This window comes from Myotis daubentonii, chromosome 1 (genome assembly GCF_963259705.1).
Source record: "Myotis daubentonii chromosome 1, mMyoDau2.1, whole genome shotgun sequence".
Lineage (NCBI taxonomy): Eukaryota > Metazoa > Chordata > Mammalia > Chiroptera > Vespertilionidae > Myotis > Myotis daubentonii.
The window spans coordinates 155,409,715-155,553,893 of NC_081840.1; the positions used below are offsets into that span (position 1 = coordinate 155,409,715).

At 43.5% G+C, this 144,179-nt stretch overlaps 4 protein-coding genes and 2 long non-coding RNA genes across 15 annotated transcripts in view; 1 reads left to right on the forward strand and 5 right to left on the reverse strand.

The window, feature by feature from the left end:
• Positions 1–27,930: 27,930 nt before the first annotated feature.
• Positions 27,931–61,722, reverse strand: LOC132215274 (uncharacterized). Its single transcript, XR_009448494.1, has 3 exons — positions 60,998–61,722; positions 57,918–58,000; positions 27,931–28,242 (listed from the first exon to the last, which is right to left on the reverse strand). It is a non-coding gene; the product is annotated as an uncharacterized LOC132215274 (long non-coding RNA).
• LOC132215264 (malignant T-cell-amplified sequence 1-like) lies at positions 60,216–61,024 on the reverse strand. Its single transcript, XM_059663217.1, has one exon. It carries the CDS (start codon positions 60,912–60,914, stop codon positions 60,369–60,371), a length of 546 nt encoding a protein of 181 aa, XP_059519200.1. The 5' UTR covers positions 60,915–61,024; the 3' UTR covers positions 60,216–60,368.
• AKR1E2 (aldo-keto reductase family 1 member E2) lies at positions 61,084–93,656 on the forward strand. Of its 5 annotated transcripts, none has more exons than XM_059663195.1 (12): positions 61,084–61,146; positions 77,924–78,020; positions 78,811–79,056; positions 80,240–80,407; positions 82,781–82,897; positions 84,758–84,835; positions 86,430–86,552; positions 89,027–89,124; positions 90,992–91,064; positions 91,609–91,687; positions 92,756–92,843; positions 93,115–93,656. In XM_059663195.1, exons 3-12 carry the CDS (start codon positions 78,811–78,813, stop codon positions 93,155–93,157), a joined length of 1,113 nt encoding a protein of 370 aa, XP_059519178.1. In that variant the 5' UTR covers positions 61,084–61,146; positions 77,924–78,020; the 3' UTR covers positions 93,158–93,656. The 5 variants fall into 5 exon arrangements, with proteins under 5 accessions (XP_059519178.1, XP_059519145.1, XP_059519167.1 ...); XM_059663162.1 differs by having other exon boundaries at positions 77,924–78,013; XM_059663184.1 differs by lacking the exon at positions 61,084–61,146 and adding an exon at positions 61,150–61,174 and having other exon boundaries at positions 77,924–78,013.
• LOC132215271 (uncharacterized) lies at positions 74,940–78,847 on the reverse strand. Its single transcript, XR_009448493.1, has 3 exons — positions 78,618–78,847; positions 77,595–77,778; positions 74,940–76,721 (listed from the first exon to the last, which is right to left on the reverse strand). It is a non-coding gene; the product is annotated as an uncharacterized LOC132215271 (long non-coding RNA).
• Positions 93,657–100,625: 6,969 nt separating the features above from the next.
• Positions 100,626–129,448, reverse strand: LOC132215226 (aldo-keto reductase family 1 member C3-like). Of its 6 annotated transcripts, none has more exons than XM_059663081.1 (10): positions 129,360–129,448; positions 115,607–115,704; positions 113,036–113,203; positions 110,669–110,785; positions 109,578–109,655; positions 108,560–108,682; positions 106,453–106,562; positions 104,153–104,318; positions 103,509–103,591; positions 100,626–100,864 (listed from the first exon to the last, which is right to left on the reverse strand). In XM_059663081.1, exons 2-10 carry the CDS (start codon positions 115,691–115,693, stop codon positions 100,822–100,824), a joined length of 975 nt encoding a protein of 324 aa, XP_059519064.1. In that variant the 5' UTR covers positions 115,694–115,704; positions 129,360–129,448; the 3' UTR covers positions 100,626–100,821. The 6 variants fall into 6 exon arrangements, with proteins under 6 accessions (XP_059519064.1, XP_059519056.1, XP_059519046.1 ...); XM_059663073.1 differs by lacking the exon at positions 129,360–129,448 and adding an exon at positions 123,848–124,050; XM_059663063.1 differs by lacking the exon at positions 129,360–129,448 and adding an exon at positions 123,848–124,049 and having other exon boundaries at positions 115,607–115,728.
• An 8,316-nt stretch (positions 129,449–137,764) lies between these two features.
• Positions 137,765–144,179, reverse strand: part of LOC132215243 (aldo-keto reductase family 1 member C15-like) — a 27,511-nt gene continuing 21,096 nt past the window's right edge. The window contains exons 7-9 of the mRNA XM_059663126.1: positions 143,016–143,181; positions 140,843–140,925; positions 137,765–137,949 (exon numbers count right to left, since the gene is read on the reverse strand). Coding sequence (XP_059519109.1) covers positions 137,907–137,949; positions 140,843–140,925; positions 143,016–143,181 — 292 coding nt within the window. The 3' untranslated portion in view covers positions 137,765–137,906. The remainder of the gene's footprint in view (positions 137,950–140,842; positions 140,926–143,015; positions 143,182–144,179) is intronic.

Genomic DNA, 144,179 nt, shown 5'->3' on the forward strand with positions numbered 1-144,179 from the left:
ATGGCAGCCAACATCTTCAGTGCAAGGTCATTGAGACACTGGCATGAGTTAATGTTGGAAACTAATAGTGGGACTCTGAAGGGCCAAACTGAGCCTTGTAGAGGCAACCACAGAGTGCTGCAAAAGTCTAGTCAAAAAGCAATAAATAAAAGTGATGTTGGAAGTACAGATGAATGAAAAAGTGGAGGGGAGATGATAGTAGGACCACATTATAGTTTTCAAATCAATTCTCAGTTGGGTAGTTATGTGCTGAAATAATAAAGGACATAGCCAAAAATTATTATGGAGAATAGATTGTCATGAAATAGTCTGATTTGATGAAGAATAAATAGGAAGGTTACCTGCAATACACCCAAGTCACAGTGGCTACAACTTCATGGCAATAATCCACTGGTCATTGTGAGGAAAGAGTCTGGTTTCAAGGAGATGATTACTTCTATTCTGAGTGTGATGCAGTTTCTCTGCAGGATGTGGTGGGCCAGGTTCAGAACTGATGTAGGACCTCAGATCCATGAGCAACAGAAGGCAGAGGGAGGTTGCAATTGTGACTGTGGGTAGAGCCTTGAATTCTGCAAAGTCTGTGTCACCTGGGTAGAAGGAAGACTAAAGGTGCCCCTTCCCTGCTGACTGGGTGGAAAACAGGAGGCAAAGGAAGTGCATTCACTCAATCCATCTTTTATCATCTTATTTCATGTAAACATTGTGCTGCATATTCATTGACTTAGTAATAAACAATGCTAGCCCTCAAGTTTTAAATGTCAACCTGATTTTTTATCTATTCCAGTTCACTGGAACTTGAAATATGCAAAACTGAGATATACACAGGAAATAGATTATAAAAATAGTGAGAAATCAAATTTCACAAGTCTGAATTTATCTGAAAAGAGATGAACATTGTAACTGCATGAATGTTGAAAAGTGGGGGAAAGGATAAATGAAAGATCTGTGTTAACACCAAAGGATGTGGTAGGGCTCTGGACGTGAGGCAAATCCCAACTTTCAGTGGTAGCCTCGAACTTTCTTTCACTATTTCCCTAAATTATTTGTGGTGCTTTGACATTTCTCTTTAATATTATGCTATCTCTATGTATAATATTTTATTTGGGGAATAAATTATAAGGTGCAATTTGGATACTAAGAGCAATTTCAAGTGAAAAGTCAAAAAATATAAAGTTCACATTGATAACAGTAAAGCAAATTACCACTGAGTAGACAGATAAGGAATACAATAATGATTTAAATGTGGTTTATTGAAATAAAAAATCATGTAATTTTGTAAGCCTGTCAGAATACTATCTAATAAGAGGACCAAGCAAATATTATTTTCCATGACATTGCTGAATAATTTGGAAACAAGAGGCATGGGTTAAAATTGATCAGAATATTTAACTCAGCCAGTTTGATTTGAGAGCTAGAAATACCAAATTATCAAATTGAAAACTCATTCTTCCTCTCCTTGATCATACATGATTATCAGAATCTTAGAAAAATGTGTTTGAAATCATTATTGGCCAGCATTCAGTTATGAAGTTTTCAATCAAGAATCTTTTATCGATACTGCTTAGCAGTTTCATTATCATCTCTAATTTCACAAGCAAAGTAACCCATGCATAAAAGGACATGAAGTCAGTATGACAGCTGATCCTTCAAAATTAACTCACTGAATCTAGTGAGGGCCACATGGGAGCATAATAGATGACAACAAATAGTTTAAAAGGTAGTTTTGGTGCTGAGAGTGTCCAGTCAGTCTTTTTCCATAAAAAGGCATTTTTAAATAAACAGATACCCATTTAAAAATTATCAGATTTATTCTGATACCTTTAGAAAAATATAAGGCTGTAATGTTCTGTTTAATTAAAATATATATATTTATAGAGATACTGTTCCATTCCAAGCTCTGTGCCAGATGATAGTTCTTAGAAAGTAAATAAGATGCTATTCCTGTTCTTATATAGCTTTTAGTCTAGTAGGAAAAGATAGAAATAGAAGCAGACTGTCCTCATCTATCTATATAAAAGGCTAATATGCATAGTGTCCCCTCGGGAATTCGGCCAGGAGACCAGGAGTTTGATCGCTCGCTATGATGTGCACTGACCACCAGGGGATGGCGCGGAACATGGTGGGTGATCAATGGCAGCTGCGAGGTGCTGAGGGAACAAGGGAAGGAGGAGGTGCGGAGGCAGGAAGGTGGGGAACCTGATTGGCTCTGACTGTTGGCCAGGCTTAGGGACCCTACCAGTGCATGAATTTCATGCACTGGGCCTCTAGTATGTTATAATAATTTAAGTCATGGCCCTAGCACCTAAACTACTGAATATGGGGAAGGGAGATTCTGAGGGAATCAGAAAAGCTCCCAATAAGAAAGGTCTGTGATCTAAGATTTGGATCACAGAAATGAGCTAGGTAATGAAGGCATTGAGCAAAATATGAAAGTAAGAAGCAGCCCCTTGTGGATGTAGGTGTGGGTGTGGGCCCTCCAGAGTGACCAGATCATAAGCCAATAGGGTGGACAGGCTGCTACAAACCAGATGCTGAGTGAATTCCTGTAATTACAATCTGACTATAGTATCTATGTTTTTATTGATTCTGCTACTCATTCATTATTGAGAGACAGTAAAAGGGAACATGTTTCACAAAGTATTCATTCAGGATTTCTTTCATTTTTAGTTTAAAATTGGGGAGCATGTGCACCTTGGTCCCAAGGGAAGAAATGAGGGGACTGGCCAGCCCTGTGTATGATTATTGCACATCTCTGCAGAAGAGCACACGGAGTAGGGGCAGAGGGTGGAGTAGGAGATGGCAGGGGTGAGAAACTCTTCCTCTGCACCAGGCCAGATCAGTTCAATAAGAACCAAACCTGCTCTTAAAGGGATTCTAGGGACCCAACCTATAGCACTTCTCATCTGAGTCCAGTCCTTGATCTGATTGAGAAATTAAAACAAAATACCGATGAGAGACCAAACTACTACCCTGGTTAAGCCGACAGTGGGAGATGTGGCTTATCTTGGGGGTAAGGGGCTCCCTTGCACTGACCCTGGAATTAAGCACAGTGGGAGCAGTGCTGCCTAGGAATGCCTTCCCAGTGAGGAGTTGCTCCTACAAACTGGTGTCTGGACCAGCATAGAAATACTTGCTTCCTGCAGGCAGGAAGTTCCAAAGTGAAGAAGGAGAGGACACCCAGTGCAGTTTCTCCTTCCACACTCAGCAGCAGTAGTGCTGTTCTGCTGGGCTGGCCCAGCAGGCCGGCCTCACAGGTGTTGGCCAGTGCGGTCACACAGGGCCAGGCTCGGGGACCCATGCATCGGGGTGACTGCTCTGTAGTTGCCATTCTGAGATTTGTAGGAATTTCATCTTACAATCTGTGTTTTGCTGGTGAAGTCCGATGGGCCCTTGGATATGCTCCAGGGCTTGGCGCCTTGGCTCAGGAGACGTCCACTTGACCCTGCTGGGGATGGGTTCTCAGGAGTCCACTTCCCTACAGCCTGACACCCTGGCCCCACTACCTTTTCCCCAGAAGTGCCCGCTCCCCACTCAGTTACTGTCTGAGGAGTGGGGTATGGCAGTGTCTGTTCCTTCCCTGGGCAGGTTTCACGTGTTTTGGGGGGCACTCAGTGTGTGTGTATGAAGGGAATTATCTCACCAGCCCAAACACTCCCCATGAGGGAGGGCCACACTGAAAGTAGGGGTGGGGCGCAGAGTCCTAGTAACTAAGTAGAAAACAGGAGGCAATGGAAGTGTGTTCACTCATCCATCTTTTACAATCTTTTTTTTAAATTTATCTTTATTGTTGAAAGTATTACAGATGTCTCCCTTCAACATCCCATATTGACCCCCTCCACCGTACTCCCTTCCGCTCCCCAGGCCTTCCCCACACTATTGTCTGTCCAAGGGCTAGGCATATATATGCATATAAGTTTATTGATTAATCTTTACAATCTTATTTTGTGTAAAAATTGCTCTGCATGGATGTTTTGTTTATTAACAGAAATTTAAGCTGTCTTGACATAATGTAGATTCAGCTCAAAACCTTTCTCTTTTTGAAGTAATATGAGAGAATTAACCAATGAGATATAGTTGTCTTATGGTTTTATGTAATACATTTTTGAGTCTCAAACTGAAATGAACAATAAGAAGATGCCTAGAAAATGTTGAAAAGGAGATCAAAGCCTGAAATGATATGTATCCAAATAGGTATCAACAGGGAACATTCAGACCATAGAAAGAGAAATTAAGGCTCCCACATGGCTGAGAGCTGTCTCTAAATCACAAGACATTCTTGGCAGTTAGCCTCCACAAAGAGCGGTTTATGAAGGGCAGTGACTCTCCCGGACTGTCTTTGCCCTAGAACAATTTCTAGCAGATATCTATTTTATGGTTCAGGGTCTAGCTACTCAGTGTGTGTCATCAGTTCTCTGGACTCCATGGGTTTGTGTGTGTGTTTCATTGTTTGCTTTGACTACATATTCTCTGTGATGACTCATTCTGACATCAGGTCAAACTGTAGGTCTTTATACCAATTTCACAATAAAGGTGACTCACATATTTTAACAGCCACATGAATGCTGCATGTGATATTCCCAAATATATAAATATCTGGACTGGATAGAATAGAAATCCACAAATACACTATATTACAAAAGATCTTGCTTCTATGCAGCATTTTTGGAACATGACATCCTAATATAGTCATGGAAATATGTCTACTGTGGATTAGGGAAGTAAAATGTTAATCTATTTTTTTTTTCAACTACCTTGTCTCGCAAGTTCAAAACTCCAATGAAATATCCAAAGCTGACTTTTAAGATACATTAAAATTTAGTCATTGTTCTGAATGTAATTGATTTCAAGGGGACTTACAAGAAAATATTGCATGTTTTGTAAGTGGCATTAAAGTAGAAGCATTAATTTTTATCAGTTAATGATTTTCAGTAAATTATATGTTACTTTAAAAATAAATTTCCAAAATTTTACATTTTCAAGTATAGAAAATTTTCTCTGGATTTTCAATTTTATTTATATTTATAAATTTATATTTGTTATATCTACAATAGAAAAATCTATACACTTTTTATTTTTCTTAATATATTTGAAATGAACTCCTCAATAATCATAAAGATTTGAAGAGACTATAAGGTAGAAATTTAGATAAATGGTAAACATTTGGCAACATTGCTCTCAGGAACTTAAACATATATTTTAATCCAATCCTAAAGTTATTGAGTCAAACACAGGATATGAATTTTCAATGTAGGAAATAATTCACAAATTCATAAGGATCATCTTTTATTAAAAATTCATTGGTGTTTCTGAATTGTTTAAAGTTAACATATCTTGGTTATTTTTATATTTTTATTTAAGCATAATAGTAACATTGGGGTAGACATTTAAATATATTTCCTTTGTTTCTGAGCTATTTAATAAAAATATAAACATCATGTAAATTTTTAAGTGGTATGTAACAATCAGTTTCACTTCTAAGTAGGGTGCTTACATAACGTAGATAATAGTGAGTCTGGGTCTAAGGAATATCTAATCCTTGAAACTGGACACATGCCTGCAAGCCATACAAACTTGGGAAAAACATTACGTGAGTCTTTCTAGAACTTTGAAAATGTCCAGCATTCTACTCATACGAAAGACTATTGAAGGGAACATTTTGATCAGTACTTTACCAAGTTTCCGCTGTTGAATGAAGTCCAGCATTCACTCTTGCTGGACTATGTCCTATGGAATTGCTACATGAGAAGGAGCTTAGTTGCGTATCAACAGTTTCTTCCCAAACATTTGCCCTTTTGATGATCAAATGACACTAGGAGAGGTCAAGGCTGACTTGTCCAAGATTTTTCCCTGCTATCTGGAATCCCAAAGAGAGAGTTAGCCTCCTGTAGGCCCCCATGGTTTAAGGCAGTAAATTCTGATCCACTCTAAGATAATGCCAGAATTAGGGCTGGTGCCTTCCCAACCATGAACACTGATGAGGCAATTTCTCCTGCAAATTTACCATGACATACAGCCATAGTTGGTGACATACAGCCACAATTGCAGGACGGGAACCCCAGCCCCCAAGTGCCTCCCCATTAATCACACCGGAGAGGGTTCTGCTGTCAGGAACAGACAGGAGACAAGGCTTTGGGAGGTGTCTGCACTTCTCTGCCCATTTTTTAAATGTCTCATAGCCCTAGGGTGGGGATCATTGTGTCTGAGTCTGGCTTCAGACTGTATCTCTGTGTGCTGCCCTAGGAGAAATGGACACCCTACTACTCCTCACCAGTTTTCCCAGTGGTACTGCCTCCGCAGGTCTAATGGGAGAGCTGCTTGTCAATGCAACATTTTCTGGCCTGATTGTGCTGTTGCTTATGCTGTCTGAGTAGCTGGGTTGTCTCTTGATAATCACGGTTCCCAGCTCCACCCAACGGCAATTTAGCTGCCCTGGAGAGGGTAAGGATCTTCTACCTCTTTGAGCCCTACATCCCAGGCTCCACAAAGCAAATTCTCTATAGCATTTAGTTCAACCCCAAAACCACACTTTCCCATTTGGTGACAGTTGTCCTTCAATGTTTCTTTTCTGGGATGTGACCCCCTCTCTTTAAGCTCTCTTCCTTTTTCCATTCAAGAGTGAATGTGGATATTTCTCTTCACCACATGGCCTATATTCTAAGGCAGATAGTTCCAAACAGACTTTATAAACTTGGGGAAAATCTGCCAATGACTTAGTGACACACTACCAGCTGTGGGCAAACTATGGCCCGCGGGCTGGATCCGGCCCGTTTGAAATGAATAAAACTAAAAAAAAAAAAAAAAGACCGTACTCTTTTATGTAATGATGTTTACTTTGAATTTGTATTAGTTCACACAAACACTCCATCCATGCTTTTGTTCCGGCCCTCCGGTCCAGTTTAAGAACCCATTGTGGCCCTCGAGTCAAAAAGTTTACCCACCCCTGCACTAAACTGTATAAGCTTTATTAACTTTTCTTATCTTTCCTTTATTTGCTTTGTTCTTGGGTCTGGATTTAAGAATACAAAAATAATACCATCCCACAAAGCTTAGGCTCTAAAATTAGAAAACTTGAGTTAGGAACTTCTTCTGTTATATCCTCGTCTTTGTGAACTTGGGAACATGGTTTGATCTATTTTTATAGAGCACACACATACATGTTATGCATATGTTTTACTTAAATGTATACATATAAACATGATGTAGCAAACATATATACATACATGTTTTATACATATATAATGTTTAAATAAATAAAATTTATGTTAATTATTTAAAATTATTTAAATAATAACAAAACCCATCGCCATTAACTAGGGCTTCTCTCTTGTTTTCCTGGGACTGAATGAGATCTTTATCATCCAAAGGATGGCAGTGAGTCTCAAAAACTGCTGAGATAAAATGATAGTTCCATAAATTTTAAGCGAGAGGAATAAAAACAACACAGATTAATCATGACTGTTATTTAATTAAAGGGATTCTAAAAGGTCAACCTTATAGCAAATATCCCATACCACATATTGTCATAAATCTTCTGTATTATTATTAAAGTGATATATATTAAGCAGGTCACTGGGAGTATGTTACCTGGAGGCAAATACACAATGCCATCCACATCCATTACATTCATACAAATCAGGTCATCAAATCAGGTCTCTGAGTCACTTTTCAGAGCTGAGCTCAGAACACATGGGTTTTTATGATGGGATGGGATCAGGGAAGAGCCATAGAACAGAGTATTGTTAGGGCTGGCAGGTTTGAAGGAGCCTCTTAGGAGTGCTGGATTCGTGATGGATTTGCACAGAGATTCAGGTTGAAATTGGGATTTAAAGAGAAATAAGGTAGGCCAAAAAGTAGATATGGTATAAAACAAGACAACCAAAACCCTGGGCCATTTTATAATTGCAGGAACTACAAAGGGCTTTTACTGGGGGGAAAAATGCAATCTGGAGAGAGAGATGCATGAAGATTGCCTAAAATCTGAATGCTCATAACTTCTAGGAGATGAGGGAAAGAGGGCGAGAAACAGAGACAGAGGCAAAGATCCTTCATTCTCCCCTTTTACAGTTGACTTTGTATCTTTCCCAATCACCTAGTCATCACCAAAGTTCAACTTGAATTTTGGCCTGTAGTCATGTAGTAAACTAAACTACAGAACAGTAAACTTGTTCTTTTGGTGTAGGCCCTTAATGCCTTCAGTGACTATCACAGCAAAGTGGTCTTGATATTGAGGTAAAAACAGGGGTAGGTATTTGAAAGAATACCTAGTAAGAAGTCCAAAACAAGAAATTACCTATTATCAGCCGTAGCTGGTTTGTCTCAGAGGATAGAGTGTTGGCCTGCTGACTGAAGGGTCCTGGATTCAATTCAGGTCAAGGGCACATGCCCCTGTATCAGGCTCATGTAAAAAAGAAATTTACTATTATCAGTTTAGAGATAAAATAGTGCTTTGCAAAACAGAATTTTTGATGTCATATACATTCTGCACTTTACATACAACTTATCTGTCTGTCAACATGTTTCCATGGGGTCCTAAGTTACTCAAATGCTTTAATTTTGCTTATATTTTCGGGTGAGGGCCCTTCAAGAGCAGTTTTTTAGTATTCATCAAAAACACGATCACTCAGCCTGATCGGCCTGACTCAGTGGTTGAGCGTCAACCTATGAACCAGGAGGTCCTGACTAGGGCACATGCCCAGCTTGCAGGTTCAACTCCCATTGGGGGGTGTGCAGGAGCCACCAATCAATGATTCTCTCTCATCATTGATGTTTCTATCTCTCTCTCCCTCTCTCTTCCTCTATGAAATTAATAAAAATATAGCTTAAAGAACATGATCACTTGAATGCCAAAATAAAATAAAATAGATGTTGAAAATTTTAAGTTGTTTCAGTAAATAGCTATATCATGCCATTACTAACAATTTGGAAATTAATCACATAGAATAGATTTTAAAAACTAAGTTAGTTGGCAAACACACTGAAAGTATTAATGCCAGATATGATATTGACATATTTTGCAAGCAACCGTTGTTTTATCTAAAATTATGGATATTTTTTAATCTATACATCGCATTCATTAATTGCCTGTATCAATGCTGCACAATAGAAATATAATGAGGGCCCATAGGTCATTTAAAATTTTCTAGTAGCCACATTAAAAAGGAAAACTGGGCTACCTTGACTTTAATATATATTATTTAAACCAAATATTTAAAAATTATGATTTCAATGTGCAAGCAATATAAAAATTATGAATAGAACACCTTGCATTCTTTTTATTCCTACTTAGTCTTTGGAATTGGGTGGGCATGCATACTCCCAGCAAATCTCCATCAGGACTGGCCCCTTTTTATGAATCCAGGAAGCCAGTGGCTGCTACATTGGGCCACACAAGTCTAAAATCATAATCATGATTCAAGTTCACTATGACTCATCCTCTGTCCTAAAAGCAGTATAGATTTACTTCCTTATATTCTGTATATTTTTACATCGCTCATTGCTCACAAATGCTGATCCCAGTAATGTATCTATACATAAATGAGAGGAATAATCGAGTCATTTAGCCAGTAGTGGCAGGAAGTTACTTCAAGTGTGCTGATTGTTAAAATTGCTTCTAAGGTCATAACAAAGTGACATTTTTTCTCACTTTTTAATTTCTTTGGATAATCTAGAGACACTAGTGATTTTTTGTAAGTACTGATTTGAAGTTTCCATTTTATATGCTATGACAAAGCTCATAGACCTCAGGAATTATTTTAAAAATTATCAACTTAAGTACTTTTTTGAATTATGATTTCTGCCCTCATGAAACTAACACAATATTAGATCATAACAGTGTCTTAGATGTGTTCCCTTGATTATATTTTATAGATCATATGTGTCAATATTGAAAATAGAGGTGATAAAATGTCTACAATATTATTGTGACGACAAAGCAATTACTGAACACAAAAGAAATTTTTTGAAGGAATGCTTCTGTGTACCCATTAATAAGAATCAATATTAAAATGTGGGTACAAGTCATAGCTCCCTTCCAACAATGACAAATAGCACTTATAAATACTGGTGGTGGACGCAGGGTGAGCAGATCACAGACACATTCAGCGTTAGAGCAACATGAATTAAAACTAGCATATTAATAGACATGAGTTTACTCAGTTGCCCCTATACCCTGAAAAGTTAATGGCACTTAGATAACAGTAAATATTTGCTGGGGGGGGGGGGGGGGCGGCAATAGCCATCTGAAGATGCCTATTTTTTTCTCAACCCTGTAAATAACAACACCTTTCTCAGGATACAAAATTACATGTGAATGGTCCTGGAATGTTAGAAAGAAGAAAAAAAAAAAACACGTTTGCTTCCTCTCTATCTTGGAAGTAATGGTGTCTCTATTTAAAAGTATTTTTGTTAAATAGGCATATTTAAAAACTACCTATTACCACTAGGTCAATATTGTTGTGGAGATATTTGATACCTTTTCAGAGATAAATACTTCTAATTAGGGTGTAGTTAGTATTTCACTTATATAACTGTGTAATTAGTATATAGCAATATGAACAAATACCATTTAAAAGTTTAGGTTAAGAGGTGAAATTTTCAAGGAAATTTTAATTAGAAGGGGGTTCTAATGGGAAAACCAGCATTGAGAAATAATACTCAAACTTTTTTAGTTCATGCATAAACAGATCTTTGCCAGTTGGAAAGAAAAATTAAGTGAAAATCAGCATTTATTTATGTATAATGTGCCTTCCAAGGGATCATAAAGCATAGTGAAAGAGTAAAATAAGAAAAATACTAAACATTTTCAATCCACATAAAGTTCTATTTTTCTTTGTGTTTAAGGGACAACCTTCAACAATTGTCCTGCCTTTGTTATATGTAGTCATAAACACTTAAGTCTCTATTCCAGACATTAGCAGTCATAACATGACTGTCACATTCTGGCACTACTCAGCTTATTAATATTTTTTAGGGTTGATGTGCCTTTTTGGACTGCTATCAATATTTACTAACAGATGATGTAAGTGAACATTTTGTATGAAATATTTGGAAGGGAACACCCTTTTCTATTATAACTAGAGTCCTGGTGCATGAAATTCATGCATTTGGGGGCAGGGGTCCCTCAGCCCGACCTGAACCCTCTTGCAGTCCAGGAGCCCATGGGGAGCAGTCCTAAGCTGTCAGTCGGACATCCTTAGCTGCCACGGAGGCGGGAGAGGCTATGCTGCTGCTCCCCAGAGCCATGAGCCCGGCTCAGGGCATCTGGCTGAGCGGCGTTCCCCTTGTGGGAGCACGCTGACCATCAGGGGGCAGTTCCTGCATTGAGCATCTGCCCCCTAGTGGTCAGTGCACGTCATAGTGACCAGTTGTTCCTCCATTTGGTCGATTTGCATATTAGCCTTTTATTATATAGGATAACACCATGTCCACATAATAATAGGACTTGACAACTTTTATCCAATTTTTAAGAAAGATAAGGCTTTCACACAAATATTGATATTCCTTCTATTTGGTTGAAGGAACTAAATCAACAAGATATTTCAAACCAAAAATTACAACCCTGGGGTTTAAATATGATATTCTCACCAAAAAAGATTAATAGTTCCTTAGGGCAGATTGAGCCACTAAATATTATGTGGTCTGTTTACCCCTATATTTTATAACAGTGGTTCTGAACATTTTTGGACTCAGATTTCTTTAAACTTTTAAGACTTTTAGAGAATCACAAAGAGCTTTGGGTCATACGGGTTACATCTATAAATCTTTGTTACTCAACGTTAAAATTGAGAAAAATTTTGATAACTACTTGTGGACTCATTTTTAAATAATAATAATAAACTCATACCCTATTAACATACTTTCAAAGAAGAATATGTTCTTTTAAAAAAGTGAGGAGAGGCATTTTTTTACTTTTGTAAAAATCTCTTAGAACATAGTTGGAGTCTCTGAATTCTGCATATCTGTTTTTGCATTTATTCTGTTGAAATATGCTATGTTGGATTAAGTACATAAAACAAATTCAGCCTCATACAAGATATGTATTTGGAAAAGGGAGAATACTGTAATAGCCTTTCCAGATAACTGTTATATTCTTGGACGTCACACCAAAATTTGACAAGCGGGAGTTTTTTATAAGCTTCAGTGTGAAAACTGCCATGTGCGATCTGAAGCCCAACGACATTTTTTTGTACTCTGTTGCATTAATATCCAGGAGTTTATCTTGCACTTTCAAAAGGATCTATTACCCATACGTAATGCCTTAACATCATTTATTTGTCATTTGGAAATATCAGTTCAAGTTGTGCAGTTCTTTCATATATTGACCTATCTCAATAAATAATACCAAAAATTCACACTTATACTATCACCACTGAGCTCATTAGAAAAGTATGTAAGCATTAGAAAGTTGCGAGATCACTGTGATGGATGCAAGTTTTCCAAATTGTATCATTTGAAAGCTCAAAACGTAGTGGCAACAAGTAGTGTCAGCTGTTTTCCTTGAAATGGTGGATCAGTTTATTCCATTTCAGAAAATATCTGCTAGCTCCCCAAGTCAGAATGATCAGAAATCTTCTCTCAATCATTCTTTGAAATACAAAAGATTTTCCATGGAAAAGTAGGCTAGTTCATCTCACAACTCAATCAGGCATGTGCTTTTTCTTGATAATCACGTTATTTTAATAACTAAAAATGAATAGTGCATATTTCCCATTTCAGTACATGTTAAAGGTGGTGTACTGCCCATCCAGTGTGGCTCAGTGGTTGAGAATTGACCTATGAACCAGGAGGTCACTGTTTGATTTCCGGTCAGGGCACATACCCAGGTTGTGGGCTCCATCCCCAGTTAGGGGCATGCAGGAGGCAGCCAATCAATGATTCTCTCTCATCATTGATGTTTCTATCTCTCTCCCTCTCCCTTCTTCTCTGAAATTAACTAAAAAATATTTTTTAAAGTTGTGTACTAAAGAGTAAAATTTAATAAAATTAATATATTTTACTACCACAATAGGAATGTTCTAAGTAAAGCCAACACTTGTTTTCTTTTACTGTGCTGACGGTGAGAAACACAACTGATTGCTAGTATAGTTTTGTGCCACTGTTTTGATTCATGCTAAACCATCAGCTGTTTTATCCACTATTGATTTTGCATCATCAGTGCCAATGGCAACTCAAAAGGCACTGATGTCTTAGTATAATTATACAAATACTTTTGACCATCACAAAGATCTCATAATATATCAGAGAAACCACACTTGGAGAACCACTGCTCAGTAATTTCATTAAGCAGAGGTCCAGCTTCAGCTTGAACACCTTCAGTCAGAACATCCCTTCTTAGGACTGCAACAATGATCTTCTTTAATAAAGCTTAAGTCCATTACCCTATAACTTCCACCAGTAAAGCCTAACTACTTTGACCTCTTGGGACAGCCCAAATACCTAATGCATTTGAATAGCCAAGATAATACTTTTCTGTTCTTGGAAAATAAAAATCCATTTCCTATGTTCTATTATTTGTTAGTTATTTGGAAAAATTCACATTTGTCCATAGTAGAAGTTTATTTTTTAATTTGAAGTAAATACCACTTCTCCCAAGAAAATAATTTCTGTGACTCTTATTTTTTTTTTTAATTAAATCTTTATTGTTCAGATTATTACATTTGTTCCTTTTTTTTTCCCCCCCATAACTCCCCTCCTCCCAGTTCCCGCCCCACCCTCCGCCCTCACTCCCCACCCACTGTCCTCATCCATAGGTGCACGATTTTTGTCCAGTCTCTTCCCACATCTCCCACACCCCTTTCCCCCCCAAGAATAGTCAGTCCATTCCCTTTCTATGTCCCTGATTCTATTATAATCACCAATTCATTCTGTTCATCAGATTATTTATTCACTTGATTCTTAGATTCACTTGTTGATAGATGCATATTTGTTGTTCATAATTTGTATCTTTACCTTTTTCTTCCTCTTCCTCTTCCTCTTCCTCTTCTTAAAGGATACCTTTCAGCATTTCATATAATCCTGGTTTGGTGGTGATGAACTCCTTTAGCTTTTCCTTATCTGTGAAGCTCTTTATCTGACCTTCAATTCTGAATGATAGCTTTGCTGGATAAAGTAATCTTGGTTGTAGGTTCTTGGTATTCATCACTTTGAATATTTCTTGCCACTCCCTTCTGGCCTGCAAAGTTTCTGTTGAGAAATCAGCTGACAGTCGTATGGGTGTTCCCTTGTAGGTAACTGAGTTTCTTTCTCTTGCTGTTTTTAAGATTCTCTCTTTATCTTTTGCTCTTGGCATTTTAATTATGATGTGTCTTGGTGTGGTCCTCTTTGGATTCCTTTTGTTTGGGGTTCTCCGCGCTTCTTGGACCTGTAAGTCCATTTCTTTCACCAGGTGGGGGAAGTTTTCTGTCATTATTTCTTCAAATAGGTTTTCAATATCTTGCTCTCTCTCATCTTCTGGCACCCCTATAATTCTGATGTTGGTACGCTTGAAGCTGTCCCACAGGCTCCTTACACTATCATCGCATTTTTGGATTCTTTTTTCAATTTGCTTTTCCAGTTGGATGTTTTTTGCTTCCTCGCATTTCAAATCATTGACTTGATTCTTGCGCTCCTCTGGTCTGCTGTCAGGCGTCTGTATAATATTCGTTATTTCAGTCCATGTGTGCTTAATTTCTAGTTGGTTCCCCAATATAAGATCGAGGGTCTTATTAGTTTTCGTGTAGATCTCATTAAGTTTATCGGCAGCTTCTAAACAGTTCTTGAGAGACCTTAAAAGTGTGGTTCTGAACTCTATTTCTTCCATTGACAATTTTGTCCTGTTTCTTTGTCTCCGCATTTTGTTATGCTTCCTTGGTGCACCCCCTAGTGGTCTTTGTTCGCAGTCTTATAGATAAATCTTGATTGTTGTAGCTAATTCCAGGGAGGGTTTGACCTCCAGGCCAAGTGGCTATGAGAATCAGCTGTGTCAGCAGTGAGAGAACTTCTGTCCTCTAGGGAGGTGCTAATCTAGCCTTTGCCTGAGGCTATCCGGCAAATGCCTCTGTGCAGGGCTTGGGCGGGGCGGGTCGCACAGGATCAACAGGGTGGGCCGGAGAGAGCAGTTATGGCGGCTCTCAGTCCTGTCCCAAGGGGCTCTGCCTCTCTGAGTCCCAGCACCCGCTGCAAAGCTTGGAGAGAAAGCTGCACTCGCTCTGACCGAAGCCAGACAGTCCCGCTTCTCCGTTTGAGTCTGGGTCCCTAAAGACTCGCCCGGATCTGGAGCTCAGAGTCTGCGACTCCCTCCCGATTGAAAACAACAACCGCGCCCTCCGCCGCCAGCCCGCTCAGCGCACTCCGCACCTCAGAATTTGACTTCAGCACTGCGCCTCCTCTGAGTGTCCGTGAGCGTTTCTCTTTGCTCCTAGTTGTAGGACTTCCACTCAGCCAGCGTTCCTGTGGTTCTGGGTGATGTCCCTTCCGTTTTTGGTTTCACTTTTGAAGTAGTTGTTCAAAGCAGCAAACTCTGGCGTTAACCTATGCCGCCATCTTGGTTCTTCTCTCCTCTGTGTCTCTTATTAATGGTCCCTTCCCTCATGTTCTATAATCCCTTACTTCTGTTCTGCTCCCTGCCAAAAAGACAGAGCCTATGATTTTAATTTATTTTAAACCAAAGCATATCCTAATAAAAGAGAAAAATGGTAATTGGCGTACGACGATACCCTTTTCATTGGCTAATCAGGGCTATATGCAAATTAACTGCCAACTAAGATTGGCAGTTAACTGCCAACAAGATGGCAGTTAATTTGCATATGTAGGCACAATGCAGGGAGGCAAAAGGGAAAGCAGGAAGAAGCCCCCTGCCACTGACAGTGATCGGAAACCCAGGGGGGAGCTAAGAGCTGGAGGGCAGGGCAAAGGCGGCCCTGGGGCCGCCTTTGCCCTGCCACCCAGCCATGATCGGAGAATCGGGTGCCTTTGCCGCCCTGGCCAGTGATAGCAGGAAGTAGGGGTGGAGCCAGCGATGGGAGCTGGGCACGGTCGAAGCTGGCAGTCCCGGGAGCTAGGGGTCCCTTGCCTGGGCCCTAAAGCGAAGCCCATGATCGCAGGGCCGCTGCAGCTGCGGGTCCCTGCTGCCCGAGCCGGACGCCTCAGCCAGAGGCCTCAGGCCTGGTCAAGGGGCCGATCTGGTGATTGGTGATCGGAGGGTGATGAAGGTCAACTCCTCTGGCCAAGGCATCAGGCCTGGGTCTGGGGCGGAGCCGGGGATTGGGGGGATATGATGGTCCCCTTGCCCAGGCCTGAAGCCATGGTCAGAGGCGTCAGGCTTGGGCGGGGGGTAGAGCAAGCGATCAGAGGGAGATGGGGGTCCCCTTCCCAGGCATGATTCCTGGGCCAGAGGCCTCAGGCCTGGGCGGGGGCCAGAGCCAGTGATCAGGGGGAGATAGGGGTCCCCTGTCCAAGCTTGACACCTCTGGCGGAGGCGTCAGGCCTGGGCAAGGGGCCGATCCTGCGATTGGAGGGTGATGGGGGTCAACGCCTGAGGGCTCCCAGTATGTGAGAGGGGGCAGGCTGGGCTGAGGGACACTCCCCCCCCCCACACACACCCAGTGCACGAATTTCGTGCACCGGGCCCCTAGTAAGAAAATAAAAGTCATCCAAATTCTACTTAAGCATTGCTAATATTTATGTAAAAAGACATGAAAAGTGTCAAACATACTCTTAGATGAGTGTATATGAGTTGTTAAGCAAAGTATGTTATATTAAAACTAGAGGGCCCTGACTGGTTTGGTTCATTGGATAGAGCATCGGCCTGCGAACTGAAAGGTCCCAGGTTCGATTCCGGTCAAGGGCATGTACTTTGGTTGTGGGCACATCCCCAGTAGGAGGTGTGCAGGAGGCAGCTGATCGATGTTTCTCTCTCATCAATGTTTCTAACTCTCTATCTCTCTCCCTACCTCTCTGTAAAAAATGAATAAAATATATTTTTAAAATAATAATAAATAAAAAATAAAAAAATAAAACTAGAGGCCCAGTGCATGAATTCATGCATGAGTGGGGTCTGGCTGACCTGCCCCAATGGGGACCCATCAGGCCGGGCCAGCAAGGAAAAGGGTCTGTGGGTGGTTGGCTGGCCGGCCCCACCCCCAATTGGGGTATTGGAAGCCGATCAGGGGCTGGGCTAGCCTGGGGGGATGGCGATTGGGGCCCAGATCAGGCTGGTTGGCTGCTGCAGTGTGCATCATAGCCACTGGTCATTCTGGTCTTTCCAGTCACTGGGCTTTTATATATATAGATTATTTTCCTTGAATTTCATAGATTCTTTCTGCAAAAATGACATAAAGATGTTGAAACCCACTATTTTTTGTTAAATGTGTTTGCATAAATCTGCCTTTCACTGACAGCAAGTTACTCTGAGAAGATAAATATAGGACTTGAATTATTGAACTCTTTCTTGTACTCAATAAATAACAGCTTATTTTAAGCATAACCATATTTTTGAAATTCAAGCCTATATTATAAAAGCTACTGAGTAAAAAATAATATCTGAACTAAGAGGCTTTTTCAGCTAGTACCTAAGAATGAAACTATACCATGTTAAAGCAATTTTTAAAACTATATCAGAATAATAATTACATAAATGTTCTTCTTAGAAGGGAAGATATGAATACTAATGAAGATAGCTATTTTTTAAAAAATATGTAAGCATGAATAAAAGTCATATAATTTACTTCTAAATTCTACAGATCAGTTTAGAATTTTTATTTTTAGCAAGAATTGTAAAACTTAACTAGACTTGACATTTCTGATCTAAAATATACAGAATAAATAAATGAAAAATATGAACTACTATTTTCTAAACATTTGAAAGTCTAACTTATTACTTCTGTATTTTAAAAAGTAAAGCTAACCTACTTTCTACATTATATTATATACAAATATAGCAAGTTCATTTTGGTATGCTAATTTGTAATACGTTTTAAAATGAAGAGTTTACTTGGCATTTAAAGCAAAAGTATATTGCTTTTCAAAAAATATTTTTAAATAAAACTACTCCATCTCCTCTTCCAAAATAATTCTAAGTCTCGAAAAAGGATAAAAGAGTTAAGGCAATCTTATTGATCTGTTCCAGATGTTCACATTTTAGTGCACTGGATCACTAAATAATTAATGGAATAATTAGGATCAGGTTTCCCTGAATAATTAATGGATTAGCATAAATTGGTATTCCTTACATGGTAGGTTTTTAAGATGCTATTTCTTCCAAGTTTTTTATAAAATAGCTGAGCTGAACAGAGACAACCCTGGTTTCTCTACCTTTCTTTACTAAAGGACTATCAACATACAGAATGTCCCATTGCAGTAGGTTGGATTATCATATCATTAGCCATCACATGTTACTATCTCCCCCTCCATGAAATGTTGTAGCATACAGAGTGTATGTTCCTGCCCCACTGATGTTAAATTTCATCATGCAAACTATTTTAGCAGTGCAATGAAATAAACAAAAATCTTTAGATTTGCATGGACTTCTGGCTAGCCATCTTGCATTCATATAAGCTGCCATGAAAAGAGATGTTCCAAATAGTTCGTGGTCCTCAGAGGATGAGGAAGCACATAGCATACTCTTGAAATGAACTGGCATTCTGGAACTTCTAGTCCAAATTCTGGAGGTCAGCACAGCCAGGTGAGTTGCAACTGATCTGCAGGCCCATGAAAAAGGAATTGATGCTCTTTTTTTTATGCCACTGTAACTTTTTTTTTTTCAATGAAGTATTGCAGTAGAAAAGAGTCAGTGTCACAGGATACAGAGTGGTCTTTGAAAGGGCGAGTCATCGCGGGGCCTACGTGGGCCGGCCGCCGGGCCCCATGAGGCACAGCCTGACCACGCTGCTGGCGGCCTCGGGCACCGACTCCCCAGCCCACGGCGGGAGCCCGGCGCAGGCCACCCGCCCGCTGCCCCCGGACCGGACCCACGCGGTGGCGGAGGCGGCGGGGCGGGGCGTGTGCCCTTGCCCGAGGAGATGGAGGAGGAGGCGATCGCCGGCACCCCCGGGCACTAGACGGAGGATGTGGACTTCCTGTCTGGGCTGAAACTGGTCGATCTGTTGGACCCCCAGCAACCGGACTGGCCCCTGGAGCCCGGGCTCAGCTCGCCCTTGGGGGGCGGCAAGGACTGCACCCTCCATCTTGCCCTGGGTCCTCCATTTTGGAGCAGAGCCATGTGCTCGGAGGGGGTTTCTTCCCGGAGGCCCAGGCCTCTGCTGGCCACGCCCAGGATTTCTCTGGACTAGCCAATGATAATCAAGGGAAGTGCGCGCCATAGAGATGACCACATCCTGTGTAACAAGACCCGACTCACGCCTGGCCGATCGGCGGGGCCCACAGTCCCCTCCCTGCCCTTACTATAGAACCCACAATCCCATCAGGCCTGTCTCTCTCGGCCACTGGACTTGCTGTTGTGTCGGTGAGTCTGGTGAACGGGGAGCGCAAGCCGGCTTGAATTAAAAGGACTCTTTGCTTTTGCATTGGACTCACTGGCTCCCTGGTGGGCTTTTTGGGAACCTTGAAATCTGGGCACAACAGTCTTGACAAAAAAACAGTCTTGCTGTGTCCACCTTGATGCAGAGCTTGATGGTGAAAAGCAGGGCTAAGCATCTGCTAGGAGAGCAGGTTGTGCCTACTTGCAAAAATAAATATGCTATGTTAGAATTTTAAGTACAGTTTTATTGTAACAGAAGACTGAGTAGAAAGGGGATATATATATAGATAGATATAGATATAGATATAGATATAGATATAGATATAGATATAGATATAGATATAGATATAAATGTAGATATAGATATGATGAAACAAAGCCATTTGCAACAACATGGATGGACCTTAACATTATGCTAAGTGAAATAAGTCAGAGAAAGCTAAGAACCAAATGATTTCACTTTTATGGTTTCATAATACAATTGGGGTGGGTTGAGTCAAACTGGTGAACACAAACAGCAGTGTGGTGGTTGCCAGAGGGAAGGGAGAGGGGAGAGAAGGGAATCCTAATATATGGTGATGGGAGAATATTGGACTTTGTGTGGTAGGTAGGGTGCAATATACAGATCTTGTAACATAGAAACCCATATCTGAAATCTATATGTTCATGTTCACCAATGTCACCCCAACAAATTTAATAAAAAAAAAATGGGATATATATATATATATCAATCATATATTGTCACCATATGTGGGGGTTTTTTACAGAGATGAAAGGAGAGGGATAGAGAGCCAGAAACATCGATGAAAGAGAAACATCGATCAGCTGCCTCCTGCACACCCCCTACCGGGGATGTGCCCACAGCCAAGGTACATGCCCTTGACCAGAATCGAACCTGGGACCCTTCAGTCCGCAGGCCAACGCTCTATCCACTGAGCCAAACCTGTCAGGGCGGGGTTTGGTTTTTAAAGTAGCAAGAATTAATCCAATATAAAACAAAATTATTTTCAAATAATATATGTTAGGTTAGGTGGCTCAGGAGGTGGCACAAGAAATAGAGAGTCCAGTGAATCAAAAAAGAAAGGAAAGGAAAAGGTTTATTTCTGTGTCCCTGGGAGACCCACGTACCCCAAGGACAGGGCACATGGATTCACACCAACAGGGAGGGGGGCGCTTTTTTTATACTGAGGTTGGGTGAGGGGCGGGGACATGAGCTGAGGTATTCAGTTGAGGAAGTTTCAGCTGCAGGGGTCAGCTAGGTATTCAGGAATGAGTCAGTATCTGTGGGGTGGTCATGGAGAAGCCAGTATCTGTGTCTGGCACGCTGATCTGTGAGAAATTCCAGGGGAAGTCCATTGTCTCATCACATGTATCCGATCCTGGGCTCTCTCCGACCTAACAATATATATTAATTATTATATATATATATATATATATATATATATATATATATATATATATATATATATATATATATATTAGTGTATTGGAATATATAGGGTATCCCAAAAAATGTATACACACACTTTGAATAATTGTAAGGGCAATATTTTTGAAATACATTTCTTTTTTAAAATTGAGCTATCATCTGTTAAAGTGTATATATACCTTTTGGAACACCCTGTATGTATGTATATAGTGATATATATATATATATATATACACACACACACACACACACACACTTTCTGTAGCTGATGTGAGCTGATGTGAAGGATTACATTTGTTGAAAATCTTTGTGAGGGGTATGTGGCTATTGACCTGTGTTGGTAGCCTATTTTATCATTTTATCCCTAATTGTCCCACTGGAAGTCAGAGATTACTTGTTCTCAATTCCAGTAACGTAGGAGTTCTAGAAGCTGAATGTGTATGAATATTTTTTTTATCCCAGTCCCCTCTAACAACTATAACTAACCAAAATAATCTATTACTGACAACTAAATTGTGTAGGTCTGCCTGGAAAATGTAGATTTTTGTCTCTTATTCAAAGGTATGTACTAGCTCTCACTTCCAATTTCTTTGGCCCAGTTTATGATAATAGGTAGTATATAACTCCTCATATAGATTAAAACAACATAAAATCAAAATGAGGATTAAACACCTTGGGGAAATACTGAGGCAGGAATTTTGGGGGAACATAAGTAGGCTTAGGGATATTTTAGAATTGGGGTCCATGGGAAAGCGCTGGGCTGCAGACTGGGAGAAGGTACATCTCCATAACACAAGGAAGCCAGGTGCAGTGACATCTCCATAAGACAAGGGAGCAGCAACAGTTGCACTTACATAAGACAAGGGAACTAAAAGTAGCCAAGAAAGGTCTATATTTACAAAATAAAGAGAAGGAAGCCTTTCATTCAGATGGAAAAGAAGAAAGCCCAGAGGAATGGAAGGACTATGAGGGAGGAGGGCCTCAGGAATCAAGATAGTAACCAATTTGAAGGGGAATATTGACCAATCAGAGGGGATATCAGGACAGAGGAACTGCAGCCTTTATAAACCATAGGGGAAAGGAACTCTGTGGGACCCTTTCCTCCTCCCTACTTGGGAGTCCGTACTTGTTCTTCAATAAATCTCCACCTTTGCTATACCATTTCCTGTCCGTGGATTCATTCTTCGATTCCAGCAGACAAAGAATCCGGGTTCCAGTCCAAAAATTCGGTATCAATACAATTTTAATTTTGCAGATAAGAAAAGTGAAGTTGTGTTGGGAATCTTGCCCAAGATCCCAATCTACAGAAGCACTGGCACCATGACCCCTAGCTTCGCTCAACTGCATGTGTAGGGAGCCTCCTACCCTTGCATCTTATCTCAAGATCAAGGTGTCTAGGGGATGCAGTTGTTGGGACCCTGTATGCATTTAAAGCTCTGGAATAGAAGTCAAGGGGTAGGGAGAGCATCTTCGCTGGTGATGTCATCGGAGCTGAAGGTCACACCTAAGGAAGAAGCAGTGTTGGCAATTGCCAAGGGGCATATTTATAAGCCAGGTTTAAGTTTGGGGAAAGCCTGCACTTCAGCTCTTTCATGTGGGGTGTGTGTGTGTGTGGTGTGTGTGTGTATTTGAGGGTCTTATAGACTTGTAAATATAAGAGGCAATTATGTGTAAGAGTGATTTTCCTAGGTAGGTGTATATATTTTCTGCTTATTGAAATCAGCAGTTAAAAGAGCTGAATGTAGCCGAGAGGGGAATAACCCTGCTGCTTATGAGAAGAGGCTGTGTAAATTTTGCAGAGTGGATAAACTGGTAGTGGTTTAATGATTTTTGAAAACGATTTGCAAAACTGCTGCAGGGGACGGATAGGTAAATGTTGATTGATTCATGAAAGGATGTTACTCCCAGGGGAAGTAAAGGGTTGGAAATGTACATGTGTGGCTCCAGTCTTGCTCCACACCTAGTTTGCTGCTCTGGGGGCAAGCTCTTTCCATTCAACAGGTCTCTGTTTTCTCCTAATATGGATTTCCCTCATGCGCTAGTGAGGTTTAAGCTAGCTAAAGCACAGCCTACATCAGAACAAGGTGACACTGGCAAGTGAATGGGAAAATTCGATAAAGAGGTCAAGTGAACAATGGCAGTAAAGGATGTATGTAGCCTGAAATGCTCTGAGTTGCAGATTTATAGCCATTATTGCTCCCTGAGACCCACATGAACATTGACAGGCATACTTCTGAGACCTTCCTCTCAGATCAAGGTCTTCCTCACCCTGTTGATCCATGAATAAAGATTTTTATAGTGCAGCATTCTACTTTTCTTTTATTAACAGACTAGAGGCCCAGTGCATGGGCCGGTTGGGGGGGGGGGGGGCGGGGTCCCTCAGCCTGGCCTGTGCCCTCTCCCAGTCTGGGAGCCCTGGGGGAATGTCCAACTGACGGCTTAGTGGGCCTAAGCCGTCAGTCGGACATCCTTTGCATTGCCACGGAGGCAGGAGAGGCTCCCACCACTGCCGCTGTGCTTGCAAGCCATGAGACTGGCTTCTGGCTGAGCCGCTCCCTCTGTGGGATCACACTGACCAGCAGAGGGCAGCTCCTGCGTTGAGTGTCTGCCCCCTGGTGGTCAGCACGCATCATAGTGATGGGTCATTCCACCATTCGGTCATTTGCATATTAGCCTTTTATTATGTAGGATATGCTGTGGATGAGGCCCCCTAGAACCATAAGAAATGCAAAAAATTCACTGTTAACTCATTCTCAATTGCCCCCACTTAAAATCAAATTGCTCCCCCTGTGGGGCACGTGCTGCACCTTGGGAACCAGTGGACTTGGCACTTTTCCTCTCTGAGCTTCATTTCTGAATACATACGCTTATACCATGGGAATTGTAATCTCTTCTCCGCCTACCTCACTGGGTTGTCAAGGAGGTTCTGAGCAAATAAACCTAGTAAGTGATGTCTAAATGGGAAGGGATTGTTATTTTTAAGCCCACGGGTACCCTCACAGGTAGCTGGTGCTGATTAGGGGAGGAGGGCATGATTGTTTCCTGGGACTGTAGCTATGGAAGCTTTGCAGAGGGTTCCACAGGCCTCGGAGGGGCGGGGTCTGGCCAGCAGCCCTGTAGCGGTGGTCATCCCTGGAGGCTCTGGTGGGGGGCAGGGAGTTAGGGGGGCGCTAGGGAGGAGAGGAGGCTGAAGGGGAAGTAACTGTCAAACCTTCCAGCATGGCACCATTCTTTAAATTGTATGTGGCTGTTTCGCAACTGTACCTGCTCAGGGCGGGACTCCAATCTCCTGGAGTGGGGTGGGGTGGGGGCCGGCCAGGGAGGAGCCAGATGAGCTAGGAGGGCAGGTTTAGCCTCGGCCCAGCGAGGTTCAGTGCGCTTCCTCTGCGGAGACAGCGCTGCTGCTGTTGGGAGGAATGGTCTGACCCTGGAGGGCCGCTCAGGCCTGCCTCCACCCAGGTCTGCTCAGGCCTGCCTCCACCTAGGTCTGGAGCTGTAGGGAGGAGAGGTGTGCCCAGCCCCAGTGGAGGGGGCCTGGCAGCGGCGGGCCACGGGCCTGGGTGCCTTAGGGGCGTTGATGGGTGGTCGCCAGCCGTGCTATTATTGTGGGCACCCCGGGTGGGAGTGGCCCGGGAAGAGATCTGGAGTCGGAGGTGCAGGCTGCAGCTACCACTGGGTCATCTCTCTGTCCAGTCAGCCTCCCTGTCACCCCCTACCTCCCCTACCCACCTCACCCCCCGCCCGTGCAGGGGCTGGGGTAGGGTGTCCATGCAGGGAGATTGGAAGAGCTCCCCATGGCCGCTTCCTCTTCCTTCTTTGCAGTCCGGGCTCCTGTCAGGCACTGTCCTCAGACCCCCAGGAACTTAGCCCAGCGGCCTGCCCCTGCTGTACATCTGTCAATATGCAAATTGGTCATTATGGGGACACCATCATGGGCAAATTAGCGTATTACCTCTTTATATGTATAGATGATCACAAAGGTCAAACTTTAGTATGCGTCAGCAAAATCAAATTTCTTCTCACTAATACGATGTATCTTTATTTATGGTTCATATTTTGGATAGTTTATTCCTATCTTACTTTCTCCAAAGTTCCTAAATTGGCAAAGGAAGACATCCTTTCAAAGAATGAGGAAATCTGGGTGACAGGACATGATAAATTCAAATTGAAAATAACAATGAAAAATGTATGTTTAAAATATATTTCAGGAATATTAGTCTTCAAAAGTAAGGAAATTCTAACACAGGTTGCAGCATGGGTGAACCTTGAAGATTTTCTGTTAAATGAAATATGCAGGTCATAAAAGGACAAATGTATGATTCCACTTATATAAGATACATAAAACAGTCAATTCATAAAGACCAAAAGTAGAACTTAGAACAGGTGGTAGAAAACATGGTGGACCCTGGAGGAGATAGACCAGGCCAGGACTTTGCCATGTTGGATCAGTGAACTATTACCAGCAATCCGTGTAAGAAGGTAATGATCCAAACAGGACTCCTTTAAAAAGTCCTGAGATACATATAATCTAAAACATATGTCCTCATATGTGAATATTTAGGTTAAAAGACTGGTAAATACTTAGTTATTCTCTACTTATGCTTATAGGATCCTTTAATGGCAGGGTGAGTGTTGGCTGCATTTACAGCACCTTAAAATTGTATTAAAGCAACTTAAGATGATTGGGGTGGAGCCAAAGTCTCTTGGTCCCCAAGTGGGACTGAAGGCCATGCCCACCCATCCAAGCAGCTGCAGAACAGGAAGGAGAGAGTCCCAAGCTCTGCATCTCTGCTGGAAGAATACTATCACCCAAGTCTCCACCCTATCTGATCTCAGAAAAGCCCAAATTCAACTGATGGGGGAGAGCAGTGTTTTCAATAGAGAAGAATATGGGGCCCTTGAGCACAGCATACCCTACGGATGTCACATCTACATCTGAATGTATAATAGGTAATTGGAATGTCATATGCTTGAACCCCCAGTCCCATAAGCACAAAGGAGATTTCCTCCATCAGGAAGAGCCACAGGTAGAGAAGTGTTAATTAAACAAACTCCCCAGTCATTGGCTACTAGAAGTGGGTTAGGATTTAGCACCAGTGCCACTTGCGCTACAGTTTGTCTTGTCCAAAGTTTTACTGTTGGTTGGAAAGTCAGAAGCCTCAGAGGCCGATTGTGAATAGTCATACCATTGCCCAAGGAGAAACCCATATAAAATTCAGGGGCTTAAACACAGAATATTGTTTCTTGGGAACGTATAGATGTATTCACAGCCCCCAATCTCACCAGCATCCAGTTCAACACTGCCACCTCCTTGCCTCTCTCCTCCACCAACAACCACCACGAGGAAGGACATCATCACCTCATAGAACTCTTTGGGTTCTGCAGACAGCGTAAGCCTCACTTGGGCATTCCATGGCCTTTTGTTTGGCTACCATATGAATCAGTACCCTTTGAAAGGAGTTCGAACCAGCAAGTTGTGTTAGAAACTGTTCATCAAACTGTGATCTACTCTCTACTGTTAGGGCCTCAAACCCTAGTGACCTCTTGAACTACAAATCTCTGTGACTGATGGAATTTATCAATAGATCTTCTGACAAAGGGCTGCAGCCTTCACCCAGAGGTGCCTGGATGTGGGGGCCTGTTGCCTGCATGCCTGACCAATGGAGACCTTGTGAGTGTCTAACCTGATACTTCCATGTCGGTGTGGGTTGAGTAAGACTCAGTGATTAACATGGTTGGCAGATGCTGGGGTCCAACCCCAGCAGGTCCAGGGGTTCCCAAAGGCGTAGACGGAGTCGGCGAAGAAGGAAGGACTCGGAGACAGTGTTCAGTTGATCAGCAGCCTAGCCAGGATCTCTAGCCCGGATCTCCAGCCAAGTTCTGGTCTGGATCTCCAGAGAGGTTCTGCTTAGGATCTCCAGACACGTTCCGTCCAGGCTCTCCAGCCAGGCTCAGTCACCAGGTTCCAGTCAGGCTCTCCTGCCAATCTCCGCAGTCAGGTTCAGTCCAGGATCCCCTGCCATGCTCTCTCACCAGGCTCCGCCTCCAGGCTCCCAGGCCAGTCCCTCTCCAGGATCCTCCGGCATGCTCTCTCCAGCGAAGTTCTTCTGTCTCTAGAGAACGTTCTGTGTAGGTTCTGTGCCTAGGCTCTGTCTCTCTTGGTCCTGTCTTCCAAGCCCTGTGTCCTAAGTTCTGTGTCTGAAGTTCTGTCTCTTTCTGTCTTGTTACATCTGTATTTATACCAGTTGATTCAATCCTATCAATCTCTATTACAAAGGTTAGGGCGTTTCTTATCTCCATTCCAGGGAGTAAAGATTATGTAGCTTAAGCATGATTGTTCATAGTGATTAACTACCAGCCTGGCACTTAGTTAAGGAGTTTCATCCCCTCCCTGACTTCAGGGAAAAATTCCTACGTGGGGAAACAACCTTTCTCGGAGAAGTGACCTTGGTTAAAACACAGCGCCAAGAAGGTGAGCAAACATATTAAGAACCGTATACCATATATGCCAGGTCCCTTGAAACAGCAAGGATGGACCGGCTCCTGGCAGGCAGAAAGCTCAGCTGCCCTGGTACCATGAGTAATCAAGTCCTTTGTCTCTGATGCAGGAGCCTCATGTCTTCTGGGAGATTCCACAAAACTGTGGCAGCCTAACTTGTCGTTTGCAAGTTGGGCAAAAACCTTGGCACTTCCCAGCTCTTGACAGTTCCCATAAGGGGCTACCCTGCATGTGTCTTCAGAGCAGCCATATGGCTGTATAGGAAATAAACTTCAATTATCCATGGGCTTTGGAAGCCTCAAATGGGCATCTTTATAAAAATGTAAAATGATAATATGCATTTAGGTGCTATACATTAGAAACCCTCATATTAAAATCAGTATATTCCCATTCTAAATGAAAAATCACTCTAATTACCCAAAAGGCACTTCAGGGAGTATTCAAAATATGAGAGTAATATTCACATCATAATCTTGTTTTATTGTGATGTGTGAACTAATCCCATAGTCATATGAATATGAATAACCCATGGATAGGAAAGAAGGAAAAAATATGTATATATTCTGAATGGGAAAAGTTCACATTAGAGCACAGCAGGCCATTAACTTTAGTCACTGCAGAGGTTTTCTTCCCTTTCAATAGCCTCAAATGCAGTTATTCTGCCATTTAATATCATTATTTTGATTCTGAGAGGACTATTCATCTTATAAATCAATTAGTTTGACTAATGGTTAATTTTCATAGTTGGTATTTGATTTTGCTCAAGTGACTCAGAAGTTCATTGGCCCATCTCTCTTTTCAGTCTTACAATTCCTTCACTTTTCTTTCTATTCATCATTTTCTCAGCGACTTCCCAGGGACCTGCAAAGCAAATCATTGAGTTAGCGTACTTCATTAGAGCAGAATCTTGCACAGAGAGGGAATGCTTTATTTAAGGTTTGAAATTCCTGCCTGTTCTTTTTGCTGCTTGATGACATCAAGAAAGTTGATGTGAGCTCCCTGATAAGAATGAAATAAATTTAACACAGGAAGGCACCCCCAGCTGTGGAGCTACAGAAAGCAGTGGGGACCTTAGGAATCTTGCTGTGTCCATCATGTCCTACTCAAAGCCATTCCAAGCAAACAAATAATCTACAGACAGCCAGGGAGTTTTCATAATAAGTCTCTGAGACTCCCTCTCCATAAAATTACCTTTTTTAAGTGTCTCCCTTTTAGAAATTCTAAAACTATTTTACACTGAAAGACTGAATATGAAAAAAAAAGGCAACTGGACCGTCTCTGACAACAGAACTCTGACCAACAACCTCTGCAACAACCAGCCCTAAAGGCCAGGACTTTATCAACAACTGCCAGCTACCCTCTGTTTTGCCCCCTCCCCTCCCTTACTGAACTGCAAAATTCATAAAAGTTAGGTTTTGCTGTAGTTGTTTGTTGTTTTTTTTTCAGTTAGTTCATAGGTTTGTATTGCCACACACACAATAAAAGCACGAAAGTAAAGATAGTGAAATTTATACTGGAACCATCAAAGTAAATACTGACTGAGTGTGCTCCCGCCCTGGACAATCGGGGAGCTGTCTCTGCACTCGCCCTCCCCAGATGTGAACTTCCGTCCACCTGCACTTGAAAATGGACATCAGTGGAGGGTAGAGGCCAAGTGACTCTCCTGTTATAAAGGATCCTCACTATTGTGGAAAGAGTTAGCACAGCTTTTACTTTGTTTGTGCTGTTTTAATTGGTAAGCTCCATGGCTGCCCAGGTTCACAATTTCTTATCTACAATTCTGAAATCCAAAACGTAGTTTAAAAAAAAAAAAAGACAAAGAAGATGTTTCATAATGGCTTTAATCAAAACAGCTAACTTGAATGGAGGAGAAGCTATTCATAGTCCCAGTTTACCTCCACCTAACCTGTGGGTGGTCAGGGCACTGGATGCATAAATCTTAAAATGCTTGATTATGGGGATGGTTCACAGAACTAGGCCTCACATATTTGTATGTCATGATTCATAGATTTCATAATTTGGCAATGTTTTAGCAAGCAGAGACAGTGACAGAAAAAATTGGATTAACTAGTGAATTTATAAGCAATGTTTTGCCATTATTACTAGGTTCAAGTTATTTTCTTGGTTCATATGAAAGTCATCAGTAGATTTTCTACTTGTTCAAACCTCTATTCATTTAAGAAAGATAAAAGCTAAGGTAGCCCTGGCTGGGTGGTTCAGTTGGTTGCAGTGTCGTCCCTTGCACCAGAATGGTTGAGAGTTTATTCCTGTTCAGGTCATATACCTAGGTTTTGGGTTTGATCCCAGGTCAGGGAGTGTTCAAGAGGCAACTGATCAGTTTCTTTCTCACATTGATGTTTCTCACTCTCTCTCTCTCTCTCTCAACAAACAAACAAACAAACACAATAAACATATCATCTACGGGTGAGGATTTAAAAAAAAAAGCTAAGATAAACATTAATCCAAAGAAAACATGTGATATGCAAAATGGTTTCAATTTGGCTAGGGAGATAAGTTGTTAGACCTTTAAAATAATGAAGGATTGCTCCCAAGAGAATACTTTGCCAGGCTTTTGGTTCAGGATATTTTTTAATGAAGTAAGCATCCAGGAAGTCATGTCTCCTAAGATATAATTTCCAATTCAAATAGGTATTACAAATCAAATTTGTCTTACCAAATTTTTCCATAATGTTGCCAAATGGTTTGACACAGTTGTCCATACAGAGCTCTGACAATAAAACCAAAGAGGTTTTTTTTTTCTTCTTCTTCTTTATTTGGAACAAGATGGTAAAAATCAGCAAATGTTAAATCTCAGTAGTCTCCAAGAGAACATCTGATTATGTCATTTACTTTTATGAGTATACCAGGCCTGGACATTCAGTTATTTGATAAAGTTTCTTCTGCTCATAAATTGGATGCCCATTTTGCTGCACTTTAATGGTAAAAATAGTAATAATATTAATAGTAACAAGCTATTTGAGCCAAACAATGGGAAAAGAGCTGTACTCTGCATTCACTCACTGAACCTTGTTTCTAAACAATATGTCCCAATGGACAGCCTTTGTCAAATTGAAACTTAGTGTAATGATCTAGGCAATTTGATTTCCAGACACTTTCAAAAGGAAACTGTAAAAAAAAGAAAGGAACCTGTATGTTAAAATAATATTTTGAAGAATTCTGTAAAGTAACTCATCTTTTCCAATCAGATATTTGATTGAAGGTGTTGTTTACCTTGAATTCTCTAGTTATAACACATTGAAAGTTATTTTATGACTAAACTACTATCTCCATTGTTTATGGTTAAAACTATCACCATTGATGAAAGGAAACAAGTATAGACAGATCTTGTAGGACATCTTGGTTTTCCAGAAATTTTATCTTTCCATGCCTCTTCAACAAAAGCTTCTAATATTTTACTTTTAGTATAAATCATTTATGGTCCTTCTGCCAGTTTCTAAACCATTTGACCATATTAACAAAAATAATGTAAAATTTAAAATACTCAGTGTTTTAGAAGTCCATGACTGTCATGTCAATTTTCTGTCCTTGTCATTTTTAAGAGAGGCGATTATATTTTGGGTTCACTGTGTTATTTTTAAACTCAAGCTTTCAGTGCTCTTTTTTCTATAATTCAATAATGCAATTTTATGTCAAACACCATTTTTGAATAGTAGTGTGCATTTCCATTAGCATTCTGGCAACAGGACAGAAGCCAGGTCTCCTTAATCATTCCTGTTAGTATATTTGTTGACTCTATCGGAAATATAGCAGCTTCCTAGTACAAACAAGACGTGTGGAAAATGCTTTTCCTTCTATTTCAGTAATAGACAGAGGTTGGGAAGGAAGCATTTTACAAAATGGCATTTCCAATTCACACTGGAAACAGATGCTTTAGAAAATGATAAACGTGACAGAACAGCATATTCTCCCTGAAAATGCCATTTCTCTGAAAAGATGAATGTTCCTGCAAGAGAACTAAAGAGTCTCTACAGGTAACACCAGCTGAAAAATATTCAATGACTTCAATGATCCCAACACCCCCAAATTGTAATTATTGGACTAAAAATGGTGCTGGCCGAGGAGCAGTGTCACTGAATCATGAGCGCTGGACTCATTGATGTGACCAGGATGCTCATCAGGACTTCCCCATTCCGAGCTTAAATTCAAAGTTAAGAACCTCAGTCTCCTCCACGGTTAAACAGAGGAATTGGACCAGAGAGCTCTGAGGTCCTTTTAAGTTAAAAAAATATATATCAGATAATAACCCTACCATCACTGTAACACAAATATTATAGTTTCTGTGGTTACAGCTTTACTTTTTATTGTTAATAAAGTCATTACATTTAGTGCATTAAGAATTAATAAGCAAAGAGAGTGCCATTTTAGGTTATTTCTGATAATGAAAGTCTTCCCGCTGACTATAAAATAGGTTGTTGCGCCATCTGCTGGTAGTTCTGAGGTTGCCTGCTCTATTAGGTGACCAGTGTCTGCGTTTTAAGGGTACATTTCCTTTTTTCCTTTGTTGCTCTGAAAAGCTTTCAACATGCTTTTTGATCTCCTGGAATGGTAAATATAAATACCAAGGTAGTTATAATACTTTAAAATCATGAGCTTTTATTCATACATTTTGGCACGTTTCTCCAAAGAGGTACTGATAAATCCGTTTTTTTTTTAATAAGATGTCTAGATTGAATTTGTTGGTATAAATAAGTGGAGTATTTGCACTTTAACACATAGTATTTACAATGGAATCCACTCCCGGACTCCCTTGAGGCAGCCAACGTCTGCAAAATAAAGTGGCTCCATGGCTACCACATTCTAATGATTTCTTCCCACACATACAGTAAGAGCCTTTCCTAGAATGACACTTCGCGAGGTCTCATGCATATGCATGACTTCATTGTGCCAAGGAACGGGAAAGAACGTGAGTGGCTTTGTGAAAAGGGACAATTTGATTCCAAGTTATGATGAATAAAGATTTGTTCATGAACAAAGAACAAAGAAATCTTGGAAAAAATGCACTTTGGGTAGAATTATCAGAAGAATAAATAAAGGGATCTTCCATTATTCACCACTTTCAAAGTTCCTGAAGTTGTCTTTTTCAGCAATCTAAGAGGTGCCTTGAGGATGTTGTAATTGAGTTTCTAAAGACGGCAGAATGTGTCCCTTTGAGAGTAAACAAAAAGGCTAGTGCAGCTCCAGTGACTTTTTAAGGTTCTAATATTGCAAAAATTAACGGAATTCTTCCATCTTTTTTTGCATGAGGCAGACTTACAGAGCTTCCACTAGGAAAGTCTCCAGTTCAGGTGGATCATAGGAACTGCTCAAGTGCTACCTCAGGCCAGGTCAGCTGAGTGCACTGAAAGTGGCGACCAGGAAGGCGTCTTTAAATTCAGAAACCTGTCTTTGAATAGAGGGCATGAATTGCAATACTTGGAAGTGATCAGGCAGCTAAACACTGAAACTGCTGATATATATGATGGAATGAAGAACACATGGCATGCAAATCAAATGTGTTTTAAAATTGAATCTACTTTTAGTTTAGCTCACGGAGAGCTAGTAACATCATGTCTATGGCTGAGTTTTGCAAAAGCATTCAGGGCCCCCCTGGAAAAGCTCTCTAGCTTGAAAGCCTTTCAGTTCCATGGCAGTCTGTGATTTGACCCCAAGACAGGTGAGGGAGGACGTGTGCAGGAAATGCAAACTAATATTTTCGCACCCTTGGAATACATTACCAGCACAAGTAAGGTTAGGCAATTTGGATTGCCTGCACCCTGATTCACTGATTTCCTTTATTTCTTCCTCATTCCCTTCCACCTCCCCCTCTACCTAGGGACATTGGGCAAACTGCAGCAGGGCTACAGAACTAATGGGTAGATGGGGAATAAAGAGACATTCATTACAGGCCCTTATGCTCAAGGCGGTTTCCTTCCTAGGGCCACATGCCAAACCCCCTGAATTAATAAAAGTCACTTCTATGCCAGAACAATCTAATGAAATCTGCATTTCCATGTCTCAATCTGTAACTGAGGCAGCAGGTTTGAATGTGTGCCTTTCTTGATTGTTTTGGGGCTTTCATAAATTTTATGGGAAGATATTTAATTACCTTAGATATAGATAGAATGGTGGAAAGAAATATTTAAATCTGATGAGCACTGACTCTTTGAAAATAATCCTGGCCCCAGACCTCATCTTGCCTGACATGTTAGGCCTGGGAAATCAAATGAATGAAAATGTCAGGAAGGGACATAATTGAATCCAGCTAGTGACTGCACAAGCCATGCCTTATTAAATAAGGCCACAGCCAAGAGGACCCTGGAAACCCATTGCCCTAACTCAGTTAGCTCCCTCGGCTTCCAGAGAGCACTAAGCAAGGGGGGAATTGGAAATAACAGATTTGAGCATGGTCAATTTGCGAATATCTAACACATAAGAAGGTAAATTTTTTAAAAAATTAAGAAATTATTTTACTTCCTGATGTAGTGACATATAATTGGCATATACATTGTGTGTGAGTTTAAGGTGTACAACATGTTGATTTGATACACTTACATAGTGCCATGTGATTATCACCATAGCATTGGCTAACGCCTCTATCATATCACATAACTACCGTTTATTTTTGTGGTGAGAACACTTAAAGAGCTCCCCTCTTGGTTGCTTTCAACTATGTAATACACTAGAGGCCTGGTGCACAAAAGTTGTGCACTGGGGGCTGGGGGGGGGGGGAGTCCCTCAGCCTGGCCTGAGTCCTCTAGCAGTCCAGGACCCCTCAGTGGATGTCCAGAACCCCTCGGGGGATATCTAGGACCCCAGAGGATATCCACCTGCCAGCTTAAGCCAGCAGTCAGACATCCCTCTCGCAGTCTGAGACCCCTTGCTCCTTATTGCTTGCCTGCTCGCTGCTCCTTCCTTAGCGCTGCCACAGAGGCGGGAGAAGCTCCCACCACCACTGCTGCGCTCGCCAAAAGTGAACCTGGCTTCTGGCTGAGCAGTGCACCCCCTGTGGGAGTGCACTGACCACCAGGGGGCAGCTCTTGCATTGAGCGTCTGCCCCCTGGTGGTCAGTGCGCATCATAGCAACTGGTTGTTCTGGTCGTCCTGCCATAATGGTCGCTTAGGCTTTTATTATATAGATTATTGCTAACTATAATCACTGTGCTGTACATTAGATCCCCACAACTTACTCATCTAACTGGAAGTTTGTGCTCATACCAACATCTCTCCATCTCTCTCATCCCCAGGCCATGGTATCAATTTTAGTGAATGCATTATCCATACCTATGCAAAAATAGTGTCTTCAATGATCTTTACAAATATCTGTCAATTGGTGTGCTTACATGATACTAATCTTTCTATAAATTTAATAGTATATAAATCAATGTAAATTTCTGCATCACATTAAGTATCAGTTCTGACTTATTAGTTCCATCTTGAAGACAGTGGTTGAAGTGTTCTCACAGGGAAATAAAAATATTGTCACTAGTGATCTACTTTTTTATTTAGAAAACGACAGTACAACTCAAGGTTAACGTTATTTTTACTTTTTAACAAATTACAAATTATATACTTACTCACACACAAGCTGAGTAAACAGACAAGTATTTATTGTATCTCACCATTATGGAAATTGGCTTATTCCTGTAGGTCTCAAAAGCTTCCTAAACCACTGGAATTTAGATAATTACAAAAGGTTTTTGTAATGGAGTCCCTTCTGTGATTCAATATAAAATTGCTAGCTGACCCAGAAGAGGGCACAGACTGGAAAGCCATTTGTTTTAAGGAGTGAGTCTTAAGCAAAGTGTGTAAAAATGAATATGCCTTTAATGTCTTCTTAATAAATCAAAAACAAGGGATTATTTGTATAATAGTAAATGTAACTTTGAGGAAACTTAATTATATTACTTTAAAAAGAATAATCCTGGATGTTGCTTTGAGAACTACAAATTTCATAATTTACCTCTTTAATATCAATATTTCTTTCCTTAATCCTTTAAATTCTAAAAACCAATACTAATGATACATCTGAATGTTAGCCAATACATAAAATTGAGTACTTCAATATTTTGAGAATTATTTGAAATATAAATTTAAAACTCATATATTAATAAAATTAACCCAATGTGCTAATCCATATATGAATGCAGAAAAAAAGATATATTTATCATTGAAAATATCACAGCTTTAGAGAATTAAAATGTACACAAGAGTGCTAAAGATTCTAACATGCAGCTTAAAAATGTTAGTATGAAATATGCTTTGCTGGGAATAGCTCTCATTTTCTGAATTTCAAAATAATTATATATCTTGGCTCAAGATCATATTTCAGGTTATAATTAACATCATTGACTCATTTTTATTTTGCCTAGGACTTAACATACAGCTACAAAATTGGAAGTTAATAAGAAAAATTTTTTAAAATTTAAAAACTAATTGAAGGATTTTTTCTTATTTCAGAAAAGTAAACTGCACTTAATGTTCTGTTGGATAAATTCAAAAGTATCTAAAACATAGGTAAATTCACTTAATAAAAGTATATTCTATATTGACATTGATATTTAAAATCCTTCAGATATTATTTGGCTTGTTCTTTTCTTTTTAAAGTATAAAATGTCTCTTCCTGATTTTGGAATAAACAAATACAGTGCTATGAGCAACTTGGTAGAAACACAATCAGATTCTTTAAAACATTTTTTTCTGTTTCTTTTTTTAAGTTTCCTGTTGGCTTGTCACATTGTGTTCTCACATCCCTTAGAAACCATATGGGGAAGTAATAAAAGGTATCTCTCTGTCCACAGATATGCAGTGTTTATTAACTGACTCAGAAATACTGAGAGCTCATTACGAATTGTTATATGTGGTCATTCAAGTATACAAAGCAAGGGACAGACCAGTACACAGGAAACACCCGTGAGAAAGGACAATGGATAATGGGCAGTTTAACAGTTACATTAAAAAAAAAATTCAAACATGACCAGAGACAAAATACAAAACAGTAGCAGCATTGTTGGCTATTGCAGTTCAAAAACAGACACAGGACTAGTGTCTCACAATGTGTTTTTCTTTAGCACCAAATCTTGCACATTGTAGCACTACTTAGAGAAAAAAAAAGAAATTAAGAGCCTTGAGCAGCAGACGTTAATACTGTCTTGTAAAGATCTTCCCAGGAATTTCTACAATGTGTAAACATATGCTTGAGGATTTAGCTCCATCTACAGGAAGCAGGAAATAAAACAAATTCTTTGTAAATAAAGTTCTCTCTGCACACACCCTAATATTAAGATAAGATTGTTTTTGTTTCTTATAAATGATGCTTTTGGCTGAGAAAGTTCTGGAGAAGAAAAGAAAGTGAAGAGAGTGAACAATATGCAAGCGGTTAAATCCTTATTGAGTCTTTGAATTACCTTTAGATTTTTTTCTCTTCTTTATAAATCAAAGAAAGTGAGAGAGAGAGAGAGAGAGAGAGAGAGAGAGAGAGAGAGAGAGAGAAAGGAGATATTCCATACACTCATTCTCTCTCTCACAAAAATTAATAAATGTTCTGGGTGGGCTCTATGTGAGCCTTTTTTTTTTTTTTTAAGACTTGTTTTTCTTTTAGAGCAGTTTTAGGTTTACAACAAAACTGAGAAGGTAAGGAGATGTTCCATATACTCTCTCTCTCTCTCTCAAAAATTAATTTAAAAAAAGAAAAAAGGATTAAAAAAGTATGTATGAAAGTTGACTGAAATGATAATAAACATCTCCATAAATTACAAGTTTTTAAGATGACGATAAGTGGCACAAGCATCTCATCTAGAAAGAAGAATTTATTAATTAGCTGCCCAACATACCTTTATAATGCTTCCTCTGCATTTTTTACTACATTCTCTTTGATCATCTCTTCATATGACAATAATTCCATAACATAACTTTATATGAAAAGACAAAAAGATAATTCAAGTGTTTGTGGGGATTTTTTCCTCCAGCAAGCCTGGCCAGAATTTGAGTTCTTATTTTAGATCATTTTGAAAATTTCAGGTCACCTTGACAACTCATGGCTGATAATTTTGTATGAATTTTTAGTATTCTTGTCAAGTTTAAGGAAATCTTTGTTAAGGTTATTTGTCGTGTGACCTGTAATATTTCAGAGCATTTCGAGAACTCTTGTGCAGTGACTAATTGTAAATACTCTGAATCAACAAGTTATTTTCCATCCTATTTAACATTTGAAAATTCTAAAAATAAAAAAGAAGTTTAATCCACAAAAACAAACCCAATGTTGTACTAAGATACACACTGAGCAATCAGTTGGCTCTTGTACTTGCACAGTGTTACTGGAACACTTGTTTTGATTAATACTTTGTGCTATGGACTGAATGTTTGAGTCCCCCCAACATACAAAAGTTGAAGTCTAAATCCTCCGTGTGATGGTGTAAGGAGGTAGGACCTTCGGGAGGTGATGAGGTTATGAGTGGGAGCCCTCATGATGTGATGAGAAGAAGAGACACAGAGAGATTATAGAAGAGACACGAGAGGTGATCACACATGTGAAGATACGATAAGATGGTCCTCTGCAAACTAGGGAAAGGGCTCCCCCAGGAACCTGACTATGCTGGCACTCTGGCCTTGGGCTTCTAGGTTTATTGTTTAAGCTACCTGGTCTATGAATATTTATTGTAGCAGCCTGACCTGATGCATACAGTCTGAGATTTTGTGAAGACAAGATGCCTGACTAGAGGGTTTGGGGCTATCACAGAAAAATAAAGCAGACAATAGTTAAAGGAGAAGGACAATTCTAATCAATAATGTACTATTGCAATAGGGAAGAAGGTCCAGCATAAACTGAACTCAGTTTCAGAGGTAACTGAGCATTTAAAAGCAAGAATGGTGTGGCTCAGTTGGTTGAACATAGTCCTAGGTACCAGGAGGTTGCCAATTGATTCCCAGTCAGGGCACCTGCATGGGTTTTGGGCTCGATCCCCAATAGGGAGCATGCAAGAGGCAGCCAATAGGTGTTCCGATCTCTCTCTTCCTCTCCCTTCCTCACTCTAAAATCAATAAAAACATTCTTTTTAAAAAAAGAGAATGAGAGAGTCGGGAAGAGGCGGTCAGGGCCTCAGTAGAGTCAGGGAAGTGGAAAATCACAAAGGGTTGGTCAATGCAAATGTTGGTTAAGCAGCCGTGCCTGTTAGATGGTGATTATCAAAGTTAGGAATCTGTCCTCCCACAGAGACTGGGAGACAGAGGACCTGTTCTTCCAGATGATGACATTTTAAAGAAATGAGTTTTAGATCCTTGAAAAAGAACTCCTAACAGCCATTTCCACAACAGAACTGCTAATGACTGAGAATTACATAAATACCTCTCACTAAACCCAAATTAAGTGAATTCCTGACCCTCCTTCCCCTTAGCCATATCCTCAAATTTTCTGTGGTCTCTCCAACACCACTAAAAGGAAATGTGAGAGAGGAACGATAGTTAGAGATACCAGCCAAGCCAGTTCCTAGTCTTGGAATGTCCTCCAAAGAGGATTGAGTGGAGATAATGCAGACATGTTCCCTAACAGTTACATGGCCCCAAATTTCTGAGAGCAAGGGCCTAATTTTTCATTAGTCTAACTCCAGTTAGTTAGGTTTAAAATGTTCTACTTATACAGGGGGAGTGCCTTGCTTATACAACCAATTTCCATCAGTATATATATATAAACCTAAGCGGCCAGCTGACTGGGCAACCAGCCAACCAGCCAGTAGTTATGACGCACAATGACCATCAGGGGGCAGACACTCAAGGCAGGAGCTGCTGAGGAACAGCAACTTTGCAGAGTGCCTTCTTGCACTCTGGGACCCCTCGGGGGATGTCGGACTACTGGTTTTGGCCCGCTCCCCGCAAGCCAGGCCGAGGGACCCCACTCATTCCGCAGATGTCCTTTGAGCCCTGGCCCCGCCCAAGGTGTGGCCAACCTGGGAGGGACTGCGGGAGGTTGGCTCCAGGGCACGTTGAGCCCTTCTTGCCCAGTCCTTCCCTGCTGGCCACCTTCTAATTAATTTACTTCAATGTGCACGAATCCATGCACTAGCCCTCTAGTTTCTAAATAAAAGCACAGCATCTCAAAATGAAGAAATATATTAGGCGACTCTTCTGTACTAACCCAAATGATCAGGTACCTTAATTCCACAGGAGTTCATACAGAAACTCCACTGCATGTATGAAATTATATCACCAAATCATTTTATCCCAGAGCAAGGAAAGGATTGGCCACAAAGAGAAATTCTAATTGTTATCCTTCAAATCATAAATTAAAAAGATGATCAAATTCCACAAATTAGTCATCTCTCAGCCTCAACCATTTTAAGATCTAGTCTCCTTCAGTTTCCATTACTTGTGCAGAAATGATAAAGTCATAAAACATAAGGTTCTGCTCTATTAATAATGCATTGTGGCTGCCATATGATTTAGAAATAAGCTTCATAACATTCCTAAGCAAATAAGCTGTAGGAATTCTGGTTAACTGTAGTAGGTTAAATATATACTTGTCTAAGTCTGCTCCTTCTGTAAGTCCTACTAAAATGATGGAAATGTATAAACTCACAAACTTCATACATTACTGGGTGGGAGACATTAAGAACTATTTGAAAGAGAGAGAGCAGGGGGACAGTGGGAACTTAGTAGAACAGAGGAAGCTGAGTCCTTAGTAGATTATTAATAAAGAACTAGGGAAAGACCCAGAAACAGAAGACCAAGTGCTGCAAGCAGAACAAATATATGGCTCAGACTAGGAGGGTGATGGACAGCTTGAATAGAGTCGTCGGTGTCCAGTATTCCTTCTCCAGAGCCTAGTGACTCTGCCTCTCCAATCCAGAAAGAAATGGGCCCAGAGATTCTACTCTGAGCCTGCGTGTATACCTAGCACTGAGTTACTCAAAGTTCCTCAACAAAGAAACTCTAACAGTGGTACGTAGCTCAGAATATTGAACACAGTCTGACGGATGCATTAGCCAGAGCAGGAAAACTATGCAGATGCATGACCTTTAGCATTCTAAATAAACTTGTGAAAGAAATGAATTCTTTCTGAGCAATATTTTACACACATTTTTAATCCGTTTATCATACAGATCAACCTTATTGTGCTTTTCCAAGGCAGCCTTTCAAATATTTGAGGACAGCTGCAATGTTCCCACCTTCCTTCATGAGTTTTTTTTTTCTTTCTTTCTTTCTTTTTTAAATATTTTTTATTGATTTTTTTACAGAGAGGAAGGGAGAGGAATAGAGAGTTAAAAACATCTATGAGAGAAAAACATTGATCAGCTGCCTCCTGCACACTCCCTACTGGGGACGTGCCCGCAGCCAAGGTACATGCCCTTGACTGGAATCGAACCTGGGACCTTTTAGTTCGCAGGCCGATGCTCTATCCACTGAGCCAAACCAGTCAGGGCGAGTTTTTTTTTCTATACATGGATAAACATTGAAGGTTTTTCAACCACTAGTCATGTAAAATACTGTTGATCATCTCCATTGTCCTGAAACATTCCCATGGGCATTCACTACATGGTCACTGTCCCATATAAAGCTGTTGTTGTTGTTGTTTTTGTTGTTGCTGTTTACAAGGCAAATGAGAAGTTTTGGAGAAAACTTATGGAAGAAACTAATGCCTGACTTCTGATTTCAGTTTTGACAGGAAAAGTGCTTAGAAGCCATCAGACCCATTTCTGCAACAAGAAGCTAGACAAACTGAAAACAAATGACCTTGCTTGGACCCACTAAAGAACTGAGGCTGCAGGGCTGCCCTGAAATCTGGAGCCACAGCTAACCTGCTCACCTGGACCAGAAGCTTCTGGAGCCATAAACAAGGGGTAACCCTTAAGATATAAATGTTATGAATTGCTGGAAAATAAGTGTGAAATAGTAAGAGAGTAAGAAACTCCTAGGAGTCACAGACCTGAGGGTTAGGGACCCACACTTCCCTGGCCAAACCTCAATATAACCCATAAGGCACTTGGGGTAAAGAGCCCAGAAAAAACCACCTTGTGGCTCTGGCAAGGAGAGGGCAGAGTAATCAAGGGGAACGCAGAATCTTCCCTTTAACAGGGCCTACCTTTCAGGAGAAAAGACCTTGCTAGCCTTATCTCAGCTGGGGGAAGGTCTTTCTTCTGCTCCAGTTCCCTATAACATTTATATTTCACACAAGGGGATAAAACAAAAAACAATAATAGTCAGATTAGAACTGCAGGGAAATAGATGGGGAGCTCTAAAGCCAAGAAAGGGAGGGGGGTGGGGGAACACTCCAAGAGAAACCACCAGAGAAACACTCATGAAGGTCACATCCCAGAGATGCAGGCTCTCAAGACACTGAGATCTTGTCCTAAGATTGTAGAGCCCTTGCCCTCACCCACGTGTTACCAAAAAATCATAGGGTTCCTTGAACACAACAGTGAATTATCCCTGAAAGAGCAGAATGACACAGATTCTCTCTGAGGTCTACTTAGGGAACCCCAAAGTCAAAGGAGAGATGAAAGCAAGGGACTAGAGAATCTGAACCCTCAGGCACATTTAGCTACAGCTGCCCTCAGCAAGGTGACCATATATCCTCCAACTAAAAGCCTATTGACTTTGGTACCCATTACCCAATATGTGTCCTGCTTTTAACAAAACGTTATGAAGCGTGCTAAAAGACAAGAAAAAATACAATGTGAGGAGATGAAGCCAGCATCGGTATCAGAGACATGTGACACAGATGTTGGAATGATCCGATAGGGAATTTAAAATAACAATGATTACTATGTTAAGAGCTCTAATGGGAACAGTGGATAGCATACAAGAACACATGGATAGTATAAGCAGAGAGACAGAAGCTCTAAGAACAAAAAAGAAGCACTAGAAATAAAGAACAGTAGCAGACATGTAGAATGCCTTCCAAGGGGGTCATCAATGGACAGGACAAAACTGAGGAAAGAGTCAGAGAGCTGGGACACACAAACAGGAATTTCTCAAACTGAAATGCAAGGTGAGAAAAAAAGCAAAACAACAACAAAAAAAGAACACTTAAGAATGGAAGGACAGTAAATTCAGAAACAGAGAAGCATCGAACAGACTGTCAAACTTCAGAGGGAAGGTGGGGGGTGAAGGGGGGGGCGGGGAGGAGGGAGGAGTAAGAGATCAACCAAAGCATATTTGCATTGAGATTACCTATGCATATAAGCATAACCCATGGACACAGACAGTAGAGGGGTGAGAGCATGTGCTGGGGGGTGGGGATGGCTGGGGAGAGGTCAATGGGGGGAAATAGAAGAGATATGTAATACTACATGTAATGCTTTAAACAATAAAAAAATTTTAAAAAGAGAATGGAGGGACAATTTAAAGCATGTAACATATGTGTAATTGGAATATCAAGAAAATAAACTTAAATTCAACATCTAATATGTCTGATTCTAGTCTTTCCATATGGTTTTATATGACTCATCTGGAAAATAAGTATTTGAAGGGGCACCTGATCTTTGTTTTAAGCTTTCCTTAACTGGCACTGTGATCTTGGATGTCTCAGGGTTTTTGCCTCTATTCTCCACTCTATAAATAAGGATAACAGAATCTATAGTCAACAAACATTTTATTCTAAAAAAATCTACAAAAGAGAGACTTGCTAAGGAACATTCAAAAAATAATTTAATTTGAAGTTTGATTGTAAGAATGCTGCTTTTTAAACAATCATTTGCGTTTGGGACCTGGGAGAAAGGTCAGAGCACCAATAACAATGTTCTCTCTTTGGAAAAATAAAAAGTACGGAGATAACATCTAAGAATTTCATTTTCTAAATGTCTTGGCATTTGGGTTTGAGTTTTAACCTGGCATGAACATTAGTATTACAATTGAATATGCACTTGTTCCACTGAGCATCTTATTTAATGCTCAAAGAAAAATGGTTAGAAAATAAATTGTAATGTTCCAAATCCTTATTTTAAATTTTTGGCAAATATAAAATGTCATATCTTCTTCCACCCAACAAAGCAAAATAAAACAGAATTACCCTGATTCATTTTCAGATTGTGCTTTTCTTAATTTATATTTTGACATTATTATTTTCCTCTTTTTGTTTTTATCTGCAATAATAGTTTTCATTTAGGAATTCTTTCTGAGCCAGGTGGAAATTGTATATTATGATAGTAAGTCAATGTTGATAATTCAAAGAAAATTGGTAGCAAACAAAGGATTTTAATTTAGCTGGCTAATTCATCATATTTGGAGAAATTACAAGTGCCATAATTACCTGCCTAGATAGTTTTATTTTCTAAAATTTGAATTATACCTTCAAACAAAATAAAAGTATTCTATTTACATGTGTGTATTCTACACCTTTGTTGTCAAAGTGTGGTCCATGGTTAAGCTTGTGAATGTGGAATCTTACTCTTTACCTGAGATCTACTACATCAGAATCTACATTTAACAAGATTCCCAGGTGCTGTGCATGTACGTTAAAGTTCTAGATAAGGTTAAGAACGGTATTTTCCCCAGAATGTGCTGTGTAAAATTTAAGTTAAAATTTATTTTTTAATTTGTTGCTTTTGTTATTCATTTGTCTTATATCCTCCTTCAACATATGGATATAATAACGGCATAACAGCTAAAAGTAACTGAGTGCTCCATGGTGAGAATTCATTCTTGCTTTTCATCCCCAAATAAAATACCATCAAATGAAGTAACATCCCTCCATTACATCTTAATGGTAGGGTCTACTTCCCCTACTAGTATTTCAAAGGTCAGGATCTACTAATTGAGGTGACAGAAGGAGTTCTGGTCCCATATATGCTCCTGAGTGATTCTATACTACATGCTATAGGGTGGATTCTTCTAGCTCTTACAAGTCAAAAGAGACTTAGTAACAAATAACTTTCAATCTGAAAGGCTTAAAATATCAAGGTTTATCTCTCATATTGTGTGTGTGTGTGTGTGTGTGTGTGTGTGTGTGAGAGAGAGAGAGAGAGAGAGAGAGAGAGAGAGAGAGGAAGATAAAGAGAGAGACCAATCTTTTTCTTTAATGGATCATGCTTTTGGTGTTAGCTGTAGAAATTCATCACCAAACGGAAGGTCAAGTAATTTTCTCCAAATGTATTACCTTACAGTTTGGCAGGACAAAAGTCCAAAACTGGTCTCCCTGAGCTAAAATCGGGTTAGCAGGGCTATGTTCCCTTCTGAAGACTTTTGGAAAAATCTGTATCTCTGCCTTGTCTAGCTTTAGCGGCTGCCTGAATTCTTTGGCTCATGCCCGTTCCTCCATCTTCAAAGCCAGCAGCCAAGCATCTTCAAATTTGTCTCTGACTCTGCCCTTCTCTTTGTCTCTCTTCTATTTCAAGGACACTTATAACTATACTGAGCCCACCCAGATAATCCAGGAGGATGTCCTTATTTTAAGGTCAATTGAACAGCAAACTTACTTTCATGGGCAACCTTAATTCCCTCTTGCCATCTGACATAACATAGTAGCAGTTTCTGTGGATTTGGTTGTAGCTATCTGGTGGGGAGGTAGGCATTATTCTGCCAACCACACTCACACTATGTAGAAGAATGCATTGTGCTAACAAGTGTCAACTTAAACCATATCATTATATGATAAAAGACAGAAAGCTCTCAATAATCTCAGAGATTAATTTTTCTAACATGATTTCTAGTATATATGGAAAATATGCTTGTTTCCAACTGTCTTTGGGGCATAGAAATCAACTACTATGTAGATAGTTAGACCAATATTTCTCCAACTGAGCTAGTCATTAAAAATATCTGAGGTGCTTATTAAAAACTAGGGGCCCGGTGCACGAAATTCGTGCACTGGGTGTGGGGCGGGGGAGAGTGTCCCTCAGCCCAGCCTGCCCCCTCTCACATACTGGGAAGCCCTCAGGCATTGACCCCCATCACCCTCCAATCACAGGATCGGCCCCTTGCCCAGGCCTGACGCCTCTGGCCTAGGCGTCCAGCCCGGGCAGCAGGGACCTGCAGCTGCAGCGGCCCCACAATTGTGGGCTTCGCTTTAGGCCCAGGCAAGGGACCCCTAGCTCCTGGGACTGCCAGCTTCGACCGTGCCCAGCTCCCATCGCTGGCTCCACCCCTACTTCCTGCTATCACTGGCCAGGACGGAAAAGGCGCCTGATTCTCCGATCATGGCTGGGGGGCAGGGCAAAGGCGGCCCCAGGGCCGCCTTTGCCCTGCCCCCCAGCTCTTAGCTCCCCCCTGGGTTTCCGATCACTGTCAGTGGCAGGGGGCTTCTTCCTGCTTTCCCTTTCGCCTCCCTGCATTGTGCCTACATATGCAAATTAACCGCCATCTTGTTGGCAGTTAACTGCCAATCTTAGTTGGCAGTTAATTTGCATATATCCCTGATTAGCCAATGAAAAGGGTATCGTCGTACGCCAATTACCATTTTTCTCTTTTATTAGTATAGATAGATTGTGAGGTGCCACATTCTAGACCTTCAGATGAGAGATTTAGGAATCCCTATGTTTATGCAGGTGCCCCAGGAAATACTACTGATGGGTGAAACATGATTCTGTGAAAGACATAAAAAATCATCAAGGTACAATAATGGCAGTTATGAAAGGAAGCATTTGTACATGGGCATCAAATTCTAATTCACTCAAGGAAACACCAGTGAGTCAAACATTGCTGTATTTGGGGGGACTACAAAAACTCATCTACATTTTAAAATTATTTTACCAAATATAACAGTTGGCTTTAACAACATTTCCATGTACTCCCAGAGCAGTATAATCCTTATCCAAGGAAGTTTGAAAATAACAGCAAATACTCCTTGAGCATCTAGTTGAGTCACTCTTCTGATGACATGTATATTAACTCCTCTAATCTCCGTGAGAAGTAAATAAGGTAATCCATACCGTTATCTTCATGTTACATCTGAAAATACAGAGGGATGTGGAGTTTAAGTTACTGCCCCAGGGTCACACAGACTCTAAGGCACAGAGACAGGATTCCAACCCAGGAAGCTTAACTAGAGCCCCTGACCTCCAACCCTACTATATTTACCACCTCTCAGCAAAGGCCATAATGTTTCAGGGTTTCAAACTAAAGCAAACTTTGATATAAAACTTTAGTCCCAAATTTATTTTTTATAGATTATTATGTATACCTAGACTGATTTAGGGTGAGCCAAACATCATCAAGGCTAACATAGGAAAATAGTTTAAATGTCAAAAACTCCATCTAAAACTTCAATCATCATAAGACCAAATTGATGAGTCTTCAAGTAAGCCTAGTCATCAAGTATCAACTGCAATTCTGTAGGGAAATACAAGGCATTAAGCTTGTGTAAATCAAAATGGGAGCATGCAAATAATATAATATTTGTTATTAAAAATACAGCACATTTAAAAGTATTGCACATTTTTTTCATGTAAAGCACATATTCAAATGAGACTTTATTTTAAAAATATATAAAAATATTGGAAGACTGAAGTGGAGAAAAATTGGTCTGAGAACAGTTTACAATCTGTTTTTGTTTTTTTTTTAAATGATTTTATTGATTTTAGAGAGAAAGGAAGGGAGAGAGATAGAAGCATCAATGAGAGAGAGACCTCAATCAGCTGCCTCCTACTAGCTCCCTACTGGGGGTTGAGCCTGCAACCTGGGCATTTGCCCTGACCTGGAATCGAACCAGGGACCTTGGTTCATGGATCAATGCTCAACCATTGAGCTGTTACAACCAGCCATGCTACAATCTGTTTCTAATTGTCCCAGATATGCAGGCAGTATTATGACTATTAGAATCACTAAAATGTTGCCAGGCTATCCTCCCCATGCAGACTCATAATTTGGATGTGAGTGCCAGGAAACTAATAAGGCTGAATTGTACAGCACGTAATGTTTGTTAGTACATCATGACCCTAGAGGAGAGGATGGAGGTCAGGAAGTTAAGGAAGATGTTACATGGGAAGAAAAATGTCTTATGTAAACTTCAGTTAAAATATGTCCCTTTGTCCTGGCCACATAGCTCACTTGGTTAGAGCATCATCCTGATGCATCAAGATTGCTGGTTCAATCTCAAGTCAGGGCACATAAAAAAAATATAAAAGAATCAATCAATAAGTGATACAATACATTGATGTTTCTCTCTCTCTCCCTTCCTCTCTCTAAAATACAAAATCATTTTTTTTTAAAATTGCCCCTTTGAACTGGGCATAAACCATCCAGATCCCAGCTTCCTTGGTTCTTTAGGCATCTGCTCATCTATTAAATACTCCAAGATTATGTGATCTAGACTAGCCCTTTGCCCTTTATTTTCCCAATCCTCAAATTACCAGAAATGTTCTATTTTTCCCTACTATTTCTCTCTCTCTCTTTCTCTCTCTCTCTCTTTCTCTCTCTCTCTCTTTCTCTGGAAGTTTCAGCTGACATATTTTCAAACTCAGTGATTCTTTCTCCTATCCATCAAATACTTTTCATATCCCCACTTACATTATCTGTCTCTTCTTGCATGTAGTCTACTTTTTCTGTTAAATCCTTTAAATGTTAATTGCAGTGATTTTTAAATAATTCCAAAATCTGTATCATATCTACATTTCTGATGCTTGTTTTTCCAGACTGTACATCTTTTCACCTTTTAGCACGTCTTGTGATTTAAAGCCAGACCTGACATTCTGGGCAATTGGAACTAAGATAAATAGACTTTTCATGTGAGGTTTGGGATGTGTTTAATGTTTATTTTATCTGTATATGCCAGATAGTTCAAATTCCTCTAGTTCCAGTGTTTTTGTCTCCCCTGATGTCTTTGGGACTTCTTAACAATTCCTCCTTAGATGAAATTTGAATGTCACAACTCTCTCAGTTAGAATCTATTGTTATTATATGGGGGCCCATTGATGTGGTGGTGGGGGTTGGAAGTGCTCTATTTCCTTGTGATTAATTCTCAGGATCTTAATGGCTGGTGTCCCTAGGCTGGGATCCCCATAGGTGCTACTTAGCTTCAGGGAATCTGGAGGGGGCTGGCATGAGGTTTCCCTAAGGTAGAGGGGGGCCCTGGTAAAATCTTCCCCACAGACTAGGATTTTGTTATGGAGAAGACTTGGGTGTGTTTCACCAGGACTTTTTCCCCTCTCCCCTGCCAGAGTCCCAAGGAGATTCTCCTTGGCTCTCCAGAGTGCCTAGAGGTAAAACCCTACCAATTTCTCTCTCGCATGCAGGTCCATACTCTGCCTCCAGCAATTCATCAGAATTACCATTTAAGTGTTTCTCCCAGTTTAATCCCAGTGATTTCTGTTCCAGGTAAGCCGATCTTGGCTGTGATTCTTCAGGTTCTCCTTTCTCTGAAGATTGTGGAGTAGTGCCTAGACCTGAGACCACATCGATATATATATATTTTTTCCAGTTTGTTCAGCTTTTGTCATGTTGCGAGGACAGTCATAACTTCCAAGCTCTTCCTATGTCAAAGTTGAAGCTGTAAGTCTCCACCCATTTTCTGGTGTGTCTTTCTGCCACTTTCCTATCTTGAAAGCTGCTGGCTCCCTCTCCAGCACTAGCAGGGCCTGTTCTTGTACGTGGCCTCTGACCGCTCTATGTTGCACCACTGCCACAAGAACACACTGATCTTGAAGGAAGGTAGGAGGCAGAGAATTATACCATCAATATTTGTATTTTTTAAGTAAACAGTTAATAAATGATTGTTATGTGATTTTAAAAAATAAATCATTATCTAACAACCCTATCAAGATGTCCAAAACAAACTAGAAATAAAAAATTAAAAACAAAAATATTTCAAAAGCAATTATTTTACAGGTAAGTAAATGGCATTCAAGTGTATCTAGAGAATTTGAAATAAAATGATCTGGAAGATGTTCTTTAAAACTCACAATTTCTGAAATACAAAGCAAAATCATTTGCATTCTGACAATGAGCTCCAATAAAGGAGATTATGCATGTATATATGCACGTGTGTTCCAGGAACCCTTATTAAGATTTTAATTTGCTGTCAAGGACAACTTGTCATATGAAGAGGAAACTATTTTATGATTCATTTGCCAAGTGTGACCATGACAACTGAGATTAATTTAATCTGGGCTTTTATGCATTAGTATTCAAAAGGATGCTAATGCAGAGAAAAGAACTTGGTTTTGTTTTATTTTTATAATGAAAGAAATGTTTTCTGTGTTCTCTTTTTTTGACAATTACAATAAGCTAGTGGGTTAAATGGTTTTATAGTTGAACACAAATATGGATTAGGAATGGAAGATATTTTCAAGATGTATCTCTGTCCTTTAGACAAGTGCTTGAATGACATTCGATCATAAAAAGCAAAGGCTGTAACATTTACCCTAGAAAAGAAATGTTTACCTCAAGCAGCAATTGACATTTCTAGCTGATTGCATGAATGTCAAGCACTGTTTCAAATCATTTTCCCACATCAGTCCTGGTGTCTTGCCCTTGGGCCTCAATAAACCTTGATTGGTGGGTTACCTTCACTTCCTAGAAATTCATATTCATATTAGTAACAAGATTGACAGATGTTTTCAGAACTTAGCCTGCAGGAACCATGGGACCAAGGGAAGAGCTGCAGATGTTGGGGGGCTGTTCTGTGAGTTCTAACCCTTCCTACTGAAACCATGAGGCCTCCAGTACCACAACCAGGCAAAGTCCCCATCTTCAACGATAACCTCTGACCCTGAGTGAGCACCTTATCACCACTGAGCACTAGGGTTACTATTGTGACTCCCCTTCATGGTTTGTTCCTGAACTTCTGCTCTGGGTTTGATAGAGGATGTCCCACTCTGCCCTCACCTTTAAAAGCTCTCTTAGCTGGCTTAACTTGGCTACCTGCACTGGGCTTTCATAGTTCATGGAAAACATAATGAAAAATGCTTGAGCTGGGAGAAGTGATTTCTGTGCTGAAGAGAACTAGTTTTTAACCCTATGTCATTATCCAAGTCTATTAAATTGGACAATTTCAATTATTTTTTATTACCTCAGTTTCTCATTTATGAAATAAGGGGTTGAACTATGATTTTAGAGGTTCCTAATAGTATGTAGTTCTTAGATAAAATTACCAAGGCTTTCTTGCATATAGTTAGAAATAAATGATGCTACTGCATGATTTGAATATCTTGTGTAATCTTTAAATCCCACCTCATGAATCAGTTATATTAGCAAATGTATCAATGCAACAAAAATGTAATCGGTAGGCTACAAATCAAATTGGCTAAAGCTGTAAAGGAAAATAATCCTATATAATAAAGAGGTAATATGCAAATTGACCCTCATGCCCTCATACAAGATGGCCACCCCCATGTCATCACAAGATGGCTGCCACAAGATGGCCAGCAGGGGAGGGCAGTTGGGGGTGACTGGGCCTGCAGGGGAGGGAGGGTAGTTGGGGGAACCAGGCCTGCAGGGGAGAGCAGTTAGGGGCATCCAAGCCAGCAGGGGAGGGCAGTTAGGTCGACCAGGCTGGCAGGGGAGGGCAGTTGGGAGTGACCAGGCCTACAGGGGAGGGATGGCAGTTGGGGGGGGGGGGGGACCAGGCCTGCAGGGGAGGGCAGTTAGGGACAACCAGGTCATCAGGGGAGGACAGTTGGGGGCAACCATGCCAGCAGGGGAGGGCAGTTGGGGGGGATCAGGCCTGCAGGGGAGGGCAGTTAGGGACAACCAGGCCTGCAGGGGAGGGAAGTTGGGGGCAATCAGGCTGGCAGGGGAGCAGTTAGGCATTGATCAGGCTGGCAGGGGAGTGGTTAGAGGCAATCAGGCAGGCAGGCAGGCGAGCAGTTGGGAGCCAGCAGTCCTGGATTGTGAGAGGGATGTCCAACTGCCGGTTTAGGAATCAGGCCTAAATTAGCAGTCAGACATCCCTCGAGGGGTCCCAGATTGAAGAGGGTGCAGGCTGAGTTGAGGGACACCCCCCAGTGCATGAATTCCATGCACCAGGCCTCTAGTGGACATATAAGGTCTGAAGAAGTTCAGGCTTCCAACTCAGTTGCACCAGGGCCCTATTCTGCATGTTCTATTTTGCAGGATCTGATCCCCTTCATGCTTGGGCTTCAATCAGGCTGACTTCCAATCTACTTGCTGGCACCCAAGCCTGCTGCCCAGTTTTCCTCACCAAATAGGAGTAACTGCCCAGATCCCTAAAATAATGTGTTTGAGTGAGGCTGGGGGCAGGGCAAGATTGCACTGAGGAGCTCAGACCAGCAGGGGAGTCTGGAACAAACCAATTTTGAGGAGTGGGGAAATCCTGTAACAAAAATCTAGGTGCATTTATGAAGAAAGAGGGAAGTAGAGAATAAGTAGGCCCAAACAACACAGTTGTCAGAGTAGGTAAGCCTTGGAAAGTGATTCCTTTAAAAGCAGAGAAATAATAAGTGTGCATTGAGGATACTCAAAACTGCACCTTAATTTATAACATCTATCTTCAAATTCACATGCAAATCCAAAATTGAATGTGACAGCTTTCCGCGTAGCTGTCCCATTATTTCTTCAACACAACACATGTATGTACAAGAGCAGTACACACAGGCCTTTTTCATATACGCCAGCCTACAGAACTCTGTTTCTTTGTTTGGAAGGGAAAGGGGGTGGGGTGGGCTGCAATGGTTCCTAAAATCAGAACTTACCTAAATACCTAGTAAATTGAAGCTCAAAATAAACAGAAGATAAAATGGGTGATGTAGACAGAGTACTCACAACAATAAAATATTTTTAGCTGAGCATTTAGGTCAGATTTTGAAAAAACTGAAGTTATCCCAGATGAATTCTCTTTATATAATACTAAAGGCTTGGTGCACAAAATCTGTGCACAGTGGGTGGGGCCTCAGCTTAGCCTGCACCCTCTCTAATCCGGTAGCCCTTGGAGGATGTCCAACATGCCTCTTGCAATCTGGGACTGCTGGCTCCTAAAACCGCTCACCTGACTGCCTGCCTGATTGCCCCTAACCCTTCTGCCTGCCTGCCTGATTGCCTCTAACCACCTCTGCCTACCGGATTGCCCCTAACTGCTCCCCTGACATCCTGACCGCCCCTGACTGCTCCCTCTGCTGGCCTGATCACCCCTAACCACCTCTGCCTCTGCCCTGCACACAGGCTTCCCTCTCTCTGGCTGGCTGCAGGCACCCCTCAGGCTGGCCACAGCCGCAGGCATCCAGGGACGGGCGGCTTCGCCCAGGCCACAGCCGCTGGCGCCAGGGACTTGGGGTGGGAAGGCTTCAGCTTCTCCCGGGCCACAGCCACAGCCGTTGGCACCCAGGACTGCAGGCAGGTGGCTTCGCCCGGGCCCAGCTTTATCAGGAAGGATGTCTGGAAGACGTCTGGTCTAATTAGGATATTACCCTGTTATTAGTATAGATGATAAACCGATAAGAGTTGAAGAAAGATACTCAAATGCATGGCTTGACTAAAACACAGAAGAAAAATTAGCAAATACACATAAATGTATTCAAGGTACAAATTCTAGAACTATACATTTGTCACAGAAGCATACACTGAGAGAGTGCCTGGTGCATAAAGTGCCCTAGAGCCAGCAGCTCTCAGTCTCTTAAGTTACTAAGTCTCATATCATCTCAGGGATAGTACTTGCTATTCTAATAATTAATAAAATGTCTACACCACATAAAAATACATGGAATGTGTTCACATGTTATAAATAGTCCATCAAACAATTACAAGAGCCCTGGCTCGGTGGCTCAGTTGGTTGGAGCATCGTTTTCAAGTTCAGCAAAGTTTTCGGGTTCAATCCCCAGTCAGGGCACATACGTAGGTTGCGGGTTTGATCCCCAGTCAGGGAGTGTTTGGGAGGAAACTGATTGGCATTTCTCTCCCACATCAATGTTTCTATCTATCTCTCCCTTCCTCTCTCTCTAAAAATCAATAAAAACATATCCTCATCTGAGGATTAAAAAATAAAAAATAAACTACAAGAGTGTTTGTAGAGTTGGTATTATATTTATTTCTGTTTACAGATAATGAAATTGAGGTTCAAACAAGGACATATGATATGGCCATAATCACTAGGGTTCAGAAGTTTTGAAGCCTTAATTCCAACAGTTTTTGACACTAAATTTTGTGGGTTTGTCATGGTATATGTAAAAACATTGTTGCCACACAACTAAGTCACGTTTTCTGACAACTTCTGTGGTAATGAATATTTCAATCCCCAGTTGCCTGATTTGTCTTTCTTTCATTTAATTCCAAATTCTTTGGAAAGGCTCGGTCATCTTCAACTCGAATCCTCACCACTTGGGAATTGCACACCTTACTTTGAAAAGAACTATTTGCCCTAAGAAAATAATTTAATATAGCATTTGATTTTCATAGTTATTTGGCTAAGCTTCTGACATGACCATGATTTGCCTGTCGACATTTTTGAATCATTCTAACTGAAGGAAAAAGTCTTTAGAGACAGATAATCTCAAAACATGAAATTGAAATTTTGATATTTTGCATAGTCAGAAAGACTTGTTCTGCTTAGAAAGTGTTTTCTCTGTAACACAGATGTGCTTTTCAAAGCCTTGGAATTTCCTCTTTCAAAAATATGTTGAGCCAACTGAATTTTTCAAGGAAATAATTTATATCCTGAATTTGGTCTGCTGAAAAGCATGCAAGAATTGCAATCATGCTCTTTGTAAATGTTTTTAAGTTTTCCTGGAGTTTATCATGCGAGGATGAACTAGAGAGACTGTAGTCCTAGGAGTAATGTAGACTTTGATTTTTAAAAGAATGATAAAGTGCACCAAAGTTTAAAAAAATGTGCCAACATGTATATTACCATTAATCCTCAGAATTTGAAAAGCTCAATTTGTACTATTTTAAGTCCTTATTGGTCATTATCAGCAATGTGCTTACCATTAAGCGATTTCTAGCAAAATAAAGATTGAGGGTGGGTAAATGTGTTACAATGGTAACAATGTCCCTTTATGTGTTTATAGTGGCCATACCCTCTGCATTGCTACCAGCCAAGGGTAAGAGTTCCATTTGCTCAGCAGTTTTGCCAACACTTTATGTGGCCAGTTTTTTTCGTTGTTGTTCATTCAGATATGCAGGGGTATCTCATTGTGTTCTAATTTGAATTTCTCTAATGGTTAGAGTTGTTGAGCATCTTTTTATGTGCTTATTTGCTATTTAAATATCCTATTTGGTGAAGTGTGTGTTCAAATCTTTCAGCCAGCTTTTTTTTTTTTTTTTTAATTGCTCCTGCTTCTTCCCCATTGAATTCTGAGAGTATTATGTATTCTGAATGCTAATTACTTGATATATGTTTTGCTGAGATTTTTCTTAGTTTATTGCTTGTCGTTTCATTTTAATAGTATCTTTCAAAAACTCAGAAGCTTTTTTTTTATTTTTAAAAATTATTTTATTTTTTTCCGTCACCTTTATTTAAATTATTAATTTATTTATTTAAGAGTAGTGCTTTTGGTGTTATGCCTAAGAAATCTTTTCTGAACTCAAAATCACAAAGTTTTTCTCCTGTTTTTTTTTTGTTTTGTTTTTTTTTAATATTTTTACAGAGAGGAAGGGAGAGAGACAGAGAGTTAGAAACGTCGATGAGAGAGAAACATCGATCAGCTGCCTCCTGCACATCTCCCACCAGGGATGTGCCCGCAACCCAGGCACATGCCCTTGACCGGAATCGAACCCGGGACCCTTCAGTCCGCAGGCCGACGCTCTATCCACTGAGCCAAACCGGCTTCGGCTTCTCCTGTTTACTTCTAGAAATTTGATGCATTTTAACATTTTGAGTTAATTTTTGTCTACATTGCAAAGTAGGGGACAAAGTTCAGTATTTTTACATATGGAAGCCCCCTGGACCATTTATTGAAAACACTGTTTTTTTGCAACTGAATTACCTTTACAACTTTGTAGAAAATCAATCAACAACATTTAGTGGCTCTATCTCTGGACTTTTCTCTGTTCTTTGATTCATGTGTCCATCCTTTTGCTAATACCACACTGACATGTCTACCTCAGCTTCGTAATAAGCCTTGGAAGCAGGTAGTGGGGACCCACCAATTTTGTTCTCCCTTTTTAAAAATGACTTGGGCTATTCTGCTTCTTTGAGTTTGCCATTAAAATTATGGAAATAGTTTGTCAATTCTTATTTTAAAATCCAATGTGATTTTGATTCAAACTATACTTTAAAATCTATGCATTGATTCTTGGAGAATTGACATTATCACATTATTGAGTTGTCCAATTCATGAAAAGAGCACACTATGTTCATTAATGCTCCTTTAATTGGCGCTTCTCTCGTGTTATGTGGGGTCCACATACAGATTATGCACATATTCTGTTAGATTGATCCATAATTATTTCAAGGGTTTTGGTACTCCTGAAAATGGTCTATATATCAATTTTTTTTTTAATAGAAGGGGATAGATCCCATTTTTTAAAAAATATATTTTATTGATTTTTTACAGAGAGGAAGGGAGAGGGATAGAGAGTTAGAAACATCGATGAGAGAGAAACATCGATCAGCTGCCTCCTGCACATCTCCCACTGGGGATGTGCCCGCAACCCAGGTACATGCCCTTGACCGGAATCGAACCTGGGACCTTTCAGTCCACAGGCCGACGCTCTATCCACCGAGCCAAACCGGTTTCGGCCTATATATCAATTTTAATTTTCAATTGTTGTGACGTGCACTTGATTTTAAAATATTGATTTGCTAATCTCACTTATCTGTTTTTAATAGCTTTTTTGTAGATTCCTTTGGGTTTTTCTACTTAGACAACTAAGTTGTCTGTGAATAAAGACAGCATTTTTTATTTTCAAGCTGTATTTATTATGTATTTCTTCTTCCATTATTGCACTACCTACAATGACTAATAAAAGTATTTATTGGGGGCAGTGCTGTCTTGTTCCAATTTTAGGAAGAAAGCATTCAGTCTTTCACCAATAAATATGTTAGCTGTAGTTATTTTGTACATCTATTTCATCAGGTTGAGGAAGACTTCTTTTATTGCATGAATATTGAACTGTGTCAATTTTTTTTTCTGCATCTAGTGAAATGACCATATCCTTTCCCTACAAATGGTTTATTATACTGACTGATTTCTGAGTATTGAGCCAGTCTTCCATTTCCAGAATAAACCCCACATTTTTCCATATTGCTGGATTCACTCGGTGAATATTTTTTAAGGATATTTATGTTTATAATTATGAAGGCTATTGCTCTGTCCTTTTATTTTCTTATGATGACTTTGGTTGTGGTTTTTGGGTAATACTGTCTTCATAAAATGAACTAGGAAGTATCCCCAAAACTTCATTGTAGAAGAAATTCTGTAAAATATTTATTTCTTCCTTAAATATTTGGTAGAATTCACCAGTGAAACTTTCTAAGTCTGGAGTTTTCTTTGGAGAATTTTAACTACAAATTTAATTACTGTAGTTATGTATTTCTTCCTCAGTGAGCTGGTAGCTTGCCATTTTTTCTTTCTCTGTGGGTTTTTCTCAAACCCTATCAGTTGAATTCAGGTGTTTCTCACCATCATGGTAACACAGATCAAGAATTTAACACCTGTGCATTAGGGGCTATAACAGCCACAGGAGGCTGTGATGTCTATCTTGCTACTCAAAGGTGGCAGGAGAAGCTAGCCTGTGAAGGGCTGGAGCAACCAGGGGCATTTTTCTTCTTTGGCACCCCCTCCCATGCATATGGACTCAGGAATTTTGCTTTTGCCTTTAGCACTTTTGGCCACCCCTACACCCAGTACTGCTCTCCCCACAGGACACAGTAGAATGGTGATTTGGGCTTCTGGACCCAACAGCAGTAAAGTTTGAGCTCCTCCTAGAGTGAGCTGCTTATACCTACATGCCTGGACTTTCCTAATTTTTCCAATGGAAGTTCAGGATCCCAGGAACCACCTCAATCCCAGCAAATTGGATGATTGGTCACCTTCATTCCTATCCCACTGAACTGGCCTCCTTCACTGAGCTTTGTTCTAAAGCAGCTGAGGCAGGAACTGAGGGGAAGGGGCCTTAGGGACCTGCAGGGAAGAGTGAGGCTTCTCAACACGAATCAATGCTGCCTGTTCCTCTCAATAAACAAACTCTCCAGAGCCCTCCAGGGGATAGTACTGAACTTTGCCTGCCTGCCTGAGAAAGTGCACCAAAGTTTAAAAAAACAAATGTGCCAACATGTACATTATCATTAATCCTCAGAATTTGAAAAGCTCAATTTGTACTATTTTAAGTCCTTATAGGTCATCATCAACAATGTGCTTACCATTAAAAGATTTCTAGCAAAATAAAGATTGCGAGTGGGTGGCCTGCTCTTGTAACACACACACAACCAGCTCACTCTAGGAGGAGCTCAAACTTTACTGCTGTTGGGTGCAGAGGCCCAAATCACCATTTTACTTTGCCCTGTGGGGACAGCACTGGAGATCCTGTGACTCAGTAGTCATAGACATTTTACTCTTTAGCTAGGGTCGAGGTGAACCAGGAAGGAATGGAAGGTAGGGTTGTGTGCACAGATGAAGAGAGCTGAAAGCAAGCTTAGAATAGATCCAGGGGGCTCCTCTCTCAACTTTTGATGGAGATAATTGGTTGGGATAAAGTAAAAGAATTGTAGAGTTGCTTACCTTGACTGTCAGAGTGACTGGTGCTCCAGAATATTGTTATGAGAAGTTTAGAGGGCCTCCAGAGGTATCCACCAATGTTCAGACTAAATAGTGTTGATTAAGGTAAAGAATTAATAGGGGCTAATGGTAAAGACCTAATCCTCTGAGGAAGAAAACTGCTTAAGAATTGTTACGTGACAACACTACGGAGAAAACAGATAATCCACATGAGGGTAAAAAGCTGTCCTTCCACCTCTCTTTCAGAGACAGGGAAAGGGGAGGGAGAGAGAGGCAAGAGAGGGGAGGGAGAGAGATGGGTGAGAGGGAGGGGGAGAGAGAGAGAGAGAGAGAGAGAGAGAGAGAGAGAGAGAGAGAGAAAGAGAAAGGGGAGGAGGAGGGAGGGGAAACATTGATTGGTTTCCTCCAGCATGCACCTCATCTGGGGACCTAACCCACAACCTAGGTATGTGCCCTGACAGGGAATAGAACCTGCGACATTTCAGTGTACAGGATGATGCTGCAACAAACTGAGCCCCAATAGCCAAGGCGAGTATTCCCTCTCTAAGTGAATCTTTCTCCTCAGCATATAAACATACTCAGAAATCTCATTAACAAACATGTAACAAAAAAGAAAAAAAAAACAATAAAATAACAACAGCAAAATAAATAAACTAAAAAAAAAAATCTTAATTATAACCTTCCTCTATATTAATATCTTTTAATTCACAACCAAAATTCTGTAGGGAATAACATGAAGTCTGAACTTCTGCATCCTAGCTTGTAACTCTCCATTCACCCCTAAATCTACTGCAATTGATCTTGTATTAATAGAATTACACCAAAACAGCTCATACAAAAGTCACTGATGAACTTTCACTTGACCCATTTTATCCTCCTTTTTCAGTTGGGTGTCCAGGTCACTCTATAAAAATTGGAATACCTTTGGCTTCAATTTCAGAAACCTCAAGTAAAAAGGGAGTAATCAATAAGGGAATTTTATTATCTCACATAACCTAGCCACACTCCTTAATAAGATGCCCGATACATGGCATCTGCATGGTTATAAATCACTGGTTCATAAATCAAGGACACTGCTGCTTTTCACTTTTAATTTTACCATGGACGGACATGTTGCACATCAAGGTTGTGTGTGTGTGTGTTACTACAAGAGCAAAACTGTACATGCCAACATCCATTCAGGGGATGTTTCTCCCTATACATCTCTCAGACTGTGGAATCTCAGGGGGAAGGCAAAGGTGGGTGGGTGGGTAGAGATTAACCAAAGAACTTCTATGCACATATGCATAACCCATGGATACAGACAATAGTGTAGTGAAGGTCTGGGGTGGGGGGACAGGGGCGGGCTAGAAGAAGTCAATGGGAAAAATGAGGGACATATGTAATACTTTCAACAATAAATATTTTTTTTAAAGTCTGAAATTTCCCCCCAGAAATCTTTTCATGGCCCCTAATAATATAGATTGCATACTCACCTATACATGGTTCAAAGACAAGGGAGAAAAGATACCCATTTTCTTAAGGGATCCTAAATAGAGAAAGTTCTATTTGTCCATAGGACCCATGCCTACCTATAAATTAACCATTTTCACTGGGAAACAGACCATCATGTGGACCCAGAATAATGAGCATTTACCTGGTTCCTGTAGAAAAGGGATGTGAGAGTTCTGCCAGCCAGGACGGGGTCAGTGTTTTTTGGGTGGATAACCAATGATGCCATCTTTATACTTTTTACTGGATTTTCTGCTTCCAGTAAAGTTGTTTAGGCCTCCCATCTTCTGCTTATCCCTTAAATATTCATATTGGTAGAGTTGTTCAGGGCCCTTCTCCAGTCATTTTCTTCTTCCCAATTTGTCACTCACACCTTTGGGTCTACCAACTATATCGTTTGACATAGAAACCTATTTTTCTGCAAGAGATAACTTACCTGTGTTTGAACTGCTATCTGCTGACCCCGTCCTGGCTGGCAGAACTCTCACATCCCTTTTCTACAGGAACCAGGTAAATGCTGATTATTCTGGGTCCACATGATGGTCTGTTTCCCAGTGAAACTGGTTAATTTATAGGTAGGCATGGGTCCTATGGACAAATAGAACTTTCTCTATTTAGGATCCCTTAAGAAGACAGCAAACCTAATTACCCCTCTGCAAACACACATGCGTGCGCGCGTGGGGGAAGGAACACACACACACACACACACACACACACGCACACACACATGCACACTCTCACATGCAGACATACTCACAGGCATACATACTCACACAAACATGCACACAATGACACAGATACAGACATGGACTCGTTCCAAATCTTTACTTTTCTGTTTTTGTAGCAACTGCTGAATTTATTCAGCATAACCATAGAAGTATTGTCTTCATGCTGTCACACACAGACACAAACACAGACACAGCACAATGTCCATATTTAGCCCAAGTGTTTTCCTTCTGAGGCTCACTTATATGTCTTCATATGCCACAGCCCATCATTTAAATAATGGATATTTTCAATGCCAATCCCTTTGTTCACTTTCTCGATATCTTCCGCTGACATCTTCATAACGCCAACACACAGGGCATGCTGTTTTCCTTCTGCCATGATTGCAACAACAGTATCCGCTGCAGCAGGGTAAAGCTTGGCTCCAGGCGAGGTTAAGCCTGGACACATGATATTTGCGCCACTGAGCACAAATTTGATGGCTCCTTTATCAACTTGCTGTCGTGGCAGGATAAATGGGTATTTGTGTAGTAGCCTTAGAGTTGGATAAAAAGGCCCTTCTCTCTGTCGAAAAAACAGTAACTCTCCGTTTACCGTAAGGATTTCTATATGCTCGTGGCACCGCACTATTTTAACCGGATCTTTCTTAGGCATGATTTGATTAAGCCATGGTTCAATGCCCGGAAACTGTTCTATCAACTGGTTCTTAATACCCTTAATAACTGACGTTTTCAACTGGATGCAGTTGGACACGTTTTCTTTTTCATCAAATTTCTTGAACATGATCCAAGGTGGCGGGGGCGACAGTAGGGAAAGGCCCGAGAGAGCAAAGAACGGAGTTCGCGAGGGTCGGCAGAGGTGCTTACCGGAGGAAGGCCGGCAGAGACGGTCGGGACTGCTGTCGTGAACCGGAAGGGAACGTGCTTTACAGCTCACCGCACACCCTACTTTACGGCTCGCCGTAAAATCTACTTCCTTTCCTCCGAAGGCCGTGGCGCGCTCTACGGCCGCTTGGGTCTGTGGATTCCCCTCCAAAGCGTTTGGTAACCGGGCGGGGCTTGAGAGGGCAGATAAGTGAGAGCGATACTTCTTGTTTCGGGCCCTGTGCTTTGTTTAAATTATTGGGAATCCGAATCATCACCCAGTTACCCCAGCCAGAAACCGGGGGACGCCTCCCGGCTGACACGCCTCTCTTCTGACGTCACCACTAGGGGTCGAGACCTGTCTGCGTTCCGCTTCCGCGTATCTCACAATCTTAGCCCCGCCGTCGCGCTGTCTCACTTTGTTGCACTCAGGTCCGTATAATTGCAGGCAGTTCCTGCCTGTCGCCGCTGAATGCAACCCTGTCCCTTCCGAGCTCTCACCACCTGCACCCAGAGAGGAGGGTTTGTGGCCAGGGAGGATGCAAATGCTGGTGGGTTCCAGTCGTTTCAAGCATATCCAAACTCATTCCATGGCCCAGTACACGGTCTGTCTCGCCGAGGGGTCCTGGTGCTCCTGACAAGAATGTGCAGCTTTGTGTGGGTTCAGCGCTCGGTCCATGCCCGTATTGCCCCGTTGGTGGAGGAAGTTGTTCAGGTGTTCACTCTCCTTCCTGATTTGCCGTCTGCTTGTTTTTATCAGTTACTGATCAGCATATTGAAGTGATGATTATGGTCCTATTTCTCCTTCAAGTTAGCTCTGTCAGCTTTGGATTCATGTCTTTTGAAGCTCCATTTATTAGGTCCGTACCCGCTTAATATGAATTGGTTTTTATCCATATAGATTTTACTTGTCATCCTAAGAAGGGATAGGTCCACGAGAGCAGGAATTGTGTATTTTATCTGTGTCCTTCCACCTAGCACAAGATCTGTTTCATACTGTATACTATGTACACACTGAGTGCCTGATACATGAATGAAAGAATACTTCCTCTTCTCCAGGATCTGACCCCTTCTTTCCCTGACAGTGCTGTGTGAAAAGAATAAAGGCAGATCCTTGCTATCTGGACACTTCTCCCCAGTAAACATGCTTAACCTGGGGAGGGTGCTGCAGCAGGAATTAGAACATGTGCTGGATATATAGTGAAAAGATAACATACATGTCCCCATTCTGGAGAGCTTACAGCACATGAGGGTGTCACGTGTAATCGCCCCATTCTCAAGGCAAACATCTGTACTAGTCTAGGTTCTCTATCTGTATACGTGTGTGTGTGTGTGTATTAATTATAAGAAATTGGCTCCCACAATTATGGAGGCTGAGAAGTCCCAATATTAACACTCAAGATGGAGATTCAAGAGAGCCAGTGGTGTCAGTTTGAGTCCAAAAGCCTGAGAACTAGGGGAGCTAATGGTGTAAATTCTGGGCTGAGTCCAGGTTAGAAAAATACCAATGTCCCCCTTCAAAAGCCATCAGGCAGAAGGAATATCTTCTTACTCAGGAAAGTCAGCTAATTTGTTGTATTCAGGCCTTCAAGTGGTTGGCTGATACCTGCCCACATTAGAGAGGGCAATCTGCTGTACTTTACCAGTTACCATGTTAATCTCATCCAGAAACACCCAAAATAATGTTTGACCAAATATCCGGACCAGCTACGTTGACACATAAAAATAACCATCACAAAGGTACACCATCTTAACTGAAGCAGCATAGAGTGGGGTGTTTATGTGTGCTGACCCTAGAACCCAGGAAAGACTCCTGCTCCATCACGTGGAATCCTGAGAGCTACTGAACTTGTCTGTGTTTGTTTATTCATCATGAGCGTGTGATTAACTAGAATACCCATCTCCTGGGGGTGAGGGTGAGAATTGCTTGAATTAATATTCAGAACAATTGGGTTTTAATTATTTCACATAGCTGTTATTAAATTAACATAAAAACGGTTTCATGAATATTTAAAAAATCTCTTCACACGGGAGAAAGTAAAACTGGCTTTAGATTTGAGCTTTCCTTTTTATGGCTGAGTTTCTGATCTGCCTCCCTGAGACTTCACTCCAGTCAATTTGAACCTGTGAAGAGTCACACATTTCCAGATACATCTCTGATTATTTTACAAGCAGCTAACCTTGCTTCTTATGTATGAGTTTTTTGTGCTTAACTCTTATGGGGTGATTCTTTTTCTTTTGTTCTTAGGGGTTGCCCCATTGTTCTTATGTATGAAGTTAGTACTGTGTAAGCAGCTTAAACAAAATGTCATAGAAATCCAAGGGATGAAAAGTCATTACTGGCTAGAATTCACCAGGATGACCTGTCCGTAGATAACTAATCGTTTCACCCAGGAATAATCTGATTTGGAACTGGCTATTAGAGAAATGCCCAAGGGATTTTTTTTTAATGAAGCTATTTTAGAGAAAGGACTCTAAAAGTGTAGTCAGTGAAAAATCTTTTTGAAGCCAATAATCCTTTTTATCTGAAATCATACTCAGTTCTGTACAATGTAACTTCTCCAGAGTAAACTTTTTCTTGGCCCACAGCATCTGTTTGCTGTCTGTCATAAAGAGGACACTACGCTCTAGTTTCCGTATTTAAATTATTCACTTGAAAAATGAAAAAAACTTGTTTAGATTTCTTAAAACTCACCTTCTCTAAAATGGGGCCTGGTTCTTAAAATTTGGAGAAGAACCTAAGTCTTTGAGACTGGTATACATTAACATGAAAAAATGTGATACATAAATGTTGCTTAAATTACTATGTTAAAACATTGAAGTACAGTACCAAATTATCCTGGTTAAATAGCTCAAAATCAATTCAAACTTAATTAAATAGATATATTTTTAAAAGTAGGAAAGTTATGGCACCAAACTCAGTGTTTCCAGCCAGGGTGTACCACTTCCTAAGTTTTATTAGTCTCCCTTAGTATTACTTTATTTCTTCATGAAATCGGAATAAAACTGTATATACTTCACAATGTGTATGCGGTGGTTATGAGAGGGAAAAAATACAGTATACAAAGGACTTAGTAGTAGGAAGCAGTACATTTAAAAGTGTTTCATTTATTTGTTTATTTGCAGTCACCCTTTGTGCAGTAGTTATAAGGTCTAAGATTATACTGTGTAGAAATTTTACAGGAAATTACAGTAGCTTTGGATAAGTTACTAGTCAAATGGTCAAGAGATGCCAGAATTCAGTTTTACATCTGTAATCTCAAGAGAGTATGTATTTGAGATATAGTGTTTATGTTGCAAAGTTAAAATGAGGAAACTGATGGAGGAAATTTCTCAGGTTCCTCAAATATCCAAAATTTGAAGTGGTACTCACTCACCTGGGTTGTATTAATAGTTTCAAACGCTTCCCCTTAAAATACAGCTTTGTTTGCATTTTGAGAAATGGCCATTAGAGGGCAGGCGAACTAAACTAAAATCCACATGTGTGGTTGCCAAGCTTGAAATACTACACTATATATTAGGATTATTTTCAACTAATAAATAACTACTTTTAATCATACAATTATTTTTTCTCAATTGTATTTCCTAAATAAATAAATTCATCTCTACAGTCACAAAATATTTCCCAACTTAAGTGAAGCACATTCTAAATATAGGTATTAGTTTACAATTTGCCAGTTTTCTCTGTATCCATCTATAAATAATCAATAAAATAATTACTTTTTAAAATGATGTCTATAAAAACACATTAGCCCTACATTTTTAACTTCTCAAAGAAATACAAACTATTTTCACATTGCTTCAATTTATGAACTATTTTTGGAAATTCAAAAAATTATTTGTTTGTTGTAAAAATAGCCTCACAATATTCAAAATGTTTTTATGTCTTCTACCTCATTGCTCAATTCCATAGGTAACTCTGCTAAGCTTCTCATCTACTCCAAAAATCCAAAATTTGAAGCAGGATTCGCATACCTGGGTTGCATTAATAGTTTCAAATGTTTCCCCTAATACAGCTTTGTCTGCATTTTGAGAAATGACCATTAGAGGGCAGGAGAACCAAATTGAAATCTACATGTGGTTCCCAACCTTGAAGTACTACACTATATATTACTAAGCATACTAAGCATATAGATGGATAGTTAGAATGGGGTGTGTGTGTGTGTGTGTGTGTGTGTGTGTGTGTGTGTGTGTGTGTACATGCCCTTGTGTGGGAATAGCCAGAAGAATCGGCCCCACATGGGAAAAATGGGCAGGGGGCCCCAGGATCTTAGGTATCCTCTTCCCATAGGGACACCCACCTCGCTCTGGACCAATTTCTACCTTTCCTGGCCTCAGTTTCATGATTATCTCATGAGGATTGGACAGGGAACCGCGTGAGCCCAGCTCAAAGTGGATCCGGCCCCTGGGTGAGGGTGGCAGGGCACACTCAGGGGCGCATGGCTTCCCTCCACATGTGGACTTGAGCAGAGCAGCCAGCCTCATGTCCATGGCGGGGCACACACAAGGTCTTGGACAGTGTGTGCATGAGATGCCACCTCATGGCATGCACAATGTACCAATGGTTCCCAGCCTGGCCAGTACCACTGGACCTCAGCAGCCACTGCTCTGAGACCCCACAACCTCTGGAACCATTGCATTACCCTACTCCAGCCAGTTGGGCCAGAGACCTGGGGACATGAGCGTTGTGGAACAGCCCCTGTCCCACTGTCCTTGTCCCCAGACACTACATGAGGGGCCAGCTCTGTGCATAGCTAGGACAGGAGTCTTAGAGGAGGCAGTGGACACTCCAGGCAGGGAGAAATTTAGGCTGCCTTCCCCCTCTTTATGCCCCTCCCTGTTTCCTCTGGCAGGAGCCCAGGACATGAGTTCCTGCCTGTCCCTGGCTGGTGTAATGGGGTAGGTGGGACTCCTGGGAGGAGGTGGCCCCACAATGAGAGCAGAGTAAGTATTTAGAGTAATTATTGCTATTAGAGGACCCCATGTGATCGGTGAGTCCACCCCATTTTGGAGATGAGCAGTGGGTACCAGAGCTCAAGGTCCCCCAGCTGTAAGTGACCAAGGCCAGCTGAACTGAGGCTCTGCAAAGTCAGGATATGAGCTTGCTTGTCCCAGGGCTGTAACACTACCCCAGGTCAATGTGACCCCAAAGGCTGTGCTGTTAACAGAAGCCCAAGGGGGTGGCCCCTGAGCCCAGCCTGGAGGTGAATCCATCATAGATGGGGAGCACTGCAGGTGGGGAGTTGTGAGGCAGGCCAGGGCTTGCAGAGTCCCCAGGTGAGAAAGCTCTAGGGGAGGCTGGAATGGGGGCAAGGAGTGCACACTGGGAGGGTGAAAGAACCAAGCCACACAGGGCTCTGAATGTAGGCAAGGAGTCCTTGGGGGGTGCGGGGGAGGTTGTAAGAAACAATCCAGGTAGTCTATCGGCATCCTAGAACTGGAGAGAGCTGAGTGTAGCATGTTATCTACCCCCACCAAAGCATAGATCCCCAAGAGCTCTCCAGGGAAGAGAAGAGACCTGCCTCAGTGTCCTCATGTACAGTGGAGGGCTGTGGTAGTCGTCTGCCTCCCAACTGGTCAACAGCTGACTTGACCTCTCCCAGAGACACTCAGAGCCTTGGGTATCTTCTACTCTCTGGGATCTAAAAGACAAACTACTTTTTTTTTTTAAATATATTTTTATTAATTTTTTACAGAGAGGAAGGGAGAAAGATAGAGAGTCAGAAACATCGATGAGAGAGAAACATCGACCAACCGCCTCCTGCACATCCCCCACCGGGGATGTGCCCGCAACCCAGGTACATGCCCTTGACCGGAATCGAATCCGGGACCCTTCAGTCGGCAGGCCGACGCTCTATCCACTGAGCCAAACCGGTTTCGGCAAGACAAACTACTTTTGCTAAGGAATGCTGGCATGGGCCCCTCCCCACCACCTATCATTGTCCTCTGTGAATTTCCCTTGTGTCTTCTTGGGTGTGGTCATTGCCACCTGTGCCCAAGGGCACCCTGGGACACCCACTTTCCCAGTGGGGCTAGCTGTGCAGTCAGACACAAGGGCCCCAAAGGAGAACGCAGGACCGGTGACAACTCCCACTCCAAGTCCTGTGACCATTACAGATACAGTTCTGCCTCACAGAGGGCACTTGCTGGTGTGCTCAGTGAGCACTCAGCTGGCTCCTCCAGCTCTGAACTGAAGGAGATCACCATGAGCTTTTCCCTAGCGTTCTCTGATGGCCAAGAAAAGAAGGTGAGTGCCTTCCCCTTCTCCCTGTCAGCACTGCCACAGCACCTCCCTTCTGAGCCCCATGTTCCCCAATCTGCACCCATGAAAAAGTCAAGAAGTCCCAGTTTTTAGAATTTCCGGAAGCTGCACCCTGGCATGGGGTCCCCTGCAGAGTCTGGCACTTCTGCTGACCTTACCATCCCCCACTGTTCTGGGAGTCAACCTCTACTTAGTCCTTCCAAATCTACAGCATTGGTTCAACCTCCAGCAGCGTCTCGTCAGCTTCCACTGTGCCCTTGACTGCCACACAACCACATGCATGGTGCCTCCGTGGTCTGCAACCACAGCTCCTTGCAGTTGATGCACATCCAGCAGGTGGGCAGCACTGCTTTATCCCTGTCAGCTCAGAGAATGCAGCAGCACCATGGACAAAAGCACCCTCGTGATACCCAGGGATGGGGTGGTCCCCTCACTTGGACTTCTCTGGGTATAGACCTCTCCTGAGTAGTGACTTTGACAAGTAGCCAGTCTGGCCCTTCCAGGCAGAATATCTAGTTTTGAACCTGACTCTTCCTCTGAAACAGGTGCTGCTCCCATTCCAGCCTGGGACTGCTCTAATTCTGGAACCTGGAGCAGGTTCTAGCTCTAGAAGTGGTGATGCAACTGTTGCTGGATTTGGCACAGGAGGCCAAAGTGGCCTCTAACTCTGGAGCTGGTGTTAGAGCTCTTGCTGGAGTTGGTTCTCCTTCTGGTGGTGGTGCTGGAGCTGACACTGGAGCTGTTTCTAGTTCAAGAGCTGGTGCCAGAGATGGCTGTGAAGCTAGAGCAGGTGGTGGTGCTGGCACAGGCTCTAACTTTGTAACTGACACGAGAGCTAGTCCTGTAACTGGCCCTTCCTCAAGCCTTATGGTGGTTCTAGCTCTGTATCTGGCCCTGGTTCTAACACTGCAATTGGTTTGGGACCTGACTAGGTTGAGATGAGCCTGTGTACAGTGGGGGACTCAGGTGGCCATCTGCCTCCTCCCAGGGATGCCACGATGCCTAGAAATCCCAGAGCTTGTCACTTTTTAAAATAGCCATTCAGGAGGGTATATACTCAGGTCTGAGTGAGGGAACTGAGGGGACGCCGCACCTGCCCAGCTCACCAGAATGCTCTTGTGCATGTTGCTGTTGTCCACATCCAGGCTGACAAAGTGGCTCAGGTGTGGTGGAAGCTGAAGACAGAGAGGGGCTGCTGGGAGTTGACCTATGTTTGGATGACCTGGGGATAACAGGGATGTTGGCTCCCAGAGCTCTGAGGACAGCAAAAGCCACAGATGCCAGACTCAGGAATGCCAGGCCTACTTCTGGGAAGGGAGAGGCTGAGAAGGATAATATATAGCAGGAAAGTGGGGCGAGGTGAGAACTTTATGTCCTGGCCAGTGGGAACCCCAGGAAAGCTTGCTTGTTCTTTTCCCCATAAGATTGGAAGAACTGACTCAGTGAGTGCTGAGCACTTCAGCACATCCCTGTTGCCAAGACAGGAGACATGTTTGAACTGGTCTGAGGACGCGGAATGGAAGCTGTGCTGGCCCTTGTGGCTGGAGAGTAAGATGGTCCATGTGCACCAGTGGCCATGAGGGAAGTGTACGGTACAGAGGGCAGTGTCCTGAGCTGGGCAGGATGCTATGCTCATTGCCAGTGCTCCTTGGAAAGTGTCAGCTAATCTGGTTCCCAAAGAGCAGAAGACACCCAGGGCCGTATGTGAACAAGGGGACGCCAAGCCAGCCCATTGAAGGTTAGGCATTGAGGCTATAGCAGGAGAGTTTCAAGGTGAATCTGGACTCCTGGGGTGACTTGGGCTGGCAGGTTGAGCAGAAGATGCCCACCTGGTCTGGGGCACTGTAGTCTGTATGTGGCCTAGTGCCCTGACTAGCCCGTCCCTGGGGGATGTGGCCCTCCTTATGCTGACCAACACAAGGGACCAATTAGAAGGTGTCCTTCACACTCTGGGGCCTTATTTGCTTCATGAGAGGGAGGCTTCATGGTATCGAACAGGCTGGCGTTGTCAGGGGACTTCAGTTCTGGAGGGGCAGAGGCAGAGGAAAGATTAGCTGTGCTTAGGAGGGGCCAATAGGTCAAGGATAAGGAATTGCATAGAAACAGAAAGACATAAGTGGCGGTGGTGGGAGAGGTGAGGGACCTCCCTGAGGGACACTTCCTGATGCCAGTGTTTCCCACTCTGCACCCACAAAAGAAGCCAAGTTCCCGCAGCTCCTGAGCAGAACTCCTGGGGCCCTCCAGGCCAAACTCAGGTCCGAAGTGCCCGGCAGAGTCCGGCATCTGCATGAATGTGTACAGCATTACTGTTGGGTATGGTAAAAGCATTCTAGAAATAGAGTGTTGATTATTGCACAGGATATTAATGCCACTGAGTTACACAAATTTAAAAGTAATTAAAAGTTAAAATTTCACTGTATCTAAATCTTAAAACATAAAATCTAGTAAACCATATAGTATATGAATTGGAAAAAGGAAATTCTTTTAAAAAGTTATCATCACAAGGAGGAGAAGGGCCACTCTGGTGCTGGCGCGGGCCCTGGCTGGAGCTCAGGAGCCAATATTGACAGAGCGGCCAGGGTGCCTCCAGCATGGGAGCCTGTGTGAAAGCTGATGCTAGGCATGCAGTTGGCTTTGACTGTGGAACTAGCATGGGATCTGGTGCCAGCGCTGGTGCTGGAGCAGGCTCTATCTCAGGCAGTGCTGCTACAGCTGGCTCTAGAAGTGTCTCTAGTTCTGTGGCTGACTATAATTCTGGCACTGGTACTAGAAATGATGAGAGAATGAATTATGGATATTGCTTTAGGTCTGGATCTAGAACCGGAACTGGCTATAACTCTCAATCTGGTCCTAGGTCTAGCTGTATAGCCGGTGCCAGAGCTAGCTCTAACTCCATGGGTGTGCTAGAGGTGGCCATAACTTTGGAGCCTCCATTTACTGGCTGTGGGTTAGATATTGTCCCACCTGGTGTGCTGTGAGCTCTAAGGGCAGGGAGGGTGTCTGGACTTCACATTTATATTCTAGTTGCTTGCACACTACAGGGAGCAGTACACAGGGGCTGAGTGCATCAGTGAATGAACCAATCAACCCAAGACTTGTGTCTCAGGTCTCTCCTCTGGAAAATGAAAGCAACCACCTCATAGGCTTGTTGGGAGGGTTACACTGATTCAGTGCATAGGTAAGTGCCTACTAGGTACTACGGGAGGAAACAGACTGGAGCAGGGCTTAAAGAGGAAATGTGGGTCGCAGTCAAGCCATCCCAGGTCATTTGGGAGCAGCTACCAGGATCAGGATCATATATATGTCCTTGTCTAGCAGCTCAGGACCAACCTGGGTGGGACTGGAGAGTATGTGGGCAGGGCCCTTGGTCTGAGCACCCATGATATTGGTGATCCCATCTGGCCATTCCCTTAACTGCCCTCAGGTTTGTCATATTTAAAATGGGCATTTGGCTCTCGTTGGTTTGGCTTAATGGATAGAATGTCAGCCTGTGGACAGAGGGTCCCAGGTTCAATTCTGATGAAGGGAACATGCCTGGTTGCAAGCTCAATCCCCAGTAGGGGGTGTACAGGAGGCAGCCAATCAATGATGATCTCTTATCATTGATGCTTCTATCTCTCTCCCTCGCCTTTCCTCTCTGAAATCAATAAAAATATTTTTAAATAAATAAATAAATACATAAATACATAAATAAATAAATAAATAAATTTAAAAAATAGTCATTCAAGGAAACCATTCCTAGTGTTTCCTCCATGAAGTTTTTCTTGATCCTATAAGACAAAGAAATCCCTGTGCTCTATCTTCCCACTGATAACCCCAGAAGCTGGGGTTTGAATTTAACAGGGGAACTGGGCAATGTCTTCTGGGAGACTGACTGGGATCCTTCTGGTCATTGTCCACACGTGGCCCAGATCTCTGGGTAACCCCCATTGGCCACAAAGACTCTGGCATTGGTGGCACACTAGTAAAGTCATGTTTCTAGGTGCTAAAAAAGCCAGCTTGACATGGGTGGGGCAGAACAGTGAGGGCCACCCCTGTGAGCAATCAGCACCAGTGAGAGACCTTTGCAAATTAGTAGCTTCCTTTCTTCACTCTTTCTTCCTGATCTTTTCCCCACCTACATTGTATTCCATCTCAGAGATGGCCATCGCCCATATAACCTGAGAGACAATGAAGGAAATTGGGTTGTTTCCAATCTTTTCTTATATGAAGAAGGCTGTGATGGGTGACCATATACATATGTCAAGTGTGGGCATGTTTCCATGGGATAAATTCCCTGAACCTGGGACTGTGGAATTAGAAGTAAATACATTTGTAAGTTTGATCAATGTGATCAAACTGCCTTCATTGGAAGGCAACTGGCATTTTCATCACTGATGATAAAAGTTCCTATTTCGGCACAGTTTCATAGTATATGTTCAATCTTCTAGACTTGGTAATTTTGTCAAATAACTGAGACTGAGCATATTTCATGTGTATAAGAGTTTATTTCTGTGAAGTGTTTGATGATGTATTTTGTCCACTTTTATTGTGTGGCTGCTCTTTTCTCATCAGTTTCTAATATCTATTTATTGAGGACATTAGGTCCCTTGTCTGAGATATGAGTTGCAAATATTTGTTCCCAGCTTATCATTTCTTTCTTTTTAAGGTCTGATGTCTTTTTCCCTGGTATAGTGTTAAAATGTCAATTCTTCCAATTTGATTTATAGATTCAGTACAATCCCTAAAAAGTGCCTCAGCAGATAGCTTTGTAGAAATTGATAAGCTAATTTCAAAATTGATATAGAAATACAAAGGGCCAAGAGTAATCAGAACAGTCTTAAACAGTGTTAGAGGATGCACAATTCCAGCTACTCAGACTTTTCGTTAAGCTACAGTGATCAAGGTAGTAAGGTAGTATGTGAGGATAGACATGGAAAACAACAGTACAGATTCCCACACAAACATTTGTAAATCTCACCAGCATCAGGACAGAAGCCAAACATGAGGGAGTCTATTCTGAGGATGGTTTAACATACCAAAAAACTCTCCATTATCAGAATAAAGGGGAAAACTACATCATCATTTCAACTTTTGCAAAAAAAAAAAAAAGCATGTGACAAGATTCAACAACTTTTCATGATAAAACACTCAATAAGCCCTAGCCAGGGTGGCTCAGTAGATAGAGCGTTGGCCTGCAGACTGAAGGGTCCTTGTTTCAATTCCAGTCAAGGGCAATTACCTCAGTTGCAGGCTCAATCCCGGGTCCTGGTTGGAGAGCATGCAGGAGGCACCAATGGATGTATGTCTGTCTCTCTCACATCGATGTTTGGTCTCTCCCTTTCCTTCCACTCTCTGTAAAAATCAATGGAAAAATATCATCAGGTGAGGATTAACAAAAAAACAAACAAAAATATTCAATAAACTAGGAATAAAAGGGAACTTACTCAACATAATAAAGGCCTTTTATGACAAGCCCACATCTAATAGCATACTCAGTGGTGAAAAATTGAAAGTTTTTCTGTCAGGAACAGGAAAGGATACTCACTCCCCCAATTTCTACTTAGCATAGTATTGACAGTTCTAGCCAGAGAAACTGGGTAATCTATAACAATAAAAGTGTAATATGCTCATTAGACTGAACAGCTGAACGACCGTATGGACGTCATTCTGGACATCCTTCCAGACGAAGCCACAGTGGTGGGGGCTGAGGCAGAGGTGGTTAGGGACGATCAGGCAGGCAGGCAAGTGGTTAGGGGCGATCAGGCAGGCAGGTGAGTGGTTAGGAGCCAGCAGTCCCAGATTGGGAGAGGGATGTCTGACTGCCAGTTTAGGCCCAATAACTGGCAGCCGGACATCCCCTGAGGGGTCCCAGATTCGAAGAGAGTGCAGGCCAGGCTAAGGGACCCCCCCCCCCCGCTCCTGTGCACAAATTTCATGCACTGGGCCTCAGGTAGTATATAAAGGCCATGTATTATGCAGTATATAGCTATATACACTATTTTATAAATATATTATACATTTATATACATATGAATTATACACATTACATATTATATGTCAGTATTGTATATAATATTGTATTTAAAATATACATATTTATTAATAGTATATTTATAACATAGTAATGTATATCATGAATACTATACATATTATATAATCCTATATAATAAAAGGGTAATATGTAAATTGACTGAATGGCAGAATGACCGGTTGCTATGATGCATACAGACCAACAGGGGGCAGATTCTCAACACAGGAGCTGCCCCCTGGTGGTCAGTGCACTCTCACAGGGGGAGCACCGCTCAGCCAGAAGCCGGGCTCACAGCTGGTGAGTGTAGCTGCCATGGCGGTCCCTCTCCTGACTCCGTGGCAGCACTACTGAGCGGTAGCAGCACCGCACCTGGCCCCAATTCAGGCTCCTCCCTGGCCACCTGCCCCTTGGTGCACTGCTACATCCCCCAAGGGGTTCCGGACTGCAAGAGGGTGCAGGCCAGGCTGAGGGTCCCTCCTCCAGTGCATGAATGTCATGCACCAGGCCTCTAGTATATAATATAGTTATTTAAAGAGCATAGCAGGGCTTTGCTCCCAAATCTCAAGGGCTCCTGCCTTGACTCACCAAAGGGGTTGCCAAAGGCTCCACACAGCAGTCCTGACTGCCCCCTGCACACAGGCACCATTGGACCTACAGGAGCTCATGGCCCAAGGACAGAAAAGCCTGCATGGCAGCCTAGAACTATTGCAAAACCTTCTCTTGTTCTGGGCCCAGCTCAAAACTAGCAGCTTTTCAGTTCAATGGGTAAATGGGCTAGAGCTGTGGTCAGCAAACTGTGGCTTGCGAGCCACATGAGGCTCTTTGGCCCCTTCAGTGTGGCTCTTCCACAAAATACCACGTGTGGGCGTGCACGTACAGTGCGATTGAAACTTCGTGGCCCATGTGCAGAAGTTGGTATTTTGTGGAAGAACCGGTATTTTGTGGAAAAGCCACACTGAAGGGGCCAAAGAGCCGCATGTGGCACGCGAGCCATGGTTTGCCAGCCGCAGTTTGCCGACCACTGGGCTAGAGTCACATACCAAAATGAGAAATATGTTGCCTCCAAAATTGAGAGGCCACTAGGGTTGTGCCTTTTCTGGTGGGAGGAGGGGCCAGGTGCAGCATCTTGGAAGGGATATCATGACTTGCCCTAGACCACCAACCCTTAGACATGTTCAAGGTCATCCCTATTGTTCAACCTTGATGTGCTTTCCTGTCTGAGAGGAAGGGGTTTGTGCCTGGAAGAGGGAGCGGGCAGGCAGCCAGGCCATTTCCCCCATCTGTCCCAGATAGCAGACCCACTGTTCTGCTCAGAAGCTAGGTTATGGGGCAAGAAGGACAGGAGCATGGATGGGGCCAAGACCAGGGCAATGGCCCCACAGTGAATAGTCTGTGTGGACTGTAATGGGTAGCCTTATAAATAAGCTTGGAAGAATTATGTAGGCATTTCTTCTGGATGCATTCCGTCGTACCTGTGGAACTTTATGCTCCCTCCCAGAGATGAGTGTCCTTCCACAATTCTCTCCAGGGGATCTGGTGGGGCCTCTGCTTCCTCACATTGTCCCCAAAGTTGGTTATCACCCGACATAAACCCTGCTAGTGATGGTGTTGTAATGTAGCCCGCGAATCACACAAGGACGCCTCAAGAAGTCGAATTAAGGAGTCACATTTATTGCAAACCCAGGACTACGAGGGGCATTTCGCTCTCCCAAATCTCGCAGTGCCCTCCCCAGGCCCACCACCAGATTTATATAGGCAAACATCACAAAGGTATCGATTACATCCCAGGGTTTGGAATGAGGAACCTAGTTTGCAAAAAAGCAGCTTACAGAAGCAGACTTAAGCATGTTAATTATAGTTTTGGGTCTCCGGATCACTGAATCAACCGAAACACATTATCTGGAGCCATCGGGTCTTGGGACCACTGAGTTGACAGGAACACATTATCTAGAGCCATCGAGGCAATTTAGAGTAATTGTGCTGTCCTGGTCTTGGGACCAATGAGTCAGCCAGAACGCATTATCTAGAGCCCTCGGCTCTTGGGACCACTAAGTTGACAGGAACACATTATCTAGAGCCCTCAGGTCTTGGGATAATTGTGCTGTCCTGGTTCCAAGGTACTGAGGAATGTGCTTTCTAAAACCAGTATGACCACAGCCAATGGGATATTCACAGTACAATCAATAGGGTATTCAATCGAATGGGATGATTTATATAATTCAGAAATCAAAATACCTTTTCTGTTGTTAAACAAAGCAAATAAGTACAGAAGCCAAACAGCAGGGCTAAAGTTAAACTATAGTTTCTACCTGACATGATTGCTACCATACTTCAGTGGTCACATGCTAGCAGTGTGTGCCCTCAGCAGGGAGTTGGCCATTGTGGCATTTAGGCCACGTGCCCTGCTTCCCGTTTGCACAGCATGCTTCATTTATGGATCCCTTTAAAACTGTTTTTTCAGAGTTTTTGGTACCATCAGTGTGGTAAACCTTTCTCTGTCCTCGGGTTCTGAGGAATGCTGTTCTAGTTTCCTTTTGTCTTTCCACTGGATATGTTTTCCTTGTTTCAGATGGCCACCAAAGAGCCAGCTGTTTCTTTATGGCTCCTGGCTCCTGGTGACACTTAGAACAGCGGTCCCACTTCCACCCCGCCCCAGATTTTGAACATATCTACTATAAGGGCTTCAGTTTTCCCATATAATCTTTCTTTCATCTGGGATTTCTCTTTTAAATAAAAAAGTGCTATTTTAAATTTTAAGAAAAGCAAAAATGAGTCCTTCTTAAAATATGTGGGCATACATAAAAAGCCACATAGTATGATTCCATTTATATGAATAATCCAGACTAGGTAAAGAAACAGACAAAACAGGTTAGCTATTGCTGGGGGCTAAGGGAAGGCAGTGACCACTGGGTGTGGGCTTTCCTCTTGGGGAGATGAAAACAGTCTGCAATTAGACGGTGGGGCTGGCTGCACAGCATAGGGAAATGCCTAATGCCTCTAAATTGCAGTTTAAAATGATTTAAAGGTTGCATCATACTGAATTTAAATTTTAACAAATGTTGTTGTTTTTAATTTAAATATAAAAAGAAAAATGAAAAAAAAAAAAAAGTGCTACCACCAGAGGGGAGAGGAGGCCAGCTCTGGTCCTGGGTGTAGCTCTGGAGCTGGCGTGGAGGGAGGCCCCAGGTGCAGCTCCTGTTCCACACGTGGGAAGACAAGGCCAGTCTGAGCTTCTCCTGGAGTGGCCTCTAGCTCTGGAATTGCTGTTAGAATCCGTTGTACACTTGGCTCTGGCTCTGGACCTGCTGCTGGAGGTGGCATCAAATCTAATGACAGTAGTGCCTCCAGCTCTATGTGGGCTTGGGCCCCGTAGTTACACAGCTGGATCTGGCTCAGGAGATGCTACAGGAACTGATGCTGGAGCCAGAGCCACTCTGGAGATGGAGCTGGAGCTGCAAGTGGAGGAGAGGTCACCCGAATGCCTCTCCAAAGACAGAACATATCCCAGAATTTCCCAGAAAAGGACGTCTTCCCAGGCTGAATCCTCCTAATAGGTGGTCTGAGGCCAGTCTGCTTCTGTCCCTACACCAACCCCTGGCTGCTCTCCCTGAGTAGCCCCAGCACCAACCCTTCCCCGTATGCTCACAATCATCCACCCTAGGGCTCCGGCTCAGCGGGCTCCGGCTCAGCGGGCTCTGGCCTAGGAAGGTGTCACATTGAACATCCTGTGTCCTCTACCTGCTGTGATGTCCAGTGGCACTGGCTGATGCCCCAACTGGAATGGAAGCAAGGGAGGGTAGGGATTTTAGTCTTCTCCATTCATTGAGCTATGCCAAGTGTCTAGAAAGGGGCCTGCACACTGTAGGCACTTAATAGATATACTGTTAATAGAATGAACCTTTTCAGATATCTGAGTGTACCTGAGGCTCCTCAGCAATCCTCTAAGAGTCTTTGCTCTGGCTACACCCAGGACAGGGGACTGCCCAGATAGAATGTGACACCCAGATAGAAAGGAGTTTACAAATGGCAAGCAGCTTTTCCCAGGCCACAGAATAAGTAAGGCTTGAGGCAGAGAGCTTCATGAGAGAAAATCATAAATAAAACCAAAGCCCTCAGCAGCCCTTTCCACAGGGCCAGGCACCGGGTCAGCACTCTCCATGGCTTATCCCTCTTAGTCCTGACAATAGCCCTCTGAGTTTGGTCCTCATAGCACCGCAGTTTTCACACAAGCAAACTGAGGCTCAGAGCGGTGAAGTGACATTCTCGACACCCATCTGGGAGGTGGTAGAGTAACCCCTGTGCTGTAGTGGGGGAGAAGCACCCACCTTTTCCACAGCAGGTGTGACCTGCTGGGTGCTGGAGAAGTTTCAGTAGATAGACAGGGAGGCGGGACAAGTAGTCTGCTCTGGAGGGCAGACACCGGGTACTTTACCAGCTTCTGCAGTGTGTCTGCCTGCATGGTCCCCACCCTGCAAGTCTCATCCAGTTCAGGGATGACTTATTTTCAGGCTGAAGGACAAAAGAGGGGCGACGGGTCAAACGATATAAACAGTACCAAATGCAAAAATACTTGTGGCCATACTGTGACGTGAAAGCAGTATATAAAGAATTTTCTGATATTCCCACAAATAAAAAGTAATTTTTTTTCTCACAGTAACTGAATAAATCAGTGAGAGGATCTCACAGCCCTCTCCCGCCTCTGAGCAGCTCACATCATCTTGGAGATGGAGGCTAATAATTAAAGGTACCAGGTGGGTCAGAGGCAGGGCCACGCCCAGAATGACTGACTCCTTCCCTGCCCCAGTTACTCCATTGAGCCCAGTGGGCACAGCCCGCCCCCTGGTGGCCAGCCCCAGCACTGCAGCCGCAAACAACAAAACACACTATTGATTGGAGTCATCCAGGCATTGGGGTCGCAGGCCCTGGGCGGAGGGGAGGAGAGGGGGCGGGGGAGATGAGCGAGATCTGGAATACTCTATGCCCCTGAATTCCGTCTATTGTCGTGTCGCGGGGAGCCCAGTTCCATTGCTCAGCCAGGGCAATGACTCCGCCCAGTTCCACCTGAGGACCTGAGGCACCAGCAAGGGTGCTCCTGCCCCTGGTCCCCAGGAGCGGCCCAGTGCCTTGCCCCGGCCTCCAGGCCGCCCCTGTCCCAAGCACCTCAGGGTGTAGAAAGCATTACTGGCCTCAGCGCAAAAGGTCATCGATGGGAACAAAGCACAACACGCTCCTAGAAACCGGTGGGATCCTCGGGGTCCCCGCCCTAAGCACATCCAGTGGTAGAGGAGGAAGCAGGCCTCCCCTCCTTATCCTGGAGGCCCCACCCCAGGGTGAGGGTCGGGACCTACCTGGTCCCAGGCGCCCAGAGCGGTGCACAGAGCGCCCTAGACCGGGTCCTCTCCGGGCTGCCCTGGGGGGGCTCTGCCGACCCTGGGACCCTGGAGACCCCTGCGCATCCGCCCGCCTTCGCGACTGGGACCTGCCAGGACTTCTGTGCGTAGCGCGCGCACCCCGCTTCCCAACGTCCAACTTTCTCCCGAGATGTGGGCGTGTCCACTGGCCAGGACGGCGCGGTCTGCTACCCGGACACCTCGGGGCCACCGGCCAATCGCGGCCCCCGCCGCAGGCGCCGCCCTCCCAGCTGAGATGTCCACTAACCCTCCGCCTCGGCGCCACCTGCCAATCTGGGGTCTGCCTCGGTGGCTCCGCTCCAGAGCAGCACCGCAGCCACAGACGCCGCTCCGAAGGATGGAGAAGATTCCTGTTCTGGGCCTGGGCACCTGGAAGGTGAGGCGGCGCCTTTCCTCACCGCAGTTCGCTCTGCTGGGGAGGGGTCACCCGCAGGGACAACCTGGGGGCCTCCTGCCTGGACGCCCCGGAGAGGAGAAAGCCGCGGGGACACCTGCAGCCCCCAGCCCGCTGGTCCCTGTAACTCCCCGGGAGGCTTCCTGCGTCTGAAAGATGGGATTTGTAGATCGCAGATTATCTGGAAATGGGGGTTGTCTCTGATATTGCATATTGAAGCCAAATCACAGTTATTCAGAAATAATGTTTGGGAAAGCCCAGAAGAAAAGATCGTCAGGCTTGCATACAGACAGAAAGAGTGGCAGTCACCTAACTAGATCAGAGGCCACTGTTACTGGAAAGTTGTGTGAATCAATAAGATAAAGGAATTCTGCCCTTGTCAACTTGGCTTTAAACAGGAACTTTGTAACTTCGGGTCTTCTGTGTAAAACCTGATAGCGGAAGCACTTTGAACTTGGGAACTTTCTCTACTTTGGATTTCTGACCTGTCGGTACTTTGAGACTTGGCACTAACTAACTTTCAATTTTTCTTTTCTTTTTTTTTTTAAATGTAGTCTTTGATTATATATATATATATATATATATATATATATATATATATATATATATATATATTCCTGTAAGAAGTCACCTAGGAAATTAGAGTAGGAATTAGAATGATCAACCCACCACTCATCTAAATATTATTTAAATTATTTCTTCTCTCCACTTAACAATTCTTAGAGGCCAGGATGTGGTTTCACTGGTGGTTCTCAGCTTCTAGCCAAGGCCATGCATGTGGCGCTGTTCAGTAAGCACTCTATGGATTTAACTGTCTTGACATTCTTGTCTTGACTTTAATTCTTGTATGCACTATGTCTTCTGCACACAGCCGGACGTAGGAGTCCACACGTTCTTGTACCCAGGGTAAGGAAAAGCTGTGAAAGCTGTTGGACTTCGGTGGTATAGAATTGGATTAATCCTAATCACCTTTCCCTGATCCATACAAAGTCTTCATTTTACTTATTTTTAATCTTATAAGATTACAAATCTGCCATTGAGACCTGTTGCCCAAGAAGTGCTGCAGAACAACCAACCACGAAAGCTGGGTGGCTCACAAGCACCGAGTTTATGACTGCTGCAGGTAGTCAGCCGGGCAACTCCTTGGCTCTTGTTCATTCTGCAGGCGGCTCCAGGGGAAGTGACAGAGGCAGTGAAAGTGGCGATAGATGTGGGATATCGGCACTTTGACTGCGCCTACCTGTACCACAATGAGAGTGAGATCGGAGCCGGGATCCAGAGCAAGATCCAGGAGGGCGTGGTTCGGCGGGAGGACCTGTTCATCGTCAGTAAGGTAGGACCTGGCCCGCAGGGAGAGCAGGAGCAGGCCGCTCAGGGCTTGGGTGTTGAGACAGCTCACAGCACGGGGGTGATTTTCCAGGCTCCCATAGAGCTGCTGACTTCCTTCATACTTGAACCAGACCTGATAAGGGCTTCTGCAGCTTTGTGCACGTGCTGGGAGTGGGGCAGGTGGAGGGGTCGGGGACAGTGTGACGAGCAGAAGGAACAACTAGAGCAAAGGCAGGAGGCATGGGCAGTGTGGTGGTGGTGGTAGTGGGGGTGCATGGGGACCCTTGAGAAGCTTGGGGTTCCTGGACTGAGCAGTGTTGGCCGCGGGGACAAGGGGCAGTGAGGCTGGAGCCGTGGACGGGCCTGATCACAGAAGACCTGATCGCCATTTAAGGAGTTCTCTTCTCACCAAGGAGCACCGCTGAAGGTTTTACCTTCTGCTGAGCCAGAGTTCTGTGTAGAGGAGATTGTGAAGGTGAAAGCAGAGTCCTTTAAACAGGACGCAGAAGGCATGAGACCTTAACAGCAGTGTCGGTGGGAGGGGTGACAGCCTGCCTTGGGACAGCACTGGACAGATGGCAAGGAAATGGCTGGGAAGGACAGTCAGGAGGTGGGCCCTGTAAGAAATGCTGGCGGCAGACCAAGAGAGTGGAGAATTAGAGAATTCCTTTGCTTTTGACTTTGAAGAAGAATATTAAGGCCATTAGGCCAGGAGCAGAGTGCACATGGCAGCTGTCCTTCCCGAGGCTGGCTCAGGAACCCGGCTCCATCGTGGAAGAGCAGACAGTGGGTTTCACGATCTCCCGAGTGAGTGATTGCCACATCTAAATTTCCGCAATTGTGCCATAACCGGTTTGGCTCAGTGGATAGAGCATCGGCCTGTGGACTGAAGGTTCGATTCCAGTCAAGGGATGTACCTTGGTTGCGGGCACATCCCCAGTAGGGGGTGTGCAGGAGGCAGCTGATCGATGTTTCTAACTCTCTATCCCTCTCCCTTCCTCTCTGTAAAAAATCAATAAAGTAAATTTAAAAAATAAATAAGTTTTCGTAATTGCAAGCTTTGGTGCTGTTCCTATAGTAGATTTGCTTGTCTGTGTTACCTGGATACAATGCTCTAACTCATCAGTGCTGTAAAAGGAGAGGCTCAGGGGACGTTGGCCCAGGAACCCAAATCTCTCCTGATCCTCCAGTTAGGGAGGTGGGCATCTGGGGTTCCTGTGGCTAGCCAGCAGAGGGGTCGGGTGCTCCCAGCTGGGTCATAGCCAGCAGAGGGGACGGGTGCCCCCAGCTGGGTCATAGCCAGCAGAGGGGACGGGTGCCCCCAGCTGGGTCATAGCCAGCAGAGGGGACGGGTGCCCCCAGCTGGGTCATAGCCAGCAGAGGGGACGGGTGCCCCCAGCTGGGTCATAGCCAGCAGAGGGGACGGGTGCCCCCAGCTGGGTCATAGCCAGCAGAGGGGACGGGTGCTCCCAGCTGGGTCATAGCCAGCAGAGGGGACGGGTGCTCCCAGCTGGGTCATAGCCAGCAGAGGGGATGGGTGCTCCCAGCTAGCTCATAGCCAGCAGAGGGGACGGGTGCCCCCAGCTGGGTCATAGCCAGCAGAGGATGTGTGCTCATTATTCCTGAAATTTAGAAGTCTTGGAAATACAATTTAAAAAAAATCACTGATATACTCACCATCTAGAAAGTGCTGTTTTTAATAATATGATGTATTCTAGTTTATTTTTTGTAAACATACTGTACTTGTAATTTGGTTTTATATATTTTTATCCTCTTTCTTTAATTTATTTATTTTGTTTGTTTTGCTCTTATGCCAAAATAGTATGGTGCCAAAATAGTATAATAATGGAAACAATGAGGGGAAAACAAATTACAAACTTTTTTACTTCACAGAGGGTGTTAAGCACTAAGTATAAGGCAGTCTGTGTTAACTTACTTACCTAGTTTAATCTGCAGGATTGAGGTCTTTATAACAGAGAACCTTTAACATAGAGTCTGTTCAAGTGGGAAACTGAATACACAAATTCTTCTGATTTTTCCTCATATCTTTTCTGCCTGTGGGTATTTTTATTTTATTTTATCTTTTTGGTCTCAGTGGATCCAAATAACCAGACAGCTCTCCCATCAAATAATTTCACGGTGTTTCCCCTCCTGCCACTTCCCCTAAGGAGAAATCAGGCAGGAGGAGCTGAGCTTTGCAGACCGCCTCCCTGTGGACGTCCTGGACCATTGGAGAATAATGTCACGGCCGCTGTATTTATGGCCACCGCGTCTTGGATGTTGTTTGTCTTCCAGATCCTGGATTTGTGGGACCCAGGGGAAGATGTGTCAACGCTGGCTCTGTGGCCAATTGTCACGCTTCTCCTCTCCCTTGTAGCTCTGGTGCACCAGCCATAAGAAGTCCTTGGTGAGACCAGCCTGCTCCAACACTCTGAAGGCCTTGAAGTTGGAGTACTTGGACCTCTACCTCATACACTGGCCCATGGGTTTCAAGGTACTGCCCAGGCCTGGTGAGATCCCCCACTGGCAGGCTTCTTTCCTGGTCATGTCCAGGTGGGTGGTGGGCCGGCAGCCAGGGCACATAGATCCCAGGGCTGCGCCAGCCACACACACACATTCAGTTCTCTCTGGGCCTCAACGCAGGAGAGGCTTGGCCTCGAGGACCTCTAACCAACTATGGTTTTGCTTCTAAGCCAGTCATTTCTTCTCCAAGCCAACAGAGCAGCCCACTTTTTCCATAGGTCTTTAGGTAAAAGCAGGTGTCGGGACAGAGGACATACTGCTACTCAAAGCTGCTGCTCACGTCATCTCCCTGTCCCAGGGAGTTCCTTGGCCCCGTCTCTTCGCGCAGGTTATGATCTCTTTGGGGAGTGAAGGCTGCTTTGCCCTATGGGAGACGCCTGCTTATCCACCTGCAGCAGGTCCGGAGGGTTCTGGAGGGAGATTATTTCTCCATTTGGTGTTATTCATTCCACTTGATAGTGTCTCACACCCCCCCCCCCCACCTTACACCCTGCTCAGCTGCTTTCCCAACCTGTTTAGTCCTGGCCAGGATGTCCCTGTGCGACTGCCCCAGGCCTAGATGACATCCTGCCTGGCTAAGGGCCCAGGCGCACAGGTGGCACAGCGAGCCCTGAAAGAGGACACTCTCCCTACACTGGAGTGGGTGGTGGCTGCACTGGAATCTCCCATGTGTGCACCTGGTTTGAGGAGCTTATGGTGTGTGTCGAGCTGACGGGTTTCTTGTTAGATTAAAGGATAAAAACTACTTTGTTCCTAGTACAGCTTTACTTTCAGGCGTTGTATTTAATTTCAATGAAGGATGTAGCAACTGCACATTAGTCATGCCGCTAGTGGAGAACAGAAGGTGGCCAGAAAGTGAAATGAGAGAGGGTGATTCAGAAATGATTTCTGTCTGTAAAATCTGTCTGTGCACCCAGAGGATAATGGGTAAGTGATGACAGTAGCTGTGTCACACTTATTGTCAGCTGTTCATGTTCTTTTAGCATCGAACCAGGCACTTTTTTAGGCACCTTACACGTATTGTTCATTTAATCCTCACAATTACGTGAGGCAAGTACTGATAACACCCCCATTGCACAGAGGGTACAACTGAGGCACAGAAAGATTCAGTGTCATTATCGGGGCCCAGGAGCGGATGCTCAGTCAGACATGCATTACTCTGCCTGGCCCTCACCTTCTAGCAGATCCCTGAATGGCTCCTGGTGGTCAGCAGCCCTCAGGGACAAGGCCACGTAGCACTTGTACACAGGTCTGGACATATGTCAACATGGGAGGTTGCTTTGACATGAGACACCTTAGTTGCTTCATCATGAAAATCCCTAAAAAATGTGGACCAAGCTGCAGTTTTAGACGTTCCCACTATTGCTCAAGAGAATTATTGAAGCCCCTTGCATTCTGGCTTCGATATCTCTCACCATGATGTGAATTCTAAGCAAAGCAGAGAAGAGCCTCACAGTGGACTTGGGAGAAAGTTGACTGAGCTCTTAAGAAGTCAAGACACCTTTCCCTCTTTTTTACCTGAAATTGCTAAGCAATGTTCTCATAACGGGCAAGGATCCTGGGTCCCCCTTTCCTGACCTGTGAGAGGTGGGCATGAACTTCCAGGCTGTTGGGAACTTTGCTGGCCACCGAGTCCACCCAACCCTCGGTCTTGTGAAGGTGGAGGCAGGGCATGGAGAAGGGAAGTCACATGGCGAGGGCTGTGCTCGGACCCAGACCTTCTGGCCTAGCATCCTTTCCCCATGTCTTGATTCTCCCTCCATCCAGTCTCCTGCTTAGAGGGTGACCACCAGTAAGCCCCCACTAAGCTCCTGCCTTCTTGTTCTGACAGCCTGGGGGGGAAGAGCTGCCCCTGGACCGCAGTGGCATGGCGATTCCCAGTGACACTGATTACCTGGACACGTGGGAGGTAAGCTGAGCTGGCCAGCAGCATCTTCCTCCTACTGATGGGCCTCGAGTGGGAAGCCGTGGATCCTGAGCTCCTTGCGTTCAGAGATACCAGGTTGTCTCCTCAAAAGGCAGGTGTGCAGCACGAAGGGACGCCTGTCTGCGGGACTCAGAGCCAGTTTCCTCTTGTTCATCTCTCTGAAACGTGCATTTTAAGGATAACTAACCCAGACCTCCCTTTACTCTTAAGTGTGTATTAAAAAAATCACATGGTCACTACAGAAGAGTATAAAAAGGAAATCAAAAGTCCATTTTCCGTGGCCACTCCTAGTACTTCATAGTTCCCTTAGCTCTTTGGTAAGCATTTCAGAACGAAAGCTTTGACAGATGGTGACATTGGGGTGCGCCTTGGAGATGCATGGAGGAAGGGAGCACGTTTCTAACCCACTGCCAGCGTCCGCACAGGAAGTGATGAGGCCTGAAGTAGAATGTTGAGCATGGGAGTCAGGGGAAGTGGCAGGAGGGAGGTGTGGCAGGGAATTGATAGTGTGGCTGGAGGAGAGGAGGTTCCTGCTCACTCTGGCTTCTAGCCCAGCCCACCAGGTGCCTGTAATCTTACAAATCAACACGAGGCTGAGTGTGAGGCATGGGAAGAAAGCACATTCACATGGGAACTTGCTGAGTTTAGGGAGACGAGACTCTGGACCCACTGGTGTGAGATGGGCAGGTGCAGGGGTGGGAGTGCCAGGGGTCATCCAGGCAGAGGGGGTAGGGGAGCACAGTCAGGCAGGAGCTCCCAGGTCAGGCCAACCTCTAAATGGGCGAATTGACCTCACTTAACAGAGATTAACTGAGGTGTCTGATCTGTTGGGAACAGTGCCCAGGGGGCTGCAACCCTTCGGTCGGTCACAGACACTGCCTCTCCTGAAAGGCATGGCTGCAACTCTGGGCTGTTTGTAGCATGAGTGAGGTCAGGGTGACCGTGCAGGGCACACTGACTTTGGCCACTGGCCCCATGGCCACTAGGACTCATGCTGACTACTTAGCCTGGCACCAGGCCACGCTCTTCCTGAAGCTGAGAGCTGGCCAGTGAACAGCAGAGTAGGGTTCCTGCCCTCAAGTCCCTTACAAGGTAAAAAGTGGTGAGTTAGAATGATGGTACATCATCATACTGAGGAAAATGGCAATTTAGGTAGAAACTGGCTGAGCAGATACAGTCCGCTGTGGACATCCTTGCCGATATCATATCAACAGACATTCAGAGTCACAGAAATAATAGGTCCATGTGCTGAGTGTTAGCTAAACGTTCTGTGTTCCTTATTTGATGTAATCCTTAACCCTGTGACACGGTAAGGTTGTACCCACTTGGCAGGTGAGAAAATTGAAGCTTAGTGAGGTCATATAATGTGCCCAAGATCCCACAGCTATTAAATGATGAAACTGGGGGGAAACCTCAAGTACAGAAATGCTCATAGCACATGAAGTCAAATATTTTAAGATATTTTAAGATATTGGGCGGAGCCAGTTTTAGGATCCTGTGCGAAGGATGGAGGGTGACAAACTACTAGTTGAGTAGACAGAGCCCACGCACCCAGAAGAATTCTTGTTCTCTCTAGGCCATGGAGGACCTGGTGGCTGCAGGGCTGGTGAAAGCCATTGGGGTGTCCAACTTCAACCACGAGCAGCTGGGGAGGCTTCTGAATAAGCCCACCTTGAGGTTCAAGCCACTGACTAACCAGGTGAGTGTGGACGGCCGAGCGGCTTGGAGGGATGGGGTCAGCTGTTCAGCTGTTGCCCCCACAGGGTTACACTGGAAACAAAGTGGGTGGAGCGCGAAGTAGGCATTTTCTCCTGTGGCTGTCAAAAGCCATGACTATGGTGCCAGCCGTTTTGCCTGAGTGGATAGAGCAGTGATTCCAGTCAAGGGCGTATACCTTGGTTGCTGATTCCTGGCCCTGGTCCAGGTGTGTGCAGGAGGCAACCAATCAATGTGTCTTTCTCACATTGATGTTTCTCTCTGTCTCTCCCTCTCCCTCGCACTCTCTCTAAAAGTGAATGGAAAAATATCCTCGGATGAGGATTAACAAAGCAAGTCATGACTATGGAGCGGTTAGGCAAATGGCAGGTGTACAGGCAAGACCATTTTTAAAAGGCTCGTCAGGGGAGGTGGTGTGCTTGGAAGGCAGGGTTTTCACTTCAGCCGTGGGGTGAATCACCTGGTGGCTCACAAGTGGCAAAGGGACCAGCAGGTCCTAATCCCTCGTTAATGATGGTCAGAGGTGATGCCGGCTTCCTGGGGCCTCACCAGGGACCCTTCCTCTGCAAGATCACAGCCTCCGTGAGACTTTAATGCTGAAAAATGACTTGTGAGGAAAGGGTTACAGTGCTTTCTAGACTAGCTGCCTTCATGTGTAAAAAGGGGCACTTATTTTACTTAAACTTTTATTAACGTGTTGTGTACGTGCAAAAAAGCGCACACATAAGAATGGAGCTTGATAAGTTCTCATAACTGGACCAGCCCCAGAGCAGGGGTGGGGAACTTCTGGTCCACGGGCCATATACCAGTAAGACCTATGAAATCATTGGGTCTGGCCCTGCCAAGGCATTAGGGGTGAGTTAATTAAATGCTTGACCAAATAGAGCAGGCTGATTTTTAAGTTGATCATTTTGTTATAATTATTTAAGTGGCCCTTGGTAGAACAAAGGTTCCCCACCCCTGACCCAGAGGCAGAAACGGCTAAGAGCCCCTGCCCTGCTGCTTCTAGTCCCTGCTGCTCGCCAAGGGCAGCCACTGTCCCGATTTCTGACAGCACAGATTAGCCTTTGGACTTTATACAGAAAATGTGACGCGTTATGTGCTCTTCTGCATCTGGTTTTCCTTACTCAGCATTGCATGTGTCAGGTCCTCCTGCATCCAGCTGTGATTCGCCCATCCTTGTTTCCCCGTGGTATTCCATCCTGTGACTATCCCGTCAGTTGGTGATGGACATATGGGTAGCTTCCAGTGTAGGGATATTAATAATAGAACATCATGTCCTATTCTTTTTATAAATAAACTTTTCAATGGAGGTATAACACCAGTACAGAAGAGTGCATGGATCTTAAAGGACACAGCTCAGTGAATTTCCGCAAGTGAACAGACTCAAGTCCTCAGTACCCAGGGCAAGAGCGGGAAGTCCTCAGCCTTCTGAAAGTTCTGGTCACGTCCCACGAGGAGCGGCCGGTGTCCCGACCTGCAGCTTCGCTGAACTCCTCTGCGTTAAAACCTCACAGACTGTTTCTGTCTGTGCACAAGCACTCAGTTCTGTGTCAACTTTTGTTGAGTGGCACTTTAAATCATGGGGAGGGGTGTGGCCTGGTCTGTGGGGTGAGGAGGGGCAGCAGGATCTGTTTCCTAAATATCCTGGAAAACCCTTCAGGAATGCGCCCTCAGAGGAGTTCTCAGAGAGCCAGTGGCTTATCTTTGGGGTCCCTGAGAGCTCTGCCTGTGGGTCCTGACAGCTCAGCTGGGAACCAGCGAGGGCACTGTCCCCGGTTCTGAATTCACTCTGCCAGTGAATCTGATCAGCTTCTGCCAGTCTAGGACTGACTTTGAGTTCACACAGAACCTGGAATCATACATGAGAATTTAGAGAGTGGGGCGGAGACAGGAATCTGCTCCTGATTTTCTTACGCCGTCCCTTGAAATCAGCTGTAGCCTGTGTTTGTCACACGTAACTCCCCAGCTTCCTTCCTTTACTCAACACTTGCTGAGCTTTGTTCTGTGCCTAGCTTATTCCAGAGCTGGGGGCATGTTTTGAACAAAACAAAATCAGACCCAGATCCCTGCCTTCCTGGAGCTTTTGCCTAGTGGCAACAGTAGACAGTTGCAAAGAATGACAACATGTAAGATGTCAGCTAATGATCCGTGCTACAGTGTAAGGTCAAGGCGAGGAGGAGGTGGGAGGGCTGCACTTTTACCTCAGGCGGTCAGGGAGGGCCTTGCAGGGATTCTCGAGCGTTCAGATGGTAAAGGTGTTCTCGGGCTTGCTTACAGCGGGCAGCCTCTCGGAGACCCCTCAGCTCAGCCTGGCACTTCACAGGCACGGCCATGCGAGCCCGGAGGTGGGCCATGCAGCTCATCAGTGATGGAGCCAGGGCATTGATGTGGGCCCTCTTTTACAGTGCCCTGTTAGTCTGAATGGTCTCTGATCAGCTGTGATTCTCTTTGTAGATTGAGTGCCACCCATATCTCAATCAGAAGAAACTGATCAGCTTCTGCCAGTCCAGAGACGTGTCCGTGACTGCCTACCAGCCCCTCGGGGGTTCCAGGTAGGGAATTTGTGGCCAGAAATGGATGCATGCCTCAGTTTCACTCACAGAGTTAGGTGTAAGGAAGGTGTAGGCAGGCTGTGGAGACCACAGTCCCCCAGCAGGTGGGACTGCCAGCACCCTGGTCTCCGTGGGCTGGGCTGAGGGAGGAGCTGGTGCACATAGGACAGTCATCTTCAGTGGCTGCCTCCAGAAGGGCAGTGACCTTTAAGGGCCATAACCAGAAGGAAGCAACCTCTTTGTTGAGCTCTTTCCTGGTACCTCCCATGCCCTGCCAGACCTCTCTCTAGGGACGGGTCACAGACATCCTGATCTCTATAGAATCATCTTCCCAGAACCCGAACTGTGTGCTGTGCCCCCTACATCAGCGGATGAGCCACCACCCACTGGCCACATGGGCCAGAAATTTATTCCCTTTTTGATCTCTCCTCCTACCCCCAATCCAACTTGACAGCACTGGTTATTTTGCCAGGAAACTTGGATTCTCTCTCTTGCTCTCTGTTCTCACTTAATGCCTTCATTAAGTACGAATTCTATCCGGTAGTTACAGCAGCCTCTTAACACCTCCCAGGTTTGCCTGGTTCTCAGCCACTATCCACACAACGGCTGAAGGGAGCCACCTCATTGTGACCGTGTCATTCTCCCGCTTACAAATCCTTCAATTCCTGGTCTGGCCCTGCCTGTGTCTACCTATTCCTGCAACATGCTCTGCGCCAACCGTTTGAAACTATTTGGGGCTCCTGCTTCCTAGTTTCTGTGCCTTTGCAAATACAGTGCTCTTTACCTAGAAATCTTATCTTTTTTTTTCTTAATCTGGCTACTCCAGTTTCTAATATAAGGCTCAGTTCAGCATCACCTTCTTCAGGAAGCCCTCCCGATTTCCCCTTATTTGTGTTGCATCCACAGCCCTTATCACACTATCCTGTCATTGTTTTCTTCTCATTCTCTTCTACTTGAGTTGTGGGACTGCATCTAAGTCACGACTCTCTTACCAGCCCCTAGCTCAGTGCCAGGGACGTATTAGTGGTCCGGGAAAGGCTGAGAGTTTTGGATTGTTATTGCCTGTGTGTTTCCCATGTGAAGTGGGGCAGATGTGCGTGACGTTGGTAGAGTGAGGGAGTTCCTAGCATCTGGGTTGTATTCACAGCTGAGCTTGGGGTGGAGGAAGCCAGTGAGAGAGTGGGTGGTGGGAGCCACGTGAGAGAAGGGAGATGGCCGATGTCCCAGACCCACAGCCAAGTGGGGTGGGCTCTGTTTGGTCCCTTCATAGACATTGAGGATGATTTTTATCTCAGTAACTGCTTGAAACACACTAACTGCTTAAAAATGTTCGCTAAGAACAATAGCTCACCCAAGTGCTCAGGGCCTGGCGGCTTGACATCATGGAAGGGCAGACCCGGAGCCAGTCTTCAGTCTCTGCATAAAGGCTCCACAGTCCACTGTCTCAGCTTTCTCTCGGGATTTGAGGTGAACTTTGCTGAGATTGCTATCAATTATCTATTCATGCTGATGGTGCTGCAGACACCACCCTAGGTCCTACAGAAGAGGTCAGAAGTCCCAGGGGCACCGCACAGCGGAGAGCCTGTGCTTTAGACACTCCGATGCTGCCACCTGGGTCTCCAGACAAAGCACCAAATAGATGTGAAGGCCAAGTGTCCAGCTGTGTCCCCCCAAATGTCAGCCATGGTTATCGCTAGATGGTGGATCTGGTGACCAGCTGTTCTGCACCATTTAGATTTCCCACACTGAGCAAGTATCATGATCAGACAAAAGTAGATCTAGAGTTTCCATTTTGGAGAAAGTCTTGTTTTTTCAAAGAAGGAGGTGCACACATTTGGTCTCACAGCCCCTGCGATGTTCTCCCTAGTGGGGGTGTGGACCTGATGGACAACCCCGTGATCCAATCCATCGCACAGAAGCACCAGAAGTCCGCAGCTCAGGTAGGTGGGTACCCGCGGGGCTGAGAGGGCCCCTCTCTGCTCACTGCAGGAGCCATGCGTGGGCATGGGCAGATGCCTCGCTCTGGCCCAGCGGGTGACTAATAGAACTGTCCGGTGTTCACCAGCCTCTTGAGGGCACTGTGGTCCCATTCATTCAGGCCCCACCATCAGTTGTCTGCATGCCGTGGCCCCAGGCTTCCTCCCGCAGCCCACCAGTTGAGTGGACCCCGAAGGAGTTCATGACTCTTTTCCTTGCTCTAATGTCCAGCGGTTCATGGGACTGGACACGATAGTGAACTCTGTTAAGGCGTTAGCAGGTCCTCTGAGCTCCTGGGGCCAGCGGCCATCCCTCCAGACATTCTATGGGACAGTGCAGAAATGCCATTTTCTCCTAAGGACTGCGGACTGGAGCGCTGGGCACTACAGTGCCTACTGCCCGGGTCACTGGGCTCCCCTGCACGATGAAACGTGACCCGTAGGGGAAGCAGCTGGCTTCTGACTCCACCTGGTCCCTTGGTCTCATAATATCCGTTTTCCCCAACAGATTTTGATCCGGTTTCAGATCCAGAGGAATGTGATCGTCATCCCCAAATCCGTTAACCCGAAGCGGATTCTTGAGAATATCCAGGGAGGTGTTCTCCTTCTCTGACATCAGTGGGTTTGGGGTCATGCATGAGCTACACACTGCAGCAAGCAGCCGGCCTGTGAGGCTCTGACACAGCAGGGGGGTGGGGAAGCACAGGCCACACCCAGGGGACACGGAGCTGCGCCCGGCAGGCACCCACCTGGGAGATGCAGACAGGATTAAATGGGGAAGGACCGGAGATAAGGGGCCAGGCTCCCACCCAGCGGCTCCTCTGCACCCAGCACCTGCTCTGCGCCCAGCACCACCCACTAGTGCTGTCCCAGGGCTGCCCACCATGATGAAAGGGACCCTTCCAGACTGTTCGCTTCTCCCCTTAACCCAAACTGCCCAGGGTCAGCCCCCGCTCCAGGCAGAACTGCTAACAGGGAGCCCGTGGTTTCTGCTAGGCACCCTGTGGAGGGTCTCCGGTGGGTAGGGGCTGGTCGGGGCCTGTCCCCCCTGAGTGAAGATGGACTCACGCCCTGCACCTTCTTTCCTGGTCCTCAGTGGTGGCTCAGGGCTGGCTCTTCCATGTGGTCGTAGGAGCAGGTCACAGTCCTCAGGCCTGTTAGGGGCCAAGTAAGGGGGCAGCTTAGAATACATTTTAGGAGGAACAGAAAGTGAGTACTCAGAAGTGCAATGTGTTATGGCCATTGTTAGAGTTAATGTTCTTGAGGCCCAGACCCTCCCTCTCTGCTGGGGTGTGTGGAACAAACGTCTGTGTTTTGGATTTGTGGTGTTTTGTGTTTCCTGTTTTTGTGAGCGCTGGGAAAGATCCTTCGCTGCACCCTTCACTGTCAGGTATGCTCCTCACTCCTGTGGGATGAGCGCAGCCCAGATCTCATCTCTCCAAGGGTCCCCGCTGTAGTCCACGCTGGGCAAATGGCCCAAGTCCCAGTGCATCCTGGGAACTGAGGCTGAGGGCCAGGGGACGGGCCAGGTGCCACATGCAGTGTTTCTTTTACATCCTAGTGTCCCCCGCACGCCCAGCACGGTGCTTAGCAGGTGACACGTGCTTGGCTAGGTGTTCACTGAACTGACTTTCCCATGAACGTTTTATTTTGGTTCCAGGTGTTTGATTTTGAGTTACCAGAAGAGGATATGAATGCCCTTTTCAGCCTGGACAGGAACTTCCGACTGACCAAATTCCCCACGTAAGAACAGCTCCTTCCCTACTCTGGAAATAGAGGAAGCAATATTCAGCATGAGCCATTGGTTCCTGGATGAATATTTATCATATGTTTTAGGTTCATGAAATCATCTCAGAATTCTTTCCTATTTAGGAATGGGCTGGTGAGGGAACCCAGGGATGAATTTTAGACACTAGGGAGCATAGAAATGTGTAATTGTGTCATTTAAAAATGTTTCCCTTAAAAATAGTAATCCCTCTTTGTTTCTGTCTTTGACTTGTTCCCCGGTTTCCAGAGCTAAAAATCACAAGGACTATCCTTTCCACATAGAGTACTGAGCCGGCTCCCGCTCCCTCCCCCCGCACCGCCCAACCAATCCAGGGCTGAGGGGCTCCCGCCCAGCAGCACAGCACAGGGCTCTGCCTCAGAGGCACAGACAGCCTGGCCAGGGATGGGAGGGACGGAGGCTAAGCTCCCCAAGAAATCATCAGACTCAGTGAGATCGAAGGAGGAAGCGTCTGAGAGTGTGCTTGCCCCACGGAGCACAGTGTGGTGGTACTGGGAGACCAGCATGAAGAGCCTCTACAGCTGCGACTCAGCTTCAGCAATGAGCCCCTCCTCTCTGCCGCCCACCAGACCCCCAAATGATTTTACAGCGAAACCCTTACCTTCACACCTGGAAAGGAAGACTGGGTGAAAGTGGTGAGCTGTCTTAGTTCAACAAAGGCATCATTTTTTTTTCTTACAATCTAAATTTTAATTTTAAAATGCTAATGTTTAAGAAAGTTTTCGAGGAATCAGATTGAATCAGATATAAACCTGTGCCAACAAATCAGAGATGGATGTGGTCATTTCTCCTCATGCTCTCGGTGTTCAGTCCCAGACAGTGGAGTGGATCTGGGACAGGAGTCCTGCCCCCTTAGGAAAGGACAGGGTGGGTATCCATGCAGGGCAGTGTGTGACTCCTGCCCCCTGCACGTTCCTTCCAGCATGGGCCAGGAGCTCCCCGCCCCCTGGGACCCGCTGCCAGGGCTCCTGGATGCATCTCCACCACACATCCTGCCCAGCTCCAAGCCCCGCTCCCACACACATCTCCAAGGATGGGACTTACTTGACCCACTGGGCATTTCCGCCTGCCCCAAGGACTGTGCCCTGTCCACAGGAGTTGGTGACTCCTGGCTGTTGCCCAGGCACCCTCACCTCAGGCTACCATCTACACCCAGTGCTGGGGCTTCCTCACCCAGTGGTGAAGCTGTCTGTTTAGAGGCTAGCCAGTCACAGACTTGTTGTGTTTTCTGCCTGTTTCTCACGTGTTCCTCCGGTGTTCCTCATTTGTGAGGCCACCCTTCCTGCTGTCTTGGGTGCTCTCAGGACTCAGTGCACCACCCACCCCTCCTTGATGTTCAAGCCTCAGTGCCTTGTCAGGGAGCTGGCATGTGGCCCTGAACCCCCAGCCTCTGGCAGGAGCAGTAGATGAGCTTGTCCGTATCTGCTCCTGAGGCCGCTGAGCCGGAGAGGGTCCAGGGCCGGAGTCCCAGGGATCTCCCTCCCACATGGCCTGGGTGTGATGCACCTCGTGGGGTGGAGACACACTTCCTACCACAGGCAGAGGGTGGTCTAGAGTGCCAGGAACAGGGAGGGGCAGCGCGCGCCCCAGACTCTAATGTGCAAAGTTGCAGTCTCCGGGCTCTTCCCCAGCTCACTATTGCCCTGACCTGTGGCTTAAGCAGCAGACACTGGCCTTGGTCTATCTGGGGAACAAATGTGAGGCCCAACCAAGCCACGGGTGTCCTCGAGCCCTGAAGGTGTGGCCCGCACGTCCTGCCTGTGCTTTCACTCTGCTTGTCTGTTTGGGGCCTTGGGTTCTCCGGCTGGGCTCATGGGAGAAGAGAGCCCACCCATCCAGGAAGGGGCCCACCCAGACCCCTGTCCTTTCACAGGGTGGGGGCATGGGCACAGCCTGGGGGTCTCTGTTTGGTTTCCAGCTGATGCATGGCACCCAGAAGACATAAAAACATCAGTGAAGAAAAAAAAGCTTTCTCTACTGGAGTGTCAAGGATAAAGTCTGTGGTTTTCCCTTTTTCAGTCCTGTGTGTGTGACTGCAGAGGAGAGGATGGCTCTGATATGAGTCTGGGTCTTTGTTCCTGAGAGACAGAAGCCCGTGTCTCAACCCATCCTCGGGCACAGCAGGTTCTCATTATCTGTGTTATAAGCAGTTAGACAGCCATGAGCAGAGAAAGGACGATGGGCCAGGCACAAAAACTCACCAGGGCAGAAAGCCCCGGATGCCTGGCAAGGGGCAATGCTAGGAAAACAAGGGCCTGGCCCCCAGAGTAACCTTTCCTCCCCTAGCATATTGCTGGTCATGCGGTTTGGAAGCCCTGAGCTTTCCCTCCCTAAAGATAGCATCTAGGCTTCAGTTGCATTTCAGGTCCCAGCCCAGAAAAGCAACAAAACCAGACAAGTGACACTGTGGCCCTGGCTGACTTAGGACCAGTTGCATTGACTAATGATCCCCTGCCTTGGTGCCTACCAATCAGTGGAGACCATGACCCTGAAAGAGCACACCTGGAAAGCTGATTCATATTCTATTGAGACCGTGCCCTGAAACCCCCCATAAGATTTCCACCTACAAGAGAAAGAAATATGCTCAACACAGAGGACCCAGGAGGAGCCCTTCCCAGGGGAGCAGGCAGATACCATTCCCTTCCCCCTTCTTCCCTCTAAGGGACCCCAAGAGACTTGCCACCAGGGGAACAATGGGCAGGGGCATCTCCTGGGCTAACCTCCCGAACCTGTCTCCCAGACCCCCTTTTCTCTGACTTCCCGGTGAGCCAAAGCAGCCAAGCCTAGGCTCTCCTGTTGGCCCTTCTTTGTTTCACTGTCCTAAGTATACTTTTGCTGCAGCCAATAAATTTTTATATACTTTGCTACACATTGTCTCTTTATTGAAATCTTTCCTTCCAGAAGACCAGTACCGAGGTCTTGTCGTCTCACCAGTAGCACCCACAGTGCTTGTGTTCTACAGTCACCGAAACCCAGGCTTGCAGGCACTGAACTACTGCTTTGAGCCTCTGGTCACAACATTTTCATCATCCAATCATACTTCGCCTGTTCCATGTGTGTGTCTGTCTAAAGACACCTTATTTTGCATTTACAGTGTTGGGTCATTAGCACTGAACTCAGCCAACAGCACTGTGATTCACGCCTGGACAGAGCTTATCTAACATTAATTTTTCCCATAAAACACTGCACAGCCTCCTTGCTCTTAGGAACTATAGGCAGCACTTCAGCACGACTTTGGGGGCATTTTTAAGCTGCTATGAAATATTTTATTATGTTAGATTAAAAAGGCTCATTTTCATAAATTGATTGCCAGATGTTCCTTGTTTATGTTACGAAAAGTTCTGCACAGTTGCCTAATAGAGTGTTTTATTAATGCTGACGGTATTTTTCTGTTTAATTAAATCATTCCACTTGTTTGAGAATGCAAAGAAATCAGAAAAGCTCAATGAAAGAAAATAAAAGTGGCCTAATATACCAATATTCAAGAATAATCATTTCTGTAGTGAATCCTTTTAATCTTTGTTCATGTCTATGACATACAGAGATAGATCAGTTTTATAAAATATGTAATAAACGTGCATAAAGACATCTCACAACACCAGTCACAACAAACATATAATTTGTAATTTTCTTTTTAATAAGACAAACACATACTGGACATACAGTTCATGCAACTGTTCACTTGATAGTTTGATAAGCAACATTAATAAACATCATGGAGCCTTTAATTTTGTATAAACTACATAATTTTAACTCATCATAGTATCGTCTAAATGACCTCCACATGTTACACTGTCTCATTGCCATAAATAATTGACACCTTTCAAAGACTCTGCAGGCTGGAGAGAAAATTTACATCTTTATACTTTAAGCTTGGATGCTGATGACATACACAAGTGTGTCTGGGTACCATGTTGTAATAAGAGTTACCATTTTTATAATCACTTTATCTTTTATAGAAACAGTTTTACAAACTTTTAAATAGCTTTTCTACTAGGAAAACTTAAAATAGCAAAATCACCAACAAGAATCATACAAATGAGGAGCACCTGGCACTAAACAGATCCTGTAAGGGACACAGTGAGAGCTGAAGAGACACAACAGTGCCTCCTTGCAGCCCAGTGGGAATCAGCTTAGGGGGCCCCAATTCTTGTTGCACTATGCATGTCTGAAAATGATCAGGGAAGCCCCGAGAATGTTGATTTCAGTATTACAAATAAATTTTGACCTGTAATCAAACACTCAAATATGGAATCCTGAATAATGCATGCATCGCCTGTCTTTGCATTTACCATTTATTTCCCAGCCAGCATCAGAGTTGTTGGGTACATTTGCCACCAGGTGGCGTCAGAGACCAACTAACTTTCAAGCTCAAGCAGGTGCTTTTGCAAAGCCTGTTAGATTTTTTTTGTTTTTGTTTTTATTTTTAAACACTTTGTGAGTCATTGTAAGGAAAGAAACAACAGATAGAAAAAATAAGGGAATTACTGTATTTTTCCGTGTATAAGATACCCCATGTATAAGATGCCCCTCACTTTTCCAACCCAAAATTAATAAGTCGATATTTTAAACTTAGAACATGTTTTGTTTAGTAATGACTGAAGGTAAATGTTTACATACCAGGACTATGATATTATGCAGCATGTCACTTCATTCAGCCTCTGCTGCATCACTGCTCTCTTCATCACTATTAGTTCCAGACATACCAGTTTCTCCAATTTCCATTGTATCACTGCTGTCTTCAGAGTCACCACCTATTAATATATATGTGAGATCATCCTCATAAACTGGTGGCATTTTCTGAGCTAACTTTGTTCATGTTCTCATGGCCAACCCTTCTCTCCTCATGAAATTGAAGCACCATTTTGCCTTTCCTGTAAGATCAACAATGTTCATTTCGCTTGCAAACATTCTTGCCTGGCATTGAATCAGCTTGGTTGACACGAATAAGCCACTCCGGTGCTGCTCCATAACCCAAGTCTTAAGCCTCTGCTCCAAGTTTGCCCATTTTACTGGTTTTCCTCTTAAGGCCTTCTTTTTTAGCATCTTAAGGAGTTGTTCTTCCTGTTTCCTCCACTGTCTGAACATACACTCAGTGGAAGGAGGTCCATATTGTCTCTCTGCAGCTCTATTTCCATGTTCTTTTGCATAGCTGATTACATTCAGTTTGAATTTTGCAGAGTAAGACAATTGCTTACAGGTATTTATTTTTATTTTTTGATAGCTTTATGGGCTCAGATGCTCCATTCTCTGTTGCATCGGTGCACTCTCCACCTCCACCTCCAGTTATGGTATCAGCTGACGTCAGTAACAATAAGGCTCGTGATTGGAGGAAGCCTGTTTGACAAAGTATGGGCAGCTACATACCTGCATGGCTCCCTCCTTGGTTTAGTTATGTGTATAAGATGCCCCTCAATTTTCAGTCTGATGATTTTAGAAAAAATAATGGCGTCTTATACACAAAAAATACAGTATAAAGGTTAGGAAGTTTCACAGAGTTTATGCAGTCACATTCTCCAATAGTTTTCTACACATGGTACTTGAAAAGCTCTGTGCAGCTTGGCTCACAAGCCCTCCTCCCCTGGGACCCTGCTCTTCTCTGGGTAACATGACTTCTGTGGGAGTTCTTTCCCACCCAAGGGCCTGCAGACACAGGCTATGCGAGAAAATATAGACACTTCAAGGAGCCTATTTGTGTCAGCTGTCTGGTTTGTGTTCCTGATGACTGGGAATGGGGTGGGGGTGGCTCATCTCAATCGATACCTGTCCCATTGGGCATTTTCTCCTTTCATTGGAATGGAAAACCCAAAGAGATGTGGAAAATGAGAGGCACACACAGCAGGGAAGAAAACAGCCTCAGCAAAGGGGAGATGTGGCCAGTTGTGGACAGGCCTTATAGACAATCCTATCTAATAAAGACAGAATATGCAAATTGACATGACAAAGATGGCGGCAGCTGGGCCAGGATGCTTGCGTCATCACTATGGTGAAGACACAGGCGTTCCACCCTGCCCCGGCTGCTCTGGGCCTCTGGGCAGCATGCAAAGGCAGAAGGCGGTTCCTGGCCAGAGCAAAGGTGGAAAGGCGCCTCCAGCTGGAGCGAAGGCGGTGCCGGCAACCAGGGAAGGAAGGCCTATTCTTGCATGAATCTTCATGCATCGGGCCTCTAGTGGGCAAATAAAGTGAAACAGGAGATTGTGGAGAAATCAGGGAAAAGACAGAAAGTAGGTAGTGAGGGCCTTTACCTCAACCATGTTATGAGACCCGGGTCTACTTAATGAGGGCCTAGGCCACCTACCCAGCAGACATTTAAGAGCTGGGTCTGGAGCTCACTTGCACCTTAATCTACCCCTTCTTCTCTGAAGTGAAATGAGATCATAATGGAAGCACCAGGTAGTAGTGCACATTCATTACTCCTGCCCTGTGCTTTGTTATACTGATTCCTCCAAGATGTAATACACAATACAATGTTATCATTTTTCCTTTATTTTTATTTTTAATACGTTTTTATTGTTGATAGTATTACAGATTTCTCCCATCCCCTTTCACCCCCTTCCTCTCAGGCCCTACCCACCCTCCCAGGTTTTCACTACCCTATTGCCAGTGTCCATGACCTGTACATATCTACACTAATAAAAGAGAAACATGCAAATTGGTGTCACTCTGCTACACCCACCAGCCAATCAGAACGACTATGCAAATTAACCCAACAAAGATGGCAGTTAATTTGCATACGCAGGCGCGAAGCGAAGACTGAAGACTGAAAACTGAAGACTGAAGACTAAAGACTGAAGAGGCTTGGCTTCTCTGCTGCAGCCTGAGCGGAGAATTCAAGCCGTGCTGCGGCCACAGCAGAGAAGCCAAGCCTCACTGTGGCCGGAGGGGTGAAGCCTAGCCTTGAGGCTTGGCTTCTCCGCTGTGACCGGACCAAAGGCCTGGGTCCCAGGAGCTGGAGGAAAACCGGTGTCAGCAGCCAGGGGAAATAAGGCCTATTGCACGAATAAGTATATAAGTTCTTTGGTTTATCTCTTCTCATCCTATTTTTCCTTTAAATAGTCAGTATTCTTGTAAAGAATTTCAGCCATGAGGAAAATATCTTGCACATCTTCAAATGTGTGTACCATTCCGCTGGTGTCCCTGCCTCATTGTGTCTGGTTTCCCTCAGCACCATTTCTCTTCAGGCTGTAAAACTTGCTTTGAAGTTTCTTTGTTGAAATTTTTTTTCTTTTTTCATTTGTCCCAACTTTATTTGTAATTGCTTGATGAAACAGTTGTATGGTGGCTGCTTTGAAACCTTTGTCAGATTATTCTAATATCTAAGTCATCTTGGTGCATGAATTTGTTGTTTATCTTTCATTCAATTTGGTATCTCCCTTGTTCTTGGTATTGTGAGTAATTTTTAATTGAAATATGGACCTTTCATGGATTTGTGTTAAGTTTAAGATCTCCTTAAAATGTCTCATAAAGTTGTATGGTGTGGCAAACTTATAGAACAAAAGAGAAAATAAATCAAGAACTACAGATAGGTAAAAAAGTGGACTTTGAACACTTAAAAGTATAGTAAATGGTTAGTTTTCTGTGTGGGTTTTTTTTTGTTTGTTTGTTTTTGTTTTTGTTTTTGTTTTTTTGAGAGTTCATATCCACTATGGTTACTTCCTGGGATGTCAGCATTTCAACCTCAGTGACACAGGGAAACACAAAACAAAACAAACAAACAAAATAGCCAAAGCAGTGGTAGGTTAGGTTGTTCAAACTGTATCATTATTTATTCCAGGGTGGAAAAGAACAAGTTTAGAGACTTTTATTTCCTGGTCCAGGGACTCAAGCCATACTGTGACTGGTCAGGCTGAGGGGCATAAAATAAACCAGACATCTTCTCATCCTTGATGTTCTCCAATCATCAACCAAAATCTGGAGCACCCTCTGACACTGTTGTCAATATTCATCATTAAATGGATAATCTGGGTGATCAGCAAAACTAAAAGGTAAAAGGAGAGCCTTAGTCAAGTCACTGTTTCTGGGCTGAATAGAGAGGTTTCTTTTAAACTGGCTTAAGTATGAAAATTAATAATTAATAATTAATAATTTTCTTTATTGGAAAGTGCAAACCCAACTAGTGTTATAATAACCATGTACTAATGTAATACATATATTATAAAATACAAATATACTTACTTGCTCTTGAGCACCTACACAAAAATAAATTATTATATTCTATTTTTGCAGGTATATTATTCTACAAATTAAGGAGATAAAACTCTTTGTGTTGCAATTTTAATCTCCCAAAAGGGAAGAAATGAATTATGCCTTCCTTTAAAACAATGTTAATCTGGTTACATATATGAAGTTAACAAACATTTCAAGTTCAATTTCTTCCAAGCACTCAGAAAAGTATATACTTGACCTGAAGATGAATACAATGATTATAAAATAAGTCACTTCAATAGAGAGCTTCCAGTTAGCAAGCTCTACATACATAAAATTTTTGAGATAGAAAATGCTAAATCATCCCTAGCTGGTATGGCTCAGATGGCTGGGTGTTTTCCTGTGTACCAAAGGCTGCTGGTTCAATTCTGAGCCAAGGATTTGAACCATGAAAGAGAGCATGCAGGAGGCAGCCGATCAATGTTTTTTTCCTCTCTCCCTCTCCCTTCCTCTCTCTCTAAAAATCAATTAAAAATAAAGAAAGAAAATGCTAAATCACTGAATAATTATTGATTATTGTTAAGGTGTACTACCTGATCCTCTATTCTCTCTTCCTCTTACCCTTCTACCTATTCATTCAACCAATATTTATTGATTATTCAGGGAAAGAGTAGCTTATTTAAAAACCTGCCCTAGGATTTGCACAGCCAGCATGGCTCAGTGGTTGAGCTTCGACCTATGAACCAGAAGGTCACAGTTCAGCCATATGCCTAGGTTGTGCCCATTGTGGGACTTGCAGGAGGCAGCTGATCAATGATTCTCCTTCATCATTGATGTTTCCATCTCTCTCTCCCTTCCTCTCTGAAAATAATAAAAATATTTTAAAAATACAATAAAAACATGCCCAAGGATCTAGCATTCTGTGCTCAACAAAAAACAACCAAAAATAGGTTAGTGAACTATATGGCATGTTAATTAGGGATAGGTGCCAAGAGAAAAATAAATCAGGATAGAGGGAAAGAAAGTGCTGGACAGGGGTGCATTTTTAGATAAAGTGACAGAAAAGGTATTACAGAGGTGACATCTGAGTTAGGACTTCATGAGGGGGAGAACTGGACATCCAGCCCCCTGGAGGAGGAACATTCTAGCAGAGAAAAGGGCCAGTGCAAAGGCCCGGAGACAGACTTGGCATATGTGACAAGCAGCCAACGTGTCACTGGAGCTGTGTTGGAGTCAGAGGGGAGAGCAGTAGGTCCTGGAGCCAGAGATGTAGGGAGGGAGCCCCCTGTTGGCTCTTGTAGGTTGTGTAAGGAATTTGGCCTTTGTTCTGAGTGACATGGCAGGCCACCAGGTACCACAAGGGGGAGTGCCTGACCAGGTCTACTGTGTAAACCCTTGGCTCTGGGGATGAAGTAGAGAAGCCAGGGAGAAGCCAGTAGTGACTTGATATTAACATGAACGAGGGGGGGGGAGGTGGAAAGGGGGGAAGGGGTAGCCCTGCAAATACCATCACTGGTGATAAATTTAAGATGCTTCTTAAACATCCAAGTGGAGTTGAGTAAATGGATCTGTAACTCTTGTTCCAGGGCCTAGGTCTGGGCTAGAAGTAATTTGGGGGGAGTCTCTATTTAGATGGCATTGAAAGAATGGGACTAGATGAAATCACCAGGGATGTGGTGATTTCTATCTATAGATAGAGAAGAGTGTAATAGATAGATAGAAAAGAGAAGAGGTCTGGGATTGAGCTTTAGGTCACTCCAAAGTTAAGAGGTCAAGTTGAGGAAGAGAAACCTGCGAAGGACTTGAGACCATGAGATGAGACGGTGAGAGAGGGAAGGGCAAAGCTCAGCAGCCAAAGAAAGCAAGTGTTTCTTGGAGGACAGAGTGGCCCACTCTGGTTTCAGCAAAAAACGAGGTTGTGGTTAACTTGATAATAGTGTTGGCAAAGTGGAGAACAAATGCCTGATTTGTGTGGATTCGAAAGAGATGGAGAAGAGAGACCCTGGAGGCACAAGTATAGCCTGTTCCTAGAAGTTTTTCTATAAAAGGAGAAGTGGGTGGAGCTGGGGTACCTGGGAAGTGAGGTAGGCTCCACTGAGGATTTTTTTTTTTTTAAGAGCACACATTTGAATGCCTTAAGGAATAATCTTGTGAGGAGGGAAAAACTGATGATGTGAATAGGGATGGGACTTAACCAGGTTTTGTTTAGATCAGTGAGTAAGATGGGGAGAGAAGGCAAGAGTTGAGGCACTATGCAAAGGATGTTAATAAATTGACCCTAGAATTTAAGTAGCATTAAGACAGAGGGAACACAAGGGTAACCGTGAAAAGGTGGTCTGAAGGCTTCAAGAAAAAGGATTTCCAACAAGTTTCCCAAAGGAGGAGGGGAGAGAAGACCTTGCCCTTTGTGGATGGGAATAAGTGGAGTTCCTTCCCTGTCATGCTCCCCAGTGTCTGCAATGGAACAAGCTACTTACTAAGTGTCTTTAAAATAGCGAAGGTTCCTGTTGAGGCCATCTAGAGTTTTCATATCCTCTGGTGTCAACTGGAAATCAAAAACCTAGTAGAAATGTGAGAAGAACTATTAAAGTTCCCTGAGGCAATTGCTCCCCACCTTCCATCTCCCCAGACACAGACACAAATGAAGTAGGCATTTATGTAGGTTTTATGAGATAATTGTCATTAACTTGGGGGTCATTCTCTGGCAAAAGTCATGAGAATTTTCTACTCTGATAGTTGAGATTGGCAATTCAGACCACCCTCAAAGACTTCTATGGGGTGGCTGTGCTGACGTAGCAAAGGAATTTGAGCCCAAACCTCATCTCACTTAACTCCTTCATTTTATAGCTGAAGAAATTAAGGGATGATTTGCCCTGGGGCTATGCATTTGGATTAGAAATCAGGATTGAGACTAAACCTGACCCTGTTTAGTGTTCTTTCCAACCCTCATGCACCCCCTCATCCTGTAGCAGGTGGAGGACAGAATGATTAAATACAACTCTTCCATGCACAGAGTACAAGGAGACAAATTTGACCCAGTACACGTTGATAGCCTCACCAATAACCATACTAGGGAAATGCTATACTGTCAGTCCCTGCTGCCCTCAACCCTACCCTGTACCTGGAAGTTCTCTCGGATTCTCTTCTCAGTGAAGCTTTTGGCCAGGACCACCAAGCCCCGCTGCAGCTGGTAACGCAGGGCCACCTGAGCTGCGGTTCGCTGGTGCTTTTCAGCAATGACATTGAGCACTGGATCCTCCAGGATAACTGGGTAGTTCTTGGTAACCCTGGGAAGGAGGCAGAGTGCTCTGAGTCTGAGGCTGCATATCCATTTCACAGGGGCGGGGGTGGGCTTCTCATTTGGGCTGGGGGAGTCTAGTCCTCTAGAATCTTCCTCATTACCCTCTGGCTACCTCAAGGTCCAGTTTTGCTTCTTTTGGTAAATCCAAAGAAGAACAAGAGAAAGTAAGACAAAGGGAAACCAGGTATATTTTTAAAAACATTTCTGAGAAATTTAGTAAAAGTTTGAATAAGTCAAAAAGACAAAATGGTTACCCAAACTAAAACCCAATAACCACCATCATAAAAAATAACTACCTATTGTATAAGAATTTGCTATTTCAAAAACATACTTTCAATTAATTCTCTCAGTTCTGTCATCCAGCACTAAAAGGTGCATAATTTATATTGCTTTTGAAGAAATAAACTAAAACTCTCAGAAGAGGTCGCTTATATCGCATGACTCAACTATTAAGTGCCCGAATTACGGCTTGGGCTGTTTTTTTTTTCCACTCTTCATAGCCAACCCTGGAATTTATGAACATCTTACTCATAATGTTATTATTTAATAACTAGAGGTCCGATGCACAAAATTTGTGCACTCTGGAGGGGGGTGGTCCCTCAGCCAGATTGTGAGAGGGTGCAGGCCAGGCCAAGGGACCCCACTGGTGCACAATCTGGGCCAGGGAGGAACACAGGAGGTTGGCCAGCTGGGGAGGGAGAGCAAGAGGGCTCCAGGGCGTGTCTGACCCTCTCGCCCAGTCCCGATTGGCTGGACCCCAGCAGCAAGCTAACCTACCGTTGGGGGGTGTCTGCCCCCTGGTGGTCAGTGTATGTCATAGTGAGCAGTTGAGTGGCCTTAGCATATCATTAGCATATTACACTTTGATTGGTTGAATGGCCAATTGGACAACCGGACACTTAGCATATTAGGCTTTTATTATATAAAACTAGTGGCCCAGTGCATAAAATTTGTGCATGGAGGGGGAGATTCCTTCAGCCCAGCCTGCACCCTTTCCAATCGGGTACCCCTTGGGGGATGTCCAAATGCCGGTTTAGGCTCAATCCCTGTGGGACATCCCTCTAGCAATCTGGGACCTCTGACTCCTAAACGCTCACCTGCCTGCCTGCCTGATTGCCCCTAACTGCCTCTGCCTGCCTGCCTGATCACCCCTAACTGCCTTCCCCTGCCAGCCTGATCTCGCCCCCAACTGCCCTACCCTGCTGGCCTGATAGCCCATAACTGCCTCTGCCTCGGCCCCCACCACCATGGCTTTGTCTGGAAGGAAGTCAGACATCCAGAAGATGGCCGGTCGACCCAGTCTAATTAGCATATTTTGCTTTTATTAGTATAGATAGGTTATATAGGATAGGATTGCTTAAATGGGGTGGAAAAGCCTTCTTCAGCAGGAGGAGATGCTCTTGGCAGTCAAAACTACATAACCCCTATATCTGGACTGATAGCCAGCCATATGCACTATACTGCCAAACTGGTCATTAAAAAATTGAACTGCTTTCTTACACCTTACACCAAGTAGCTGTTGCCCTTAAACCCACCCCCCCTCACTCCCCACCTTAGGTTCTGCTTTTGCAGTTCACCCAGATTAGGTTCTGATTGCTTGGTTTCTATGCCAGTCAGCATCTCTGGGCCCATCTCTGGGTCCAATCAAAGAGGCAGGGCTGATCAGCAGCTCCCCCTCCCCCCGTGGAGGCTGGGAGAGAAACAGAGGCTCGGCTGCTGGCAAAGCCCAGAGAGAAAGAGAGAGGCAAAGGCTGATCAACAGCTGCCACAGAGACTGCGGATCAGAGCCTGTCTCTCTCTCTCTGTAGGCCTCTCTCTGGGTCTGATCCACAGTCCCCTCAGCAGTCAGTGCTGGGTCACTGTGCTGGCACTGGCTTCAGTCTGTGCTGGGTTGCCCTGGCTGGTGGTGACTTCCGGTGTTCGGTTGAGCCTTCGGTCGTTGTGGACATTACGGACCCTGACTCTTTATATATATAGATGTTGCATATGGTCTTCACAATGTAGGCTAGGGAAAGGGTTGACAAAGATGAGTTACTAGTTTCCCCCAGACATTTGAGAGAGGACTCCAAGAGGAATGGCATCTATGATGAGAATAACTTTTTAGAGAATAACTTTTTTACCACTCCTTTTCGGGGTCAGAGCCCAGGACACCATATGCAGTGAGGACAATGTCCTTGGACTTGCAGAAGTCCAGCAGTTTGCTCTGGTTGAAGTACAGGTGACATTCTACCTGTAGAACACCAAACAGAAGCATTGGATTATAGAACCACCAACACCAAGTTTACAAGGAACATACAGTGCTGTATTGCATGGTGTCAAAAATACTTAGGAATACCAGCTACATGGACAAACACAGGCTTGTCACACAGCTGTGCCACTGGAGCTTCCCAAGTCTCAACTCTGACTACCTACCCAGAGATAGCATCACAATATTGATCTCAGTGCTTGGGATAGGGGAGATCTAAATCTAATAGATAGAGCACCTGAATTAATCTGAAAAGTAATCATGCTATTTTAAATCTTAGAACACATATACTTATGTGAATAGGGGGTTAAGTTTTTCTTAAAGTTTCCTTTTCAAGGCCTGTGCAAAGCGATTGGGGAGCTGATTCAGCTGTGAATCCAGCAAGCAGAACTGATAAGCATGGTCAGGCCGACACACCAGGAGTCAAACCATCATCTCATCAACATCACCTCATCACCTGATGACTAATTATAATAACTGACGTCTGTGACCCCCAGGCCTGCACGTAGCTGCATTCCTCACCCCAGACCCTTCCCCTTTATAATCCTGTCCCCTGCACCTTGCTGGAAGGCAGGATTTGATGCTTGTAAGTGCCCTGTCTTCTTGGTTGGCTAGCCTTCTCAATAAACACCTTATATGATTCAATCCTGTCTTCATTATTGGACCCAGCAACAGGCAGCCCGAGCCCAACCAGGGGTTTCCCAGTAACACTTGTGGAAGTCGAGTTCAGATGCTGAGATGAACAGATCTCCCCGACTCTCAGGCTGGAGGCCATGGTGGTGTTCTTGGGTCTTCTTCATGTAAATGCCCTCCAACCAATCAGCCTCAAGTTGGCCAAACACTATCCCCCTTTAGAGCTCAGGAAATATCCAGCTTCTCTCTTAATTTTTCACCAACCACTCAGTCAGAACCAACTTTTTTTCCTTTCTGGTAATTGGTGATTTCAAAGTGGAAGTAAACCTCCCAAGGGGCACAAAATACAACTTTTTAGAACCCTCATTTGCATTTTTATCTAAAAATAAGAAAAAAATAAGCCTTACTGACATTTAATATATCGATTGCCTGCCATCCTCTCAGTTTGCATGGAAGATGTTTAAAAGGAGATGAGATAATCCAGGGAGTGTAGGCCATTTCAACACGCCTGGCTTCTTTCACTATTCTCCAAGACTAGTAGGTGTATGTGTTGCTCATTAAAGTGAGTTTATTTTAACAGGTAGCCTTCTTAATTAAAAAAATGTATGGTGGTAAAATTTACATAACAAATTTACCACTTAAACCATTATTAGGTGTACAGTTCAATAGTATTAAGTACATTCACATTGTTTGTGAGTGATTTCGTACTATCAAGGGGCTCGATGGTTCTCATGCACAAAACTCAAGAGCTGTCAGACTTAAAGATGAATCACCCACTTTCTTGTATACATAAATAAGTGTTCCAACTTTGTTGACCTTTTATGAGATAAGAAAACTCAGTAGTGTGTTGGCTCTAAATTTTTAGGACCAATCCGCATAACACCTAGTAGATTATACTCCAACCTGACCCTTACATGTTTTGTTTTGTTTTGTTTTGTTTTTAGTAAAGTGACATGGCCTTGGCAACTGTCTTCAACAACTTGAAACACATTCTGTTCTCTTGAAGCAGCTGATGTCCAAAGTTACAATACACTAGAGCAGTGGTCCTCAACCTTGGCTGCACATTAGAATCACCTGGGAATCTTTTAAAAATCCTGATTTCTGGGCCTCATCCTCCGGAAATTCTGTTTCCTTGGTAGGGGGTGAGGCCACAACATTAATAACAAAGAAACAGACTTTCCGGAGGATGAGGCCCAGAAATCAGGATTTCAAAAAGATTCCCAGGTGATTCTAACGTGCAGCCAAGGTTGAGGACCACTGCACTAGAGGGAGTGCCCTTGGAAACTCGTGGACATGAGAAAAAAGTAAGCTGAAGAAGGAGAAGTCAGTAGTGCATTGATGGGGCTCACCTGGTTGCATACAGGCTTGTATTTGAGTCCTGGTTTGTTCAGGATCATCTCCAGCTGCTTGCAGTTAAAGTTGGACACGCCAATGGACTTGACCAATCCTGCCTCCTTACACTTCTCCAGGGCCTGGGGAGGAAGGGATTGTTAGAGGTCATGTGTGTAACTGGATAGAGAAGCCTAATGGGAGCACAGTGGGAGTAGGGGGTGGGGGAGGGAGAGAATATGAGCCAGAGCAGGAGAGAAAGTCTTGAAAGGTTCAATTGTCAATCAAAAAAATATCATTGGCCAAAGGAGGAGAATAAAAAGTAATAGAAAAAAATGGGTAAGAACATAAGAGCAAGAAAAGAATGCAAGTGGGCAAGACAGAGCTAAAGGAGCCAGATGATCTTTAGCTGAACACCAGGTAAAGTTTGATTCAATGATGGCAAAACCAGCCCCAGGAGAGCAGGAAGTGGAGCAGCTGAGCACGGGGAAAAAGAGGGTGGCCCCCTCTTTTCTCTCTGACCCCATTTCCCATTATTGCCCTTCAAACTCCCTCTGTTCTAGTCACACATGTCCTCTTGCTGTTTCTGGAACATGGTAGGTTCTCTCCCATCTTAAAAATTCTGCCTTGGTCTTCTTTTGGCCTGTATCAATCACTCTTTGTTCAGATATCCATATAATCAATTTTCTCACTTCCTGCAAGTCTTTGCTCAAAGTTCATCTTCTCAAAGCCCTACCCTACCCATTCTGTGTTTAATTGCCTATCTGTGTCCCAACCCCTGCACTCTCAGTTCCCATGGGGACAGAGACCTTGGTGGTATTCACTGATGTTGCCTGAGCATTTAGAAGCACTAAGTACTAAGTATGTCATAGGCACTCAGTAAGTATTAATTGAATTATTAAGTGGATGAATTGAGAAAATTGAGGCAGAAGGTTTTCAGGAACTTGCTTGAGTCTACTCAGGTGGCAAACCTGGACTAGATCTACCTTTCCTGAATTCTCATCTGTCCTCTCTCACCACAGAGGCAGCTATACTCACCTCCCAGGTGGTACAGAGATCCACGGCATCAAATATGAGTTTCCCATCTGTGTCCTTTGGTAAAATCTCCTCCCCAGGCTGGAATACAGGCAAGAAGGAGAAGGTGTATAAAGCCATGTCTGACTTTACCCAAGCTGTTGAGACTAATGGAATAATCTATCCTTATTTTTGAAAGGAATTTTAAGGTTAGGATAAAGGGAAAGGAAGTACACCTAGAATTGTTTTTAGCCGTTAAAGGTTTAATAAATATTGTTTGTGTCAAGGACAGTTTGAGACCCCCAGGACATCATTCTAGAGCAGGGGTGGGCAACTCCTGGCATGCGTGCCACACATGGCACGCCAATAACTTTTGCTGGCACGCGAAACCCTCTCTTATAATCTTCCATTTACAATTTTTTTCCTAATATCGACTTTTTTATTTTTCAGATAAATTCAGTGTAGGTGCATCTTAGATAAATAAATAATTTTACATAACATGTATACATTAAAAAATAAATGTATTTTCATCATCATATACTGTGTTTTTGTCGCTCGAATGAATTTTATTATTTCTTCAAGGTTCTTCACATATGTACACCTTAAGAGATATCAAGTAGGCGTAACATGTTCTCAAATAATTAGGGCTGGCACGCAGAAGAATTTTGAATCAGAGATTTTGCTGGTTTTGGCACGCACTCACAAAAAGGTTGCCCACCCCTGCTTTAGAGAGAGCTTGGCATGGAGCATGGCTCAGCAAGCTCCTTGCTCCTGTGCTCTCCCACCTCACTTTCCACTCGGAGGTGGTCAGATGAGAGAGCGACCTGTCAGCCTCTCAAGGGCTGAGTCTCATCCTCTTTGGATTTCCTGGACTTCAACTGACCTCCAGATCAGGACATTCCCAGACACAGGTGGGCATTGGGTTCAGATTCAGGAGCATGGGGGTTGTCTCTCTGGAGCTGAAATAATGAACTGAGATGGAGATAGTTACAGCCAAAAAAATAGGGAATCTTAAAGTATTATGTATGTTTCTTCTCATTTTACAAACTGTTTCCTCTCTTGCATTCAGCTACAATGTTTATATTGATAACCAAAGTAAAATAACTTTTGCTCACCTTCAAAGCTACTGGGAAATGAATAAGAAAAAGATCCACATAGCTCAGCTGAAGTTTCTTCAGTGACACTTCCAGGCCAGTTTGGACCAATTCTGGACGGAAAAAGGTGCCCCACAGCTGCAATGGTTGAAAGAGGAGGGTTGTGGGATTATTTTTTTAAGAGTCTTTCATCTCTAGCCTATTTTGCTCAGTGGATAGAACACCAGCCAACGGACTGAAGGGTCCCTGGGTTTGACTCCATTCAAGTGTATGTACTTGGTTGCAGGTTTCATCCTGGCCCTGGTCTCAATCCTGGCCCTGGTTGGGGTGCATGTGGGAAGCAACAAATGATGTTTCTCTCTCTGTGTCTCTTCCCTTCCCTTCTACTCTCTCTAAAAATCAATAGAAAAATATCTTCAGGTGAGTATTAACAACAACCAAAAAAAAAAAATCTTTAGAAATTAACAACAACAAAAAAGAGTCTTTAGGAGAAACTGGCTGGAGTGGCTCAGTTCGTTGAGCCTTGTCCTGTACACCAAAAGTTTCCTGGTTCAATTCCTGGTCGCAGCACATGTACAGAAGGCAACTGATCATTGTTTTTCTCTCTCGCTCCTTTCCTCTCTCTAAGCATGTCCTCTGGTAAGGATATACATATAGTTATAGTTATAGTTATAGTTATAGTTATAGTTATAGTTATAGTTATAGTTATAGTTATAGTTTAGTTATAGTTATAGTTATATGTATATTGTTATATATCCTATCTAATAAAAGAGTAATATGCAAATTGACCATCACTCCAACACACAAGATGGCCACCCCCATGTGGACACAAGATGGCCAGCAGGGAAGGGGAGTTGGGGGGACCAGGCCTGCAGGGGATGGAGTTGGGGGGGTCCAACCCTGCAGGGGAGGGCAGTTAGGGGTGACCAGGCCTGCAGAGGAGGACAGTTAGGAGCAATTGGGCCAGCAGGGGAGCAGTTAGTAATTGATCAGGCTGGCCAGGGAGTGGTTAGGGGGTGATCAGGCTGGAAAGCAGAAGCAGTTAGGGGCAATCAGGCAGGCAGGCAGGCAGGCGAGCGGTTGGGAGGCAACAGTCCTGGATTGTGAGAGGGATGTCCAACTGCCCATGCAGGCCCAATCCCACAGGGCAGTCGGACATCCCCTGAGGGGTCCCAGATTGGAGAGGGTGCAGACTGGGCTGAGGGACTACCTCCCCCCCAATGCACGAATTTCGTGCACCCGGCCTCTAGTTGTGTATATTTGTATATGGTATATATACACAACTAGAGGCCCGGTGCATGAATTCGTGCATGGGTGGAGCCCCTTGACCTGGCCAGCAATCAGGGCCAATCCAGGCTGGCTAGGGGGAGGGACCATGGGTGGTTGGCTGGCTGGCTGCGGGAGGTTGGCTGTGGGAACACACTGACCACCAGGGGGCAGCTCCTGTGTTGAGCGTCTGCCCCCTGGTGGTCAGTGCACATCATAGCTACCAGCTGGTCGTCCAGTCGTAATGGTCACTTAGGCTTTTATATATGTAGATTCTAAGCAACTATCTGATCTTCTGATGAGTAGCTATGATGTGCACTGACCACCAGGGGCAGATGCTCAATGCAGGAGCTGCCAAGCTGTGGTGACTTAACAGTGTGGTTCTCGGGTGCTGCACCCCAGAACCAGAGAAGAGGGAGCCCGATTCCAAGGTGCATCATCCAAGAACTGCCCTCTCACAATCTGGGACTTCTGGGGGATGTCAGAGAGCTGGTTTTGGCCTGATCCCCGTAGGCCAGGATGAGGGGCCCCACCTGCCAGAGGGACCCTGCTCACTCCACAGATGCCCTTTGAGCTGCAGCGCCGCCCCAGGTGTGGCTGGCCACTGGGGAGGGACCGTGGGAGGTTGGCTCCAGGGCGTGTCCAGTCCCGCCCCTCCAGCCATCTTCTAATTAATTTTTTTTCAATGTGCATGAATCTGTGCACTAGGGCACTAGTATATATATATACATATACACATATATATATGTATATATATGTATAAGTATATATGTGTACATATGTGTGTGTGTATATATATACATATATATATAATGTTTTTCTAAAAGCTTTATATGTACTTATATAACACCTATAAAAATTCTGTGACATAAATAATATTTTTATTTTACAACTTGGGAAGCTGAGGCATGGAGTTTAAGTAAGTTTAAGTTCAAGGTCACACATTGAGTAAGATTCAAATATAGGAAGTCTGAAGAGAACTCACATTCCCACCCAGCATGTTCCTAATCAGTCTTCCATATTCTGAGAGTGAGTCAAAATGAAACCAATGAGAGGATTGCCAAGAAATTATTCAGCTAAGAATGAACTTCCCTAAGATTCATATGCAACACTACAGAGCACCTTTGAAGTGCAGAATATGTCATCTCTCTTCACAGTGCCATTGGCAATTTTCTTCCGGATGGCCCTCCCAATTTCTTCTTCATTTTGGTACATGTAAGCTGAATCAATATGACGATAGCCTACATCAATTGCTCTCTCAAGGGATTCTTCCACCTTACTCTTAGCAACCTAGAAGAGCATAAAAAATAAAGACTCACTTATTGAAAAACACATGACCAATTCCATGAGCAGAGCTAGTTGACAGAACCTCTTGCTTTTCTAAGGTCTAGAAGCTAGAGGTGACAAAGCTAAGTGTTGACTTATAACGTGATAAATGTTTAACAACTGACTAAAGAAAAGTCTTGATTTCTAGTATTTGATAATTTCTATGGTGCAAATACTCCCCCCATGGCTAATTTCAAGCTACCAATATGGGGGAAAGATGCTCACAAGCGAATCTTGTGAGCCATGATCTGGCCCTAGCACACTGCTGTGTTTAACCCCCTGCTTCTGCATTTATACTCTCTATGTGATCTATAGATTTACACAATCTTTATATTTACATTCCTAAATTAATTCACTTTATAAGAAGTTATTAAGTTGGTTCCATCCCAGAAATCCAATGCTAAAAATTATCTATCAGTGTAATGAAGATCTAACTTTAGGTGGACTACATTAGTGATTTATCTATGTAAACTTGAAGAAACACGTCAAACAACATCTGAGGTAGGAAAAAAATGTAAAAGAAAATAAACTCCTTTTTCACTCAAAAATACCTCATAATTATTTTTTGGTGATCATTTTTGATTCACAGCTTTGTTATTTTTCATAGCTGCATACTTTTCTCCTGGCCCACCAGGCTGAACCTTTTAAATTATCTGTAATTATTCCCTCTCCATTACCCGCTTCTACCTCACTTTGTAATGAAAAGGTCTGGGGTACAGTTTAAAATTTTCAACTCCTGATGAGTTAATTATTTCCATGGAGATTAACTAGCTATGCTTAGATTGAAGAGCCAAATCAAAGGAAAAGCAACACATGCCAGTGTCTTGCTGCAGTCCTCAACATTCACACCACATGGCTCTCACACTCGAGAAACTATCCTACAACTTTCCCAAAACCACCATAAACCTCACCAGGAAACACTGAAGCTGAGTTCTTGTAAGGTTGTAGTACTTGAACCAGAAACATGCAAGGTGTTTGATAGACCTGGAAAGTATTACGCTAAGTGAAATAAGCCAGTCAGAGAAAGATAAGTACCATATGATTTCACTTATATGTAGAATCTAATGAATAAAATAAACTAAGAAATGGGGACAGACTCATGGATACAGAGTAGAGACTGACAGCTGTCAGAGGGGAGGGGTTGGGGGCTGAGTGGGAAGAATAAAGGGATTAAGCAAAGAAAAAAAAAAGACTCATGGACACAGACAATTTGGTGATTTCCAGAGGGAAGGGGGGTAGATATGGGTAAGGAGGGGATAAATTGTGATGGACTGAGACTTGACTTGGAGTGGTGAACACACAATACAATATACAGATGATGTAGTGTAGAATTGTATATCTGAAACCTGTATAATTTTATTAACCAACTAGAGGTCTGGTGCACGAATTTGTGCATGGGTGGGGTCCAGCTGGCCCGCCCCAATTGGGGCCAATCAGGCCAGGCAAGCCAGGGGCAGGGGAAGCAGGAGGTTGGCCAGCTGGCCCCGCCCTTGATCAAGGGAGGCCGGGGAGAGGGGCCACCTCCTGATTGGGCCGGTTGGCTGGCCACAGTCTGCATAATAGCGACTGGTTGTTCCAGTCACTCCTGCATTCTGGTCACTTGGCTTTTATATATATAGATGTCACACCAATAAATTCAATTTTAAAATAAATAAAAATAGTCTTCTGAAAAGAGAGAGAATTTCCAAGTGCCACTTGGTGGTCCCCTTGACACAGTACTAACAAACTGGCCTTAAGAGACTATTTCCACCCAGACCACCAAAACTCTAACATGAATTTTGTCTCTCTTCCTCCAGGTCTTTTTGTCACTGAGATTTCTTTCAGTATTCTGTGTAGTGAAGGACGGGGCAACTTGGATATTAGAAATTATAGAGAAACTTCATCACAAGCAAGCTTACTGTGAAGTCTCTGACCTATGGTAACATGATAACTAGGCTCCATTTATTCCAATATCCTGTGAAATGGCTACAACTGGACAGTAGGTGAGAATAACAGAAACAGACTTACCCACCCCTGAACTACGGAAAGGTGACACCCTTCATCTCCCTTGATAGTGCCACTCTGAGATCTTTGGACAAACAGCAGCAGAATCGCTTCGTAGCTCATTAGAAATATGAACTTTGAGCCTTCTCAAGGGTCTATTCAATCAGAAACTTTGTGGGTAGAGCATCTAAATCTGCATTCCTAACAAGATCCTTAAATATTTTATGCTTATTAAAATTTGAAAAGCACTGACTTACTGCACAAAATAACCTAACCTGGAGAGAAAGCGTCCTACCAATGAAGAATTCCCCAAATTCAAGCAGTGACTAGTTCTGATCAGGAGCCTATCTGCTGCCCCTCCATCGCCAAGGCCACTATGATTACCTTAGCAGGAGCTGAGGTGCCAAATCCCAGAACAGGCATGGAGTGCCCATCATTCAGCTTCACAGAAAAGTGTCTCATTGCACGCATCTCCTTTCACTCTCTTGGTTAAACAAACAGATTTTCTTTATTAAAAGTCATTTGGAGAGAGAAAAAAAGTACAATTGCTATTTTTAACAGCTTTAATGAAATAAAAGTCACATATCATAAAATCACCCCTTTTTAATTACACAATTCGGCAACTTTTAATAATTAATAATTAATAATTAATAACTTTTAGTGTATTCATAGAATTGCTACCACTATACAACTTTGGAGCAATTTTATCATCCCCAAAGATACCTCACACTCATTAGAAACAATTCCCATTTCTCTCTCCCTCCAACCCCTGGCAACTACTTCCTGTCTTTATAGATTTGTCTATTTTGGAAATTATATGTAAATGTATTCATACACTTTGTAGCATTTTGTGGTTACCTTTTTTCACTTAGCATGTTAAGGCCTAGCCATGTTATACTTCACTTAAGAGTACTTCATTCCTTTTTACAGCTAACCTAGAGGCTCGGTGCATGAATTCGGCCCTCCCCAGTGGGGGTCAATCAAACCAGCCAGTGGCGGGGAGGGGACACAAGAGGTTGGCTGGCCAGCCCCACCCCAATCAGGGTGGGTGGGGCCAATCAGGGGCGGGGCCAGCCAGGGGAAGGGGCTGAGGGAGGTTTGCCAACCGGCCCCACCCTTGATTGGGATGGGTGGGGGCCTATCAGGGGCGGGGCTGGCCAGGTGGAGGAGCCCTGATCTGGGGTTGGCCAGCCAGCCCTGGTCCTGATCAGAGTTGTGGGGGCTGATTGTGGAGGGAGCCAGGCAGGGGGAGGGGCCACAGGCAGTTGAGGGGTCCAATCGGGGCCCTGATTGGGCTGTTTGGCCTCCCCAGTGCACATCATAGCGACTGGTGGTTCTGGTCGTTCCAGTTGTGCCGTCATTCTGGCCGCTTCGCTTTATATACATAGATATCATCCCTTTGTATGGATATACCACATTTTGTTTATTCATTCATCAGTTGATGAACATTTGGCTTTTTCTACTTTTTGCCTGTTATGAATAATACTTCTATACACATTCATGTACAAGTTTTTCTGTGGACATACACTTCCAGTTCTTCCAGTACATGAAGCTTTCCATCTATTTGTGTCTTCAATTTCTTTCATCGTTTTGTAGTTTTTAGTATACAGGATTTTCACTTCCTTAGTTAAACTTATTCCTAAACAATTTATTCTTTTTGGTGCTATTATAAATGTGATTGTTTTCCCAATTTCTTTTTCAGACAGTTTGCTGTTAGTGTATAAAAACACAAATGATTGTTGATTTAGATTACTTTTATTTCTTTTTCTTGCTTTAAGACTTCCATTACTATATTGAATAGAATTGGCAAGAGTGGGCGTCCTTGTCTTGTTCCAGATACAGATACTATCTTTATCTTCTCTCAGTTCTCCTACATTTGCTTTGTATATTTAGGTATTTTGGTGTTGGGTCATTATCTATATATATGTAAAGAGGTAATATGCAAATTTTTCCAGGACACCGTAATGGACACCAGCTCTAAGCCTTAACAGTCATGACCAGCGTGGCTCGGAGCACGCCCCGACCCCAGGGGACACACACAGGGGTGGGGGCCTGCTTTGAGTGGCCGCAGCATGGCTCTGGGAACAGACCCCCAGCAGACATACCCACAGGGGGCCCTCTGTGCATGAGCTGCAGAGGAAACACCTTTTCTGACCGCTCATTGGCTAAGCTCCCTCTACGCCACTCGCAGTGTTCTTGGTAATTTGGGTAATAAGAATCCAAGAAGGTGATCTAGGGTTTTTCACCTTACTCCTGGAGGAAAAAACAAAGGTCAGGGACTAAGAAATGTCATATCCTGCCCTAGCTAGTTTGGCTCAGTGGATAGAGCCTCAGCCTGCCGACCACAGGGTCAGAGTTCGATTCTGATCAAGGGCATGTACCTAGGTTTCAGGCTCCTCGCTGGCTGGGGCCCAGGTCAGGGCTCATGCAGGAGGCAACCAATTGAAGTGTCCTTCTCACATTGATGTTTCTCTCTGTCTTTCCCTCTCTCTTCCACGTTCTTTAAAAATCAATGGAAAAATATCCTCAGGTGAGGATTAAAAAGAAAGAAAGAAAGAAAGAAATGTCATATCTTATGAAAGAGACATCTTGAAAATGCCTAAAAAAAAATTGTAATTTTTCCATGGTGAAGAGACTGGAGTCCATGTTGATGAAAACACCTTGGTGGCTGCAGTGGCCAGCAGTGGCAGCAGCAGCTGGGTGATGGGGGTGGCACCCTCCCCTGATCAACCTGGTCACCTACTGCAGAGGGAGGCCAGACTGCAGGTTAGGCCCGCTCCCCTGAGGGCTCCCGGATTGTGAGAGGGGGCAGGCTGGGCTGAGGGACTCCCCACCCCCAGTGCATGAATTACATGCACCAGGCCTCTAGTCTAGTCCTATATAATAAAAGAGAAACATGCAAATTAATCGTCCTTCCACTATGCTCAAGTCATGTCCACATGCCACGCCCACCAGCCAATCAGGAGTGAGTATGCAAATTTACCCAACTAAGCTGGCACCAGCCATGGAGCTGGAGAGAGCAGGAGGCTTGGGTTGCCCCTGGCAATGGAGGAAGCCAAGCTTCCCGCCTGCCCTGGCTGACCCTGGGCTCCGCTCAAGGCTACGAAGTTTCAATTATAGAAGATAAATAAATCCCAGAAAAAAAGTAAAGAAAAAAAGGAGAGGCTGGGAGCTTGGGTCACTGGGGAGCGTGGACAGCCTGGAAACGACCCTCAGCCTCTCACCAAGGCTGGTCACACCCCCATGGGGTGAGGGTCCCTGCTGGGGGGCTTGGACAGCCTGCAAATAGACATCAGGCCCTCACCCAGGCTGGCCAGGCACCCCAGTAGGGATCTTCACCCTGAAGGGGGTGTGGCCAGCCTGAAAACAGCCCTCAGCCCTTCACCCATGCTGGCCACACCCCCATGAGGTGAGGGTCCCCGCTGGGGGTTTGGCCAGCCTGTAAAAAGCCATTAGCCCCTCACCCAGGCTGGCCAGGCACCTCAGTGGGGACTCCCATTCTGAAGAGGGTGTGGCCAGATTGAAAACGGCCCTCAGCCCCTCACCCAGGCTGGCCAGGCACCCCAGCAGGACCCCCACCCTGATCCGGGACACCCTTCAGGGCAAACCAACTGGCCCTCACCCATGCACCAGGCCTTATCCTATATAATAAAAGGGTAATATGCAAATTGACCCTAACAGCAGAACGACTGGGAATGACTGGTCACTATGACACACATTGACCACCAGAGGGCAGATGCTCAATGCAGGAGCTTCCCCCTGGTGGTTAGTGTGCTCCCACAGGGAGAGCTCTGCTCTGCCACAAGCTAGGCTGATGGCTGCCAGCACAGTGGTGGTGGCAGGAGCCTCTCCCACCTCCTCAGCAGTGCTAAGGATGTCTGACTGCAGCTTAGGCCTGCTCCCCACTGGCAAGTGGACATCCCCCGAGGGGTCCCAGACTGCAAGAGGGCACAGGCCGGGCTGAGGGAGCCTCCCAAGTGCACAAATTTTTGTGCACCAGGCCTCTAGTGTATCTATACTAATAAAAGAGAAAAATGGTAATTGGCGTACGACGATACCCTTTTCATTGGCTAATCAGGGCTATATGCAAATTAACTGCCAACTAAGATTGGCAGGTAACTGCCAACTAAGATTGGCAGTTAACTGCCAACTAAGATTGGCAGTTAACTGCCAACTAAGATTGGCAGTTAACTGCCAACAAGATGGCGGTTAATTTGCATATGTAGGCACAATGCAGGGAGGCAAAAGGGAAAACAGGAAGAAGCCCCCTGCCACTGACAGTGATCGGAAACCCAGGGGGGAGCTAAGAGCTGGGGGGCAGGGCAAAGGCGGCCCTGGGGCCGCCTTTGCCCTGCCCCCCAGCCATGATCGGAGAATCAGGTGCCTTTTCCGCCCTGGCCAGTGATAGCAGGAAGTAGGGGTGGAGCCAGCGATGGAAGCTGGGCACGGTCGAAGCTGGCAGTCCCAGGAGCTAGGGGTCCCTTGCCTGGGCCTAAAGCGAAGCCCACGATCGCCGGGCCGCTGCAGCTGTGGGTCCCCGCTGCCCGGGCCAGATGCCTCAGCCAGAGGCGTTAGGCCTGGGCAGGGGCGGAGCCTGCAACCGCGGGGAGCTGGGGGTCCCCTGCCCAGGCCTGACACCTCTGCAGGAGGCCTCAGGCCTGGTCAAGGGGCCGATCTGGTGATTGGTGATCGGAGGGTGATGAGGGTCAACTCCTCTGGCCGAGGCATCAGGCCTGGGTGGGGGGCTGAGCCTGGGATTGGGGGGATATGATGGTCCCCTTGCCCAGGCCTGAAGCCTGGGTCAGAGGCGTCAGGCTTGGGCGGGGGGTGGAGCAAGCGATCAGAGGGAGATGGGGGTCCCCTGCCCAGGCATGATTCCTGGGCCAGAGGCCTCAGGCCTGGGCGGGGGCCAGAGCCAGTGATCGGGGGGAGATGGGGGTCCCCTGTCCAAGCCTGACACCTCTGGCGGAGGCGTCAGGCCTGGGCAAGGGGCCGATCAGGCGATCAGAGTGTGATGGGGGTCTACGCCTCTGGCCGAGGCATCAGGCCTGGGCAAGGGACCGATCCTGCAATTGGAGGGTGATGGGGGTCAATGCCTGAGGGCTCCCAGTATGTGAGAGGGGGCAGGCTGGGCTGAGGGACACTCCCCCCACCCCCGCCACCCAGTGCACGAATTTCGTGCACCGGGCCCCTAGTATATATATAATTGTTATGCCTTCCTAATGGATTGGTCCTTTTATTGTTTTATAATGCTCCTCTCTGTCTCTTGGGATAGTTTTTTATTTAAAGTCTATTTTGACTGATATGTATAACCACTCTTGTTCTCTTTTGGTTACTATTTGCACACTTTTTCTCTCCCTTAACTTTCAGCCTATGTGTGCTCTGTGTTCTAACACGATTCTGGAATCTAACATGATTCTTTTATAGACAGCATATAGTTAAGTCTTGGTATTGTTTGTTGTTTGTTTGTTTGTTTTAATTCAATTAGTCACTTTGTCTTTTGATTGGAGAGTTTAACCATTTACATTTAAAGTAATTACTGATAGGGAAGATTCTACTATATCACTTTGATAGTTGTCTTCCGTTAATCTTGTTCTTTCATCTTTCATTCCTTTTTTAAAAAATATATTTCAATTACAGATTACATTTATTGTTATTTTGTATTAGTTTCAGGCATCTGTCTTTTCCTCTCTTGATGTCTTCCTCATGTTTTGTTGATTTTTTTTTTAGTGGATATCCTTTGAATTCTTTTTCTTTTGTATAACTTCTATAGGTATTGTGTGTGTGCGTGTGTGTGATAACCTTGGAGCTTACATACAATATTGTTATTTCAACTATGCTAAATCCATCAGAATTTCAAGACTGGTGAGGAAGATGCTAGTTCTCTGGTCAGCCACAGAGAAGATGGAACAGGATGCATAGATCAATTCTGTTCTTCCCCAGGGGGAGCTGAGAGCTTTGGCTTTGTATCATCTTTCTCTGTGCGCAGCAGAGGGAAGAATCTATGGTATCTTCTAGCCCATGCCACCATCTCTGTCTACCCTGGGTGTCTAGACTGTGGCAGATTCATCAGAGCTCATGGTGAGGAACTGCTAGTTCTTTGGGAAGTCCTGGAGAATTTCATGAGCTGGAGATAGAATGATGAGCATAGGGCAAGTTAAAATGCCACAAAACTCACTCTTCTTAATAATGTTCAGTGATTTTTCTTGAATGAGTACTCCTTGGATTTTTACTTTGGTTAATTTATAGTTTTTGTTTTGTTTTTAATCCTCACCCGAAGATATTTTTTCCATTGATTTTTAGAGAGAGTGTAAGGGAGAGGCAGAGAGAAACACTGATGTGAGAGATACACATGGATTGATTGCTTCCTGCATGCCCCCACCAGGGCGGGGAGCTTGTAACCGAGGTATGTGCCCTTGACCAGAATCGAACCCGGGACCCTTCAGTGTCCAAGCTGACGCACTATCCACTGAGTCAAACCAGCTAGAAGGAGTTTTAAAAATAGGTTTTGACTATTTTATCCATTGCACTCATTGCTCCTGTGGGGATCACATTTTGGAGGTCTTCATTCTGCCATTCCAGAAGTGATTTTCTATTGCTATTTTATGCTTAGTTTCATATTTTATTATAAAACATTTTAAAACATATGCAAAATGGAGAATAACATAGTGAATCTCCATCCATGTACCCATCACCCTGCTTCAACATTTATCAGCATTTTACCAATATTATTCCATCTCCTTCCCACTTTTGTTTTGCTGGTGCACTTTAAAGCAAACTCCAGAGTAAAAAGTTCATGCCCAAGAAAAAAGTGTGGGCCTGCTCCAGAGAGAGGCCACACTGGGTTCTTTGTCTGGAGGCTTCTATCTCTCTTTTATAGGTAGGAATCCTAGGAGAGGGTCTGGGGTTGGGGGTTGTTTTAACAGAATATTCATTAGTTTTCTTCAATATATTGATTCACCAAAATTAGTTTTTCAGAGGGGTCAGGCTCATTCTCTGATCAGTTTCATCTCTAAAGATAAATGTCGTTGAAGAGGGACGTTGACGTGGGTCTGCCCTGGCAAAGTTTGGAATGTGTAAATCATTTGCTCCTGAGTGTCCTTGGTGAGGGAAGATAAGACCTTGTGATTTGTTAGCTGGCTGTATTGCTCAAATTGTTTGGCCTTGTTTAATTATTTTGTTTCAGTTACCCCATTCCACTTGCCCTGGAATTTTCCCAGCTTCTTACTGTCCTTCCTCAATTCCACATTCTGGATTTGTCTTATTGGTTCATTTGTGGTTTTCCTGAAGTTCTCTCTCCATCCCTTGAATTTCCTATAAATTAATATTGGCTTTAAATGCTTGATTAGATTGTTTTAATCTAGTTTTCACAAATACTCTTTAAATGGGTGTTTCACTTCCTGTTGCATCACATTGTGAGGCAAATTATGCCTGGATTTCAATTGCCCTTTTAATTTATTAATTTAAACTTAGAAATGTAGGTGGGCCCAGGGTTAGAACTTCATTAAATAGCTTACGGAGAAAATAATTAAAATTTAATCATTCTAAGACCATGTTAGAATAATATAAATGCATTGGGGTTGTCAAATTCCTTTCCACCATGCATTATCCCTAATAATTAGAGGAGATTTCATTAAAAGGGGCTGATAAATGTTGTTAGATTAATTTCTGGATTCTAACTAGCTCTGTTTTAATCTTTCAAATCCCTTCCTTCTCATGCCTGATTTGGTGCATTAAGATATACCCCCACTCCCCGAAAAAGGACTCTAAATTACTATTAAATTTATTCAACCTCACTTGCATATATGAAATATGCATTAAATGTATGTTAACTACACTTATTGTGAGGATTGTTTAACAATATGTACAAATATTTAATCACTATGCTGTATACCTGAACTAATGTTTTATGTCAATTATACCTCAATAAAGATCATGTTTCTGTGCAAAAAATGAAGTATTAATTTCATCAATCTGTTCAGACATTCTTAAATGAGATATTCCAAGACTGTTACAGATTCAATGAGACAGGAATTTTCTTGTTCTGTTGATCAGAGTGTAAACACTGAGGCACAGCCTTTGGAGAAATTGATTTGGTAATGCCAGAAAAGAGTTCAAAATATAGCATACCTTTGATACAAAAACAATCTAATTTCTACAATTCTATCCTAATTAAACTATCTAACTTTTTAAAATAGATGTTTATTGTAGTATTACTAGTAATAGAGAAAGCTGGAGAGTAGTTTAATGACCAAGGACTTAAAAATCACTACGATTCAGTACAGCAATTATAATGCATGGATAATATATTATAGCATAATGATAGAATAATGTACAAAGAGTAAAACTAATGCATACAAATGATGTTTATGCAGATTTTATAATTAAATGGAAAATTATTAAATTGTTAATTACATAAAAGTATGGAGTACAGAGATGTGAATGAAGCAGATTTAACTATGTAAACAATGAATACAAGGAGTGTGAAACTCCAAAATGTTGACAGTTTCTATAATACTTGCTTCATTGTGATTTTGTTCTCTTATCCATAAGCCAATTTTTAAGATTTCTAAGTGAAAATATATTACTTTTGAAAAAACATATTACAATTTATTTTAAAATTACCTGAACTTGCAGGCTTTATTGCACAATTTGCCGCAATGAACTTCTCAGCATGTGCCCAGCCTCTCTGTGTTTAGATTCCTAAAATGCCATCTTCTCAGCTTGTTTGCCACTGAACTCTGTTCAGGCCTTTTCTGGCCTCTCGCTGGGCATCTGATCTTGGCCCCCCTGCCTAGGTCTGCTTCCTTCTCTGTCTTGCTGATTTAGAAATGCTTCTGAGAACTTTGAGCTGGCACAAAGTCACCTAGGCGAGTGGCACCAATAACACCAGGGCTTGTGCAATTTGAAATGACTTTTGGTATTTTGCACTCATCAATACAAGCTGCTAGCTTGATTCCTTCCCTCTGCAATTCCCCCTCAATACTTATACTCAACATTCTTCAAACCTGAGTTCCTATATGCTGGCTGATGCCTCCATTTTCTTTTAATTTCCTTTAAACAACTTCCTTAAAATAAAGTCACTATTGACATAGTAGAAAATACTAGTAGTTGACAATATGTCAGACTGTAAGAGACAAAATATATTAAATTGAAAAAAATTATGTGAAGTCATACCTTTAAAATAATGTTTCTAGCTCCGTCTCTCCTAAAGGAGGCAAATGGTATCTAGGGGCACATTTACCCATCAGCAATTTTTATAGGCAATACCGGTGACCAGAAGTTGGTCCCTAATCCTATTTCATTCTAAAAGAAATCCCACTGCGGCAGAGCAGGCTCTGAAAGGGTGGCTGGGAGCAGTGCCTGGTGCAACTCCCCGAGGCTGCAGAACGAAGCACCAGACCTTTAGGAATCCCTGCCCAGTGCTAGGGAGGGGGAGATGAAGAGATGGAAGCAGTCTGGACAATATGTAGATGATGAGGGACCACTGAAAGCTCGCCAGAGGACAACAAAATGGTATTTCAGAAAAATCAGTTAAGTACACTGCAGCTGGAGTTAGAAAGGATAGCACATCAAGACATGATTTGACAGTTTAACAACCATTTTGGAAGCACCCAGTTTCATTTTCTTTGCTCACCATAGTACCCAACAGGCAGGCCTTAGTAAATAAATGTTAAATATGAGATGAAAAAGAAAAAAGAAATCTATCTTCTTAGGGAGCAACTATTTTTATCTCGCATCAGGAAATTCAAGACAGAACTAAATATTGTTGCCAGAAACCAAGGCCGATCCCAGTGGCTGCCAGAACAACTCTGAAAAAACAAAGGCATCTACTGAGGGAATCCTGCCAGACAAGCCCTGACAACTGGAAAATGCAAGTCATGCTGCCTTGTTAATTGGAAAAAGTTGAGTCTGTGAAAAGCCATGAGTTCACAATTATACTGAAAAAAAAAATTTAAGATGAGTTTAGGAAAAGACAGTTAAAATGTGTATGCTTTATTTAAAAAAGGATGAACAAAAATAAAATACATTTAATTTCTCACTGATTTTAATAGGGAAGGTAAATGTATATGAGTAATTTTTCTTCTATATTAATATCAGGTATAAAATAGAGCTATGTACTTCTCTGTTTATTTAAGCAGGAAACAGGATAAGCCCAGCACTTAGAAAGTGTATGTACAGGAACGGCTGTGACTTCCATTGGCAGGAAGAGGGCCAAAAAAGAGCAATTTAGTGAAACCTTGGAAATGTTGACACAACTAGAAAACACAAACAATTCTAGGAAAAAAAACAACACTTGCATATACTAGAACTTGTTGTCATTGACTGGATACAAGACAAATTCACAAAAATTGTGACAAAGTTCTTCAAAATGGAAACAGGTAAAATATCACCTTTTTTTTCTAATGATAAAAAATTCAAAATACTTAGGAATCAATTTCACAAAAATTATACAGCTTCTATAGGGAAAAGAAACTATAGAATATCATTGAAGGCATAAAATAATATCTGAATAAGTGAAAATGTATGTCAATTTTTGGATAGTACGTTAGAATTTAAATTCTTATAAAATAATATACACTTCCAAGCAATTCTACTTACAATTCCAAGAGAATTTTTTAAATTAGATACAAATTGCATATAAAAATATCAATGAGGAGAGAAAATTTGTGAAGGAGACTTTCTTTACTGGACCTCAGAACTTATTACAAAGCCAATGTAATCTAAACAATAGCAATGGCATAATGTTACACAGAAATACAGTGGAACAGAATAGAAAATTCAGGATTAGTTTTTATTTATATGAGAATTTAAGATATGATTAAAAGGGCATTTAATTCAGAGAAAAATTAATTATTTTATACATGTTGTTGGAACAAAATAGCTATCCACCACAAAGAAAATAGAATTGGATTTCCCCTCTCACATCTTATATGTAAATAAATTCCAGATATGTAAGTAATATAAAGTGTGAAGAGGGAAGAGAAAAATACAAGAAACAACAATGCACAATCTTGTGTGAGAGAAAACCTTGATATAAATAGACCAGAAAATTAAATGCTATGAAAGAATAAATAAACATATTTGAGTGCTTAAACTTTTGCGTGGTTAGAGTTAGTAGACAAATGACAAATTTAGAAAATATTTATAAACCAGATGAAAGGAGCTGTTATTATAACCTAAAAATGCTCTTAAAAATTGACCAAAAAATAGACTAATAAGTTGTAAAAATTAGACTATGATTATGAGGAAACATACACAGAAGAACAATTCCAATGCCACAAGCATAGTACAAAGCATTTAGATTCACTAATAGTAAGAGAAAGCAAATTAGAGTAACAAAGAGATTTCCATTTATAGCCACCTGACTGGCAAAAATTTAAGTCATATTATCTCTTGGGGGCAGGAGTGTGGGTAAGAAAGTAATCTCATATATTGCAGCTAGCTGTGAGAAACTGAATTTGAAAAGGAATCTGGTAACAACTATTGAAACTAAAAGTTCATATCCCCTTTAACTCATGGGTCCTGATTCCACAGAATAAAAGTTTCTGTGTAATGGTATGTATATAAGGCTACTATTTTATATAAAAACTAGAGGCCTGGTGCACAAAAATTTGTGCACTTGGGGGGTGGGGGTGGGGGGAGGGAGGGAGGTCCCTCAGCCCGGCCTGTGCCCTCTCGCAGTCTGGGACCCCTCAGGAGATTACGCCCTGCTGGCTTAGGCCTGCTCCCAGGTGGCAGAGGGCAGGCCCAATCCCTAGGTGCAGCCCCTGGTCCGGCTCAGAGCAGGGCCGATTGGGGAGTTGGAGTGCCGCCCCCTGTCATACACAGAGCAGGGTGATCGGGAGGTTGTGATTCCACCCTCAGTCACACTCAGGGTAGGGCCGATTGGGGGGTTGGGGCACCATCCCCTGTCACACTCAAGGCAGGGTCGATGGGGAGGTTGCGGCGCCACCCCCTGTCACTCACAGAGCAGGGCCAATCCGGGGGTTGGGGCATTTCCCCCTGTCACTCACAGAGCAGGGCCATCAGGGGGGTTGTGGCTCTGTACCCTGTCACGCACAGAGCAGGGCCAATCAGGGGGTTGGGGCGCAGCCCCCTGTCACGCACAGAGTAGGGCCCATCAGGGGGTTGGGGCGCAGCCCCCTGTCACGCACAGAGCAGGGCCCATCAGGGGGTTGGGGCGCCGCCCTCTATCACCCACAGAGCAGGGCTGATCAGGGGGTTGGGGCGCCGCCACTGTCACACTCAGGGCAGGGCCGATGGGGAGGTTATGGCTCTACCCCGTTACACACAGAGCAGGGCCCGTGGGGTGGGGGGTGGGGTTTGGGCGCTGCCCCCTGTCACGCTGATCCTGGTGCTGGGAGGCATATTACCCTTTTACTATATAGGATAGAGGCGTGGTGCATGGGTGGGTGCCAGCTGGTTTGCCCTGAAGGGTGTCCTGGATCAGGGTGGGGGTCCCCACTGGGGTGCCTGGCCAGCCTGGGTGAGGGGATGATGGCTGTTTGCAGCTGGTCACACACTCTTCAGGGTGGGGGTCCCCACTGGGGTGCCTGGCCAGTCTGGGTGAGGGGCTGAGGGCTGTTTTCAGGCTGGCAGGTGACGGAAGCTCCCAATTGCTCCTTTTTTTCTTCTTTTTTTAAAATTCTGGGCCAGCTTTAGCTCTGAGGCTCCAGCTCTTAGGCCTCCGCTGCTGAAAGTAGGTAATCGAAACAATGTATAACACCAGCTCTAACTCCAGCTCTGAGATCCCAGCTCGCTGCGTCTATATTCGTTACAATGTTTCTTAAACTGCAGGCTCAGAGGCCGGCAAGGCAGGCGGGGAACGTTGGAATCCTCCGTCACTGAAGCAAGCAAGCCTCCTGTTAGTTTCAAGCTGCCTGGCTGCCGGCTGCCATCTTGGCTGACAGTTAATTTGCATATCTCCCTTATTAGCCAATGGGAAGGGTAGCGGTCGTACGCCAATTACCATGTTTCTCTTTTATTAGATTAGATTCTTAGTGCCAACTCTGATAACCAAGTGAACAATCAAAAATCACTGAATGATTATGGTGCATCCACTCCATGTAGTATTTGCTACAGTAGTGCACTTGGAGGAATTTCCATGTGCTGAACATAGGAAAGTGTGCAGTCATTCCCCCTTATTCAAGGGGGATCCGTTCGAAGTCCTGCAGTGAATATCTGAAATTGCAGATAGTACCAAACTTTATATATACTATGTTTTTTCCTATACATACCTATCTATGATAGTTTAATTCATAAATTAGGCACAAAGATTAATAACAATAACTAATAATAAAATAGAACAATTATAGCAATATACTGTAATAAAGTTATGTGAATGTGGTCTCTCTCTCCCCTCTCAACATATCATACTGGCCCTAGCTGGTTTGGCTTAGTGGATAGAGCATCAGCCTGCAGACTGAAGGGTCCTGAGTTGGAGTCCAGTCAAGGATACATTGCAGGCTCGATCCCCAGTAGGGGACATGCAGGAGGCAGATAATAAATGATCCTCTTTCATCATTGATGTTTCTGTCTCTCTTTCCTTCTCCCTTCCTCCCTGAAATCAATAAAAAATATATTTTTAAAAAGTCATACTGTACTGTATTTGCCCTTCTTGTGATAATGTGAGATGATACAGTGCTTACAGGATGAGATGAAGTGAGGTAGATACACTGGGATGATTCACATCCTGGGCAGGATATAGCAGGAAGGCGTAAGAGTTCCTCAGGCTACTCAGAATGGTGTGCAATTTAAAACTTATGACTTGTTTATTTCTGGAATGTTTTATTTAATATATTTGGACCACAGTTGATTGCCAGTAGCTGAAACTGCAGAAAGCAAAACCATGGATAAGGGGAGGCTACTGTATCAGGATCCAGTTTTAAACCACAACTAATACTTCCACATAATATACATATAAGCATATAAAAAGCCCACATTAAGCTGTTCATATTATTAACAGTTGGTTGCTTTTTTGTTTTGAGGAGTTGCTGAAAAGAGTGAAGAAGAGAGGTTATATGTGAATCCATGCAAAAAGGGAAATTTCAACCAGAAAGCATGTATTCATTTAAAATTACATATTTATGTTTCTTTACATATAAAGAGGTTAAATTAAGTAATATCAACTTACAGAGACAGCAAATGATACAGCACGCCGTATGATTCTTTGAAAGACCAGGAGGAGTGCATTATAATTTATAGCTGAGTTACTGGGAATGTTCCAATAGTGAAAAAGGGAGAAACCAGACATCAAGGATGATTTCCTGTATGTAAAGTGGATACCTAGGACATGTCCAATTGTGAACATGAAAAGCACAAGTAAAAGCAGAGATGACAGTTGCCCAATAGATACTGGGATTATTTTTGTGTGTGTGTGCTAACCTGCCTCTCAATATTTGCTTTGAGAAACTTGCAAAACAAGTAGGTGTTGATTACCAGGGTACTGTTTTGTACACCTCTGTCTTATGATACAATTAAAATTATAGACCACAATATGTACTATAATCAAAGAAGAAATGGTCAAGAACAATTTCAAACATTAGAAAAAGGAAACAAAATCACCTCTGCTGTTCCTCAAGACAAACACTAACAGTTTTAAAGATGGGAAAATTCAGCAGTGTAACTGTCTTTCAGAAAGAGCTCTGAGCCTGATTTGGAAATTTAGAATTTATCCAGGCAACATAACATTTCCAGTTGGAAAATGTTGACTGTCTAATACAGATACAATAAGGCTGTCATTTATAAAATCAAAACTATGGATATCATGATGTGAATCAGGTGCCTGAATGGTGAGAAAAATGTTATTTCCACAGTTAATGATTCATCCCTGACCTCCTGAAGACCCTTCATCCCTTCCTTCTTCTTCTCTTTCTTCCCTCCATATTTATGGCAATGGGTTGTAGCCACTTGGATTGGGGGTGTTTGGATTCCCCACACTTTGAAATACTATGGGAGACTAAGTAGAAGTATCAGTGAATCAGCCTGTGTTAGATTTGCTCTCCCATCATTTACTTTATAAAAGAGATGGCTAAAGCACTGGTAATTCCCAGACTTTTCCCAACGCTATGTCCTGTTTACATGTACAACACTCTCATGAATGTGCCCAGAATTTAGTGTTGGGCTGCAGCACAGGCACCACATGCCTGCAGGGGCCAGGGTTCCCATATTCTAGCTTCACTGCTCTCCTGTTCCCCAAACCTGACGGCCATGGACCAGTGTCAGCACGCCTGTTGAAGAGCACTGTGCTCATGAGCATTCGCAGTGCAGGGGCCCGACCTGAGTCCAGGTGGCTTGCTGAAATGTGCTGGGCTTTGGATTGTCTCTTTGGAGCTGGATCTCATAGAAGAGTCCATCATCTTATGAGCCTGAGAACTGCAGTGTGTGATCAGGCACTCACCGTGCAATTTCCTTACAGCACTTTGAGGACACATGGCCTCACCTGCCCCCTCCTGCCCATTAGTCAGCCCTCTCACCATTCACTGCCCTCTTCTGCCTCAAAAGAGGCATTTAGGTTCCTAGATCATTTAAGCTATGGTTGCCAGTGTTTTAAGCAATTGCCTTGAGTGAGTAAGGCACAAATCAAGGAAAAGAGAGAGCTGTGAAGTTGAAAGGTCATTTGTAGTCACAGTTCACTGGGCCAACACAACATGCCTTACATGGCCACTCAGAAGAAACACCTGGGCCAGTCACATGAGGTAGAGAGAAGAACTACAGGCAAGTGACTTTAGTGTGGCTTCCATGAGAAAGATTGGGAAAGGCAGGGTAAGCAGGCTTAGGACTGGCTAGCTCTGTTTGACAGTGCCACCCTTTCCTCCCAAGGTTCACTATTGAAGCTATCTGGTCTATGGGGGTTTTTGCATGACCAATCTGGGTTAATAGAGTTGGTGGGGATTCAAACTTTCCCCAGTTGTACTCATCAGGCTGAACAAGAAAACTGTGTGTCAAGAGACCTCAGGATTTCCAGTCCTGTAGCAGACAGAGAGCAGGGGAGCAGGGAAGGCAGAAGGCAGAAAGTAGGAAGGCAGAAATGACAGACTGGGAGGAAAGGGAGGGAGGGAGGGAGAAAGAGAGGAAGGGAGGAAGGGAAAAGGTCTCCCGTGAGTTATGCATACATATGCTTATGTGCAACAAGTGTGTAATTGCTTTTATTCTCTCCTTCCTCAGTCCCTAGTAGAGAATTTCCAGTGTAGAGAAAAACAAATATTTGCTCAGCAAAGGGTATATTGACATGGTTAAAAACATAAAATATGTTGGCAACAGTATTTGTCCCTAGGAAGTGACCTATTTTATATAATGAAGTGTCTATGGTGAGACTGGGGTTATTGTGGGCCTTTGTGTGAATGGGTGGGGAGTGAGGGTGCTGAGGGGCTGTGCAGGCCAAAGGTAGGTATTGCATTGCTTTGGGAAATAGAGCAGATAGTAGAATCTGTATGATAGGAGGGATGGGAAAGGAAGTAAGGTGTAAAGAGAAGATATGAAACACTGTTGTCCTGAGAGGAACTTGGGAGGAAAAGAACAGAGATATTTAAATAGATATTTGTGTTTTAATTATGGTGTTTGAGGGCATTCATAACCCAGGAAATTTTGAGTAAAATTTAGTACATTCCCTGTTGTGTCATGGAGTGAATTCTGTTTGAAGACCAATATATGTTTCAAATGTGTCCTCAAGATGAGGGAAGGAGAAAGCTGAGGCTCTTTGGGGGAATCATTGCCTTTTCTGTATCATTTTTTTAAATTTTAATACCACCCAATACTATGATCAAATCCTTATAATCCACTGGAGCTCATGCTCAGAGAATGAGTCAGCAATTTTCACAGACTCTGAAATACCTAGCTAGGTGCAAAGTACAGGGGAGTTGTAAAGAGAAAATTATTAACTTTGGTAGCTGCTTTGGTTAGGATACAACCAGACCAAGAAAAGCTATCTCAAACTGGTTTAAGCTCCACAACAGGAAGGCTAGCTAACTCTGGATATCATCCATGGGAGGCCAAGACCTTCTCTGATATTACCTTGGCCCTCCCTTCTTCTGTGTATCAGCAATATCCTTGGGCTCTGTGAAGACAGAATAATTTCAGACATCACATCACAACAAGATATTTCCAGTTGAATGGGAACCTGTTTTTAAAAATAGAGAGCAGGCAGACAACTTGGGGGGGGACGTAATTAGGGGAGTGGAGGGATTGAGCAAAATAGGGGGAAAAAAGTAGAAAGTACTCATGGACATGGACAAAAGTGTAGTGATTGTGGGGTTGGAAGGGTTGGGTGGAGATGGAAGAGGTCATGGAGGATATAAATGGCAATGGAAAATTTTAAATTAAGTTTAAAAAATTTACCCTATAGTTTTCTTAGTATAAATCTTATACCTCTTTGATTAAGTTTATTCTCAGGTATCTTATTTTTTATTGCAATGATAAATTGAACTGTTTTTTAGTTTCTCTTTCTGAGAGTTGAATATTGGTGCATAAAAATACCATCTATTTCCGGATGTCAACTTTGTATCCTGCTATTTTGCCTAATTTACTTATTAAATCTAGCAGTTTTTTGGTGGAATCTTTAGGGTTTTCTATGTACAATATCATTTCATCTGAGAATAATGAGAGTTTTACTTCCTCCTTTCCAATTTGGAAGACTTTTATGTCTTCTTCTTATCTGATCACTGTGGCTAGGACTTTGAGTACTGTTGAGTAAGAGTGGTGAAAGCAGATGTCCTTGTCCTCTTCCTATTCTTAAGGAAAATGTTTCTAGTTTTTGCCCATTGAGTATGATGTTCGCTGTAAGTTTGTCATATTTGGCCTTTATTATGTTGAAGTATGATCTCTCTATTTCTAGTTTGCTGAGAGTTTTCATCATAAATGAGTGCTGGACTTTGTTAAATGTATTTTTGCATCTATTGATATGATCATGTGATTTTTATGTTTCATTTTGTTTACATGATGTATCATGTTTATTGATTTGTGAATATTAAACCAACCTAGTATCCCCAGCATAAATCCCACTTGGTTATGGTGATAACCTGTTTAATGTATTGCTGGATCTGATTTGTTAATATTTTGTTGAGGATTATAGCATCTATGTTCATCAGGGATATTGATCTGTAATTCTCTTTCTTTGTAGTGTTTTTCTCTAGTTGTGGAATTAAGATAATGCTAGCCTTGTAAAAACAGCTTGGAAGTCTTCACTCCTCTTGAATTTTTTGGAATAGTTTGAGGAGGATAGGTATTAATTATTACTTTGACTACTTCATGCCATTCACTCTGGCCTGAAGTGTTTCTTTGAGAAATCAGCTGACAGTCTAAGGCAGGGGTGGGCAAACTTTTTGACTCAAGGGCCACAATGGGTTCTTAAACTGGACTGGAGGGCCGGAACAAAAGCATGGATGGAGTGTTTGTGTGAACTAATATAAATTCAAAGTAAACATCATTACATAAAAGGGTACGGTCTTTTTTTTCAATAGTTTTATTCATTTCAAACAGGCCGGATCCGGCCCACAGGCCTTAGTTTGCCCACGGCTGGTCTAAGGGGTACTCCTTTGTAGGTAACTTTCTGTCTCTCTCTTACTGTGTTTAAGATTCTTTGTTCTTAATGCTTGTCATTTTAATTATGATGTGTCTTGCAGTAGTGGTTCTCTGGGTTCATCTTGACTGGAACTCTGTGCTTCCTGAACTTCTGTGACTTTTTCCTTCACAAAGGAAAGTTTTCTATCATTATTTCTTTACATGGGGTCTCTAGTATTTGTTCATGTTCTTCTTCTTGGTACTCCTATGATGTGGATTTTCTTATGTTTCATATCATCCCAATTTTCCCTTAAACTATACTCTTGCTTTCAATTCATTTTTTATTTTTGCTGCTCTAATTGGATGCTTTTTTTTTTAACTTGCTTCCAAATCGCTGATTAGATCCTCTGCCTTATTTAATCTACTGTTGATTTCTTCCAGTATATTCTTGATGTCAGATATGGTATTCTTCATTTGTAACTGGTTCTTTTTCATTGTTTTTATTTCCTTTTTCATGCTCTTGTAGTTCCCACTAATATCCTAGTAGTTCTCACTAAGTTCCTTGTGCATCCTTATAACCATCACTTTTAATCTTGCATATCTGATAAATTGCTTGCCTCCTTTTTGTTTAGCTCTTCTTATGTAGTTTCCTCCTTTTTTCATTTGGAGTTTTTTTCGTTGCCTCCTCATTTTTTCTGTCTCTTGGTATTTGTTTCTATGTATTAGTATTCTGTGATACTAATAGTATTAGTATTGGCTTTATGTATTAGTGTTCTGTGATACCCAGAGGTGCATTCCCTTTGTTCTCATGATCTGGATGCCCTAGGAATGTCCCTTGTGTGGGTTTTTGGAGGGAGCTGTCTCTGTTCCAATTGTGTCTTGATTCTTAGTCCCGTTTGTGGGTGAGATCTCCTCTCAAGCTGGCTGACACTGAGGCTCAACCCCAACCACGCTGTGTGAGCTGTTGTGCAACTGCTGACAAAACAAAACAAGCCAAGAAACAAAACAAAAAGATACAAAGGCCCCTACAAAACAACAAAAACAACCACAAAATAAAACAGAATTAGGAAAGAGAACAGGAATAATAAAAGAAAATAAAAAAAATAGGAGGAGAAACAAAAGTGGGTGATAAAAAGGAATATTAAATAAAAGAAGGGAGATAAAAAATAAAAATAAATAATAGAAAAAGGAAAACAGTATAAAAGAAAAAGAAGAAAAATTATGAAAAGTTAAAATGAGGTGCAAGAAAGACAAAAAATAAGAAAATGAAACAAGAGTAAGAAGGAGAAGAAAGAAAAAATAGTGAAAGAAAAGGAAACAAAAATAAAAGATATGAAAGAAAAAAGAAACAAAAATAATAACAAAGCAACAAAGAAGAAAAAATTAAAAAAAAAACAATTCAGAAGAAAAAGAAGGAGGAGGAGGAGGAGGAGGAGGAGGAGGAGGAGGAGGAGGAGGAGGAGGAGGAGGAGGAGGAGGAGAAGGAGGAGGAGAAGGAGAAGGAGAAGGAGAAGAAGAAGAAGAAGGAGAAGGAGAAGGAGAAGGAGAAGGAGAAGGAGAAGGAGAAGGAGAAGGAGAAGGAGAAGGAGAAGGAGAAGGAGAAGAAGAAGAAGAAGAAGAAGAAGAAGAAGAAGAAGAAGAAGAAGAAGAAGAAGAAGAAGAAGAAGAAAAGTGAAGTAGTATTCATCTCAGTAGAATTTAGTGCCTCCTTGGAGCTCCCTTTGGATTTTGCTCTTATGTTGACTGAGGCTTCCAGTTTTGTCTGCCGCTTCTGGGCTTCCTGGGAAGTGCTGCTAGCCACTGTCAGAAGCTGTCCGTGTTTGGCTATCAGTAACCTGTTCAAAGCTTCAAACCATCCACAGTTTGTGTCTGTCTCTACAGGGCTTGGCTATGAGTGGGAGGGCCAAGTTGAGCTCTAGATCCCTGTTGTTATCAGCATGGTGTCTAGGGAAGGCCCAGCAAATGGCCCAAGGCTGCTAGAGCTCTGCCTCTGCACACCTCCCTGTGCTGGCCAACTATAATCTTAGTCACTGAAAAGGCTTTTTCTCAAAGGGCTTTAGGCTGAATTGGCTGTATGAGATCTCTTGGTCTTCCATGAAGGGGAGGGGTAGTTCAAATTTCAGGGAAGATGGTCAGTGGGTTTCCCCATCAAAGAGTCACTCCTCTGAGACTATTTAAGAATATTTCCCTTCCCTTGGCTGAGTGGATCCCCTCGTATGCAGTCCAGTGGTATCTGCTGGAAGCCGGGAGTTTCTATTAGCTCTCCTGTAGGGGGAAGTACCAATTAGGTTCTGGGACAGAGGGGAGTATGGACCTACCCCAAAGCCAGTCACTGACTCCCTCTGATACTGTTCAAATCTGAAGGCTTGGACTCTGCTACCATCTCCTCAGCAGGGGTTGAGATGCAGAGTGGAGCGAGCTGTATCCTCCAGGGCAGGATATTTGCCTTTTCCTAAGCTTTGGTTGCTGGAAGGGGCCTGAACCTCACTGGAAAAATGGTCACTGCAGTATGAGGTGGACAACAGATTGCAGGACTCCCAGCTGCCACTGTTCCACTCTCCCCACAATGCTTCCCATCCCAGCCTCTCCTCAGGCAAATCCAGTCTGCACCCCCCTCCCTCCACTGAAGCCTACTCAAATGAGTGGCTGTAAACATAAATCTTGTGTTCTGGGGGGGGAAATGCCTTTATCTCCAACCAGCTCTGCCTCTCCCTGGCAGTCAGAAACCCTACCACCTTTCATGGATGAATGTAATGTGAGCCGTTGTTCTCAGCTCTAGCGCTCTGGGCTGGGGATCCCAGCCTTGAGTCCAGGCTTTGGTCCTCTCAGAGAACCTCCCCACACATACCCCTGGTCCTGTCCACCCCCACCCATCAACTCCACCTCCACTCAGACTCAAGCTATCCCTCCTCACTCTTGGCTTGCCCCAAGGTGGGAACTGGGCCAGCCCCTCTCACAATCCTGCCCTTCCTACTACTCTCCAGGTGATTTCTGCCCTACCTTAGTAAAAGTCTCCTTTTCAACTAGTCCTCAGTTGGTAATTCCTGGTGAATGTTCCTCAGCTTAGTTGTTGTTTTTTTTTCCCAGTCTGGCCCTGGGAGGAGGTGCAAGAAAGGCCCACCTACTCCACGGCCATCTTGAAACCCCCTCAATGCTTCACACTTGTGGCGAGAAGAGGGACAGGAGGAAGCCCAGCATTGACATGCAGTGCAGCCAGTAGGTCCTCATGTTCACGGAGCTCAATGCTCCCTCACATACTCAGGCTCTCAGCTCTCCCACTCTTGCTGTCTCCTGACAAACACACCACTCATTTCCCCTCCATTTCCCTATAGGCTCTCAGGGCTCCAGCAACCCAAACAGATCAGACTCCTGCCACACCACAGCTGGACCCAGAATAGTCTCCCTCTCCTCCACAAGAGTTCGAGCCTCAGGCTGGGAGGGCGCTTAAAACCTGTGCCTGGGGTAAACACAGCGAGCCCCCTTCTCCCTCAAGCGCTCCCACTCTCCTCCTTCCTACCCTCATCTCCCTCACTGCCCTGCAGCTCCAACTACATGCCTCAAGACATTTCTTATTTGAGTTTAATTCTTGTCTAGGTTACTTATTGATAAAACAATGGCACATAAAGGATGTTCAGTGAAGATGTGCTGAATGAATAAATGAATGAATGGCAAAATATGTGAGAACTAATCGCAATGCCAAAACGTAGGCAGATGATTATTAAATTAAATAAATTAATAAGATGCACTGCTTTATAACAGCAAAATATAGCACTGGAATTTTTAAATAATATTTGGTTACTTGGAGAAAATACTTATGCTAAGTAGAAAAATTATACAGCCTGTAGGTTGAGGATTATTTCAATGTTGTAAATGAGCACATACATTTTGTATAGGGAAATCATGAATGAAAATCCCCCCAAGTTCCAGAATTTGTAAATACGCTAAGTACAGATTATCTTTGTTTTCTTTTCTTTCCCTTTTATTGTCCCAATTTTCTGTCATTTGTATATATTATTTTAATTCTCAGGAAAAACAAACACCTTCATTTGGAAGTCTTTATTATTTCACAAAATAAAAAGATTTTTAAAAATAAAACAAGGAAGCAGCGTGAAACTACAGAACTGCTTTTAATCACCTCCCCCAAATGCAGAAATCCTCTCCACACGTGATGGGTAGTTGATGGTCAATATTCTTCAGAAAATGGATAATAGGGGTGACCTACAGCACTGAAAGAGAAAGAGGGATATTTATTTACTAACTCAGTCCCATGCTGTCTAAGAGAGGGTTTCTCTGTGGATGCAGTCAGGATGGGCTAAAAACTCTCTATTTCCAACCATGCCCTTCCTTCTGCCTCAACACACAGACATGCAGCTCCTGGTCCATGTGCTCAATTCCCACATTCACAAGTGGTAGAAAAGCCAAGTGACAGGTAGTTTTCTTTAGATTGGAGTTTGCCATAGGATGTGACAGCCAGGGCTGAAATGTGTTGTGTCAGCCCATGTGTCACTTTTGTCCCTAGATCATGAGAACATTCATAGTGAGAATTCTGCTGCTCTTTTTAACCAATTTACTCAACAATTCAGGGTCCTCCTGTAACTCTTTTGAGGAGCTAATACGTATAACTGCCAAATGAAATTATTGCTTTCATACAATTTATAAAAGTACTTGTCCAGGTTCTTATTTTCTTTTAAAAAATTGTCCTTTCTGATTTGATTGCATTAAAGAGTGCATTCTGAGAAATTGTGTGCTCCAGGACCTACCTGTGTGTTGACAAAGGTCTCTAGACAGTGGTTCTCAACCTTCTGGCCCTTTAAATACAGTTCCTCATGTTGTGACCCAACCATAAAATTATTTTCGTTGCTACTTCATAACTGTAATGTTGCTACTGTTATGAATCGTAATGTAAATATCTGATATGCAGGATGGTCTTAGGTGACCCCTGTGAAAGGGTCGTTCGACCGCCAAAGGGGTCGCGACCCACAGGTTGAGAATCGCTGGTCTAGGAAGACAGGTGCATACAATCACAGGCCTGATAAAGATCACAGACTTTGACTTTAAAGCCCTGGGAACAGAGAAGTTACTTCCCACATTTTTTCGTGTATAATGCCTTTTCTCAAATTCGCAACATAGCTTTACAAACAAGGAGTTTTGAGATTTTTTTTTTGAAACCCAGTCTTTATGCTATAACTAAAATTCTATTCCCTTATTGCTAAACTCCCTTACAAACTCCTCTCATTTGATGAGTCTTCCTTCACTTCAATCCTGAGACCCTCCTGCAGTTACTGAACAAGGGGCCTGTGATGTTGTGAATAAGTCAAAGTCAAGGAGTCAGGGGCTGCCAGGGTCTAGTCTTCTGATGGCCAAATGTGACCCTGAGCAAGTCTGAAGTCTAGAAACCAGAGAAATCCAGAGGATCTTATGTTGGTGTATGCCGCTGGGGACACATCAGTCACTAGGAGCAATTAATTTTTTGATCCATTTATACGTTTTGGTGAGATGATATGACTGATGAAATGGGGCTTGTGATAAGGATAAAAGGCCAACAGAGAGAGAAATTTGGAAGAAACGGACAATTCCTTGGAAAAGGAATACCCAGTTAAAGAGAAATGCCACTGACCCCTCCGGGAAGCGGTGGAAGTGGGTCCAAGGATGACTTTCTGACACCCACACACACACTTGCCTTCCTGGGCCCGTCCTCCATTAAAAAAATTAATGTTACATTTGTAGTTGTGTTAGGACAAAAATGAATAGAGTCCCGGCTGGATTCATTATTACATGGTCATTAATATAACCATGTTTCCTCCTGATTTTAAAAAGCATTAAAGATGAAACACTTTCATAGGCTCCTATAAACAATAAACAATAACGTAACCTGAGCCACTTTAAAATGGCGCCAGAGCTGCCATGCCAGAGGAACTAATTCCCCAGCATGTGTTATGCCTCACATTTTATGGAATGTTAAAAAGGGCAAAATACCCTTTTGACTGGGCATAGGCAACACTGTCTCAGGGAACTGTTTGTGAGGATTACAAGAAAACAGTTATCATGAGTAATGGACTGATGACTACTAGACTGAAAATTAAAAACATTCTTTAGAATTAACATCACTGCTTTCTTTCTGGAGATGTAATTATTGTTCCCCTTCCCTTTCTTATAAATAACCAATGCCCCTGTCTCCTAATATGAACATTTTGGGGGCTTCTATCTAAATTAATGTTTTCCCATTAGCTATTCTTATTGATCTCAACAAGTACTTGTTCCCTCTTACTTTGAATGGCCTTTTATTTTTAGACTAGAGGCCTGGTGCATGAAAATTCGTGCATTCAGGGGGTCCCTCAGCCCAGACTGGATCCTCTCGCAGACTGGGACCCTTTGGGGGATGTCTACCTACCAGATTAGGCCCGCTCCCCAGGGGATAGGGCCTATGCTGGCAGTCAGACATCCCTCTGGCAGCCCGGTAGCCCTCAGGGGATGTCTGACTGCCGGCTTAGGCCCACTCCCCTAAGCTGCAGTTGGACAGCCTTAGTGCTGCTGAGGAGGCGGGAGAGGCTCCCACCATCACCACTGCCCTTGCAGCCGTCAGCCTGGCTTCTGGCTGAATGGCACTCCCCCTGTGAGAGCACACTGACCACCACGGGGCAGCTCCTGCGTTGAGCATCTGCTCCCTAGTGGTCAGTGCACATCATAGTGACTGGTCATTCACTGGTTCTGCAGTTAGGGTCAATTTGCATATCACCCTTTTATTATACAGGATTATTATATAGGATTAGTACCCCTAAAGTATAGTGGGAATTCGGCACTGAGCCTTCTATGTCAAATGGCTAAGTCAGATCTTAGTGGGAGTATGTATACCAGGCACAGGAATTAGGGCATAAAAGTCATGTATTCACCATGATGCAAACTTGGGCCATTTTACCTATGGTCTGTTCTGGGCCCTGCTCACACTTCTCTTGGGTCAGAGACTGAACCTGGAGTAAACCTGTGGTCTGAGGTCACCAGGAAGCTCCAGATTTACTTCTGGAATCAGGCCCATCTTTCCTATTTAAGGAAGCTGAGTCCCTCTGCTAACCTACACATTACAGGAAAGAACCCAGGAAAAACAATCTACAAGTCACTTACAATGGCAATTTAAAATATCTGAAATTTCTGTTCAGGCCATCAATTGCTTTCACGTCTTCTGGAGTCAATTCAAACTCCAAAACCTGGAAGGAAGGAAAGAATCACATTAAACTCTCCCCAAGGTAGGGAGCTTCCACCTGGGAACATGAGGGCTTCCTGGTGGACAGAGGCAAGGAGAGCACTAGGGGAAGCATCCACTGCCATCTTCCGGGTGTACTGGCCTGAGAACTCTCCTCCTGGTTCACCATGGCTCCTGTCCCACTCCCTCTCCTCCTCTGCTTCACTCCACTAAATGAAGTTTTTTATATATCACCGGTCCCAAATCTCTCAGAGTGAATTGTTTGCAACAGAAATAACAACCTTTTTCCTCCTAAACAAATAGATAATTGCATAATCGGAACAAAATACATGCTGACTGGATCAAACTTTAGTTCTTGCCTCCACCCTGCCATACAAACACCCTAAATTTTGACACAGCCTCAAACTTAAGCATGCTTTGGAAGAGCAAACTCCTGTAAAGGCCTCTCCAAGAAGCTATTGATATCAAGAAAAGCACTTGCTGATCAATTATTCAACCACACACCTGCTCATTCTCTCTCTAGTCAGGTTACTTCCCTATAATAAAAAAATCTTTCTGATTTATCTTTGAGATCTTATAGTCCCAACATTCAGAAAAGCCTCCTCTCAAATAAATTATCTCTTACATAAGTCTAATTTGTTTTTGTTTGATGATATAATTGACACTCCCCTAATAGAGTGTCAATTAATAGCAAAGCAGACAGATCTTTGATAATAAATATTAAAGTGGGAAGCTCATTATTTCATCCAGGGAATAATTTTATAGAAAACCCAGTGACTCTATCTAGATCTATCTATTTTATCTATTTATTATCTATCTATCCATCTTTTATTCATCTTAAAAATGTACTCCAGAAGTGACTTGGTTGTCAATATATATATATTAGCATGGTGAGTTGAACTGAAAAATAAAATGGGATTTTTCTGAGTGGGTTTAAGAATGAAATTTAGATTTGCCTATTAAATATTTGCATAAACTGAATAAACTAAATCTACAGCTTCAATGCTTGGAGCAAATAAATAATATGCTCTAAATGTCATATTTTGAAAATATTAAACTCATGATGAAATTGTTAGCTGTCTTCTTAAAGCGCAATAGAATTTACATAGTTTCTCATGAAGTTTACAACTAAATAAGTTGAAGATCACTGATTGATCTAAGGGACTAGAAGATATATGAAGGAGAGTTTAGTTTAGAGGGGGAAATATTCATAAAGATAAATTTTTAAAAATATATTCATTTGTTAATTTGGTCAGTCTTTAACAGTGATGGTGAACCTTTTGAGCTCTGCGTGTCAGCATTTTGAAAAACCCTAACTTAACTCTGGTGCTGTGTCACATATAGAAATTTTTTGATATTTGCAACTACAGTAAAACAAAGATTTATATTTTTGATATTTATTTTATATATTTCAATGCCATTTAACAAAGAAAAATCAACCAAAAAAATGAGTTCGCATGTCACCTCTGACACGCGTGCCATAGGTTCGCCATCACTGGTCTATAAACTTGTATGTAGCTTCCTACCTGCCATGCGCTTTTCTGGGGAAAAGATGCTAAAAGATGACCCAGAGAGAGTCACTGTATTTAGGGTCTCCCAGTCTGGAAGGCACACTGACATATAAACATGCAATTTTTGTGTAATAAGGAAAAAAATCACTAACAGAGCCATGCCAAGTGCTATGGTGACCCACAACTGTGCTGGGCTTATCCCAATGGTTTAACAAAGTAGCTAATCCTATTTAGGTTTGATATTGAAATACAAATAGGAGTTTATTTGGTAGAGAAGATGAAAGAGAGGAATCAGGGTTTTAAAAGTCTTTACTGCATAGAAGGACTCCTAAAACCGATAAAAAAAACAGCAATGAAATAAACTCAGGGTTGCACAACTAGGAGCAGCAAAGCCAGGCCTGGAGGCCATAAAACCTAGGACTCTGAGGCCATTGCTCTCTCTCCCACCCTTCCAAGCTGCCCTCATAGCACAGGGAGAGATGCATGGGAAGGAATGAACATGGGTACATGCTGAAAGGCAAGAGAGATGGCCCCCAGGCTAGCACCCATTCCCCACTTTGGAGAGACAGTGACCAGTCTGTACCTGGAAGTTCTCTTTGATTCTCTTCTCATTGAAGCTCTTGGCCAGGACCACTACTCCTCGCTGCACTTGGTAACGCAGGGCCACCTGCCCTGGACTTCTATTGTGTTTCTTGGCAATGGCCTTCAAAATCGGCTCCTCCAAGAGAGCAGGGCTATCCTTTTCCACCCTGAAAACAAAACCAGAGCATATAGATGTGAAGGGTATAGTACCAGAAATATAAAGTGTGCTGTCCCTTTTCCTCCAAATTCCCAAAATAATCAAGAGAAATGTGTGTAGAACAGTACATCCATTTGTCAATATTGCATCACCAATATTTATGCATGAGAAGCTGTGTAAATTATATTATAAAATAACTTTTAAAAAATATTTGGAGTATGCATGAAACAAGACTGAAAGAATGGTGATGACTGTGGAAGTTCAGTGACAGTACATGGGACCTCACTACACTATTGTGTTGGCTTTTTTTTTTTAATTTTTTTAAATTTTTTTAAAAAATATATTTTATTGATGTTTTTACAGAGAGGAAGGGAGAGGGATAGAGAGTTAGAAACATCGATGAGAGAGAAACATTGATCAGCTGTCTCTTGCACACCCCCAACTGGGGATGTGCCCACAACCAAGGTACACGCCCTTGACCAGAATCGAACCTGGGACCTTTCAGTCCACAGGCTGACGCTCTATTCACTGAGCCAAACCGGTTAGGGTTGTGTTGGCTTTTTTATGTTTGAAGTCTTCCATAATAAAATGTTAAAGCTTAATTTAATTATATATATATACACACACATACACACTTAGAGGCCCAGTGCACGGATTCGTGCACTGGTGGAGTCCCTCACACTGTTGCATGATCAGGGGCCTGGAAGAGACTATGGGAGGGCTCCAGGACATGTCCAGCCTATCTCACCCAATCTCAATTGGCTGGACCCCAGCAGCAAACTAACCTACCAGTCGGAGTGTCTGCCCCCTGGTGGTCAGTGTTCGTCATAGCTAATGGTCAGTTGAACCAGCCACTTAAGCTTTTATAAATATAGACTAGAGGCCCGGTGCACAAAAATTTGTGCACTTAGGGGGGGGAAAGGGGGGTCCCTCAGCCCGGCCTGTGCCCTCTCGCAGTTTGGGACCCCTCGGGAGATAACGCCCTGCTGGCTTAGGCCTGCTCCCGGG

Coding starts and splice junctions, on each gene's coding strand:
- LOC132215264 (XM_059663217.1), bottom strand. CDS start 60,914: ATGTTCAAGAAATTTGATGAAAAAGAAAACGTGTCCAACTGCATCCAG.
- AKR1E2 (XM_059663195.1), top strand. CDS start 78,811: ATGTGGGCGTGTCCACTGGCCAGGACGGCGCGGTCTGCTACCCGGACA. Junction 82,898..84,757: donor ACTGGCCCATGGGTTTCAAG/GTACTGCCCAGG, acceptor TTGTTCTGACAG/CCTGGGGGGGAAGAGCTGCC. Junction 91,065..91,608: donor ACCAGAAGTCCGCAGCTCAG/GTAGGTGGGTAC, acceptor TTTCCCCAACAG/ATTTTGATCCGGTTTCAGAT.
- LOC132215226 (XM_059663081.1), bottom strand. CDS start 115,693: ATGCGTGCAATGAGACACTTTTCTGTGAAGCTGAATGATGGGCACTCC. Junction 113,204..115,606: donor GCACCTCAGCTCCTGCTAAG/GTAATCATAGTG, acceptor ATGCTCTTCTAG/GTTGCTAAGAGTAAGGTGGA. Junction 100,865..103,508: donor CGCTATTTTAAAGACACTTA/GTAAGTAGCTTG, acceptor TTTACCTTTTAG/TTTTGCTGATCACCCAGATT.